The sequence below is a fragment of the Cupressus sempervirens genome, chromosome 9 (assembly GCF_028749045.1).
Source record: "Cupressus sempervirens isolate cs-2001-9-10 chromosome 9, ASM2874904v1, whole genome shotgun sequence".
Taxonomy (NCBI): domain Eukaryota; kingdom Viridiplantae; phylum Streptophyta; class Pinopsida; order Cupressales; family Cupressaceae; genus Cupressus; species Cupressus sempervirens.
In genome coordinates, this window is record NC_143126.1 from 567,481,465 (window position 1) to 567,625,643 (window position 144,179).

Below are 144,179 nucleotides of genomic sequence, written 5' to 3' on the forward strand. Positions count from 1 at the left end.
CCATGTAGAACAAGGCTAACGCACACACACTTGGTCAACTACTAAAATGGGGACATTACAGTCCGCCCCCCTTGAAATTGCTTGTCCTCAAGCAATCTCAATCCAGCCTGCTGAATAACCTGCTCACTCTCCCATGTAGAATCTTCCTCCGGCAGATCTTTCCATCTGACCAAATACTCCTTCAGTATCCTATTTCTAAGCTTCCTCTCTCTGGTATCCAGAATAGCCTCAGGTACTAACACAAGCTTCCCCTCCTCATCCAAAGGGGGTAAATCTGCAGAAGGCACTACACTCTGACCAATGGCTTTCTTAAGCCTAGACACATGAAACACATTGTGCACTCGATTGCCCTCTGGAAGCTCAAGCTCATAGGCGACTTTTCCCACTTTGCGAATCACCTTGTAGGGACCATAAAATCTAGGTTTCAACTTTTCAGCTCCGCTCTTCTTGAGCGATGACTGTCTATATGGTTGTAGCCTCAAGTAAACCATATCCCCTACCTCGAAACTGCGCTCTATTCGGTGCTGATCAGCATACAATTTCTGTTGATTCTGGGCCTGTTGTATATTCTCTTTGAGCACTTTCAGGATGTCCTGACTATCCTGCAATACGTTTTTGGCTTTGGGCACTCTAATGTCCCCCAAAACTAAATCCATGAAGCTAGGTGCTTCATAACCATAGAGTGCCATGAAAGGAGTCATCTTGATGGACATATGATAAGTGGTGTTATAACAATACTCTCCCATATGCAACCATATGATCCAAGCCTTTTGTTGTGTAGTTACATAGTTTCTCAAATATCCTTCCGCCCATTTATTCACAATCTCTGTTTACCCATCTGTTTGTGGATGATAACTAGTGCTAGGTGTAAGATCTGTACCACACAACCTAAACAACTCTTGCCAAAAAACACTCATAAACTTACTATCTCGGTCGCTGACAATGAATCTGGGCAACCCATGTAACCTGAATATCTCTTTAAAGAAAAGATCTGCCACCTGTGCTGCTGTGTAATTAGACAGAATAGCAATGAAGTGAGCAAACTTTGTTAAGCGGTCCACCACCACATAGATGCAATCCCTTCCCTGCACTCATGGTAAACCAGTGATGAAGTCCATCGAAATACTTTCCCATTTCCTATCAGGAATGGGCAAGGGCTGTAATAAACTTGCAGGAAATGTGTGTTCTCCCTTATTCTGTTGACAAACCACACACTCCCTGACATACCTCTGAACATCATCCTTGAGCCCTTTCCATGAAAACCACTCTCGGATCTGCCTGTAGCTCTTGAAGACCCCCGGATGTCCAGCTGTGGGTGCATCATGAAATGCCTTCAGTATAGCCTCTCTCAAATGTGATGACGGAATCAAATAAACCCTGTCCTGAACTTTGATCAATCCATCTATCACCTCATAGCGATCATCCTGTATGGTACCTGAAATCAATCCAGAAGCCCAAGTATCTCCGACATACTCTGCTATAATCCGATCTCTCCAATCTCCTGAAATTTCTGCCAGAGCACATAAGTGAGGTCTCCGAGATAAGGCATCAACCACCACATTTTTCTTACCTTTGACAAACTCTATGTCAAAGTCATAAGCCTGCAATTTAGTCACCCATTTTTGTTGCCGGTCATTAAGATCATGCTGGCTCATGAAGTATTTAATACTGTTGTGATCAGTCTTGATCACAAAACGTCCACCTACCAAATATGATTGAAATTTGGCCAATGCATGCATTATGGCCAACATCTCCCAGTCATAGACAGAATAACTTTTCTCAACTCCTCGGAGCTTCCTACTCTCGAATGCAATGGGATGCTTCTCCTACATCAATATTGCTCCAATCCCATCACCCGATGCATCACAATGAAGCTCAAAAGGCTTCATGAAATCCGGTAGAGCTAGAACTGGACATGAAGACATTACCTGCTTGAAATGCTCAAAACACCTCTGTGCTACCTCTGTCCACATGAAGGCTCCTTTCCTGGTAAGATCTATCAAGGGTGTAGCAATCTGTGAGAATCCCTTAACAAACCTCCTATAAAAACCACATAAACCAAAGAATCCCTTAAGCTGTGTAAGGTTTGTGGGAGTAGGCCATTCTATAATAGCTCTAATCTTTTCGGGATCAACCCGAACGCCATCTGCACTAATGATATGCCCCAGGTAAAGGAGCTCAGTCATGCCAAACTCACATTTAGATTCCTTGGCATACAATGACTCTCTCTCGAGAATAGATAACACCTCCTCTAGATGATGTAAGTGCTCCTCCCAAGTCTTACTGAAGACCAAGATGTCATCAAAGAAGATCAAGACAAATCTCCTCAGTTGCTTCCTAAATACCTGGTTCATACAACTTTGAAATGTAGCAGGTGCATTGGTTAGACCAAATGGCATAACCATGAACTCAAAGTGGCCATAGTGACATCGGAAGGCTTTTTTCTCAATGTCCTTTGCTCTCATCCTGATCTGATGGTATTTGGATCGCAAATCAATTTTGGTGAAGAAGCATGCCCCATGCAACTCATCAATCAACTCATCAATCCTAGGAATGGGATACCTGTTTTTAATTGTTTTCTTATTCAGTGCCCTGTAATCGATGCACATGCGCATCGTCCCATCCTTCTTCTTTACCAATACTACTGCTGAAGAAAAAGGGCTCTTACTGGGCCTGATATGCCCCATCTCCAACAAATCCTTAATCGCCTTCTCTATCTCATCTTTGTGTTTCTTAGGATGACGATAGGGAGTAATCATAACTGGTTTGGCTCCCTCCTCAAGCTCAATAACATGTTCCATCCCTCTATCAGGAGGAACCCCATGAGGAATATCGCTAAATACTTTAGCGTGTCTATCAAGTATCTTTTGGACATCTAGTGGATGACTCTTTTCTTGTGGCTCTGGTGAAGTTGGCATAATGTGGCACTCTGCTGCCCACTCTATGTCATCATGACGAAAAATTCTCTGCATTCTCCTCAAGGACACTACTCTGCAACCTCCATCTGAAAGCCCTCTAAGTACCACAGTTCTGCCCTCATGCTGGAATCTCATCTCCAATTTTGCTAGATTGAGTGTGAACTCAACTAGTGAAGCCATCCATGTCATGCCGAGGATGACATCATAATCTCCCATGTCCACAACATAGAACTCATCCTCCAACTTGTAGCCATCTCCAAACCTGATGCAAAGATTAGATATCTTTCGACTGCATAATAACTTATCACCATTAGCCACCATGAATCTAAACCCATCATGCTCCTCTTTCTGTAACCCTCTCCTGGCTACCAACTGTGCATCTATGAAGTTATGTGTAGCCCCAGTGTCAATAAGAGATATCACTTTCTGCCCCCGGATAGTACCCCTGACCTTAAATGTGATTGCCTTTTGGGCCCCTGTCAAGCATGCCAATGATCTATCATCCTTAGGAATTTTGCTCTCCTCTATAGTGTTACCCTCATCTGAATCGGAGTGCTGATCCTCCCCTTCTGACTCTGACTCTTCTGCTGAAAAATAATCCATTTGATTTTCCTTAGCCTTGAGAGAACATTTATGAGATAAGTCCCAAGGCTCTCTACAATGGAAGCACAGCTTCTTCTTTCAAAGTTCATTCAAGGTTTCATTGTCTAGTCCTTTTAATCCTTCTTTGGGTTTGCTATACTCTTTCTAAAATGATTTTTTGTCTTTGTCCTTGTGGTAGGAAGAATCTGTTGAATGGTTTTTTCCTTTGTATACCGAAGGGGCTAAATCTCGTGCCTTTTTAGTTGCTTCAGCTAACGTGAGTGGATCATGTCCCTTCACCCAACCTCGTAATGGATCAGCAAGACCATCACAAAATAACACCACCAATCTCCTAGGAGAGATATCAGTAACAAGTACAGACAAGCGCTGAAACTCGACAATGTAAGCATCCACAGAACTTGACTATTTTAACTATGCTAGCTCCTTGAAATGTAACTCGGGATCCTTAGTGTCAAATCTCCCAATCAATGTTTCGGTGAATTCCTCATAGGATGTAATCTGATTATGCCCCAAAGTCACCATGCCATGATGCCACCATTCATGTACAATGCCATCCAAGTGCATAGCCGCATACTTGATAGCCTCCTCCTCAGGCATAGGATTTAGCTGCAAGTATGTATCTACCTTCTGCACCCAAGCTCGTGCAGTCATCTTGCCTGAAGCATCATAATAAGGTAAAGAAAGTTTTCCAACTTTCTTCCTTAGCTCAAAGTTTTGATTCCTCCCTCCTGCTTTAGGCATGTGTCTAGTCCTTAAGTCCATATAATCTCTAAGAGAAATATCTGCCTGAAACTCTGGTCCACTAGCCTCCTAGTCCCTCCTGAACTGATCCTGTAACTCGATAATCTGCGGTTCGTTTACTGGTTGAACCGGATCTCTGGGTGGAAAAGTGGGTAGAAGAGGTCTCGAGCTCGCAGTCCGTGCTGGGAGTGCAACATGTCTAAAGTTATTAGCCTCATTCCCATTGTTGCCGTGTCCATTATTACCATTAATGTTATTCTCAGGACCATTTTTGTTGCCTTGGCCTTCATGGTTATTGTTTCCCCCGTTGTTATTGTTTCTCTCATTGTTATTGTTTCTGTTGTTGGCATCACCTGGATTAATATTGACACCCATCTGTCTAGCCATGAGTTGCAACATCATGTCCATTCGCCTATACTGCTCCTGCTCCATACGCTGCCCCTGCTCTAATGTATCCAGTAACTGTCGGAATAGTACCTCCCCCTAATCTGGACTAGCATTTCTGCCTCCGCCTAATCCTGTATTCCTGTCATCTCGATCACCCATATTATTGTCCTGATCACAGAATATCTCCTCTGTGTCTGGATGGTTGAATTCAATGTCCCCCTGCACGGATGTACTAGACTGTTTGCTTTGCAAGTCTGAAATCTTATTTTGTCTTGCTTTGGTATCGCGAAAATTATAAGACCCCTGTTGCATGCTCAAACATAAATGCTTAGCTTGTGTTTTTTACTTACTTTTTCCCTCTATCCGGCTATTCCAAATTCCCTATAAGACCTCCACAGGATGGCAGGACTTATAGCTCTAATACCACTGTAATGGACACCCTTGGATGTCCCAAAAAACTAAACCAAATTGCTGAAAGGAATTATGTCAAACAGTTTGCATTCAACTTCTTAAAACCCCTTATAACTCTGGAAATCAAACGTTTATTTGTTTGTTGTGTTTCGTGCATGGAATTGGTATCATACAACATAAACAAGAAATAAACTACAATAATATGCAAAGTGGAAATGAACTGCTGCTAATAAAATGTTATTTTTAGAATTCATAAAATCAAATACATGTCAGATTTATCAACTCAGTAATTACTTCAGCAATATTGTCATAATACTCCAGCCCATGCTTACGAACTTGCTGCTACAATACTTTGTCCTCCAATCAGTCCACTACCTTCATAATACCATTCCCTCCAAGCGGCATAAGCGTCGGACAAGTAGTGAAGAAGATATGAGCAAAATATCAAATCTGCCTGTAGCCGGAAATGCAACTAAACTGCCTGATAATGAAGCCAATAAGAAAGAATTCCAAAGACCAAACCCCAAGGGAATGACGTCTAGAATGTTACAAGAGAGGATAGACGTCCTCAAATGCCAAGAACAAAGCTGCAACTCACACACCAATTTCTTCTCATATTCAACCTGTCTAATGAAGCTACAAATGCTTCCTTTTATTCTATTCCCACGGGTCCGCTCAACTCATATGGGCAATGTGGGATAAAGATGTGTAATATAAAACATATATTAAAATACCCCTTATGTCTCCCTTGGGTACACATCACCATAAAATAAATATTAAAGTAACACTTTAATATTTTACAATTAAATTAGATGTTACTTTAATAAAACTTCAGGCATTAAAATGTATTAGCAATCAGACTCCGAATAATGCGAGTGATAGCTCATCGGAAAGCTCTCACCGAGGAGTATCGAATCCAATCACCAAAATTGACCTGCACTGTGTCCTACCGACTTACTAAATATAGTAAGTATGCTTAAAATTGAGTAAATCAACTTTGTTTTGGCCCAAACTGGAAATGACTAGGCCAAAACACTCCAAGATCCCATTAAACCCTTCGTTAGCCCTCGGGACCATGTAGAACAAGGCTAACGCACACACACTTAGTCAACTGCTAAAATGGGGACATTACACTCACAGAGACAATCCTGTGCTCGTGCACTTCTTGAAAAAGTAGGGAACAAACTGGAAACAAAACTAAGCTAACTATGTACATGGAATCTCAAACCCTCAAAAACATGGCTTGAGATGGATTCCATTGACTGGGATAGGCAGAATCTCACCATCAGGCTTGCTTAATTGGAAAGCATTGACCTGTTTACAACTTTCAATCAGATAGGGACCACTCCATAGTGTGTCAAATTTTGAGTGCCTCCCTAGTTTTGCCTTATCTGCATCCCATTTCAAAACTAAATCACCTTCTCTGAAAGTTTTGACCCTAGCCTTCCTATCAAAACTCTTTTTTACCTGTTGTTGGTGTGTCTCTAGGGCCTGCATGGCTTTATTTCTCTTTTCTTCCAGCTCCATCAGCTCTGCCATTCTTACTGTCATGGAATCATCTTCAATCAAATCTAGCTGATGAGCTAGCTCTAGGGATGGGAACTCCAATGAAATTGGAAGTCTTTCTTCTCTGCCATAGACTAACACAAATGGTGAATTCCCTATTGACCTTTTAGGCGTTATTCTGTCAGCCTACAGTGCAATCTTCAATTTTTTATGCCAACGCCTCTAGTTATCTTCTATTGCCCTTTTCATGATCCTGATTAGGTTCTTGTTGGAGGACTCAGCCAAACCATTACCCTGAGGATAGTAATTTGAGGATGTGCTCAAATAGATATTATGATCCACTGTCCATGCACAAATCTGAGCTCCAACAAAAGACTTTGCATTATCTGAAATAATGGTTGAAGGGGCACCAAAACTAGTCACAATTCCATCAAGGAACTCAAAAACTAAAGATTTTGCAGCATCCTTCAATGCAACTGCCTTTGTCCATCTGGTGAAGTAATCTGTAGCAGCTAAAATCCATTTGTGACCTGAATTAGAAGGAGGATTGATAGGGCCTATGAAATCCAATCCCCATCGGAAAAAAGACTGGTCCACTTGAATAGGATGAAGGTGAAGAGCTGCAAGTCTTTGTTTGCCAGAGAAGAAGGCACATTTCTCACACTTCCTCACATACCTATGACAATCATGAAACAGGGACAACCAATAATATCCAGCCCTCATGATCTTCTTTGCAGTTGTCCTTGCTGAGAAATGACCACCATCAGGACCATCATGAAGTTCTTTGATCATTCTTTCAGCCTGGTCTGTATCAAGGCATCTTAATATGGATCCATTAAAATCTTTTCTAAAGAGGACACCGTCAACTATGACATAAGGAATTGACTGTAATCTATATTGTCTCCTTTTAGTTCTATCTAATCCTTGAGGGTATCCATTGCCTAATAAGAAATTCATCATATCATCCATCCAACTCCTTGGGTCATTATTTCTTACCCCTTGTCGCTCTGTCAGTATCATAGCAGCTTCCTCATTAGGTTCTTGAGATGATAACATCTGTTTACACAACCCCCTCACTCTTACCAGCTTGGTAATCTAAATGTCAATATCATATTCCATCACTTTAGCAATCCAGCCAGCTCTTTTCTCACCAATATCTTTCTTCAAAAGAAAATCCTTCACATTGGCATGGGGTACTAACAAATGAATCTTATTATGAGATAGGAGGTGTCTAAATTTCTTTAAAGCTCTAATGACTGCAAGGGCTTGCTTCTCTACATAGCTGTATTTATCTTCATACTCTTTAAGCCCTTTACTAAAGAAAGCTATGGGCTACTCGTCACCTTTATCATTTCTTTGAGTCAAGACAACAGAAATGCTTGACTCACCACCTAGGGTATAAAGGATGAAATCTTTCTCAAAATTTGGATTCATGAGAGTAGGGGCTGAGGCTATGCTGTCTTGATCTCTTCAAAACTTTCCTTCCCTTCCTTGATCCATGCAAAGACCATACCTGTCTTTAGCATAGCTGTTAGAGGTTTCACCATGGTAGCAAGATTAGGGATAAATCTTCTCACAAAATTTATCCTACCTAAGAAAATTTGCAGCCCTTTCTTGTGTTTAGGAAGAGGAAGGTCAAGTATTGCTTTTGTTCTCTCTAGATCAATGGTTAAGCCATCCTCAGATACATTATGTCCTCATAATTTTCCTTGGTTAGTAGCAAAGACACACTTGCTTGGGTTAACAGAAACTCTAAACTCTCTGCATCTTAAGAATACCTACCTGAGATGACGAAAATGATCATTTACATTCTTTGAATATACTGTGATATCATCAAGGTAAACTAGGACAAACCTTTCAATCATATTCTTGAAGGCCATCTCCATTGCTTTCTAAAATGTAGCACCTGCATTGGTTAGCCCAAATGGCATCTTACAATAAGCACAGGTACCACATTTAGTGGTAAATGCAATCTTGTATCTATCAAACTCTTTAACCAGCACTTGATTGTAGCTAGAAAATCTATCAAGAAATGAAAATCTCTTTGAACCACTGACCTTGGACAAAATTTGCTCCATAGAAGGGAGAGGATGGTGATCTTTAAGGGAAGCTTGGTTAAGGTCCCTAAAGTCCACACACAATCTAATTTCTCTGTTCTTCTTCCTAACAGGGACAAGGTTTGCTACCCATGATGAGTGTTTGATAGGGAAAATTATGTGGGCCTCAATCAATTTGGATAGCTCCTTTCTCATTAAGGGTTCAATTTTGGGATTCACTGGTCTTTGTTTATGTCTTACTAGTTTTACATCAGTAATTAAATCTATGGTATGCTGAAACAACCTTGGGTCAAATCCCTTTAAGTCATCATATGTCCAAGCATAAACATCATTAAACTCTTGACATAGATGAATAAAATTTTCTTGTTCAATTTTAGAACATACCTTCCCCATGTTTAAGGACTTTCCATTGGCAATCATGACTAGAATGTAGTCACCTTCATCAGTAGCTAGGTTCATGGCCTTGCCTCTTGCTTGGTCATCAGGATTAAAAACACTCTCTAAGGTAATGAGACCCTTAGGCAATTTCTTAGAACTGAGATGAATGATCTGATTACCATACTGATCCTGCAGTCTCAACTGGTTCCTGCCTGAAAACTCTGCTTCATTCTGCAAGAAGCTCACAAATTTCTCATCAGACTCAAACACTTGCCAATGGATGTTGTTATCAGGGATGACAGGCCTTACTACCACTCTGATTTGTTGCTTCTTCTCCTCCTCAAGATTCCCTCGCACATCATAAGATGCACCTATTGCTGCAAGTCTATTAGCATATCTATTTTCCTTTCTAGGGATGCTTTGAATATTAAATGCATTGAAACCTTCAAGCAAATCTCATACCCTATTTTTATAAGACTTGAGAAAACCATTCTTGGTGGTATTTGATTTCTCACTTGATTAACCACCAACTCACTGTCTCCATACACCCTTAAGGATTGGATTCCTCTTTTTTGAGCAAGTAGGAGACCTTGAATCAAGGATTCATACTCGGCTACATTATTAGTGCAACTAAATTGAAGCCTAAAGGAGAAGTAGTACCTTACTTGTGCAGGAGAAATAAACATCACACCAGCCCCTGACCCAACCTTATTCCTTGATCCATCAAAGTACATACTCCATATCCCACTCATATCTTCTTTAGTACCCATAAGATTGGGAACTAGAGCATCTTTCTCCAATATATAATATGTACTGAAACCTATCTCAAGGGTTTCTATCATAAGATCAAATTGATATGCATTAGCCCACTCATCCAAGAAAAAATTAGGTATCTCTGCTAGGGAAGTGGTGGGCTCATTCACTATGTCATTCTCATCAATCTCTAGAATAGGGCAATTCATGTTGACAGGGTTGGGGGTGTAAGATTCAGTATGATGGAGGGCTTGAAGCTCTACTCTAATTGAAAGATTGGCTCCATATCTTGTTTTAAAAGACATATATGACCAATCAGAAGATATGAAACCACCTATTTGGGCCATGAAGTCCCTTGACAAACATATGGCAAAATATGGCTTGACCTCAGCAACAGAGATATCTTGGGTTACAATACAACTAGGGCATGCATGTAAGGCCATCTCCACATTCCTAAGGATCCCTATAGTCTTGATAGTACTACCATCCAACTGTAATACATCCCTAACAATGGGCTCATATTTCATTCCTAAAGCATCAGCAACACACCTAGGCATCACTGAACTGCTAGCCCCTGAATCAATCATGCAATTATGGACTAGTTTGCCTCCTATAATTAGAGAAACATAGAATGGAGGAGTTCTAACCTTTTTACTTGTTTCTTCCTCCCTTGATGGTTGTACTAGGCTTGTGGCACTTTCCATGTTGAGTATCTGATCCTTTGGTCCAATTCTTTCCAATTCTTGCTGTAGTAGCCTCTTTTGCATGGGTATAGTAGCAACAACATACCACATGGAGATATTCACATTTTTCTTCTTCATTTTCTCTACCACATTGAATGGCATAGCAGGTGTTTTGGTAGAACCTTTGGGAGCTGCGATTGTATGAGGTTGAGATGGAATAACCTGAGGATCACTTGCATCCTTTTTGCCATGATTTTGCCTTTGCTATTGAAAGGTACTTGATTGATTATTTGTTGCTTGCTCATGAGATATCACATTTGAAGTTGAGGCCTAATTAGGAGGAGGGGGGACAACATCTTCCATAGTGTAATAACCCCAATAGGTTATAACTTCTTCAAACACCAAAAATCTTTATATTTCAGTTGTTTGACATTTCGTCAAACACTTTGCAAGCAAGCTCTGATACCACTGTAATAGTCCTGCTCAATTTCGACCTTAAAATGCTGATTGAAGGCTCGAAGAATTTTGTCAAACACTTTGCATACAAGGGGTCATATGACTGATATAACTTTTTAGATTGCTGCAATGACTCTTGTTTCGATTTGCATCAAAGAGAATGCTAACAAAAAAGACTCCAGATTGTCTAAACACTGATCTAACATGAATGTGCAACAAACTTTGACAATATTCAATACAAATATGTGACTTAACTACTTGCAATATGCAGCTACAACAACTAGTAAGTATGAGAAATACTTTGGATGCAACCTAAGATGGCATTAATGCGCTTACAACCAAGTGTCATTAATATAAACACTTAGTATGCAAAATTATAACATTATTTATGCCAAAAAGAGAACTTACAGCCAATTTATATTTTGTCAAACAGTTGGAATGCAAACTAATAAGCTGATCAACCACTCTAGGGTTACAATATAGATAGTCTAAAAATTATAATGCTCTTTCAATGGAAAAATCCTAGCCTTCCTTTGATATCAATAATGCCAAAGGGCAAACAAAGACAAGTACAATGTGAAATAGTGAAGTGTTGAAGCTATAATTTGTACTCAGCTGAAAACTTACATTTCTCAGAAATATGCCAAATGAGAAGTGAAGAACCTGATTGTAGATGGCTGTTATAATTTTCTTCAATGCTGCCCCTTCTGCTTTGCTTTTTTCGATCTGCTTTTTCCACTTGCTTTTTTCGGATTTGCTTTTTTTGTTTTTCTTTTTTGAACTGCTTTTTTCAGATCTGCTTTTTTTTTTTCTGGACTACTTTTTCGTATCCGCTTTTTTGAACTGCTTTTTTGGATTGCTTTTTTCGGCCTGCTTTTTTTTTCGCTTCTACTTTTTCAGCCTGCTTTTTTTGGATTGCTTTAAAATGGCTTCCTATAATTTCGAACTTGCTAAAAATGACCTCCAATAAGTTCAACCCTGCTAAAAATGCCTCCTGAAATGCTGAAATGCTGAAAAATGGCCTTAGGCCCAATGATGCCCTAGTTGAAGTGACTGAAGTATCACCTCCAAATGTGTAACCCTTCAGAAGATATTTCACTTCCTCAGTTATGCAAATCCAAGGGAGTTTTTGTTCCCAAAGATCAACTGACTATCTGAAACCACTTGGCTCCACAATAGACTATGTGACTGAATCAAAATTTGATGTCAAGAGAGAAATAAACAACTGGATGATCAGAATGAAGACTGGGGTGCCTATTTATTCTTTTTTCTCCACTTTCTCCAGAAACTTTTAGAACATTATTTTATTTTATCTATTAAGTGACTTTATAAAATATTTTATAATTCAAGTCACTTTATTAAATTAATTAAATATAAAATTACCTTTTAATATTTATTTATTTGATAACTTTATAAATAATTAACTAAATACCACTTATTTATTTAATTAAAATAATTAATTAGTCATCCTCATAAAATATTCATTATTTTGGACAACCTAATTAATTAAATTAATTAAATCAAATTGCCTCCAAAATGGGGACATGACACATAGCTCTTCTTTTGCTTCTAGTGTTATGAGAAATGGAATCTTGGTTTACATTACAATGCTCCTCCATCTGATGATTCATAAAAGAGCAATCGCCCTGTCTTTGCATATCTGAGGCATCTTTAAATTGGTCCTCCTTGTATGATGGTTTTGCTGCGGGTTCTTGGACTATCAAAGCCAAATAAGATTCAGCCTTTTGACACATGCAATGGGCATAGGAGTAATTGCAAGAGGGACAAAAATCTTGATCTTGAGCCATATTGTTTTGAGGGACTATGGCCCTACTTTAGTTTACATTTGAGGTTGAAGCATGGCCACCCTGCCTACTCTAATCAAAAGAATTGTTCCAATGATTAGGATTTGGAGGCCTACCATTGCTTGGAGTTTGATATTGCAATTGATGAGGCTTACTACCTTGATCTTGTTGTCTTTCTAAAGTCACCACCTTGTTGCTTACTTTCTGCATCATAGACGAGTTATCCTCTAGCTTCTTGCCATAATCTTGCAATCTTTTCTCTAGGTTCTTTTCTCTTTTATCCATGTTCTGCATCATCTCTTTGATTTCATCTATCCCATTTGAAGATGTGGAAGCTTGAGGGAATGTGACAAGGGATTGTGATGTAGAAGTTGTGGGAAGAGGAGCCATTGTTGGTTGATGATTTGGAACATCAAGGAAGAAAGGCATAGGAGGCCTTGGAGCTAGCTTACCTCCTTGTATTAGGATGTTCTCTGATTTTATTGCTATGTCATAAGCATTAGGCAAGGTATCTCCTCCCATAGTTTGGATTGTAGTGGCAATATCATTGTTAAAAGCTCCCAAGCAATGCAAGAAGGCATTACCAGGGGTAGGCTTCATGGAAGTAGGTATTCTATCCCATGTCTTTTGAAATCTATAATTAAAATAAGTCATACATTCATGGGGGGCTCTTTTTATAGTAGTCAACTACTCTGAAAGTGACAAATAGTCACTTTTATCCTCAAAATGTTTGCACAATCCTGCTCCTAATCCATCCCAATCTGTTATAAAACCATGAGCTAAACCTTTATACCATTGTAGTGCTTTTCCCTTTAGGGATGAGGCTAGAAGCCTAACTGCAACATCATTTTCTGTAATACCATGGATATTGCAGATGTTTGCGACCTCTTGAATGTGCTCTTAGGGAGAGATAGAAGTTTCACCAGTAAACTCTGGAATACATTTTGAGGGAAGCTACTGGTATGTCATGTCTTTGAGGTAATAAAAGAGGACTTCCACCATTAAAGGTGGCGAAAGCATGAGCTCTAGGCAATGCCATATAGACAAGTGATCTGTTGATACGTACTGATGGCAATCTAGTTTGAGATCTAACAGTAGGAGGAGTAGAGATAGATCTTGTAGGTGTATTTGTTACTATTGCACTCCTAACCGGTGATAAAGATATTCTAGTCTTCCTTCTTCTAGGGTTTGAAAATGAAAGCTCTTGATACTGAAACTTACCTCTAGAAGATGCCCTTGTTTCAACTCTGGGCATGAATCACTGCAACTTTGGTCTGGAACCAGATATGTATTGGAAGCTCAGAGTCGCCAAGTACTTTGAAGAATGAGCCTCTTGAAGGCTTAAACACCGAAGCTAGTACTATCTCCTCGATATTGATCTTGAAATCTTCCCTTTTGACACTAGTAGGCTTGAATTTTTTTGAAAAAGCGGTCCCACCAAGCGTGCCAAAAATTGTTGTCACTTAGGTCTGTACCCTTGTCCAAAGCCTATGCATGAGGACAACCTAGTGAAACATGGAAACAACCTTCAAGCTATGGGACTTGAATTATGAGGTTGAGTCTTCGAAGAAGGCCGGCTTCCTCTTACTATCAGGATGCACCTAACTACTCTTGGAGAGGAAAAGGGAGAAGGAGAGCATGAAAGAAAATCTACCTAATCCAATCTAAAGAGGTGATGCACCAAAATAGAGTGTTCGGACCAAACTCTACCCATTTATGCATTATTGAACCAAAATGAAACTAAGGATATACACATTCAGACTTGCTTTAATCTAATAATCACATGCAGATCAGAAGAGCAAGATGAATGACACAAGGAAAGCGAGATTCACTTATATTATCATTCATAGGCCAAGGAGATATAGTCATGCAGATCATAGATCTCTACAAAACACTAGTAAGAGGCAAAGAGTTCTTGCACTTTCATACCAATGGCTGAAAGAGATAAGACATAAAATCATGTAGTTCAGAGGCACAGGGGAATTTACACTGAGAATCTGCAGAGCAGTAATAGAGAAAATAGAGAAAGGTCAACCCTTACAAAATTCACAAAAATTGCCTTTATAGTTCAGGCATAATTAAGATTTTTCCTCCAAAACTATCCTACAACCACCACCATCAAGGCTCTGCCAAGAACAATCATGGGGATCTGAAGAAATCTGATCTAAGTATAGCTTTAGGTACTACGAAATCTGACTGTTAACTAAAATAGGGCCTTAAGAAGACAGAGGCAACATTATAACTATGCTCTGACCAAGTAGATAGATTAGATCAGGGTGGTAGAGTGTCTTTGCATGCTTCATATTCACTTCGGGTGGTTGGAATTGATCATGAAGATCAAATTCGTGTAAAACCTCAATTTCTTATCATTTTTGGTGCATGAATCAGCAGAGTCAGCAAGTCAACATAACCCTGGCACTGGAATGAGCCACATGGACCAACGATCTCTTTTCACTTTGCCACCCCACAAGGTCTTCCCAAGGTTGACCAATCTTTCTTTACTAACTGTGCCAATTCCTCAAAATCCAATTGCGACGGTCACACTAACTATCAGCGCATCTAATCGTTATTGCCTCTAATGGACCCATTGGGACACGTGTCATGAAGGCGCCATATCGCTATGCGTATCCTCCGAGCAATTTCCCATAGCGAGATAGCACCCACCATGGATTTTGATTGATCTAACGATCATGAAGACTCACCATATTACTACGCTATCTCCTTAAAAGAAACTTGAAAACCTGGGCCCACGAACCAACTCAGCACACCTGGCATCCGACTCGGCCCAAATTGGTACCATCCCTGCGGTTTCATAACACTCGGCCCCACCCTGCCACGTGTCGCCTAGGCGCTATGTCGCTAAGGGGAATATCCTCGCAGTTTTCCATAGCGAGATAGTGCCCACCATTGATCTAGACTGATCCGAGGGTGAGGAAATCTTCATGTGTTCAAAAGGGGCGTGGGTTTAGGTAATTGCTGACATCAACGAATTGCCCAGTTGGCGATGAATCAAAGCCTCGTTCCAAGCACAGTCATCCTTCCATGTTGCCTGAGGTCCCATTGTGTGTGCCAAATTTCATCACTGATATCCGATAAGGCATGCTTGGGACCCACCTTCCTTCTAATGTTGCCACAGTATCATTTTCCATCCGGGCGCTATGTCACTAACAGCGAGGAACATAGATTTTCTGATAGTGCCATAGCACCCTCCGGGGATCTATCAAAACTCGGTGCTGGAGAAAAAAAAAAGAAAGGGAGGACCCACTTGACACGTGGCCAAAAGGCGCTATGTCACTATGGAAAAACAACGTGCAACTTTCCATAGCAAGATAGCGCCAATCGTTGATCTATCTCGATCTGACGATGGGGACCTATGGGCTCGTAGAAGCATTAAAATGCGTAGGGAAAGAAATATAATAAGGTTAGCATAAGGTATTTTGTGCCCTTTTGAATATTTGAATATTTAAAACTTGTGAACATTAATACGTCAAATTCAAATGCGGTGATTCTGGCGGGAAGGCAAAAATGACCAACAAAAACTAATTCATATATGGATCTGTTTGTTATGTTTTTTTTTTTTTTGTTAAATAACTTTTGACCTAATTTTATTTCCACTAAAAACTTGATGTTAGTGGATTTTTGAAAATCCACTTCAATGTTAATCAAATTTCCTATAGATTTACCTATTTTTATGAGGGTTTGTATATGTTTTAGTTCAAGCGGATTTTTTCTATACATTCAATCTAATTAGGAGCAAAATATTTCCTAATATATTTTTCACTCCAATTTGGTTTGAGAGCTAAGAATTTAACTAACCTTTATACAAGCAACATGCATTTGAGATCAATTTATTCCTAATATCTTTGCTTACACAATGTAAATACAATAAATAGTTAGAATAAGTTATGATACTTGCTATTGACAGATCCTTTCTAATCTTCTTACTAGATTTGATATTAGTTTTTCTGGTCCACTCCAATATGCATATATACCTAGATCTGAACACTCCAGCCACTTGTCTTCTATATGTTGCTAATGATCTAGATATCTAGGTAGTGCTCATGTTTTTCTATGCTTCTTACCGTTAGAGGTTGTCTAAATATCTCTAATTCCTTTTATTTATCCTTGTTTTCTAGAGGTCTTTTATGGGGAGGGATATAAGCTTACGGGTTTTTGTTGAGGGTTTTGGGAAACTTAAGTAATGGTACAAATGAACTATAATGCCTTTTAATACCTAAGGGGATACAAATAGCTACTTAAAAAAATTTCGGCCGAGGCTTACTTCCAAGGTTGGGCTCTTCATTCTTTTGCTTAGGCACTATCAGATCCTTCTTCAATATTAGATTCCTTGCATATTTAGTTTTGTTGAAGAAAACCCTCTGCCCTTTAAGATGCTCATCTTCCTCCATATTTTGCAAATCGGAGCCCAACTTCTTTTGAACCACTATCCTCCTATTCTTTCTTTTTATCATTTGTTGCCAATCGTCCCCCACTTTTTCGAAATTAGGAGGAAGTTCAATCATATTGTTCTGTGATTTATGCATTTCCTTAGCCCTAGCATCATGTAGTTTTACTAAGGATTTAAATGATGTATTCCTTTGTCCATGACTATCTTTATGAATTGAAGACATAATTGCAAATCTATTGCTGATATTTAAAAGGTGAGATTCCAAGCGTCCGTAGTTCCAAATTATGGAAATATTTGCAGAATTCATTGCATTTGCCTTATTAGGGCAAATGATAGCGTTTTTCGCATTTGATTGATAATTTCTTGTCTTTTTCGCTAAGCCTACCATTTTCGCTTAATAATATTCCTTCTTAAAATAGAAAATGGTTGGGTTTGTCTTATTATGTTGGCCAATTTTGGATGTTTACCAGAGGCCTGGGAGTTATTGATCTCAACTCTATATTTACTTTCTAAAATTCTTCATTATTTTATTATAATGAAAGGATAAAATATACTTTTTTTGTTTCTTCTTTTTTAAGAGTCACAACCTTTATAATTATAAATTCTATATAACATACTATATACAATAATCTGTTGTCTAAAAAAGTATATAGTATGTTATATAGAATTTATAGTTGGTGTCTTCATAAATATGGTTACCAGCTTATTGTAATAATGGTTACCTGCTTATTGATGGTTACCAGCTTATTATGGAAAATTATGGTATACAAATCCTTTGAAAAGTCAAAACACTTCATACTTATAATCCTTTCAAAAAGTCACAACACTTCATAACTAAAATATTTTGAAAAAGCCCCAATACTTTATAATCACAATATTTTTGAAGAATCACAACTATTCATAATTATGACCCTTTCGAAGGTTCATATCCTTTCAATATCATTGATACCTTTTCAGAAAGTCACTTCTTTAATTTCTTCATTTTACTTTTATCTTCCATTTTTCATTTATGAACTCCTTGCTTCTCCTCTACTTTTCCTCCTTCTCTAAAACAAACTCTTCTCCTTTTTATATCTTAATTTTAAGGAGTCATGTTTATTTGTTAAACATCTCTTGATTTTTCATTATATTATTTATTTACTTACTTATTTGTATTTATTATTATTCGTTATTAAGTTCCATTTAAAAAGTTAATATACTTTCTACAATATTGTGTCTTGTATTTATTTTTGATTTTTTATTTACTTATTGAAATTTGATTATTATTTAAAATATCATACTAAATATTATTTTATTGGTAATATAGATTAAATAATAATTATAATCCTATTTTTATATTTTAGTATTAGTTGTAATAAACTTTATTATCATTATTAAATTATTTGTACAAGGTTTCAGGTCTTTTCAGAACTTGTTTTTACTTAATCAAAACTTTATTATCATTATTTATTTAATAATATTGTATTATCTAATTATTATTAAATTTCTATCTTAAAATGGGGATGTGACATTTGTACTTGTAGACATCAGTGAAGCAAAACAAATCAAAGGGGGAGATATTAAGCAATTTCGAGCTATGAACCCTCAATGATATATTCTCTAAGGAAACTACCTACAACGTTATTTCTAGGTGTAGACAACAATTTCAATGAGTATGAGACCATTGGCCAATATTTGTTAGACCTTTGTATTTAATTGGTTATGAAGTGTGGCAAACCTTTCTATATCAATGGGTCATTTGATCAAACATATTGAACCTTTCTAAACTTTGAAGATTCGACCCAAAGAACACTATAGTTATGTTATTGAATAATTAGAAACTTGTAGATTTTGTTGGAACATGGGCACTATTTGCTTGAGTTGCAAAGCATATATACTTGGTGTATACATCTAGAATTCCCTATTTATATATATGATATGTGCAAACAAATTTAGTTATTTTGAGCAGATAATTTTTGACTCTGTAAACAAATTAGTCATTTTGAGCATGACATTCATAGAATATTCTTTGTTGAATTTGTCCATATTATTTTGTTTTTGTGCTTGACCCATATAGTAAAAAGTGGTCACTAAACCCTATTTTTTGCAACACATTATCTTCTCAATATCCACTTAAAAAGGAGGGAATATGTATTATGGTTAGGAGAACCTTACTAAAGATAGATAGACCAAGGTCCAATGTTCCATGAAAAGGTCAATTTTGTTGACAAACAAGGGTATGCTCAATGTCTCCAATGTCCTCAAGGGCTTCCCATTCTAGATCCATATTTCAAGATTTCAATATCCTAGTTAGACTTTTAGAAGACAATGGATTGAAGCTCTTACTGTTAACCATAGTTGAAAAACTCAAACTTTGCAAAAACTTGGCAAACCCAAAAGATGTGATGTCAAAAATTCTGAATCTTTAAATATTGCTTAAATTTTAACAGTTTTTTTTTTTAACAAATTAAATGACATGTATCCATTGAGTCTATAAATGAGTGCAAAAGTGTTTTCTATTAAATTTGATTGATTTGGATACAAGTCGAGTACAAATCAAATCCTTGTGTAGAATCCTAATATAATTGTTAACTTACAACTATAATGAATTTATCATTATTGCCTTTGAACATTCTAATGATTCAACATAATCCATAGATTGCATTTTACATATCCCTCTTCCCTATTTTGGTTAAAATTTTGGAAGAAGTTCTAATTTTCTAATAATCACATTTAAATCTTTGGATAATGATAGTATTATATTTCATCATTGATCAATGTGATATTATGATAGTGATAAAATTACAAGTCTAAGTTCTCTATGCTGTTTCTGGATTGATTGTATGTGTGTTTTTGCATCAATGTTTCAAGCCACTCTTAGTGATCCAACATTAGGATGACAGATCAATGATATTATGATAGTGATAAATTAGTTGTCTAAGTTCACTATCATCTTGATGACAGATCTTGGAGTGTAATCTAAAATGTTAATACAAAAGTACTCACACAATCAAATCGAGAAACACAGATATTTTGTGGATTGTGGAAATCTACCGCTCTTATTGTTTAAGTTCTCAAATTTGGCCTTCACTCCGAAAATCCCTTATTGTAATCAAATTCCTTATATGACGAGATCCCACTAACTAGTGGGGATTTGGAAGTAGAGACCCTGGCGGATTTAAAGGACATCAAAGATAAGTTGCAAAAGGTGCTAGATGTGAGAAAACCCAATGATACAAGAGGTGTGGGGAAATGGTTTGCTTCCCTGTGGTTTGAAAGTGGGGATTTGTGGTCTATGCCACTCACTCCACCTGCACCCCCCACCCCCAGAGGAGGAATAGGCAGTTTACGTCCTGTTTACCTTTGCCTTACCCTGTAGGGGAATGGGTAGGGCAAAGCATTTGACCATTCCATTATATACATAAATTAGTGCTCATTGAGTTCTATATCCAGTTGACCGAGCAGTTCGCCTTGTAAAACAATTATTTGTGCTGTTGCTGTGTTTGTTGAGGTGTAAGACACAGACTGACAGCCTGAATGACATAGCCCTCCAACCTTATTTGTCTGATATAATTAAATCATATTGTGGGAGCCACTTTGGGAGGTTATGATCTCTATTTTCTTGGGCTGTTTCACTTTCCGTCCTATCTCATGCATCCCGGTGCCATGTCTGACATTTTCTACCAATATTTTTTCATATTCTTATTTAATGGTTAAGATCCTAACACGGTCATCCAGGAACCTAACAAACTTCCACTTGCATAAAAAAAATGTTGCAATTGGTACTAAATATTCTGTCCACGGCATAAGAGAATAAATTCATGTCCATTATTTTCTTCCAACTCCCCTTTCCCTTCAAATTATATGGCAATTGAGTCCATACTCGTCACATTAAAGGAAAATTTAACTAATAAATAAAGCTTCTTACAAGGTTATTTGTCAATAAATAATACATATGGCCAACAGTATAATACATGCCTATGCTGTACACCTTTTTTTATTGAAACAGAAATCACCAACTGTAAAAACATCAAAACTTGTGTTTCTAATCACTTGAATAACTTGAGGACATTTTCATAAACTAAAAATGTAATCGAGTAAGCTGGAACATTTTTCAATAGATTTGGAAAAATGCCTTTGTACAGTCCACGTACCCCTTCAAATCTGCAACACCAAAATTGAAACATAAACTAAGCATCACTAAACATAATCACAATTTGGTGTTCTTATATACATGCATAAACTGATAGAAACTGGCATGAATATGCAAGATTAAAAATGTTAATAATATTCCCATAATCAGAAAATAGAGAGATTCTTTTATCCTAGTTCAAATACCCACCTCAATGTTTCCATCAATGCACGATAACTGTCTCTATATTTTGGCACACCCTCAGAATTCGGTCGTTGCTGAATTAATTCGTGGTTAAGATAAAAGTTAGTCCCTCAATTCACTACCTTTATCTTACAAATTATTATCTTACGAACACTTTAAAATGAGGAAATTCCAAAATGTATCACAACTGAAGAAATTTTTAAGGGTGGATGTGTAAAACCCTGAAGAAGATCGCCGAGATGGTTTTTCTGTGTAATAAAATTACTTTGAGTTATGCAAATGTTTTTACTGCCGAACTTATTACTTTTTGGATGATTTATACTAAGTGTTATGGTTTATCTGGGAAAAGAGGAATGAAGAGGTTTTCCAAGGAAAAAGAAGATGCCTTACTAAGGTTCATAGTGAACTGACCTTTATCAATATTGTTTTGCAGGTCTCTGCTATTATAAAGATTCATAAAGAAAAGTTTAAGATCTTGCTCAAGGAAGGCCCGACTATTGTTTACAAGACAGATTAAAAGTGCTCACTTCTTCCCTCGGGGAAGAAACAACCTTAACAACTAGGAGCTAGAGATCCTTAAAGAATTTATAATTTTATAGAAAAACAGAAAATTCTGAAGCCTATTGGTCAGGATAATACTATACCTGCTGCCATGAAATATAATTACCAACCTGTTCTGAAAGATGTTGATCCTAAGAATAAGATGGTTCCACCTATTGGAACATATAGCTGTGATCAATGTGATGCCAGCAGCAATACTAGGGTCTACTGAAAGTAGTTGGTTTTGTATAGCTCTAATGATCTTTGATATATAATGCTCATTAAATAGTCTTTTCTGTCCTGTCAAGAGTTACTGGTGATGTAATGCCTGGCTATATGGAGCTCCTGCCCCTTATATTGCAGGACTCGCTTTTGTAAATGTTTTCTAATATTTAAAAAAAACACCTGAAGTAATGAATTCACAAAGAAAGCCTGCCACAATCTCCCTACTGTAATAGAAGTTAAGGATTGTACCTAATAGATTAATAATTCTTTGAAAATATTAATACGACCTTCCTCAACCATTAACCAGAGTATAAAGTATCATAGATAAGGATAGGCCAAGAGTTTCCTTCTATATACTCTTGTAAATCAACCTACTATCATGAAATGGCTGGTGAAATCAAGATAGAGGCACACCTGTACATGTGCTCGAATCACCTGAAACCAATAAAAGCAGTGTTACAGTATTAATTGAAAGGTTGCCCTGGAAGAAAAAGATTGAACCCAATACAAACAACTGGTTCTAACATTTCCACCTAGTTCATTGATGTAAAGCAATAGATATACTTTCAAAAAAAGGCAAAAAAAGACATAAAAATGATGCGGCAAGAATGATTCAGTTCAGAATGGAATTCAATTGACTATTACCTACCATTCTATGATTAGAATTAAAAGAAATGCCGAGAAACATGAAATATGGACAAGAATTAAAAACCTCCGGTTTTAAACAAAGTTCACAGACTTTCCGGGACATGCCTAAATCCGGGAAGTCATGAGCCAGGTGACCCTAGGCAAGTCCCAGGGACCCTAACAAGTCTGTGCTGTGACTCACCGAGTCATGACGAGTTATAAGTCAGAGCCTTACTTGCCGAGTCCTGCTGATGGGACTTGGCCAGCAGACAAAGTTGTGTAAAAAACATAAAAAATGAATGTTTTAAGTTACTTTTGTTGAAGATTATAGCTGTGATAGAGATCTTTATCTCTGATAATAATTGTGATAAAACTAAATATAAAGACTGTCACGCGTCCTGTGTAGAGGCACACATTTTGAATATGAAGAGTCATGTTCTGGGAAATTGAAGAGACCTTCAGTTGTAATGTGGAAAGTCTCTCTATTTGTTATACATGTCGCATCAAGCGAAAATCATTGTACACTTGAACATTTTTATGATCAATATAAGTGATAGTTTTTGGTTGTGTGGCTTGGTTTTCCCTTCATCTTAAAGGGTTTTCCCAGGATAACTTTGTGTCTGTTGTATCTATCTTGCATCTATTTTGTTCTTCCTGATTGTTGTTTATCTTTATTTCTGGGCTTGGCTTAACATGCTATCAGAGTCAGGTTATGCTCGATAATAAATTTATTCTATTGAGATAAGAATTCTCGGGATCATGCGTGGCAGTTTTGTGTGTTCTTCATCAGAAATTCTTTTATATTCTTGTTATCTTTATGAGGCAGATGCTTAGGTAGCTTTTGCTAGATTGGGTCCTCGAACCATTAGCATACTAAGATGCTTTGGCATAGGATACACAGCTGCCGGCAACTTGCTGCAGTATGTGTTTGGATCTCGTGTTGTATGATTTTTTATTCTGTCTTCTTGATCGTTTGGATACTCCCAGGGGTATCTTGCTAGTTGACAGAGATGTAGGTACTTAGAATCTATTTTCATATTGATCAATGTTGGTGCTAGGTTCCGCATTTCTGCGTTAATCAATTGTGCAAGTCCCAGTTTCCTTGAGTTCGCATCTGTGGCTATGTCATGTTCTCAGCTGGGAATTTGGATGCTTGGAGGCTCGATTGAAGGTTTGATTTTTCTCCGCGTGTTTACTACGTTCCTACTTTTCAAGACTGTCGTCTTTTATTTAAAATTTTAAGTCAATCACATTTCTTATTTTTTGGTAGAAGCTTTGCAGTAATCGTTTTCTAAAGGGTGAGCTCGATTCTGTGGCTCAACCAGTTGTATGCCAGCAACCAACCATGGTGGCATCAATAGATTTATTTACCATACTATCGAGATGTGTGGTCATGATATTGAGTTATGTAAAGCACCTCCAAAGGTTGTGTGTGCATGTTATGTGGCTCTAGAAACATTTAACAAATTAAAAGAAACAAAGAAAAGGCAAAAGGAGGAGCTAACTAGTATTGGTTCCTGTTTAGCCCCATCTGTAGGTTGCATTGGAGAGGGTTCTTCCATGCATCCATTTCACCCTAGTTCTTCTGCTAGTGCTAGTGTTTCTTTTTCCTCCTTCTAGGGGCATTGTTAACTTTGGTCCTAGAGTTCAGAAATCTAGGTTGGACAATTTTTTTGTGCCATGCGCTTCTTGTTTAGAATCCTTGCTTGAGAGCATTATGCCAGTTTTGATACTCTTGCAACATTCCATTTGTTGTAGCTAGGTAATTTTAAAACTTGATTGTTTTCAAATTTAAAATTTATAGTTTGAACTTGCTTTGTAATGAATTATTATAATTTAACTACAAATACTTATTTAATCTACTCGTGATACATCTCCTTATTGGAAAGGCATTATAGATGCTAAACCATTTGTGAGGCAAGGTTAAGTTGCCTCATTTTGTTAGAAATGGTTGAAGATATAAAAGTTGATTTGGAGGACCAGTGAGTGCTTTGGAGCAAAAGGGTTGCACCATCATGATAGATGGTGACCAATAGGAGGAATAATACACTCCTAATGTTTTCTATTTCCTATGGAGGTGATTGAACAATTTTCTTCCTTGAATGCATTAAATAATTTGAATTTGATTTAATGATCAATATTTGACTTTTATAAGGCAAGAGCCTACAACACAACGGTAAATTGTGAGCCTCCTATGTGAGAGGTCTTGGGTTTGACTCTACTTGAGCTTAACAAATAATAATAATAATAATTAATTACAATACACAATAATAATTATCCTTGGCTTCAAGGTCTTACCCATCAACAAAAAAATGTTGGACTTTTATAATATATGATTTATTGATTGGTCATTATTTTGCTCTATTTTCACAATCCGCCATGTTAATGAAGTCCACTGATGTTTTCTCATGTGTCAAAAATGCCACAAGACTATTAAAGAAGTCATACGTGAGGTTGGGGAATAATGTGACTCAAGTGGTGATAGACATTGTCGCAAGTTATGTTGTCACATGTAGACTTTTGATGGAGACACTTAATATTTTTTGGTCTCCATGCATAGCCCATTGCCTTGACCTCATATTGGAGAATATTGGAAAGCTTGAACGAGTAAAATCATGCATTGATAAGGCTAAAAATATTTGCAAGTTTATCTATAATCATGCATTGGTACTTAAGCATAATGAGGCAATATACAATGTAGAAGGAAATGGCTCGTCCCAGTATCAAAAGATTCGCCTCAAATTTTATAACATAAAAATCCACAATGCAGTCAAAGGCACCTTTGAGGTGCATGTTTGTTGGTGACAGATAAACTTCCTCATCCTATTCTATGACCACTGCAGGGATGAATGTAGGAGATTGCACTTTTGATGAGATAGGTTTTTGGGCCCCTTGTGCATAAGATTGTGCTTTTAATTTTTTTATATAAATTATAGATTATGATTTAGTATTTACTTTTATTTTAAATGCATAATTTTATTTATTTTCATTCACACTTAATTCCTACAATTTCAGAATATTTGCAGATCATTGAGCCCTTGGTAATTTTTATTCAAGCTATTAATGGGGAAGACCACTATGGGCTACATATATGACAGCATAGATAGGACCAAGGTGGTCATTAAATTTGTATATAGAGGAGATGAGAGTAAGTATTGTCCCATTTGAGCGATAATTGATAGGAGCTAGCTTTACAAGCCCATCCATGCAGTCGCTTATTACTTCAATCTAGCATACCATTTCGACCCTAATTTCAAGGCGGTTGTGGAGGTTTTTACTGGGCTCTGTTTAGTGTTGAAATTTTAGTAACTGCAATAGAAATTATTCATACCTCTATTGATCTCCTATTCTTCTGTTTTGGCAATTTGACACTGTGCATGGTCCATCTAGAATTGACACAATTCCTTGTTCTCATTGTATATATTTATCGTGGGTATATGTAAGTGACAACTTTCAGGGTGTGTGTGCGTCTATCTATTCTTAGTGGCATCTATGTATTAAAACAATATTTTTGTGAAGATAAAATGACAATCTTGTAACTTCTGTCAACTACTGGGCTTCATAAACGATGTCACTGTGTAGTGGAATTCGCATGATACATGTCATTGACGTTGGTGTCGCTTCACATAAAATGACTATCGGTTTGGTAATTCCCTCTTCTCATAAGGTCTCTTTAGTTCTTTGTCTTGGCTATTCTATGTCCTTCCTGGACGATGACTTGGCAACTATTCTTATTATCTAGTCATATGATGTATTTGTTACTGTCGTGGTGACCAACAAATGATCGTAATGTTTTTCTTTATGAGCTGCAACCGTTTGTATGATATGTGGTTCTTTAAGTGTTTGCTAATGCAAATGAGATTATTATGGTTTGATTCACTATTTCGTGTTCTTTCAAAAAGGTAGGTGGGGCAATAACATATAATGCAAGTGTGTATCAACAAGAGCTTGGTTTTCTAGTTCTAGTTTAATGTATGTTCAATTGTATGCTCATGTGTGTGTGGCAAGCAACCCAATTTATTAATTCTCACTATATTGAACTTGTGGTGCTTGTACTTGGGTTCCTATGATTGAGTTGTGTACCTGGATATATACTCAATTAGGAGCAGCCTAATTGTGTGCTAGTTATGTTCAAATCCTTATCACTGTATTTTGATTTTCGTTATTGTGATCTAGTTCATTATTGGGACTGAGAGTCATCCAAAAGATAAAAACATTGTTTATTGATTGAATGAGTTTTACTCAATCATAAGAACGTGATTCTGTATCCAGACTTTGAGCTTTCAATAAAGAAGGAAGTATTTGCGGCATGGCTAGGTTTTTCCCTTGAGTAGGAGAGTTTTCCCAACATAATAATTTTGTCATCTGCTATTGTATTTCTGATTATTGCATTCTTATATTCTGTTTCAAAAACATTAATGTAGAATCAAAGTGGGTTTAAGGAAATGATCCGAACTAGAATTCAATATTTGGACGAAGAATCATGACATCTTATGGGTGCTGAATACATTGCTCGATGATTTGTTGCAGGTGTTTCAATCTTAGGTATTGAGGCTTCTCATGCAACCTTTTGTGTTGTGGTTCGAAATTGCATTCTTTGCCTACACTATAATTGTGTGATGCTGAAAGATTTATTGATGTATTCTGAGGAAGATTAAATTATGAATCCTGACATGCTACAATTACCAACTTTATTTCCTTGTCAAGGTGTCTCAATAGCTTGGGTTGACTTAAGGCATCCTTAATCGAATAAATATCTTTGTATAAATATTGAAGGTAATTGGTCCACCTTACACAAACATACTTCCAATATATCTAATTGAAGATCAACACCCTTGTTAAGTTCTTTTCCAATCCTTTGTAGTGCCTTCAACTACCATTGTCCATCGCTGCTAGGCACCATAGTGTGATCTAAATCAAAAAATCTTTCAATCATCCCAACAGGTTGGCAAGATCACCAACCCTGATACCGCTATAATGTTCCTGACCTGATATATTGGTGATTTATGCCTTCAATGGTGAACTCAAGTCAATGAGTAGCATCGAGAGGCATATGGTAGGGTGTCTTGGCTACACAACTAAGAGGAGTTGGAGTCTGTATGGAAGACTGGGTGTATGTATGAAGCGCAACACTAGAGGGAGGCTTGTTGGGCATATGGTTTGAGAGGACGTATGACAAGGGGAGAGATATGTACTGTATTGTGGATGTTACAGGTGTACTGTTGAAGGTTATGTGCAATATGGAGAAACAAGGGGAGATGTTGTATAGTGAGTTGGTCATACAAAAGGGGGAAAGTGTTGTGTTCATATAGAGGAGGAGCTAGCAATCAATGTTGGTGGAATAAGCCCAATTGTACATGCAGTAGGCAGCCGTATGGGTACAATCATGTAAACCATATAGTGATTGGAAGTGAAGTACAGTGTTGGATAAGAGAAGATGGTCGTACTACAATGTGTAGGTTCATACTTCGAAGGATGAATTTGCCAATGGCAAGAAAAAGGTCTAGAGTGAGACTCAATGATGCCAAAATGGATATGAATCCACTGGACGCTAGAGATGCACAAAATATTCATCACACAAATATGTATGAAAACATAGAGATGTATGCACTTTGTTCTTAAAAAATGGAATTATATTTGCAAACAAACAAGGCACTTAGATTCACCATATCCAAGTAAAGTAGAAGAAGCGTAATAGTGTACGCCAAAATCCTACAAAAACTGCATTAGCCAAATAGGGAAGGTCTCTCACTTTTGAAATGGTGCAACAAGCAAAAGTTTATTGAAATTCACAAACCAATAAAATAATTCAAGTCACATAAAATAATATGACTGAAATTATAAACATTAAAAAGCAACGGGAAATAGGGGCTGTCGTACGGCCTTAAGGGTCATAATATGAAAGCAAAATCCAAAATTATTATTGAAGAAGTCCAAAATTATTATTGGGAGAAGAAGTTAAAGACCATATGGCCATTGCTGAAATAAGGAGTTAAAGACCGTACGGCCAATGGTGGAATGAGAATCCAAAGACTGTACGGCCATTTAGAATTGCCGAAGATGAATTAAAGACCATACGGCTAAGTAAAGACACATTCTAAAGGAAGTCACCATACGCTAGAAAGATAGAAGGAAGAGTTATAAAAGACCGTATGGCTAGAGGAGAGCCAAAAGGAATTTGAAGCTGTACGGCCAAAGGAAGAGCACAGGAGAAGGAATTTGAAGCCATACGGCTAGAGGAAGAGCACAGGAGGACTTTGTAGTCGTATGGCCAGAGGAAGCATCTAGGAAGAGAGAACTCGAAGCTGTATAGCCAAACAACTCATAAGAGTAGCTAGAAGGGGACCATATGGTGACATTGTATGGTTGGTGAAAACAGTGTAGCTGTACGAGCAAAGAGGTATGAAAAGACCGTCCTACAGTATTAAAAAGAGAGCAAGACACAAGAATTAGAACTGAAAAAAAGGACCATACGGCTATCCAAATCGATCATAAGGTGAGTAATAACTGTACGACCTCAAGAAAGCCTTGTAGGCATATGGAAGCCACTGTACGAAAGAAAGCAAAGGAGAATATTTGAAACCTAGACATTGTGCAACATTCAAAATCAGGAAGGTCGTGTGAAGACCGTATGAGCATATAGAGGAAGGAGGGCCGTACAACATACGGTGGGAAGAATCGATGATCACTGGAAATTCCATAGGGTAATACTAAGAAAAAAAGTATAAAGTTAGGACAAAATAGCAAATTTCGTACAGTGACCGGCAGTGGAGAGGGAAAACGAGTCGTACGGCCAATCTGAGAGGAATTGTGTAGCCATACTTCACCAAGCTTGATGGAAAATAACTACCCTAATGGTTTGTGATTTATTCACAAAATGACAAAGAAGTGACAGTTATGCAGTCAGCTGGAAAGAGGGCTTGGAAGAGGAAACTAGACGAAGATGCTTCCATGAACAGGAATGTGAAAACACTACCATCTAGAATTCGTGTAGTAGGAGGGACCAGTGCAGGTGCAAGTAAGAAGAAAGTAAAGCAACCGAAGCAGTCGGGAGATATTCCTATAATACAGAGTATTACATTCGAAGGGTGAAATGGTGCAGAATGTCGGAAGTGGTGGCACAACCACCAGGTGAAGGCTAGTATCCAGAAAGCACAGGTAGAATGGGTAGTACAAATGCTAGTATTTTGCATCAAAGACTACGTAGGGTTTTAACGTATGATGATTGAAACGTATGACAGGTTCTCTAGAACCAGTACGTTTGAATATCTTGGTTGCAATTTAGTGGTATCATTCAAACTGACTGATTTTACATGGGTATTTGGCATACCTGGTCATGCTCAAGGCAGAAGAAAAATAGAAAGCAAGCCAAAAAAGATGAGCCGTAAAGTGAAGTTGAAGTTGATACAGCTTGTGTGTGAAGACCTGTCGCAAGTGGAACGGGAGGCTCTTTCAGACATGTCCAAAGGTAGAGGGTTAAAGAAATCTAATATTCAGGAGGGTCAATGGCATTGTTTGATGGACATAATGAAAAGCCGCCTCATAGGTTCGAGCCGTGCTTCGGATATCTCTTTTCTCCATGTAGCAATGATGAACGAAATTTTGCACGACAAAGTATATGACTGGGCAGCATTATTGGCCGAATGAATGTCAGAATTTATGACATTGCAGCACAAAACATTTTATATGCCACATTATGCTATCGGCCTGTTCCTGGAAGCAACTACACGGATGATTCTAAATAATGCACTGGAAGCCAAATCGGGACCACTCGCGCCTAGCGAACCACCTATTATGCAGTGGAGACATTTGGATACACTTGGCAATAAAACCATCAGACAGAAATGATCGAGGCTAGACAGTGGAAACACAGATAGTGGTTGAGAGGAGACATCTTCAGAGGAGAGTGGGACCGAGGGGGAAGAGGAAGAGGACGAGGAGGTAGAGGTGATCACGGCTACACCATTGAGATTTTTGCGGCCTGTACTTTCGGCTACGACACACTTGGTTCCTGTAGGCATACATGGCATCCTAGGGTTTGGTCAGTTCAAGAAGCCAGTGGTGATGACACTAGTTTCAGCTGCAACAAAGCCCACCATAGAGACATGAGTTGTTCAGGAGGCAGCAACAAAGGCACATCCATTACCAACGGAGATAGCAGCTCCAAAGGTATCGATGGAGTCGGCTCATGAGACTACCAAATTATAGGAGATGAAACTTTGGTACCTGATACGGAGATGGACACAGAGACAGGGGTAATGGAGGTACCGACAGGCGAGGAGTTGGGGGCATCGGGTGTCTGATTGGATGTAGTGGGTTATGAAGCAGTGGTTATGGTAGATACGACATTGCTAGCATCGTCGGAGCGAGACAGAGAGAGCCGAACCCAGAAGCTGAGTGCTTACCTGAGTACACGGTTCCACCGAACCCCAACACCTCAAATGACATACCTGCCAACACCCGCGGGAAGCAGTTCCAGAGAACCCATTACAGGAGGTTGGGTAGACACAAGCTAAGGCAGTACCGCATAGTGTTGTTGAGTGTATGGCAGAAGCAGTAGAGACGGCTATGGGTGTGCAACAGGAACATCTAGTAGCGTAGGAGACAGGGATGAGAGAGGCATTTCTTGCTGATGTAGCAGCTCTAGTGTTTCTAGCATCTTGGGCTTGCCAGGTGTTAGCTTCAACGGAGACTTAGGCATTGGACTTAGTCGTTAAGGAGTTGGAGAGGGTTATATCTTTTATGAGATTGGGATGCCTAGCTACCTTTACTGACTGCTTTGAGGAGCGGAGATGGCCAAATGTGGAGACTGCAGAGATGCGGCAGGATTGGGCCACGACGAGAGATCCCGGTATGGAGAGCCGAGTAGAGGCTTTGATTCATGAGGTGGTGAAGATATACAGAGAGGTGTATTAGACTCTTTGGAGGAGTCAGGTGGATTAGGTAGCAGCTGAGAGAACTCAAGAGGAGTCAGCTGCCAAGTTAGCTTTAGAGAGGGCAGCCTGGAAATCTGAGAGGGCGGCTTGGGAATCTGAGAGGGCAGCCCTGTTGGATAGAAAAAGTCAGCTACAGAGGTGGGTAGCAGAAAAGGAACAGTTAGCAGCAGAAAAGGAACAGTTAGTAGCAGAAAAGGAACAAGTGGCAGCAGGAAAAGAGAAAGAGTTGGGAGAAATCGTAGAGATGATGCAGTCAGCCCTAGAGCTTTAGATGAAAGCAGAAGTAGAACTGAAGATTAGGAAAGACTAAGTCTACAAGCTATGGGCAGAGCTGAAAGAGTTGAGGGTGCGAATGGCCACTATGCCAGGGACGCATCCCTCTGTTTAGTATTTTTGCATTGATGTATTTTGTTTACTTTGAGTTTTGTTGTATTGTCATTCGGAGACGACTTTTCTTTTGGGGGGGATGATGTTGTTGGTAAAATGTATAGTGTAGCCGATGGATAGAATAGTATTTGAACGGGCACGTGATGCTTGAGTCATCCCTTCGGAAAGATATATGTACACCGTCCGAGATGGACTTTGGAATCATCATTGTAGTCATTGTATTTGGATTGTAATCATTGAGTGCAAATATGAATAAAGTATCTGTTCTGCGTAGAATCGTGATATACTACGTGTTAAGTTTCTTTACCCTGTACAGGAAATAAAAGCTAACACTTTGAAAAAAAATCTGAATGACTGGGATGAGATTGTCAAATTTGATTTGGATGCCATGGTCACATGTGATGTTCCATCTTGTGAAATGTTCTACAGATGTCATGGACTCATGGGTTATAAAGAAAAGACACTAAAAAAGCATGTAACAAAGTTGCATACAAACTTTGAAGATTGTTAGGCAATAGAAACTAGAATCATGTGCGACTTGGAACAAATGGGATGTCAAATTCTTGATGAACATGATAACTGGATTGCAGTTGAAGGAATGACTTCAGAATTACAATCAGGGTCAATGCTGATTTAGATTCCGAAGATTTTGGTTCTCATACAATGAACATTTTCTTTGTACAAATCCTTAGCAAAGCACTTACATGATTCTTTATTGGCAAATTCCAAGATTGTGAAATCAGCATATGCCGATGCAGTGAGAGTAGAAGTCATATCAAAGACAATGGAGATTTCAAATCTTCCTGCAGTGTGTGATGTCATCATCAAATTCAAGGAACTAGAGAACAATCTTTAAGATTGTTATTTTGTTTTCATGTTTGTAGATTGAAGAGGATGTATTGCATGAAATTGTGTAATTACATGTAATACGAAATGCATGAGTAGTGACATGTAATCCAATAATTTCTCCTGTTAGTTAGACCTGGTCAAAGTTGGTTGAGTTGCTTCCACATTTTCCTCCTTTTTCTGTACTCCTCTTCCTATATAAAGAAGTGCTCTCTCATTGTAAAAATCATCTTTTATTTGTATGCAAGAGAGCTATGGAGAAATTGTGCAAGCATAACTTTGATTGTGTAGCGTCATTTTGAAAGAAAAGTGAATACGAAGAATCAATTGAAACTGAACTTTGATTGAGTGCAATTGTTACTTGTGCAAGTTGGAAGTTTGATTGTGATTTGCATTTGTTATCTTTGATTCATGTGCTTTTTGCATTCTTGATAATTGAGCATAGTGATTTAAGAAGCAATCTCAATTGAAGCTTTGACTAGGAGCAGTTGTGGCAATACATAAACTAGGAACTTTGACTGTAGCTTGTGCTACCATCTCAAATTGACAAAAAAAATTAGAATTCCCTACTTCTAGAAGTCTTTGTGCCCCAATGGTAGAGGTTATTTTTATAGAATAGGTTAAAATAGGACTTGGAGCCAAACTGGTATGCTTTTAGCTAGCCTTTGAGTTAGTGTTAGTTTATCGGTATCACCGTTTACAACTTTAGATAGAAGTGTAGTTTGAGGTTTCATCTTGCCCATTACTCACTCAGCGAGTAAGTGGATTCTTTCTTGAAGCTAAGAGAAAAGAATATTGGTAACACCTTTTACAAAATCTCTCAACTTCTTGCTTACCTTGAGTTGATCCAAGGAACGGTGAGAAGGGAGAGCTTCCCCTTTAAGATAGGAGAGACTATGTCTCACACATTGTGGCTAGTCATCTTATTTTGAGACTAGATTTTACCTAAAATTGTTGGTTGCAAAATATCCACCCAACACACAGCATAAGAAAGCAACCTTAGTCTTGCTTCTATCGAAAACATAATACGAACCATAGTATAGAGTACTTAAAGTAACAGCATATAAGTCAAACTCAAAGTAAACATAAATGCTTCGCTACGCAAGGCAGGTAATAAAAGTCTTGTTTAAAAGTTTTCCAAGCCATATAGGCTTGTTCGGACTAGAAAGCAAAAATTTACAGAAAACATAACTAATTTTTAGTATTTCCCAGCCGCTTGGATAGTAGCGTAGCGATCCACTCCTCCTTGAAGAACTCAAACAGGTCCTTGTAGTCCTTGTCGCTCTCGGCCTTAGTGCTAGTGATTTTCTCCTACATCATGCATTGAGTGACATGATTGCAAACTTGTTGGAGTCCTCTAAGCACCTGGTGAACGCATCCACCTCCATCTTCAGCTCTTTGACAGCATCTTCCAATGTCACCAGCTAGTTTTTTATGTTTCCCAACATCCCTTCAACCTTCGGGGTGGTAGTGTCCATCTTTGTAGCCTCTTGGAAAGAAATTTGTCGGGGAGTGGGGTTGGGGGTGGGGTTATGAATAGGACCAGCCTGGGGGATCGGGGAAGGGAGATTTTTCACAATGGGGGGAAGAGTTACGGGCCTTGCTAAAAGAGTGGGTGGAGGACTCATAAGTAGCTTTAATAACAGAATTATCTGACTCTATGTATTCAGTTTTTTTCAGTGCTTGCTTGCACTTTTCCTTAGCAATTCTATTTGACCTACAGGCACTAGGGGTCTCAATCTGATCGCCAGACTTGACTGTGTAGACCTCTTTTTTACTTTTCTTAGGGGACCTAGTGTGATTGGTGCTTGTTTTTTCACTAAAAATAGGGGGGAGGAACACTCTGCTTTAGTCCTTTTCCTATTGGTTTCGGCCTGGGAGGGACCAACATCACGGGTAGAGCCAAGAGGGGTAGCTTGATTCACAATAATGACAGGGACACTCCTTATGTTTGTTATAAATGAAATCTTAAACAAATATTTCATCAGGGCTAATAAAGAGCCAATGTCTGATAAACTCATAGCGCCAATCAAATGATTAATTAATTTTCAGACTATAATATTGCAGACAAATAATATTGGCAAAGTAAATTGAAATACTTCCCTGTGAATGCAATTTAGTGCATATAATTATTTATTTCTTGTGGAAAACATTTGAATAGCAGTTTGCAGCAGTCGCCAAGTCTTTCTGTGCTTGTGCTTGTTCATCTCCATGCTCTGGATGCTCGACAATACATCTTTGATTATTATGAAGATTTATTTGGTGCCATGAACAATACAGATTAAGGATGAAAATTAATTGTTCTGGGCTATGAGTCATATTTCAATAGAAACTTTTCTATGTAAAGAGAAAACAAGGAGTTTCATTTGTGGGTGGTTGGCGGATAAGTCAGAGCCTTTACAGTTGGCAAGCAGGGGCAGCATAGAAGGCTTACGATATTTTTTCAGGAACTGTTCAGAGATACCGTGAATAAGGCAGCAGGTGTTATCAGCTACTTCTGATAAAGACGGGAATAGTGAATCCTCAGGTGCACAAAATGTTATATTCATCATTTTATCTTTGCACAATTGTATGGCAATGAAGCATCTTTTATATGTATGATGGAGTTGTCTTAAGATACCGGTGAATTATTGGACAGTTGTATTATGTTGCAACCTTTGGTATATAAGGCTATAGCAGCACGGTAATAATTCGGTAGGAGTAAATCAGTAAAACATAAAGAGTTCATTGATTTTGCTTTCACCACTATTTTGGTAACTGTTTGACTTAATGCTTGTTGACTGAGTTTTGGGAAATTTCCAGCACTTTTACTTGAGGATGTCAGTGACTCCTTTAGCAATCAAGTCTAGCGTTTGATAGCTACAGGAAGCAGGACATCTGAAATCTTATCTTAAATTTGGCAGTAATTGTTTAATTACAGCAGGTTATGTCATATTATGAGGGCTGATGGAGTTCTGAGAGCTGCTAATCCATTGTTTTAAGCTTGAAAGAAGGGTGCAACTGAAGTCATTGTTGACATACTCTGCTAATCTGCATCTTAATTCTCTCAAGACAGATAAAACAATCTCATGTTAAATGAAAATCTGAAGGTATTCTCTAAGTATGTTGTAGAAAAACTGTTTGACAATTTGTCTCGCTAATTGCAAGATTTAAATTTAAATTCCTAAACGTTGGAAGTTTGGAGATCGGTGCAACATGGACAATCTGAAAAGAAGCCCTTTCTCAAAAGAATTTAATGACACGTTTAATGATAAACAACTACAAAACTTGCAGAAAGAAAAGGAAGTGGGCAATACGATTGGATTACATTTGGAGCCCATGAAATCCCTAGATGGTCTTTTCTCCAAGTCAGAATAGTTAGATTCATATTTTTCCAGAGTAGACCAGGTAGATTGGAGGCTTCTTAAATCGGCTTTGCAGCCCTCAACGCTCATTTTGGTTCAGCAAAAGTTTATGAAATACTGACATCAAGATGTTCAATTGCAGTTGCTACATATCTCAGTGAGATTATATGGAGAACAGCTCTTGTGCCAATGTATAATGATGATGTACTGAGGAAGGTTCTATAATCGATTGTGAAGAGTTCTTAGGGGTTACGTGATGACAAAGGCCCTAATTTTGTTAAGAGGGTTAAGGTTTTAAAAATTATGACAAGAGTCAAATCATTTGCCATTATGATTGACCTTGAATGTAATAATCTGATTCTTCAAATACCTAATGTTTTTTGACTGAAATCAAGAAGCATCATCTAGACAATGTGATAGCATGTATTCAAACCACCATATCCTTAATCTTAGATAAGGATGATGAAATATGCAAGCAAATACAATCAAACTTGTTAGCCATTTACAGAAAGGAACATGTTGTATCACCCATTGCTTACAAGCTCTCAAAAATATAGACTAAGCATAAAATTGAAAAGTTCAAGGAGCACATGACTGAAAATGAATTAATCTCAATGGGCTTTTAAGTTGTAAAAACTCCCAAAAAAAGTAAAAAGCAAATGAAGAAGGAGCAGATTTGTTTTACACGTCAGGACATTTGGACACCTAACCATGTTTGTGGGGCTTGTAATGAGGATAAGACAGCCAAAGAACTTCAGACCAGCAATGAAGAAGATAAGAATCTCATAGCTTTGTCCCAACAAAATAACTCAAATATTGGTAGTGAGATGAATTTAGCTATTGTTAACGATATGGGATATACAAATCTCTACGTTGGTGAGTTGGAGGTTGAAATTGACACACATCCTATTGAGGATAGTATTTCTTAATGTGAGAGCATGTTGGGATCTCAAGATGTTTCTAAAGAAGTTTATGAAACTTCACATCATGAGAAATTTCTTGAGAATGATGGCATAGTAGTAACTTTATCTTTGTGTGCAAACCAGTTAAACAAGGAGCTTGAGGCCTATGATGACATTGATGATATCCTTGTGAGGAGTCAGGATTCATATGTTCTTTATAGCAGCAACTCACTTATGCATGATAGTGATTTAGAGGACCAATCAAAGATGGCATTCATCATGGTGTTTAGGATGACCAATCAGAAAATGCATTTCACAATGACAATGATGAGAAGCATGCTTTGAAGAAAATCAGCTAAAAGTTATTGAAGATATGATTGTTGCGGTCTTAGTGTCTTATGATGACACTCACGGGACCATTGAGGATCTCTACAGGAAGGCACAAATGAAAATGAGGTAAAGGGGAATGGAACGTGATTCTTTTCTGTTGATTTGCAAGTGGTCAAAGCGGCCTTAGCATCTATGAAATCAGATTATATGTGTTTTGCTTTTATACAAGGATTGTAATTCAAAGGTTGTTGAAGTAAGTGCTGATAAATTGGAAGAAAAGGAAGGTGAGGTTAATAAGCTCGTCAAGGATCTTAATGATACATGAGAAATATTAGAGCATACACAAATTCCTCTTCAGGAAGTGAAAGAATCAGATTGTTTCGAATAATCAATATAGGGAACAAGAGGAAAAAGGAAGGTCAAAGTTTTTCAGGCAGTGATTAAGGAACTTGACAGAATACAGCAAACTTATGACTTGGATAGCTGTCCCAAAAGATCAAGTAAGGAATTTTTTGACCAAAAAGAACTTCATTATGAGTTGGATAACTTTCAGTTGGTTGACAATTGCTTGTTTGAGGTGGATGCTGATTGAACCTTTGATAATCCACTCTTCGAACTAGATAGGGAAATTTTTTCCGATTCCAGTGGTGAGAATGAAAGTGACTGCATGAATTGGGACCCAGGTACAATTCCTAGAATTGAGGGATGGTCACAAGATCAGAGTAGTGGATTAATTTCTAATGTTAATACTGCTTCCCACTTACTGAACAGCCTAAACATGAGTTCAGATTTGGATCTATAGGTGAGCAAGATAGAATCTTTGGTTCAAGAGATGAGTGGTTCTAGGTTTAGGATGGTTAGTTGATATATTTTGAGCATAGAAAATAAATTTTCTCAGTTGGTTCCTTCCCATGATTTCTATGTATTCAAAGGCATTTCAGACTATTTATTGTTATTCTAGTTCCGTCCTAGTGTGGGTGTTGACTTCAAAGCACTTGTATACTACAGTGCAACTAGTTGTGGGGCATTTCTTGGGCATCACTCAATTATTCTTCATGTCTATTTGTAATAATTTGAGTCATTAAGGTCAATAACATCACGCATTTGGAAGCAAACTGTTGATGACATGTTTACAATAGTTGACTACAGGAGTGGTCCTTGGATCATAATTGATATGATGTCTTATGGTTCTCTTCTACGTTAGTATGGAAAGATACATATCATGACTATGATCTCAGCACTATTAAGAGTGTTTAGACCTATGAGAGTTGTCATGCATTATATTAGCAACTCAAGTTGGGTTGATATGTTTTATTTAATGCCTATAGTAGGTTTTATGCACTCCCATGGAAGATCACTCGTATCTGGACAGTTATTTAGCAATGATAGCTTTTTGGGGTACTCCTATCTCTTCACATCTAACAGCCATGATCATGATAGTATAGGATCCTAGTATTGACTTGTTTGGTATGTTACTTCAATGAAGGTTTGATGACCATCCTCAAAATTTGAAGCATTTTCTTTTTATCAAAGTAGAGCAACAGTTGGGTAGAGCATCATTCTTGAGGTTAATATGGGATCCAAGTATTGGCTTTAGTATCCAGTTGCAGATTACTTGAGGGCAAGAAATCTTTGGGGAGGGAGGACTATAATGTCCCCCTTTTCTAGCCCATTTATCATAAGATCTCGTTACCCTTATTTGCCTTGGTCTCGTAGGCTAACCAGGACTTTCTAGGGATCAAAGAGAGTTTTCGCCTAAGCAATTTCAGTTTTAGGCCAAACTAGGTTGATTCTATTATGATAATAGAAAATCTTCTATTATTAGTTAATGGTTATCTATCTGTAATCTATTGTAAATTTTAGAATGTTTCTAATATTCAATTAGTTGTAGATAACTGTTAGTTTTCTTTTAGCTAAAATAGAAAGTTTCTATTTTTTACGATCGTTTTCTAAGGAAACATTGTTCCATTCTTTTGTATAAATAGACCTCTCGGTCTCTATTAATAACAAGCAAGTATTTTACCAATTACTTTGTAATATGGTATCAAAGCCAATACTTTCAAAAAAATCAAAAAATTTATAATTTCTTTTGAGATTATTTGCTAAAAAAAAATTGGAATCATTTTTCTACAATTTTCTCTACAACTCATTTAGGGTTTCCATTTTGAGAAATCCATCCTATGAAGAAAATTGTGTTTTTTGCAAAAATCCAGAGGTTGTCTTCAAAAACACGACCTGCAACCAACTTTTTTTTTTTTTTTTTTTGTAGCAATCACCACAATCTTCTACCACTCACGCTTGGTCTTCACACGTGTTTGGTTTTTAGCATCCACAAACTAGTACAAACGTTTTTGTTTTGCAAGAACAGTGCCACTTTTCGTAGATGCATTTTCTGCACTTTTGTCATTTACACATCTAATATATCTTTTTTGGTGACGAATCTCCAAGCAACAATGACGTTTGAGAAGGAACGACCTTCTCTATGGAAAAATCAGCTACTTGCTACCTAAAATCGCCATTTTTCTGCCATTTTTTTCATCTGTGGCCACTAACTAGGGTTTTGTTCGAAAACCCTAATTTTTTAGCGCGAATTTTTTTATTATAGATTCTTGGTGGGTTTTTCAAGAGCTCGACTGGGTTATCATATTTTTTTGGGTGCCTCAATTTTTGGGCCTCAATTTTCGAGCAAGCGAATATGAAAACTGACAACATATTCTTTCTAGGTTTTTTGAGCTCTCTTCTAGGTACCCTTTCAAATATTTTGGGTCTTCCATTTTTTACCTCGAAGAACGTGCCTTCACAAATTTTCACGCTTTTTCATTGAAAAACATCCTATGACATCATTGACTAATATTTTGCTTGAGACCAATTCAAAATTCAATGGACAGAATTATGGCACTTGGAAGTAGTGAATAATAGCAATTTTTGAATATCAGAATATCGATGAGATTGTTCTAGGTGTTACACAACATCCGACTACCCCTGGTATTGATCAGGATACATGGGATCTAAATAATCGAGAGGTGATGCTTCTCAAATTATTTGTAGCTGATGATCAACTTTCTCACATTCCATCTGGCAAGATAACTGTCGAGATATGGGCACATTTGAAAAATCTTCATGAAACTTCTAACAAAAGCAAAGCTTTCTTCTTGAAGAACACTTTGTTTTCTATTATCATGGATGAGTGAACCTCACTCTAGGCTCACCTGAATAGGATTTAGGAAATCCGTGATCAATGGCCTGCCATTAGTCGCAAGATGGAGGAAGAGGACATTGTGGTTATCACTCTCCAAAGTTTACCAAAGTCCTACAAGCATTTTTTCGAGACTATCAACATCACGTCTTCTAGTGTTGTTGATATGAAGTTCACCAATCTTTGCACACTTATGCTCTAGCAAGATCGGTTGAAACAACAATTCGGTAGTAGTTCCAGCTCCACCTCCATAGAGCAAGCCTTTGTTGCTAAATCCTTTCAAAAGGATAAAGGCAAGTCTCAGTAGTCTTCTCAGCAAAAGTCCTCAAATCCAGCTTCAGAAGGCTCTCAGAAGAACATTCAATACGACTATTGCCACAAGTTTGATCACATGAAGGTCGAATGTCGGAAATGCTTAGCTACCCTATCTAAGCAAGCAATCAAGTACACAACCCAAAGCAAATAGATGCAAAGCACACTGAGTAGATGGAATCTTCCTTTTATGCCTTCATGGCTAAAAGACCTGTAGATCATGTGAAGTCGTCTGCTTGGTACATTATTTCAGGTGCATCTCATCATTTCACCCATTGCAGAGACTGGTTCACTAACTACCAACCTTACTCAGATTCTGTTATTTTTGGTGGCGGAGAAGAGTACACCGTTGTCGGTAAAGGCAACATTCCAATTCACTATGTTGGGAGGAATCTCATTTCCCTCGATGTGTACTATGTTCCAAGGATGGAACTAAATCTACTCTCAGTTAATCAGTTACTGTGACATTCTCCACAGTTGGATGTCACCTTCAGTTCGCATCAATGTACCATCACTGATAGAGCGACTCAGTCAATTGTTGCAATGGATCTTGAGGATAATGGTCTTTTTTGCCTTACCAATTCTGGTGATTCTCAGGACTTAGCTATGGTTGCTTGGCGGTCTTCTGTTAGCACACTTTGGCATCAAAAATATGGGCACTTAAATGTGCATTATCTCTCTCAGCTTGCTCTAAAGAGCTTGTCCTCGATTTGTCAGAGATTCAGACTCAGTGACTTGCAGTTTGTGATGCATGCCAAGCTACGAAGCAACATCGCACACCTTTCACCAGTGGCAATTCATGACACGCTTCTTAGGTACTCCAACTTGTTCATGTCGATATCTACAGCCTTATGGCCACTCCTTTTGTTCTTAGGTCCAAGTAGTTTCTATTGTTTGTTGATGATTTCAGTGGAAAAATGTGGGTGTATTTTCTTAAAAAGAAATCAGATGCATTTCTTGTATTTCAAAAGTTTAAACTTTGAACCTTTAGTTGAAAAAGAGTCTGGGAAATCTACTCTTACTCTTAGGTCAAACAATTGGGGGGGAATATTGTTCTAATGAATTCTCTAGCTTCTTGGATACTCATGGCATCAAATGCCAGTTAATCACACCCCACACAGCACAACAAAACAATGTAATTGAACATTAGAACAAAACAACCACCAAGATGGCTCGATACATCCTTGAACATAGACATGTTCCAAAGAAGTTCTGGGCAGAAGCAGTTAACACTACAGTTTATCTTTTGAATCGGTCACCCACAATGGCAGTTAAAGGTAAAACTCTGGAAGAGGCTTGGTCAGGTTGCAAGCCTAGAATTAGTCACCTAAAGGTTTTTGGCTCCCTTGATTTGTTTGGATCCCTGAAGCGTCATGCAACAAGTTCAATGCCAAGAGTCAAAAACTCATGCTTGTTGGATAGAGTAGTCTTTGCAAAGCCTACCGCTTGATTGACATTAAGACATTTCATCTCTTGTATAGCCATGATGTTGTCTCTTGTACAGTTATGATGTAGTCTTTGATGAGCAACGAGGACCATTAATGCTTGTTTCACCTATTCCTAATCTAGTAGACCAGCCTATGAAGGCTCATGATTTGGGAGTTAGGCTTCCCTTAGGTCAACCTGATGGGAGGGCTCCAATAGCTCCTGCAGCTCCAGTTATACAAGTGATACCTGTACAGAAACCTCCAACTTCTCTTGTGGAATTACCTCGATTTATAGATGCTTCACTTGAGTTTGATCTGGATTCTTCTGATGATGAACCTAATCACCAAGCATCTCTTAATACTATTGTTGGTCGTTCTCCTCTCTGGCCTAAGTGGTGGGCTAAGACACTTGCTAATCTTCGTGATGATGAGCTCATTGATGGGAGAACTACTCAGAAAAAGAGCAAACCTACAGTCTGTTAACTTTGCTCTCATGGCCAACATTCATAGTGTGTTTGAATCTCAAACACATTCCGAGGCTAAAGGAATTCCAGAGTGGAAACATGCCCTGACATTTGAACATCAAAGCCTACTGAAGAATAACACCTGGGTCCTTCCTAATCTTCCACCAAGGAAGAAACCCATTGGCTACCAATGGGTCTACAAAATCAAATACAAATCTTATGGTACTTTGGATAAGTATAAAGCTCGTTTAGTTGCAAAGGATTTTTCTCAGCATCAAGGGATTGTTTATGAGGATACCTTTGCTCCTACTGCAAAGATGAGCACCATCAAGTTATTCCTAGCCATGGCAGCACAACTTCGCTGGAAGGTCCATCAGATGGACGTCAAGAGTGCTTTCCTAAATGGTGATTTCCATGAAGAGGTCTACATTTTGCAACCTCCTGGTTTCAAGGTTGTTTGGTAAAGACCATCGGGTTCTCAAATTGGTGAAAGTTATCTATGGTTTGAAGTAGGCCCCTCGCGTATGGTACATGAAAATTGATAAGAACCTCAGTGATCAAGGCTTCAAGAGGAGTTCTTTAGACTCAAATTTGTACATCAAGACTATTGACAACGGCATCAACCTTCTGGTTATTTATGTGGATGATTTGATCATCACTGGTAGTTCGGCATCTTTGATTCAAGGAATCAAACAGAATTTATGTCAGTCTTTTGATAGGACTAATCTTGGGCTCATGCATTATTGTCTAGGTGTTGAGGTTTCGCAACAGTCTTTTGGTATATTCATCTCTCAGTCCAAAAATGCTAGGCCTCTGTTAGACAAATTTTGTATGCAGGACTACAAGCCTGCATCTACACTCATGGAGAAAGGTCTCAAGTTATCATAAAAGTCTAATTCTCCTCCCATTGATGATACTACATACAGGCAACTAGCAGACAGTCTCATCTACCTCTCTGCTACTAGGCCTGATATCAGCTTTGCAGTCAGCTATGTCTCACGCTTTATGACAACTCCTAAGGCTGATCGTTAGATGGCAGCAGAGTGTGTGCTTCGTTATGTGAAGGGCACTTCAGATTATGGACTTTTTACTCTCGAAGTTTTAATCCAAGACTTAGTGGGTTCACAATTTCAGATTGGGTAGGCTCTATTGATGATAAAAAGTCAACTTTTGGATGTGTTCAATTTGGGATCCGGTGCCGTCACCTAGACCATTAAGAAGAAGCACGCAAGTTCTCTCTCCTTCACCGAGGTTGAATACAGAGGAACAGTTAAGGTAGGTTGTGAAGTTGTTTGGCTTCGTCGAATGCTTGGGCATATGCAGATGTCATCAGCAGGACCAACCACTATGTTTCTTAATAACGAAGACGTTATCAAGTTAGCACAAAATCCAGTCTTCCATGAACGAACCAAGCATGCGGATGTTCATTATCACTACATATGACAGCTAGTCGAAGACGAGACAATAGACTTGCAGTATGTTCCTACCATGGATTAGACTGCAAACATTCTCACCAAGCCTCTTGGTCCTGATAAGTTCGTCAAATTCAGAGGACAGCTTGGTGTTGTAGATAGATTAACCATTAAGGGAGGGTGTTACGATAATAGAAAAGCCTCTATTATTAGTTAATGGTTATTTGTGTGTAATCTATTGTAAATATTAGAATGTGTCTAATATTTAGTTAGTTGTAGATAATTGTTAGTTTTATTTTAACTAGAGTAGAAAGCTTTTATTCTTTACAATAGTTTCCTAAGGAAACATCGTTCCATTCTTTTGTATATATAGACCTCTCGGCCTCTATTTGTAACAAACAAGTATTTTACCAATTACTTCGTAATAGATTCTATAGGGTTTCAAGATACTTACTATTTATAGTAAGTCAGTAGAGTTCAAAAAAATTGGCATTATAGTATTGGACTTGGAGCATCTTGCCAAAATCTTTCAAACAAGCTATGACACATGGTTTTTTGAGTCTTATTAGTTATTCATTTTAACGTTGGAAGATTAAATAGATATTAATGAAATGGCCATTAAATTAAAGTACATATAATATGTCATTTTATAATTATTAAAAAGCCATTGTATTCTCTTATGGGGGATATCTTAGAAAGGGAATTGAAGACGAAGAGACAGGCAGGGAAAAACGAAGTCGCAAGACTATTCTTTAAAAGAACAAAGTGAAGGTTATTTGTTTATGCTTGGATATATGATTTGATTTCTATTCTCTTGGAGAATTTAGAAGCTTCAGCTTTCAGCCAGTTTGAGGACAAAAACCTTCGGTATTGGAGGCAAGGAACATAAACCCATTGTCTACTATAGATATCATATGGGTATCTCACTTATGCTTACAATCTTATTTCTTATTATCCAATCTGACTGTAGTTTCTGTGTTTACCATTGGATCTTGTTACTGTTATGGAATATTATTTTCAGAATTTATATTTCATCTCGGCATTTGTAATTTGTGAATGAATTGGACATCAATTGCATACAAAATCTGTTGCTTAAATTTTTGTGTTACATTTTAAGAAATTTGAGGAAAAATATTTGTCTAGGATATTACAATTAGCAAATCTAAGACAAGATTAAATACATTCTATGTGATTAGATATGGACATGATAACTTGTTTGTAGTAGTAAATAGATTCAGTATAATGTCTAAACTAACTCCTTGCAAAAAAGACATTACAGGTAATGAAGCCGCTGAAATGTTCCTCTCTGATGTAAGTTTGCGATTTGGAACTTCCTAAGTCCATTTCTTATGATAAAAGATGCAAGATTTGTTGGTAAATCTTGGTCCAATTTGTGGAGCATGAAGGATATAAGGCTCAAAAAGACTACTGCTTTTCACCCACAGATTGATGGATGCACAAAGGTGGCAACAAAGTTGTGAAATCAATTTAATGGTTAAGGACAAAGCCTAAAAGCATTGGTGTGACCAATTTAACCTTTTATTATTTCTGGTTACTGTCAAAGTTTAAGATCGTCCGGAGAATTGGAGTATGCTCTTTTCCTGCGCCTAGAACACTTTGCAAAATCAGAAAACTCTCCATACTCAGACTATTGTAATCAGGATTGAATACGAAATTTCTGTGTAACTATCAAAATGGTGTGATAAATATCAAGGTTAAATCACACAGAGATTTTGTATTTAGTCTTTAAAGCAGCATTGTGTGTGTATGTTGCCAGCCCCTGTCATCCCCAAAAAGTTGCCACCTGGACTGCATTCCCCAAAAAGCATCCCACCATCCCCTGCCATCACCGTCATAGAAACACTATGAAACATAAATTCCACCTCTTTCCAAAGTTATTCACACAGTGTATTAATAAATTTTATTTCTGTCATCCCCTACTCAAGCCTGTGCTCACTATTCGTTAAAAATTGCATCCCCATCCCAAATCCCATCTCCCTTACATATCGTTGTCTCCTCTTTTTTTCCTTATTTGATTCCATGATGCAGGTAAACCTCATTTTAACTGTCAGATTTAAGTATGTGAATGAGGTAGCAAATGGTACTTCCACCCGACCTACTTAAACTTGGACTGTATGTGAAGATTATTCTGTGCAAACACCACAAAGATAATCTTTTATTTTAATGTTGCCTATCTGCTTCTGTTATTCATTTAATCGATGAAATAATGGAAGACAAAACCTCTATATTACACATAAATGAAATCCAAACCATATATAATTTTGGAATAGAAATCTTAAAGTTTATTTTCCTGGGAATACGTCCATTTTATTCCATGAGCCTATTACCTGAAATAGAAGGCCCAAAAATTGGAGTTCAAGAATGTCCACCTTCTCAGGTTCTAACCTCTGCTGCTGAAGTTTCTGTGCTCCATGAAGAGGATCAAATAGAGAATACAATTGCTGCATTACACAGATAGAAACACATCATAACAATAAAACATGAAGGAGTCCCTGGTTTGACTGAGTTGATCTCAAAGGAAAAAGAACTGCACTATTATTTTAAAGCCATTTATAAAAGTTTAAAATGAAGTCATTTCTCAAATGACCAAGAATATTATATATAACCCTACAGATTAATTTCATCAAAGGAACTGTGTTACTTGTGCAGCAGAGCACATTTAAACCCCATACCATTAGATCTTCTAACTGCAAGATATACCAAGCACGAATTGTATATTCAATTCGCTTGCACAATTTCAAGAACTCCGCCCTATCAGACTCCATCTCTGCAAAAGGAAGGCATAAAGTTCAAATCGATGCACTGTTTGCCCCAACATTAATCCTAGTCAAGCACTTGTAATATTCAAGATAGATGAACTAATCCTGCACAAAATGAATTCTTCAATCTTAAAAAAAAACACTCAGGGCAGTTGAAACTGAGATGTGACAAATATGCTTCTATACTTATAGTCATCAGATTCTATTATAAAGTCAAATTACTAATTCTTCAAGGCATTAAAGTTGCTATCTGCCCCATTTGGGCTTTAAAAGTTGACTGGAATAATACAAATCTTCAGACCCTGGAGAGGATATATTGACTATAGTCTATTATGTTCCAACAGCCCTACCTGCAGCAACATTCAGGACATCCACACGTGTTGTAAAATCCAGACAAACTTGGCCACAGAATATCACCCATAGGCCATAAATACTAGACCTCGAAGGTGTAGATACATATCCAGCTCCACTGGCAGAATGAAGAATTTTGGAGGTAAGATATTAATGCATTATGAGCATCAAAAAAATGAACAATATAATCAGTTATATGCGTTGGATGAATAGAATCAAGTTCACCTAATTAAACAGAGTAGTGCTTAGTTTACTCTGTGTTTGTACATAGGTTGCATACCTGCTGTGACAGCTACAAAGTTACAAACACTACCGATTGGAAAATTCTGATTTTTGACACTTTATTCACAATAGAAACAAGGGACGCTATGCGTCACAGTTCCTGCCATATGGTACAAAAGAGGTTGGAGTCATAGAACAGTAGTAAAACATATCAGAACAACAACAATATAAAGAGGTTGAAAAATATAAAAGCTATACAAAGCCTAAGCCACGGAAACCCATAGCTCCTCAAGAGTCTGCAACAGAAGGGCTTTTTCCACCATCTCTGCCAGCTCATTATAATCATAATGCGAATCCAGCAACGCAACAAGAACAGAGTTAGAGCTTATGATGGAGTCATTTGAAGAAGAATTCTGGTGTACACCGACATGAGTTGTAGGCTTAGTTGCCATTGCAACTACATTGCACAACGCCAGCACATTCTTACACCATGAGTCATCTCAACGAAAGCAATCTGATCCCTTGCAGTTCTATCTCTAGGTGTTCTCAAAACTGAATCAAATCGCACTCTCTTGGGCTGTTAAAAAACATATGTAAAAAAAGAATATATAGACAGTGTATTTAGGCGTCGAATGAAATTCAGGTGAAATTCAATTCAAATCAATTCGATTCAATTCATTCACTTCAATTCAGTTTCCCGGCATCTGGCAGGCCAAAAGACTTACCTTGCACTGAAAAGGAATCCAGGTGTAGGTGTGTATGTCGACACTTCAGATTTCACACAATGTTATTAGAGACCAAATAGGCATTCAACCAATAAACATGTATATCTGATATTTGTCTTTACGTGGAAATGACCTAGATTATCCTGTGCAAGTCAGATCATCACTTTCTGCATGTTATATACAAATATCAAGTATGGCAGCATCTTTAAACTTGTGTCATTATTGTGTATGTCTGCGTGATAAACAATTACCTCTTTCCATTTCATATAATGAAGCTTATGAATCTGAAACAATCATGCCTTTTGAAACTAATTGATAATGTAGTGAACGGCAAGTTTCTTTTGTGAATGGAGCATCTTATAGTGGTGGTTTTTGCAAAGAGATTCAATTGCTGTTAAATATCACAGAATATCAAATTTATATTGCTAACAGACATTCTTTTGTGAATCTGTTAATTTACAAGGAAATTGGAATAAGTATGAGAAATGCCAAATTTTTTGGAAGCCTAGCAACCAGTTGGCATAAAAACATCAGATGGGGCAAAACATGGGTTAGGTTTTGAGGATGATAGGCTAAGAAAAGGAAGGCTTCAGGAAATGTGCATGGAAGCTGGACAGAGCAAGACAGACCCACTTAAAGACAGAGAAAGCTAGCAATGAAATCTGTGAATGCATAATCAAATAAAAAATTCTTAAAACATATTTGCAATTAATTAGAAAAGCTGGGTATGGTGGATAATATGCAAATCAAATCATGGATGAAACTCTATTACAGTATATCTTGATACAGACACAGGACTGTACATATATTGTTCTAATATACCAAAAGCAGAACATAATATTGCTGTTATATTAACTAACTGTAGAGTTAATAATAAAAGTGCATATAATTTATGTGCAATAGAATTTGAGAGCAGATAAATACATTAGCATTGTGCCAATTCTATGACTATCCATGATATCCACTTTCATAATGCAAAATCTGTATTTTTTAAAAAGAACAAGCTTCTGTTAGAGAGATGAATTGTTAAGTATGTTAATTTATATAACGTTTGTCAAATCCCATCAGATTTCTCTTCATGCAATAAAATGAAGTATGAAGCGGACACAATTCAAACCAACTACTTTTTCACAATTCACAAACTTTACCTATTTCTGTAGCTGCTCGCATAGAAGCCAGCCTGCATCTTGGGGTTTGTAAGAATTTGCATGGTACTTAAAAGCATAGTGGTTCAAACTTTGTGCTGTACACAAAGATCCATTGTGTGAAGGCTAGTGCAATCTTATAAAACATTTAGCTGGTGTCGTTGCCATAGCTTTAGCTCATGGAAACTTATAGTCTTCAAAACTTGAAGTGACCTTGCCTTCTAGTTTTTGGTCAGATGAACTGACTTTGATAAACTACTATAAAAAAATGCAAACTCCTCTGCAGATTCTTTATTGAATTAATACATTCATGATCTTGATTTTGTAGTTTTGTACTGACTGGATGACTACAATGGTACAGAAAAGCAAGAAATGTGCAGAAGAGCTATATTTTGCATTGACATCCACCACTGTTCATATGTTTTGTAAGACTGTAACAAATGTGTTGTATCAGTGACTTGAGAAAAAGACATCTTGCAAGAGCAGAAATATGACTTTCATAAAAATATCATAAGAAACAATGTCAGAGTTCTTATGCAAAACCAAGGCAAAATTGATCATAATCAAATCTGTGAATGCATAATTAAATAAAGAATTCTTAAAACATATATACAGTCAATTACCAAATCATGGATAAGAGTCTATTAAATTATAACTTCATATAGAGAGAGCACTGTACACATATTGTTGTAATATACGAAAAGCAAAATATACTATTATTGTTATATCGAAGGCTGTAAAATTTTGGAGTCAAAGGAAGTATATATATAGTAGGCTGTCAAATTTATGTGCAATAGAATTTGACAACAGATAAATATATCAAAACGAGGTTCTTATTTCTGTCTACTTTTATAATGCAAAATTTGTCTTGTTTTTGATTTCATGATCTGTATTGCCTCCTCATTTTCTGGAAGAAGGGTCCAAGATAGAATTCTGTGTTTGATCCTTGCAATAATTTCATCCTGACAAACATAGATAGGCTTGGTAAATAAACAGTTTATTATAAGAGTAGATATTTGTAGAAACTAGTTTGAACAGGTGCATGTATTCTTATGAAATATTTACAGCTATGTATTGATCTTGAAGATAAAATGTGATGTTAAAATACAAATTTGAATCCTAGTTGTTTATATAATGTATATTTCACAAACCTGAGATGCAAAGGCAATTGAGTTATGTGCAGGAGATAATATATATGCATTTTTACATTGTAGAAGATATAGACAGTGTATTTACATTGAATGCCAAAATCTAGGACCTGCAAAATTGGTAGTATGATTAATGCATTGCAAATGACATGTAATAGAGAAAATGTACATGCTTTTTATAATATAAATAGATAAGGATGAAGAGGCAGTACCTGCGTTGTTTGATGTGTAGTTTATTGGTTCATAAGAACTGCATGTCTAATGGTGTTGTATTGGTTGAGAGTATATGTGCCAGTTGCTGAAAAGTTTCGGAGCATAAATATTACTTCTGATTTGTCATCAATGTATTGTTGATAATTAATGTTTTTAAGAGTAGGAAGTAATTGTTGCACAATACTGTTTTCAATAGAGCAATGAATTGGTTGCTGGCTATGATTTGTGATAATTGCTTTTAAGTACAATGTATATTTGTATGAGACAGTTTCATCACATCGGTTGCAGCGACCTTTTTCTCCTTCTAGTGCTCCATAGCTTTCAAATTTGTAATTGCATTTTGGACAAAAAGCATGGAATGGACTTGAATATGGATTCTCCACAGCTAAATTTCCCTTGACCTATTCACAGTGTGCTTGTATTAGTATGCTTTAAAACATGGAAGATAAAATATTCAATTAAATTGACAAAGGATTGGAAACAACTTGCCTGAATTGGAGTTTGTAACAGTTCGTGGAGTGCATTCACTGCTCTTTTGTTATGTAGTTTGCAGATAAATGTTGCTGGAGTTGTTCGTAGAGCTAGTTTTTGATCATTTTTTTTAGCTATACTCCTAAAGACCAGTGATGGTATTTCATTTCTTTCAAGCTGCTCGTGTATCTGAATGTATTGGGATGTGAAACTTGAATGCATATATAGCTAAATACAAATAGCAAAGTTAGTTGAATGCATATATAGCTAAATACAAATAGAAAAGTTAGTTTTTTAATTTTTGAATTTGTTATAGTGAAATTGTAAAATGTGATAAAAAGCCAAAAATGGATAATTATTTTAATAGATTTATCAATAAAGTTATTTGTATGAGCTTACCGGTGCCTTGCTCATGTCACTGTTTCCATCCTTGATTTCGAGCAGATATTGGGTACCTTTTTTGTATGCTGCTAGAACAATAGCACCAATTGTTCCAACGGAGTAGTCGGCTGTGCTTGTGAGTAACTGCTTTATAGTCATACCAGGAATGAATTTGTATTGATGCAATATAGTTGGTATTGTTTCAACCATGCTGGAATCTTTTAGAATTAGTATGTAGTCACTGTCTCCTCGATCAAAATCTGATTTTGGTTCTATGTCAAAGTCTGTTATTTTTAATGCCATGCCTGGAATTATTTTACTTTCATATTTACTGAGAAGGTTGTTGCCACTGACATTTAATGTTATAGTAAGCTCTCCTTTGGAATCTGTAAGATTAGCACGTAGAACTTCACGTGTTTTGGTTGCTTTGTCCAGGAAAGTTTTGTAAACTACTAGGACATCACCTTTGAAACTTTGGCCTGCTTTTCTTGCATTCGGATCTTCTATTAATATACATGGTTCATTGTCTTCTTTTGACCTGTAATAAGTAAAGGTCAATATTTTTTATTTAGAAATATTTGCAAAGCTGAAAAGATTGAAAAGTTTAGATTCAAAATACCTTTTAGTGAGTTCTTGGTGATCTTGTGGTAGTTCACTTGGTGCTTGCTTTGGTGGAGTCATTGCTGTTATAAACATAACATAAACTAGAGTCAAGTTGCATATATTTGAATGAATGTTGCAAGATGATCTGTCCAGTATGCTTCAGCCTTGTAAATGGAGCATGTACTTGTTGGTGAATTTGTCCATACATGATCAATGAGTGGTTTGTTTATGCTATGTTTCATGAGTGTTGTTGTGATTATGTTTTCTATGGACATGTCTATGTTAAATTCTCCAACAATGTAAAGCTTGTTTTTTGATATGTAGTTTGTAGCTATTTCGGTAATAAGCATTTTGATTTCGGCAATTGTTGTATGTGGTCGTATATAAACATTACAAACATTGACTTGAGAATCTGATTCATTAATTGTAATTGTTATAGCTTCGATGTTTTCTGATCTATGTTCTATTGAATTGGTTATGAAAAGATTTCTTGAAGTAAGTATTGTTACACCATGTATATGATACATTGAATGGTGGTTATATTTTTTAAACAAAATATCAAATATTGCGTGGGAGGGAAAATAGTTCTTGCAGGCATATGATATCAGTGGACATTGTATCGTAATCATTTAAAATGTCATTTGCATGAGCATGTAGGCTCCGTGTGTTCAATGTACATAGCAATATGTGTGTATTGTGAGCTGTACAAGAAAATTGACTTTCAAGTTTCCATGTTGCATTTGAGTGTAGTTGAGACATTTCATAATGGATTTTTTTGTGAATTTTGAAGTTTGCTGGAATCAAAGGTTTCAAAAGATATAATGAATTAATTGTTCTTGTTCTTGAAAGTGCTGTGTATGTTAAACCATGTTGTGTTATGCCACTAGGATCAAATGCAAGACCATCCATTGTGAGGCCTTGGGCTCTATGTACTATTCTAGCACATGCTACTTGTATTGGAAATTGTTTTCTAGTTCGAACTTTCCCGATAGTTGATATTTTTGGAATCGGCCTTGCAATTCGAAGGATGGGAACCCATTCTTTTTGAATGCCTGGAATGTAGTATTGGCATAGTTTGTTTCTTTGTTGTTGGCCAATTTTTGTATCATTGAATTGTATCCAAACTATGTCCATTTCTTGTTGTTTGGTATACGCTTTAAATATTCCGTCTAATCCATTTACAAGACCATCTTGTGTGTTGTAGTTTCCTGCAAAAATTTCAACGAGAATGTTTGGCTTTACAACTATTTGAGTTGGTAGAATCATTGTTTGTGGATATAGTCGCATTGCATTGAAATTTTGATCTTCAAAGTCTATTGCATTTAATATAATATAGTTTCCAGGGACCTTGGAAAGCATATTGTTATTGTGTACATTGACATCCTTTCTTTTGTAAAATAGATATGGGAATGTTGGATCAGCAGGTGGGGGTTGAAGACAAGTTTGATTGAGATAGTGTATATTGTCATATGTATGTTGTCCTAGATGTATGTTATTTAGAATTGAAACAAATTTCTCATCTTTTTGATGCATTGTAGTGCTTAGTGAATAGCATTTTACATTATCAGTCCAAAATGTATAAGGCATTAATTCTAATGTGGATGGTTTGTTGTCAAAAATGGGTGAATCAAGTACTGGAAGTGCTTGATAGAAGTCGCCACAGAAAATTGTGTCTAGATTGCCAAAGTATGATGTTGGCAATTGCATTATATCATGTAGTCGTTCGTCAATGTAATGTAAGAAAGCGGAACCTACTAATGAAATTTCGTCGATGAGGAGTACATGTAATTGATTATAGTGCTTTGATAGTGTATCTAATGTTTCTGTACTTAGTGGAATGAAATCTGATTTATTGAAAGGTATGTGAAAAGCTGAATGCAATGTACTTCCACCTATATTGTATGCTGCCTTTCCTGTATATGCTGTTATTAGGCCTTTAGGTTTATCTGGATCACTGTCAATGGAATTGTTGTAAATGCGAATAAGTGCTTGAAAAATGGTTGTTGCTGTAAATGTTTTTCCAATTCCAGCTCCTCTAGTTAGAAAAAGATGCAATGGAGTTTTTATGTCTTTGAGTTTTTTCATTACAATATCCTTGATGATTGCTTGTTGTTCTCTATTTAACTTTCTCCTTTAGTTATAGTACTCATTGTTATTCATTATTCGAGGGAGTTGTGTGATTTCGAAAGATTTTTGACTTGTACTTTTAAACTGGTTGGGAAGTTTGGTTTTTATATCTTCATGCATGTCATAGTGCTCATTAGGTTCTTTAATTATTGGTTGTTGGGAAGTATTGGCTCTATTTTTTTCGTTATCATTTATCGCATCAATAGCGTTGTCAATATCACCCCACATTGAATTTGTGTTGTATGAAAACTTTGCTCGATTGTTATGAATTATATTTTTGTTATGCATGTAAGCCTTTTCCCATGAGCTGTAATTTTGTTTAAATGTGTCTTCAGTTACAATGAAGGGAACATATAGCAATAATTGTTCCCTGCAATAGTTTTCTAGCTGTAAATGTTTGTTAAAATTAATGAAACGAATGATATTTGGTTTAGCTTTTGGTTCAAGCTTGCTCCCATTTTTGTTATAACTTGATACAAATTCTGCTAAACATAGATTAGCAATACCCTGTGGACGGCATAGGTAATATTCAATTAATGATCTGCACATTACATTTTCAGAATTATCTTGTTTTTTTTTAATTGTTCAATTGATTTTAATATAAATGTATAGTCATTATGTGATCGAGTATCAATAAACGTGCATTTTCTAGAGCTCGAGTGCAGGGGTAGGGCTAAAACCAAATGAGCTGCTTGTTGAGCGGACATTTTTTGTAGGTTTAGCAAAGCATTTCCAAGTTTTCCTATCATCTTGAGTGCATCTATATTGTCTCGTTGATGATCATCATATATTTTTTTGAAAGCATTTGTCATAGATTTGTCAACTTTTGCTATGTATGAACTACAATACATTGCGGCTACATATGCATTGAGAATAAACTGTGCATCTGTATTGGCTTTCCATAAAGGAGATATCATTTTTGCAAAGCTATTATTCCAAATCTGTGACGGTTTTCTTTGCAAAAAGATTGTTGGTTTATGGATTGTTGACCTTAAAGCAAGAATGTAGTTTTCTTCAGCTATGTCTATTTCATTGAGAAAGTTGTCAAATGTAAAAGATGCATCATACATTGCAAGTTCAAGTTTGCATTGAATTTTGTTAGCTATTAAGCTTATGCTTTTTTTTTTTTCAAGTAACGGGTCAAGTATTGTCGTTGCTCTCATTGGTGGAAAGGGAAAGTTATGTCTACAATGTTTATTTTTTGATCTTTTGCATTGCTTTGTATGATGATGTTTGTGCAGAATAGCAATACCTGGATCAAAATTTTTTGTTTGACATGTAAGATATGTGTCAACAAAATTTGTAATACTTTCATTGCTTTGCTTTCCATAGACAGGTGCATCTTTCACCCATATGAGAAAGTGATCATGTTCATTTCCTCGATTTTGGAATTCTGATACTGAAAAGAAATCAACTACATTTCCAAAAAAAGAGTGGTCTGAAAGTATCATTTTTTTTAGAGCATTTATGTGATGTCTATAGTACCACACACAAGTTATTGGATCTTTTTAAATTAGTTCATTTGTATCAAGTTCTTCTGTCATATCTGATATGTTTTTTTTTGTTAATTGATGATTGTTATATAGTTGTTTGAGTGTGTTCATTAGAGCCTCCCAGTTTTGTTTAGCACTAGTAAATGTGAGGAAAAATGTTGGAGGTCCTAGTTGTCATATCATAGCAAAGACGTCTTTTTTTAGTTGATGTGCATAGTCTGGAGATATACGAATTCTTTTGAAATCGACATAGCCTATATCTAATTTTAGTATTTTTTCTAAATTTGGTTTGTGTTTAACATCTTTTGCTAATAGCTTTCTTCCTTTAAGTTGTCCTTTGCGAATTCTAATCCATATTGTGGACATAACTTGATGTATGAGTATTTTTATTGTTTTGAAGAAAAGATTTGTTATGTGGTATGTAACATGTCTTTGTGAGTGCAACAATTCCCACTTTGCAATTTTTTGGTATGATAGTTTTTAGTCAATGTCATGGTCACGTGGGTCACCAAAAAATAGTGTTGGAAAATTCATTTCTTTTGCATACTTGTCTTTAAATATTCCAATGGGACATTGGTTTTGTGCAGGTGCAATTTCTAGTAATTTGTCTTCCATTTTATGCATGTTAATAGATTCTGTGAATCCATGTACCAAAGTTTCGCAAGCTTCATTTTCATTGTCACTTTCACATTCAGTTTCAATGTCATTTAGCTCGTTCTTTTGACTAGTCTCATTATCTGTTTCTAGAACTTGTTTCCAATCTTTATTAAGTTTAACATGTTCTATTTGGTAAAGTGTTCTTCCTAATAGTTGTTGAAGGGCTTGCATAATAATGTTTGGTCGTACCATTCCCTTTTGAAATGCATTTTTGTATTCTAGTTTTCTTTTCAAAGACACAACAATTGTTGTTGTATTACTAGTTGCTAGGGGCAAAGCTGTTTGTGTAACGTTAGTATCTATGGGTACATTGATTATTGAACCAGTTAAACCAACTTGAGATCTTTTGTGCCCCAGTTCCCAAATTTGTGCAAATGCAATTCACAATGAAACAAGACACTCCTCTAATTGTGTTAGCATTTGCACATATTGCATTGGCTTGTTCATTCGAATGTTATGCGGTGTAGCATATTGAGGAATCTTGTATTTCTTTAATGCATCACTACATTTGCGGCAAATAGAATTTGATAATGTGTTGGAATTTGAGTTGACTAAATTGCAATAAGTCTCCTTTTGTTGAAAGTGGAATTTTTTAATGTGTTTTTTGAACTGTAATGTTTGACAAACGCTGCACATGTGTATTGGTGTGTCGTTAATTGTGTTCTTGAATACATCAATTGGGGATAACGTTCTCTTCCTTTTTTTAGAGACTTGTTCTACAATATTGTTTTGAATAGACTTTTTTAATTTTTGGAGGGAAGTCTTTTGTTTTGCAATGTCCTTTTGGTCATTGTTATTTTGGTTGTTGTTATTTAATGTTTGAAGACAAGTCTTTTGTTTTATACGTTGCTTTTGTTTGTTGTTTATTTGTTGATAGCTTTCATCTATTGTCATCATAGGTCTCATATTTACATTTCTTGTTAGTTGCTTTTGTGTAGTATTTCTAATTGATTTCTTAAATTGAGAGAAATGGAGTTGTTGTTGATTTTGTGAATTTGGTGGTAGTGATTGTATTAGTGGTTCGAAATGGCCACAAAGTGGATTGACATCATGGAAGAGAATTGAGTATGGTTCAGTTGTTAAAAATTCATTGAAATGCAAGTATTTTTTCCCCGTTGTAGATGACCAAACACATATTCCTATATTCAACCATTTTGACAACCATCGTATACAAAATATATCTCCCCAAAGACCTAGTTCATCACTAATTATTTTAGGATTTGCAGTTCTTTGCATTCTTCGCAAATATGTTTGACGATCTTCAACTCTATGCAACTCGTAAAGTATTTCTGGATGCAATTCATGGTTGTAAGAATTAACTGCTTTTGGTTCTTGTTTTTCTAGACTGGTCAAAAAGTATTGAATAGCTCCTTTGCGGAGGTCAGTTGATGTATACTTATTGTCAAGCAAAAGTTCTAGTGAATCAAATAAACAGTCCCCAATATTATATGTATATGTTGCAACTCTACATAGTCCTTGTTGCCTAAGTGCATTGTCAATGTTGAAGGACATGTCACCGTTTTCTAAAATGAAAATTTCACGTACTGGCGTCAGTCTTTTAAGTAGAATTAGAGGTGATGAAAGTTTTTTGAAATGGAAGAGAAAAATTATAAAAAGGAAAACCTCTAAGAAAAAGCAATGTAAGACTAAAAATATAAGTTATAATAGTGTTAACGTATAAACAAAACTAAAGGAAGTAAATAAGAATAGTTTTTTCTTACAATAATCTTACCTAAATGTAAAAGCTTTTGCTAGTACAATACCTGGGACAATTCACCTACTTCAGCTAATTGCACCAAAACGTTTAGAGAAAATGAAGTAGCATGTGATAAGTTGTTCAAAGGGAAAAAAGTAGAAGTAAATGTCAGAAAAAAATATTACAACATCAAATAATTAGTAAAGTAAAAATGATAAGGAAAAAATTACAACAAATATATGTTTACATGATGAATTTGAGAAATAAAATTACTCTTAAGAACTTAAAAAGTATCAGTTGAACTATATAATTATAATAGATTATATCTAATATATATCATTTTGAATTGATATATTATTTCCCTCAGCTATAAAGGAAATAGGCAATAATTTGTAAGGGTATTTTCATTCTTAACTTTTCGTTTATTTGATTTAATGACATGTAATTTAATTTCAAAAGACAAGCAATAAATTCAATTTTTTAAATTTTAGATGAACTAGAACTTAGATGATAAAATTCAAAAGAATAAATAAAAGTGTTGTAAATAACTAGAATGCAACCTAGGATTTTAAAATTAGTAATATTAAAATTTACGTAAGAGAAAAGGGCAATTGAGAAGTAGTCCATCTATTATTTTATGGTGATTAATGATATTGGAACAACATGTAGTGAATGGATGATGGATATTGTGTTTAGATAGGAGTTCATCTTAGATGGTAGGTATTATATGATCAAATAGGTTAGGAGTGAACTCATATGAACCCAAATTTCAAAGTTTAGGTCCAAATTCGTATAGTAAAAGAAATACTTGAAAGACAAGCTAAAAATAAAATACTATAATAAACTTTAAAGTTAATAATTAATATTAATAATCTATAACTATTAGTTTTATAACAACTTATCTAATAATTACAAGTATAATATTAATAATACTATTATTAATATAAATGTTAATATAACTATTATTTTTAAGATCTATAGAACAAATTCTAAATATTATATTATCCATAAATAATTTTAAAGATTAATCTTTAGAATTTATATTTATCATAAATTAATATATTTATAGATTTGTATTAAAAATAATAGTTAACATATTATATTATATTATCCATACAATTGTATTAATACTTAATATACTTATAATGTAATTATAAATATTAATTATTAATTATTAATTAGATATTACTATTAATTAATATTATAAGTTAATAGTGATTAAATTTATTATAAATTTAGAATTTAGAATTCATAAATAATAATAAAAAAAAATCAACTTTAAATTATAACAACTTATATAATTATAATTATTTCTTGAATAAATTGAATTTTCCTAAATATTACTAGTCTATAAATTTATTTTCCTAAATATAGATCTCACCTGATATATTAATTTAATAAAGTTTATTTATAAATGAACTTTAAATAAGTCGACTAATTATTTGTAAAGCATAGATTAACAAATATTAAATAATAATAATAATAAGTAAACTAAATATAGTATAGTTAACTTATTAATAATATTATTAACTTATAATTTAGCTTAACTATTATTAACTTTGTTATAATTGATTAATATAATTGATTATATTAAGTTAATATATAATTATTCAATTTATTTTAATTTTATAATTTAGAATTCATAAATAATAAATAAATAATATTTAAACATAAATCAAGATTGGATAATATTAAATATTATAATATATATTAAAAATAATTATTAATAAGTTAACAATATTAAAACTATATTATGTATTACTTATTAAGTTATTAATATATTATATAGATTATAATTATTATAATGATAACTATAAGATTATAGGGTTAATACTTGATATAGTTAATTAATAATATTATTAATTAACTAAAACTATTTCAGTTCTTACAATTTGATTGGTCCTTTCGAACAATGTCAACATGATCTACTTAATAGTAAAAATAAGAGAATGATTAATTGAACCACACCTTTATTATTTTGAAGAAGAAAAGGACAAAAGTTAAGAGGTTTCTTATTTAACTAGGGTTACATTCAGGTCATGATAGGCTTATCCTCAGCTAATCTACCTACAAAACTACTTATACATGACAGGAGAAAAATCACGAGATTCTGGATCCCAACTTTACCTTACAAAAGTTAAATAGAATAATGTATTATATGTACTCTCATCTAGTTGTTCAAATCTGTTGATAACATCATTAGCACATCAAAAGGAAGCGTCGCAGTAATTATTATAGCTATCATGGTCGACCTTAAGGTCTTAGATGTTTGATATTTTTCTTTTTGAAGAAATTCAATGACAAAACTGAAATTCAGGAAACTTTAGTTTTCTACATGTTAAATTTATCATGGCATGCTATAACAAATAGAGCTGAATAATATGAAAAATAATCTATTATATCTTACAGCAAATAAGTTGTAAAGATGGTTTATTTCTGTTTCAGGGGCATTTGTTTTGTACAGTTTTACAACAACATGGGAAATATCAAAGGGTCATTCGATCCACCTGCAAAAAGATAATGCGAACTGATGGAAATTCGATCCATCTGCAAAAAGATTTTGCAACAGTTTATAGCATACGAATGTCAACACGTATATTTTCCTGATCTCCATCGTTGTCACACTTGCATCTGGAGGGGAGATCCATCTTAACACCTCATCTAGTTTAGAGATGTCTTGGCTAAATAAATGGCGACAAGGATCCCACGTGGCGTGAGAGCGACACATTAAACCCACTACAAAAAGTGTACCGTTGTGAGTTAACGCACATGGCTTATATTAGTTTTGCATCAAGGTGTTTTAAATGTGTAGAGACAATGAATGGGTGCTATTTTAGTGGAGCGCCGCTAAAGTTAGAGGGGGTTTTTAGTGGGAAAATTGGGAAAAGACACGCTATCTGTGAACATGTGTGTTTCGTGGGGCATTTGCAACTACTTCGCTGGAACACATTTCAGTCGTTTAAATTGTTATTACAAATATGTGATTCTTGCACTCTGCCTCGTATTTTTCTATGCTTTGTGTTTGTTGTTTCTCTGGTAGCAGTTTTTATAGTTTGTTGCGTTGTTGCTGGCTTCGTATGAATTGTTGCTAGCTTCGTATGAATTGAATGATCCTTGATCTTCCTGGCAGCTACTTTAATCCTCCGGAGCTTGAATTGATGTTCGCCAAGGCGAATAGAAGGGCCTAGAGGACCAGCAAAATCATCAAATTCCTTGAGACTGTGTCTGGTTCTGGCATTTTATGGTTGAGCAAAGCATTTGCAAAGAGACCATGAAAGCTTATGATGCCAATGTTTCCTTATTCACCAAAATTTTTAAAACCTCCGTGATTGTGACTCATTAGAACATGTGTGGGCCTTCTGACGAGGGGAAAGATCTTGAAAAGTTCTAATTATACAACTGAAAATTGTTCGCTTGCATGTAGGAGTGCAGGGTAGATCAGGATTCCCAGTTTTAGGGTTATGACAAAAAATCTTCTCTTTAGCACCACGATATGATTTGTGTAGGTTTTTTGGGTTTTTTTTTTTTTAAAGTTGCAAACGGATTTGGATAGTAGCAGGTTGCTTTGGCAAATCGCTTCAGATTAATTGATTTGGAAGAGTGTGCGCTTGTGAAGGCAAACAAACTGGAAGCTTCTTGGCAACGACTATTTGTAATGAGGGGTTGTCAATTTGGAAGAATAAAAAACTATTTTCTCGTGTCTGTATTAGTATTTTGAAAGCTGCTCTCTGAATTCGTGCTCAATATCTGGTTAAAATGTTATGCGGTGAGGAATCCAAAATAATATTGGTTTTTTTACGGTAAGTATTTGGAAAACTCTTCATAACGGGATCTTAAGAAAGAAAGCTCTTTTGCAACTTTTTTGAGTTCATATGCTTCTCTAATTTCTCGGTATAATTCCTTATTTCAATAGTTTTTTAGATATTTGTCTAGTTTCTTTCCCGCTTTTGTTCTTGTTATGGTTAGCTATGCAGAGTGATTCATTTATTGATCAGCTGCTAAAATTTTTGTTACAGTCTAAAAGTCCAAAGGCCTTCTTGTTTTCTATTAGGACTCCCAACCTCTTGCTACTGATGAGATCCTGCATTTTTCAATGAAGGCGGGCGGCTATGATGGCAGTAGAAGTACGTAACTGAAGAAGGAATGAGGGATCGGTCGGACCAAGCTCTCATGTCTAAATGAAGGCTGGAGGGGAGATCCATCTTAACACCTCATCTAGTTTAGAGATGTCTTGGCTAAATAAATGGCGACAAGGATCCCACGTGGCAGGAGAGCGATGCATTAAACCCACTACACAAAGTGTACCGTTGTGAGTTAATGCACATGGCTTCTGTCGGTTTTGCATCAAGGTGTTTTAAATGTGTAGAGACGATGAATGGGTGCTATTTTAGTGGAGCGCCGCTAAAGTTAGAGGGGGTTTTTAGTGGGAAAACTAGGAAAAGACACGCTATCTGTGAACGTGTGCGTTCTGTGAGGCATTTGTAACTACTTTTCTAGAACACGTTTCAGTCGTTTAAATTGTTATTACAAATATGTGATTCCTGTACTCTACCTCGTATTTTTTTGTGCTTTGTGTTTGTTGTTTCTTTGGTAGCGGTTTTTACAGTTTGTTGCGTTGTTGCTGGCTTCGTATGAATTGAATGATCCTTGATCCTCCTGGCGGCTACTTTAATCCTCTGGAGCTTGAATTGATGTTCACAAAGGCGAATAGAAGGGCCTAGAGGACCACCAAAATCATCAAATTCCTTGAGACTGTGTCTGGTTCTGGCATTTTATGGTTGAGCAAAGTATTTGCAAAGAGACCATGAAAGCTTATGATGCCAATGTTTCCTTATTCACCAAAATTTTTAAAACCTCCGTGATTGTGACTCATTAGAACATGTGTGGGCCTTCTGACAAGGAGAAAGATCTTGAAAAGTTCTAATTATACAACTGAACATTGTTCGCTTGCATGTAGGAGTGCGGGGTAGATCAGGATTTCCAGTTTCAGGGTTATGACAAAAAATCTTCTCTTTAGCACCACGATATGATTTGTGTAGGTTTTTTGGGTTTATTTTTTTTAAAAAGTTGCAAACGGATTTGGATAGTAGTAGGTTGCTTTGGCAAATCGCTTTAGATTAATTGATTTGGAAGAGTGTGTGCTTGTGAAGGCGAACAAACTGGAAGCTTCTTGGCAACGACTATTTGTAATGAGGGGTTGTCAATTTGGAAGAATAAAAAACTATTTTCTCGTGTCTGTATTAGTATTTTGAAAGCTGCTCTCTAAATTCGTGCTCAATATCTGGTTAAAATGTTATGCGGTGAGGAATCCAAAATAATATAGGTTTTTTTACGATAAGTATTTGGAAAACTCTTCATAACGGGATCTTAAGAAAGCAAGCTCTTTTGCAACTTTTTTGAGTTCATATGCTTCTCTAATTTCTCGGTATAATTCCTTATTTCAATAGTTTTTTAGATATTTGTCTAGTTTCTTTCTCGCTTTTGTTCTTGTTATGGTTAGCTATGCAGAGTGATTCATTTGTTGATCAGCTGCTAAAATTTTTGTTACAGTCTAAAAGTCCAAAGGCCTTCTTGTTTTCTATTAGGACTCCCAGCCTCTTGCTATTGATGAGATCCTGCATTTTTCAATGAAGGCGGGCCGCTATGGTGGCAATAGAAGTACGTAACTGAAGAAGGAATGAGGGATCGGTCAGACCAAGCTCTCATGTCTGAATGAAGGCTGGAGGGGAGATCCATCTTAACACCTCATCTAGTTTAGAGATGTCTTGGCTAAATAAATGGCGACAAGGATCCCATGTGGTGGGAGAGCGACGCATTAAACCCACTACAAAAAGTGTACCATTGTGAGTTAACGCACATGGCTTCTATCGATTTTGCATCAAGGTGTTTTAAATGTGTAGAGACGATGAATGGGTGCTATTTTAGTGGATTGCCGCTAAAGTTAGAGGGGGTTTTTAGTGGGAAAACTGGGAAAAGACACGCTATCTGTGAACGTGTGTGTTCCATGAGGCATTTGCAACTACTTCGCTGGAACATGTTTCAGTCATTTAAATTGTTATTACAAATATGTGATTCCTGCACTCTACCTCGTATTTTTCTGTGCTTTGTGTTTGTTGTTTCTCTGGTAGCAGTTTTTACAGTTTGTTGCATTGTTGCTAGCTTCGTATGAATTGTTGCTGGCTTCGTATGAATTGAATGATCCTTGATCCTCCTGGCGGCTACTTTAATCCTTCGGAGCTTGAATTGATGTTCACCAAGGCAAATAGAAGGGCCTAGAGGACCACCAAAATCATCAAATTCCTTGAGACTGTGTCTGGTTCTGGCATTTTATGGTTGAGCAAAGCATTTGCAAAGAGACCATGAAAGCCTATGACGCCAATGTTTCCTTATTCACCAAATTTTTTAAAACCTCTGTGATTGTGACTCATTAGAACATGTGTGGGCCTTCTGACGAGGAGAAAGATCTTGAAAAGTTCTAATTATACAACTGAAAATTGTTCGCTTGCATGTAAGGGTGCAGGGTAGATCAGGATTCCCAGTTTCAGGGTTATGACAAAAAATCTTCTCTTTAGCACCACGATATGATTTGTGTAGGTTTTTTGGGTTTATTTTTTTTTAAAAGTTGCAAACGGATTTGGATAGTAGCAGGTTGCTTTGGCAAATCGCTTCAGATTAATTGATTTGGAAGAGTGTGCGCTTGTGAAGGCGAACAAACTGGAAGCTTCTTAGGCAACGACTATTTGTAATGAGGGGTTGTCAATTTGGAAGAATAAAAAACTATTTTCTCGTGTCTGTATTAGTATTTTGAAAGTTGCTCTATGAATTCGTGCTCAATATCTGGTTAAAATGTTATGTGGTGAGGAATCCAAAATAATATTGGTTTTTTTACGGTAAGTATTTGGAAAAATCTTCATAATGGGATCTTAAGAAAGCAAGCTCTTTTGTAACTTTTTTGAGTTCATATGCTTCTCTAATTTCTCGGTATAATTCCTTATTTCAATAGTTTTTTAGATATTTGTCTAGTTTCTTTCCCGCTTTTGTTCTTGTTATGGTTAGCTATGCAGAGTGATTCATTTATTGATCAGTTGCTAAATTTTTTGTTACAGTCTAAAAGTCCAAAGACCTTCTTGTTTTCTATTAGGACTCCCAACCTCTTGCTACTGATGAGATCCTGCATTTTTCAATGATGGCGGGCGGCTATGGTGGCAGTAGAAGTACGTAACTGAAGAAGGAATGAGGGATCGGTCGGACCAAGCTCTCATGTCTGAATGAAGGTGACATGGGATTCATCGCGATAAGGCTCCTCTGTCGATGTCAGGGCCCTACACAATTTCATGTGAGGACGATAAAATCTGCAGAGGTGAAAAGCTCATAGGCAAAGATAAGAGACTAATTTCACGGCACATCAGTTTGATAAAAGCTCACCTAATAAACATAATAGACATTTAGTCTTGTTGGTATACATTCCACAACTACCCCTATTTATAAATCTTAAAAATTGACATGGGAAAATCGTTAACTGGTCTCTGGGTTCAAACAAATGGGCTCAAACCAATATCTCAAACCCCAAAATAAACATAGACGATATTGAATTCAACCAAACACAAAATATTTTCAGATAAACATTCACTGCACAAAGAAAAAATGGAAAAATAACTATTGAGTAAGAAAATATTTAATAAGAGATGACCTCTCATGGCAGGAAATCTCACCACTGCCCACAGAAATAGAAAATCTAACACAAATTTCCTTGCTTTCTCTGAGTGCACAGAAATAAACGATCAGAAATGCACAAAATCAGCTAGCCACAAAAACGAGATTTTCGAAACTGTGAAAGATCGAGATAAACCTCAAACTGTCGGTGGAAGATAAAGATAAGGGTGAGCATTTATGAGCATTTAATTCAAAGTGGGACAGATATGCAGTGGATATGTTGGGCGCAATTTATTGTCACAATTTTCACCCGATTTTGGTTTGTAAAAAAACAATTTTCTCCTTGCCTAAATCAAGTACAACCAATCAAACGTCAGATAAATAGTATTAATAAAATGTCTGGAAAATGTGTACTGAAAATAAACACTACAATAGCTTTAAGAAATGGAAAAATAAATTTATGCCATTGGTCAAATTAAGAAGACTAATAGCACCTCCATGAATGCGTTAGTAATCTTGCCCATGCCCATAGGGCAGGAACTAATAACTCCATGAAGGCTAGACCAATTGCACCATAAAAGCTCACTTAGAGGATAGAAGGTTGCTTTGATTCTAGGCTTAACATTTCTCAGATGATTTCATGTTTGCATTAGCACACCAAAATTTTGCCCTATGCTCCTAAATGAAATACCTTCAAGACTCAATTTGCTACATGTATGCTAAAAAACTTGACGTCCAGGAAATTCATCTGAAAGCAATGGAAAACAGACATTCTGTGGCAATACCCAGAATAGCATATCAAGGCAGTATTACACAATTATATAATATGGCAAAGGGAAAAATCTCCAACTTTTAAAACGCATCTAATGCAACCTAAGAAGCATATGGATTCACATTAGAAAGAATATTAAAGTAAGGTAAGGTAAGTGTTTCAGGGCATCTTGTAAATAGTTTGAATGTAAAAGTTAACGAGTACCAATTGGAATACCTAAAGGAAAAGTTTTGAAGACTAATATCTAATCAGAAAAGTAAATGTCATGTTGGGAATATCTGAAACTGAATGGAACTGTATCCTTATTCCATGGAAATAGGGCTGATCGCAGGACATCATAACGATTTTATAATCTAGTTTTGAACGCTTTCAATCTGAGGCAAACCTTCTACCATACCATGAATCGATCTGAGAATGTCGCGGCTTGCTCTGTCCTATTCTTTGATCCTCCATTCATTCCCTTGAGGAAAACAATTTTGCTCGATACACGGAAATTGGACCGTTTGACCTTCGCTGTCTTCACTACTGGGGTGACTCCTCCTGCGATGCTGCAGTGTTTGATCCCCATGTCATACAGATTGCTTAAGCAACAGATGCTTCTGCCCACTAGATATTGCAAAGACAGCGGCAGCCTGTGGGTGTTTCTAGTGGCCAGGTTCATAGCCTCAACGAGAGCAAGAATTTTGTTGTGTGAACTTGGGGTCTGAGCCTCACCAGCTCATAATTAATACAAGCATTGTTGTCAATTACACGTTTGATTTCTGTAGTATGATGCACATATTGATATTTTCTGATCTGGAAGAATGCAAGAAAAGTTTGATATAAATTTGGGCTCTGGGCCTCATCGCAGCTCAAAATCAAATCTGAACATGGTTGCCCAATAGATGTTCAATTTCTATATGTATGATGAACAAGTTTATATTTATTAAACTAGACAGCGGTAGGAAAAATGTGGTGTGAATCTGAACATGGTTGTTGATTACATGTTTGATTTATGTATGTCTAGTGCAAGTGCTCTATTTACGTTGACCTAAATGACTGTTGAAAAAACTGGGAATGGATTTGGGCCCTGACGCTCAGTAGCCCATGATCTAATTTGAACATGGTGGTCAATTACATGTTTGATTTATCTGCCTATGATACAAGTGTTCATAAGTTTATGCTCAATGCAGAAAATATGGAATGGACGACAACTTTTAGCACAATTCGTCCTCTGAGAATACGATGACAATTACGCCACAACCATGAGCACCAACTCCTATATGATAATTGAATCATAATACACCCCTTTCTTTGCTCTTGTATTACGAAGGAAACCGAGCATCTTCTAAAAGAAAGACCAGCATTTGCACTATTTTCTTCAATTTCAAACAAAACTGAAAGGCCGAGACCCGCTGAACACATGAAATCAATTCCATGTACGAACTTATAAACCATAGTTATGAGAACAGAGATGATTAATAATATGAAAAAATATACCTATAGGATAAGCCAATCTCATTATGAGTTTCGGCTTCATAGTATTGATAACAGCCTCTCGTTCCAGACGAATAACTTCCTTCTTCTTGAGAGCCATAATGAGTCTGGGAAGAAAAAATTTCCTCGTTACCCACGCCCTGAATCAAATCCCGACTTGATTTGCCCTTCTAAATTCGCGTAGGTCCAAAAAGTATAATCGGGAATGAGCGAGTGAAGCTACGTAAAGGTAGATCTTTGCTTTTTCAGATGGACTCGGCTGGTACGTATCAATATACTGTTGAGTGCCGTTGTTATGACCCAACAATGGACCGGTCGGCTTCATCATCCTTCACTTTTTTCCCCATTTGACCCTCTTTCGTACGGGAGTAAAATAGCTACTCCGTCTCCTGGGCCATCTTTAGTTTCATACATGTTGAAGAGGCCAAAGGAGGCTTGGGAAGAGAGAATTTGCAGATTTTGCAATTCTGGGAAAGTGGACACTGAACAGCACTTTATTCTAGAATGTGAGGCCTACAAGGATAGCAGGGATAAGTTTGTGGATACTATATGTGACAGTTCTTGGCATAACCTGTTCAACGAAGAGTATATTGAGCAATTGGGGGGGCTCATCATTAGTCTACACAAGAGGCGAACAGCGCTACTTAAGTCTGCTTGAGTTGTCTTGCTGTCCCATAGGCTATTTTTGGCCTCGTGGACGTTAAAATTTTATCTATCTATCTATCTATTCCTTATTTTTAAACATTTACTTGCCCCTCCTGAATTTGACGTGTACAAACCAATCATTTTCTTATACAGGTAGATTATACTAGAGCTTGTATCATAAAGAGGTGCAAGAGGTATGTCCATAGGTTTTTGTTTTTTTAAGAAAAATTAAAGAGATTTAAAACAAAAGAAGGATTTCAATTTGGTAATGTACAATTTACTTTTTTAGAGGTTGAACAATATTAATATTTTATTTAATGTACACATTCCAATTGAAGAATTGGTTTGAAATGTACAATTGTTGAAACAGTTTGTTTTGTATTTAAATACACCCGTAATTTGAGTCATATTCATGACCAACTAACAAAAACGGGTATGAAAAAGGAAAATGGTTTTGATTGAAAAGAGGAAGTACATATGATTAAATGGTGTAAAATGTATTAATTAGTAAAACATTCAATTAATATTATTATTATTAATAATGAAACAATCTTCTCTTGTATTCTGCATTTTAATATTTCTTGAGCTAATATTATAAGTGGGACGTAGTTATTAGTATATTATTATTAATAGTATATTCATAGAATATAATAAACTATTCATATTCTATAAGATATTAATAGTTATTATAGTATAGGATATTCTATTAAATATTTTTTGGGATATCTAGTTAAGGATATTTATTAATACGATATCTTATACTATAATATTATATATGAATAGTACATTAATTTGTATCCCTCTACTTATTATTTTAAATAAGTTCTGTCATTATTTTGTTGGCTAGTTGTATTTTTTTTCTATGTGAAAGTTGCTAAATGATTTCTCATCTTCAAATTTATACATACAAGGACATTAAAAAGGAAAGATTGTGACAACCTCAAAAGTGGGAACAAAAGGGCTCCAAGATGACACAAGTAGGTTTTGTATCCTTAAGAGAAAAAGTAGAAAAATCATAATATAAATTTACAACAAAAATATTGTCAACCAAATTTTCGAGTTTATAAATCTTAGATATAAAAAGGACCAAAACTTGTTGAACTTCCAATGTTCATCCATTATGGTTATGTTATTATTGGATAGAAACTCTTAGGCCAATCTATGCTCAAGGTGCTCATATCTTTAAGTGTTCGTTATGAAGTTTTTTTGCTCATCATAATAGTCAAACAAGACAAAAGTGTTGTTATGAGATTTTCTCAACCAAGAGATTATTATTTTGTTGTTATTAGATGGATAGTTTGTAAATGATTATTGTCATTGATAATGTCTATATTACATTTCATCAAGAATTTTTATCACACTTTATGATTTATTATTAGTAATGATAAAGAGTAGAGATAAATGTCAAATGATAAGCTGTAGATCAAGTATAGAAAAAATTTAAATGATAAGGAAAGGACTCATGTTCAATATGCCTTTGTATGCTGATTAGTCTATCCATTGCATTTCACCAATCAAAATGACACTATACTATTATCAAGTGTGTCAATATTGGCCTATTCATCTGTCTAGTAGATGAGAAAAATAATAATAATTAGAAGAATTGTACAGCTTTATTGGTTCAATAGTACACAAAAATTAGAACATTTGTACAAATAATTTAGTTATAACAACTAAATTTACACCTATTAAATTATTTATACAAAAATATTAGCTATAAAACAATAACTAAGAGTGCCATAACATTAATTGCCAATTAGAACTAAAAAAGACACTAGGATAGACAATTTAAATTGCTTTATTCTAGGACTAGTCATTATAAATATCATTGATTTCGGAGAATAGATCACATAGTTTGAAAATCAAAAAATTTTAATAAAAAGTAATATAATTAAAAACAACAAAATAATTAGATTAAATAACACATTTTCTTGCTTGAAGAAAGATGATATATAAAAGGTGAACAACAATCTGCTATTTAAAAGTCATAGAAGTATACATTATTGCCCATCTCCAATGGCATCTTTCCCATGGTGCATTTCATTTAGAATATATATATATCCTTCCCATTTTCACTACTGTTTGGCAACTATGGTAGAAAAAGAGAAAAGTTAAAATGGAAAAAAAAAATTGTGCTTACTGCACGGAAATGCGTTAAGAAGATACGATTGAAATATTCGCTATGCTATTTTCTATGAATGTTGCAGACGGATTTGCACTTAAATTTGATATGTCAAGATTTTTTTAGCAAAACACATTCAAATTGGATACACAAATTTCTATTGGAAAGGTATGAGTGAATACAAGGAACGATCATGGTTTAGTACCTTGCTTGATAGGGTCTAGATGCTTTTCCGCTGGAGAGTGCTTTGATATTTTCTTCTTGTCACTGCATGTCTGAAATCATCAAGATGAGGGCAAAATATCTAAGTGTGCAAATGTCACGAAGGCTATTACATGTGTTGAAGAAATGGTAAAATGAATAAAGATTTGGCGATGAAGTAAAGACTGGGATTGGTGAAGATGAGTAGGAGCATAGTTAAAGAAAATGAAGGAGAAATTGATTCAAGCAATTGGGGAGCTCTCTCGTGTACAAGTCATTCTGGGTTGCAGTCTCCAATGTTTTTCCACAATGTAAAGAAGTCCATTTTTCAGGCTTATTTGCAAGACTTCATTATCTGAACCATGGCCATATGAAAGAAGTAAGAGAGTGTTTGAGCTATCAGATTGCATCGACATCTTCACCGGACAGTGGAGAAATTTGGGAACAAGGTGACATGTTGGTTGTCTACTTAAGGGAAATTCCTTCTCTGTATTTCAAGGAATATTTTGCTCTTGAGGAAAGGTGTGCATTCCAGGCAGCTTGTCCAATATTCTCGTCCATTCCTCAAAATGTTATGCTGCAGGAGAAACTATCACATTATTTGGACACTATGGAAGTGAATTTGGTTCAAATCACTGCTAGTCCAAAAGTGAACAAAAGGGATTTGTAAACCTTGCAATGCGGTGGACTGCTACATGCCCAAAATTTATAAAGAAACAACATTTTTTTTTAGTTCAGTTAAATGGGTCTGCAGATCTTTGTAATGGGTATGAACAAACACGTCAACATATTTTCTCTGGTTCCTTTCAGAAACCTATGAAATAAAAACATCAACAGAACAGGCTGGCCAATCTTGGTAGTGGATATAAATCCTAGACATGCATAAAATAATACTACTAATTTCTCCAAATCGGACAACCAAAATACCTTTGAGGATTTTTACTCTGCACACCCACAACTTAATAAAGGGTCAGGGGATTCCTCTTATAATCAAATGAAACTCAAAATATTCTACCCGTAAAGAGATTCATCAGCCCAAACATTGAATCCTACCAGAAATATAAGGAATCAATAATAAACAAGTTCTTAGTAAACATTGTATATTAGCATCCAACATCCCGCAGCTAGGTTGAGAGGTAAGTTGAGGATCTCACTGAAAGCTGGGTAGACATTAGTTATGTATAAGTGAATGTAAGCGACCAAAGCAGATCGAAATATTACTAAGGGAAGCTCTTGTTCTATTGTGCTAAAGTGGATAGATTTCCTCCCAAGCCTGCTCTCCAAACTGTAATTTTTGATCTCAATCTATTTATTATAAAGCAATTTGAATCCTTTTAAAAAAAATAATTAATCAGGCATTCTATTGTTTAGTCTTCCATCCCCCATCCAATGAATAACAAATATTTCCTCGATCCATTCCAGACAAAAGCATTATACATGAAAGAAAAGGTAACATCATCCCCAATCAAGTGTTTCTTCAATAATTACATACCCTAGGCTAGCTCAATTGCACCAAATAAAACATAAATATGCAATGATACAAATGATTGCATGACATATACATCATATTTAAAAGCCATACATATCTAAGAAACCAAAATTGTGACTGCATAAATTACCAAATGAATATAATTTCTCTCAAGAATCTAATAAAAAAACATTTGTCCATAAAAATTGGAGAGGTAAAAATTATAATTGTGAAAGAACATATGATTTATTGAGATTGACGGATGGATTTTAAAGAGAGCACAATGAATTATGCCCAAAAAATTTGTTGCATCTTTCAACCCCTCGATCAGTGCACAAGTCAAACAAACAAAATAATGACATCAATTGTGTGTACAGTTGGTCTGATTACTATATTAGTGTTGATTGTTGTCCAACCAAGACACAAATGTAAAGAGACGTAAATAACTGTGTGTTAGCTTCCATAGTGATTTATCGTCCAGTCTATACCTACAAGTTGCAAACCACAGTAATACATCGTCCTCTTAACTCTGCAATATCCATGTCAATACCTAGAGGATGCAAACCACTTCACAGCAGAGAGCAGTCACATTTCACAATTGCACAAACTAATTAAACAACTGCACTAAATAATTAAATGACTGCCTGCAAGGAAAGATTATTATTGACCAACAACTATACTAAATCCACTGAATCTCTTGAGATTACATCTATAATGACAAATTGTTAATGGCAACAATCTCATCGGGATCCAAACATGATTTCTCTAAGATTTTTCCATTATGAGACTAGATCGGAGAAGTCAAAAAATAGTGGTCAGTATTGCTTCATTTAATGTGTTGTGATTCCTGAGAAATGCCTTTTTTATAGCAGGAAAAACATGATCACAAAATCCATTTTTTAAAGCCTAAAACCAATTTTCTGCCATCTATTTACCGGCATGAGTCAATTTCTGACTGGAGGCAACTCCAAAAGGAAAGCTTATCGACTAACTAGCACTTGCACCAAATAGTGCAAGGTTTTAGCCGAAGTGAGCTTCACTCATTTTATTGACTTAATCATATGCTCTCTCTCTAGTTCTCTCTATATCTCTCTCTCCTTCTATTGATTCAATCATATGAACCTAATTGTATTTTCAAGTAAGAATGACAGAAGAAGATCCAGACCAACATGCAACTAAGAGATCTACCAAAAGCACACAAGAGATAGTCCAATTTTATATATTATGCAAACCAACTTCAATTATTTATTTTCTTCTTATCCTCCTCCTTTTCTTCTTCTTGGTCTTTTTCATCTATGTCTTCTTTTTTTCTTCTTCTCCCTTTCCTTCTTGTCCTTTTAGTTCCACTTCTTCTCCTTCTCCACTTTCACTTTCTTCCCCTACTTCTCTTATTCCTCTTCTTTTTCTTTTTCTAGTCATTCTCTTTCATTTTTCTTCTTAAGCTCCCACCTTCTTCACCTCCATTTCCTCCTCACCTTTTTCATCTTCCTCTTACTTCATTTTCTTCCTCCTCCTCCTATCCTCTTCTTCATATTTATCTTCTTCTTTTCCTCCTCCACCTCCTCATCCTTTGTCTTAGGTTCACTTTGTTGACTATTCAAATTTTAAAAATATCAAAAAACATGAAATTATAGTATCCAAGTTTGGTAATCATTAAATTTCAAATATATGATATAATACTATATATATAAACATATTTCAAAATGAATATATATTTTAGTTTTAAAATAGAAAATTGATGTATGTACATTTTTAAATGCATATATATTTAAGAATTAATCATATGAACTATTTCTCTCCCCCCTCTCTCACGCTCACTTTCATCCCCCTCCGCTATGCCCACATTCTCTCTTCCTTTAGGTACCTAATGACAACATGCAACAAGAGACTCCAATATATTATGCAACATTTCACTTTGTTTGCCTGTTTAAATTCTAAAAGTAGCAAAATAAAAATTTATATTATCTAAGTTTGATAATAATTAAATTCTACATACATAATATAATATTGTATATATAAATTTGTATTTTAAAATGAATATATAGTATAGTTGTAAAATTGAAAATAGAATTATGTAAATTTTAAAATGCATATATATTTAAATTTGTGATTTAATAGATAATTAGTCTTTTGTTAATCCATGTATTTTCTAAATTTTTAAATTAGACATCTAATTACTTTCAACATGATGTACTTTTATATGCTACATTTTCACTTGAAGTTGATATGCAACTTACACCAAAGACAATAAACTTTTTAGTTATTTTTAGATAAAATGAAATATTTGGTGCAAGACACCAACGGAAAACTACATTATCATAATCTCTCTAACACCGGAAAATGGCCCTAACGTTATGTAGTCATTTTCACAAGAAAAAACACTACTAAGCACGTTGCTCTGAAAAGACCTCTCGATACATTTTCCAAATGCGCTTTAGCAATAAACTACTTTTCTTCATTTATATCAATTCCTCTGTGGCTGCCCACATATGTTTCTAACCACACAATGAACCTCTGTTCAGAAGTGAATCTCTTAAGACAGATCTCATTTTAAACGACCTTACATAACTTCATGGCTGAGTTAAGACAGCGGCAGTGTAGGGATGATGTGCGGAATGAGTTTCCAGAAATTGTGGTGCCATTGGCAGAGATACCACCTGCTATGCTTGTTCCAGTTGCAAAATGGGTTTTACATCCCTATACTCAGCAAATCAAGAATGATAGGAAATGCAACTGATATGCCAATTCCCTGTTACACATTGATTTGATTAGTTGATGATACTTCACCCGGACATCGTCATGGAGCAAAGTTGAAGGCTGAAAACAAGCCCCTAATAGAATTTTGTTTCAATGATACAAACCACAGTTGAATAGGAACTCTTATTTCAGCATGGTGTACTGGACTGATTGTTCAATCATAGTGGTGCCACTTAAAATATCACATCAATGCATATCTCTAAAAAGCTACTTCTAAATTTCAAAAAACAATCACTCATATGGTGTCACATGAGCACACCATTAAACATGATTTAGTCATATCTATGGGTCTTATCACCTTTTGGGACCATCTTGGACACTTCCATCAAAAGCATGTTGATGTGGCATTATATTTGACCATGTAAACTTGAAATTTTAGTTTTAGATAGGGAACTTGACAAATAAGCTATCTGAAACAAATGAGAGTAACTTCAAATTTTCACATAGAATTTTGCAAAGTGTGAAGTCAAGGTAAACATGTAGTGGCTTCTCTCCCTTATTACATACTTATATAAAGGCATTATATCATCATTGTATTGAGCATTTAGCAGGTTTGATATGAACAAGTTGAAGCTATAGAAATGGATTCAAAGGTAAAGAGTGGGCATATCAAGGGTATCAATGAAGCGGGTTGGGATGAAATTTCCCAAAATGTTGTCGGAGCTAGCACTATCAATGAAGAACTGGATAATGTAAAAAGGAATGATAAATGGGATTGATTCCAATGGGTCTTCAAAAGAATATTGGTTTAGATGGAGGTATTGAGAGTATAAAGAAAGAATGATTATAAATGGCTACTCTCAAATTGAGGGTATTGATTATGTTGAGAAATTTTATTGTATTGCAAAAATGACACCTATTAGGTTTTTTGAGGTTTAGCATGTGGATGTAAAATTTATTTTCTTTGATGATGGTTTGGAGGATATTTATGAGACACTATAATGGGCACCCTAGAATGCCCAAAAATTGAACCAACTGCCGAAATAGATTTCTTTGCAAATTAAAAATTGAACTAATGCTGAAATTATATTAATTCTCAAAATGATGAAATCAAATACAAAGCAATGTATTCCAAAGGCCAAACCCTAAGAGAATGACATCTAGAATGTTACAAGAGAGGATGAACGTCCTGTACTGCCAAGAAAGATATGTGATTCACACATCCAAACTCTTATCAAATGCCTTTCACAAAAATCTCATGCTCAACAATGAGACTTTAACCCCTATTTATCCTTTTCCTTCACCCTTCTAGAAGGTACTAAAACATTAATTAACTGCAAGTGCTAGAAGCTTCCCCCTTCCAATAACTAATGCACTCTCTAGAAACTCCTCCCTTGCAATACAATAATTAAATGTGCTTCTAGAAAATTAAATTACTAAAGGCTTCCACCTTTCCAATAATTAATACACACTCTAGAAGCTTCTCCCTTGTAATACAATAATTAATTAAATTAATTAAATATAAAGTCACTTTTTAATTTAATTTATTTAATGACTTTAGAGGAAATTAATTTAATTACCTCTTATGCTCCACTTAGACTTTGGAGAACGTGAAGGCTAAAAGATGGGGTCATTACAAACACACCCACAACAGTACAATGCAAAAGGTAAAAGTGATATAGTTTCAAAAATGAAGAAATATGTGTATGGCCTCAAGTATAGTTCTAAGACGTGGTACCATAAGTTTGATACATATATGTTGAGATTGAGATTTGAGCATTCTAAAGCATATCATTGTGTTTATTATAAATTGATGGTAATTATTTCTTGTACATTGTATTATATGTTGATGGTATGTTATTCATTGGTAAAGGAATGGGTATGATTTCTAATCTTCATTGGTAATACTCTTGTAATAAGATACGTTGTATATATATTATAATTCTTCATTTATTTCTAGACAATATATTGGGCAACTCATGTAGTGTGGGGTTTTTACTTTGAAAGGGTTTTCCCTGCATAAATAATTGTAATGTAGTTTTCATATTAATTGCATTTATTTTTGTTAATTTTTGTAATTTTTGTGAAGATATAAGAAAGTTTTTGCACAACCCTCCTCTCAACATTAGTGTAGGAGGTTGGTCTTCTCTATTAAATTCCTTATACCCACTTTAGTCATAACTTGATTTTGATTGAGAAACCAAAAATGTGTTCATGGACCTCATGACAAGCCTTTTTTAGGAGAATGAATTATTTTCACAAATAAGATTGTATGTAATTGGCTTTCCTAAAAATATTAGTATTGACATAGAAAGTAGAGCTTTCAAATCTTCCTAGTGGGAGTTAGTTTGCTTGGTCTTAGAATATGACTTACTTTTGGTATTGATTATTACACATAATCAATTGGATATAATATGTGGATGGAAATAGAATTTGAGAAGTTGTGACATGCACCTAAAGGTAGTAAAGATCACATGTTTTCTCTTTAGAGGTGGTGACTAGAATGTTATTCATCATGTTCTCATTAATAGCAAGTAAGATTCATATGTGTACCAAATGTCATTAACATTACAAGGGTGAAGAATTTAAGAAATATTGGCATCACAAGTTGTCTAGTTCTTTAGAAGAATTGACTTGCAAAGGATTTCATTTGAGAAGAATTAATTTTTTTGAAGAAAATAAATTTGAATCCAGGATAAGTAATTTTAGGTATGACGGACTTGTAATATTTCCTTTCTAATTTATTAGATTGTTGTGAGTGTTTATACCAATTTTTTATGTGGGTGGGATCTAAACTTTAACACACCAGCATGTCTCCCATTCATTTTAAGTATCCAAATTCCTCAATCTATCACCTTCTATAGATTCACAAATTTTCCCTTACCTTGACATCCTCCCCTTTAGTTAACCTATTGACGATACACCTAATGTTGTTTAGCCATTGGAATTTTGTACTTTTACTTCCATACTTGAAATCAAGTCAAAGTAAATAGTATTATTGATCTTTGATCCTCAAAGAATTTAATTTTTCTAAGTTTTGAAGTCTATTTTATCATAGGCTTTTTTGCATTTCCACTTGGCATCTTGGAACCTGAACATTGATCCTTGCTTTAATGTTATGTTTGGATAGAGGTTTATGTTCTCCTTTGCCTCATTTTGGCAATGTCAAGTGTTAAGTGTTATCAATTTCTAATCCCCACCTATATTGGTATTTTAATTCCCTTGGTTTGTGTTCCTTCTTACTCTAGGGATCTTCAAAGTCTAATTCCCACTCTTTGTTAAGCATATTAGTTCCCCTGCTCTTATCATTGCATCCTTCTAGTATGTGAGTCATTGTTAGTTTTTGGTGACTAATTAGGGAAGTCCTATACATACTCCATAATTCCTTGGCGGGGTTCGGGGTTATTTTATGGCCGATGCGTTGTAACTAATTTTAACCCTAAAGAAAAAAAAATACTTGTATAAAACAAGCTTAGAGTTAGGGATTTTCATAAGGTGTGATGTGATAGTTGCTTCTTGTCGTGGTATTGAGTTGTAAGGGATTTTGGATTGTAATCAGGTTGTAATCATTGGATAGTAATAATATTTGACTCGTTGTTTGGTGGGCGTAGCCTAGGGATTGAGTGAACCATGTTAAATCTTGATGTCTTGTGTTCTCTTCTGTGCAATTTATTATTTTATGATATTCATTATTTTTGCATGTAATTGTTATTTTTATCTATGCTTAATCCTAACAGTCATTAGACCCTTGCCATATCACACCCTTTATGTAGGTATATTATTTGTTTGTTCTACTAATTAACATTTCCCATACCCTCACCTTTTCATGCGTAATTGCATGGAACCCCATAATCCAAACACAATAACCAAATTATCATCGAAGTGTACTAGTGACATTAATGTGGAAATTTCTAATATAAAATCTCAATAAAACTTTATGTGACCCTCAACATGCATGGCTCCACTCTTGGCCTTCAACTTCTATATAAAGCAAACAATATCATCAATTTTAAATCATTTTGAAAAAAAAATCATCAAGCAATAATTAATCATAGTTCAATCACTTCTATCTAGTGTTTTATTTGAAAACATAGACATATTTAGTTTTTAGAGGTCAATGGATGAAACCCCATTGTTTTCTTAGAGTTTAGACAATGAAACCCCTTTTAATTCTTGACACTAGCTTCATATAGAAGTTGAATTTATACTTCAAGTTGGAGACTTTCATTAGTTAAAAAGATTTCAACATTTGACATTTTCATAATGTATTTTTAATCATTGTAGAAGCAAATCTTTGTAATCATTTGTACCAAAAAATACACACAAATCAAAGATTTGAGTAATACATTTAGTTATTTCTAATAGTTACATTTACGAATATATTATGTGATGTAAATATTATAGTTTTGAACATTTATATAAATAATTTGTGGTGATTATTTTAGTTTAGAGTATTTTATGAGAATAATTTAGTTGTGGGTCATTATAGTCAAACCCGACTATCCTCCCTACAAATTGCACCATTGACTAAATTTCAAAAAAAATGAAAACACTTGATGAATTTTTTTGAAATTTTCCACATTTGATCTTCATGATGTGTATATTTTGTGATCGAAAACAACAATTTGTTTGAGAAAATTTCGCTGTGTTTTTCGTGAATCTAAAAAAGAATCATGTTTGACCCTTTTTTTTGTCTTTGGTGCATTTGTCTAGAGATTAGGCAACGTTGTTAGAGTAACCTAAAACTATTATATTCACTCGTCAAGATGTACAAATATTTTGTAGCCTACAAAAGAAAAATGTTGTGTATAAAAACAAAGTAAGTTTGAGAAATCCATTAAAGTGAAACTGTTGAGATCAAACTTTAGCAAGGAACAAACACCAAGGTTTGAATATCTTAAAGGCGTGATATGGCTAGGTTTAACTCCTAGATAACTTTGTCAAACAATTCTTTCCTCATTCAATTTATCAAAAGATATTTTTCAATTTAAATATATACTTCCTTACAATGCTATTTTTGACCTAATAAAAAATATAATACTATATCTAGGGAAAAGAGCCCAAATTACGGTCATGTTCTAATGATTGTTCACTCCTTGTTCACCTAATACTCTAGCTACTAATTCTAACGAAATAAAAAAATGATAATCAAATACTTGTTAATATATTTCACATTTACCAATAGTCACCTATTTGTACTCCACGTAGTAGAAAATTTTAGATTTTAATTAGAAGACTTGTGCAACTTTATTGATACCTATAGCCTAGGGGCATTTATGCACATTTATTGGAGAAAACAAGTCTTAAAGGAAAACATATTGGTTCTTAGATGAATATGTATTGGATTAAATGAACAAATTTTTGAGGTTGTTGAAGCATACATATGTTGGGGCATTTTAAGTAGGTATAAGATGACACTTCTAAATGACCACTTTTTGATCCTTATGTACATAATGAATCTCATGACAACTTCTATCTTGACTATCGAAAAGCCAAAAAAATAGCTATAAGCACATAGCTTGCATATGAAGACATTTATGGAAAAATGTTGATATCTAATAATGTCATTTAATAACAAGTAGTGCACAAAAATCAACTATAATGATTACCAGTACCCTTTCTCTATTTAATTATTTAAAATGCTTTAAGAAAGAGAAAAAATTACATAAGTGAGAACTCAGAGTATCATTTATATAAAAGTAAATATATTCTTAGATTATTTGACATAGTCAAATTATCTCAATTGATAATCCATTGTTGCTTTAATTGTTGATATAATCCAACGATGTAGAAGGCTAAATATTTTGACTAGACAACATCTGTAGAATCACCACAATGCACTTACTTTATATATTTTACAAATGAGATTTCAAAATACACTATGTATGATGAGATGTGTTTTTAATTTCCCCAAACACCCAATCCTCTCATACCTTTTTGACAATATAATAGATTTTTGCAATCAACACTTTGGCATCTTGCTTTGAGATAATGTATATTTACTTGACTTTCTTTCTCTATGAGTTTGTTGATTGAATTTCATTGTGGAGCATAGTTTGAGACTACTCCCATTCGATGATACTAAATCAATGATTTTCTAAATGTTAAGATCTGTAAAATATATTCCCAAGTGAAAATTTTGACTGCTTTTCACTTGGGTGTTTGATATTTTCTGTAATTTAATGTCCCACATCAAATTTCCTCATGTTTGGACCCCTATTTGATATTTTCCTCGTGTCAAAAGTTTGACAATTTTAATCCCCTAACTTCTATTTGATTTTGGCCATCTTGGCTCTCTTTTTACTAAGGCTTATCAAATTTGGCCAAGTCTGAAAGAAGCTTTCAAATTGTGATGCATTTTTTCTGGTTTTATCCTTTTGACAATTTAGTATAGGCTTCTAAATATATGTTCTTCATTCCTCTTTTCTATGGAGGCTATTTGAAGTGTACTTTTCTTTTGTTTCTACAATTTCTTTCCAAGAATTTTAATTACTTGACATTGGTATTAAATTTACCTCTATTTGTACAATGTTTTTCCAAGAACTATTTTTTTAAAAGTGTAGTTACTTGATGGTGGTATTACTTCCTCCAAAAGTTCATTTATGGTTCTACAACACATCTATTACATTTTATTTGTGTGAATTCACCCCCATTTTTAATCTTATGTTGTTCTATTTTAGTACAGAGGGCTTATGATTTTAACACCTTTTTTCAGGTTTATAGAACTTCATGAATAAAAGTTCATCTGTCTACTAGCGTCACATATATAGAATGAGGATTTATAAAACAATTTAAGTTCTTAAATAGCTTTGTTTAAGTTTATTTATAGAATTTGAAATTTAATAATAATAGATATTAGAAATATGAGAAAAGAGGGCTAAAAATTTATTAAGACAGAAAGGAATACAACAAGGAGAGCTCAACAAGGAGCTCGATCCTGAGCAACAAGATCATCAAATTCTTGCACCATCTCAAAGGACAGTTGCCTCCTATCCCTAATATTCCAACCTAGATCATGACTAGAAGCCCATTTGGCTAAACAATCAGCAGCTCTGTTCCATTCACGAGGAATATACATGAACCTAATGAACTGGAAAGAGGTAGAGAAGAGAATAATCTACTTAACAACAATTTCCAGCTGCCAACTAACATCATCAAGCTCCTGCGAAGAAAGCATGTTCACCACCACTTGGGAATCAGACTCACAGATAATCTTACTCCATCCCCGCAAGCAACACTGTTCCACAACATATAAAATAGCCTAAGCTTCCATGAGATTGTTAGTGTAATCACCCTTATGAACTGAGAAGAAAAATTTAACATCCCCAGAACTACAACGAGCCACTCCCCCAATACTAGCAGGACCAGGATTCCCACGGGAAGAACCATCAGTGTTAATTTTCAAAACTCCACAGGGAGGAGGAGTCCAATGCCCATCCCAGTTAACTTGACCCTTCCTCTGATGGCGAAGCTTCCTAGACACAGAAGGAAACCTTTGAGCTACAACCCCATGCTGAAGATGAAAATTGAGGCGATTACAGATAGCAAGATCAATCGGATCCATACCCCCATCAAGCTCACACTTCACATGAATAGTTTCCTGAAGAGAATGTGATATCTTCCACCAAAGATGCAAAACACCAAGCCGAACATCTTGGAATATGCGACGATTCCTCTCCAACCAGATATCCAAAGCATGAAAGATGGGCTAGCAATCCAAGCAGCATGGAGAGAAGAAGACTTGGAGGGAGCACTGCCCAAGCGGGCCCAGAACTCAGGCAAAGAGGAAGCATGCCTACAAGAGCAACCCCAAGCGCTCCACCAAAGGTGCCATATCTGAGTAGAATAGGAGCAATGAAAGAATAGATGGGAGATAGACTCCTCTCCATTACCACACAAAACACAATAAGAGGGGCCACGAAATCCACGTTTACAAAGATTATCCCAAGTAAGACAATGGTTGTGAGCCACTAGCCATATGAACAAATTGCACTTGGACCAAGAAACTTTATTTCAAACTTGCTTCCACCAAGGGACCTCAACATCCCCAAATAATTGTCTAGTTATCTCTTGATACCCAACAGAGGCATGATATTTACCAGACAAGGTACCGCCCCAAGCCAAAACATCTGGACCAAGCAAAGAGGAACACTCTCTAGAGGCCATAATTTGAGAAAGCTCCTAATGATCCATGTCTGTACCTCCAGGAGGCCAATCAGAAGAATGCTTCCATCTGTAACCAACAACAATTCCCAATTGATAAGGAGTCTTGTAATGAGCCACTTTATCCCATCCAACGGCAAGAAAAGAGTCACAAAGAGACTAAAGATGAGGGTACATGGATAAAATGGAAGGGAATCCATCCCAAGCATCAGACCAAAACAAAGCCTGAGAACCTCCTTTACATATCCAGAACAGACCCCTCTTCACCAACATCGCACCTGTCTTCAAAGTATGCCAAACCATTGAGCCACGACCTTCAAGAGGAAGTGAAAAAATAGAGCAAGGATCAGCACCATGAAAATATTTATGAGTGATAATACGAGCCCAAAGTTGATGTTGTCCAGAGCACCATTGCCAATAAAGTTTAGCAGCCAAAGCTTGACTACTCAAGAGAGCAGATCGAAGACCAAGACCACCCTCCTTTTTAGGCCTACAAAAAGTTGCCCAATTAACCAAGCTCCATTTAGTACTACGCAAATTACCACTCCAAAGGAATTGTCAGGAAAGAGCATCAAACTCCTTGAGAAAGTAAATAGGAGCAGCCTGAACCATGCTTCTATAAATAGGAAGAGCTTGGATAACAGCTTGAAGAAGAGTAACTCAGGTAGTAGTAGAAAGCCATCTATGAGTCCAATGATTTACCTTATCCTGAAGCTTGGTAATCAAATTTTTCTAGAAGAGATGTGGCTACCTAGAAACAGCAATAGGAATGCCAAGATAAGTCAAAGGAAGTGACCCAATCTGAAACCGTAGGATACCAACAATCTCGTGCTAAATAGAATCAAGAGTGTTAAAAAAGTAAATGGAAGATTTGTGCTCATTAACTTTTTGGCCTGAAGCTGCCAAATAAACGTCCAAAGCATGTCGAAAGGCTTCAGCTTCCTTGATCCTAGCAAGACCCACAAGAACAGAATCATCAACAAATTGAAGATGGGAAAGAGAAGGTAAGCCATTACCCCACCGCCAGCCTTGAATAGAATTCTAGGACACCTGATACTTAATGAATCTACCCAAGCCTTCATCCATGATGATGAATAGATATGGGGAAAGAGGGTCATCCTGGCAGAGGCCTCTAGAAGCACCCAATAGCTGAGAAGGTTGACCATTAACAAGAATAGAAAAAGAGGCAGAAGTAACACAACTCATAGTCCAACTCACCCAGTCAGAGCTAAATCCAAAAGAAAGAAGAATACTCCTTAGGAAGCTCCATTTAACTCTATCGTAGGCCTTAGCTATATCCAACTTAACAAACATTACTCTCTCCCTTGAAGTAGCCATAGAGTGAATAGCCTTAGTAGCAATAACCACCCCATCCAAAATTTGTCTGCCAGCAACAAAACCACCTTGTTCTTCTGAGATAATAATGGGAAGCCACCTTTTCATTCTCTCAGCAATCAACTTAGTAATAACTTTGTAAACCGCATTACATAAGGCAATTGGTCTAAAAAACTCCAATTGATTAGCACCCTCTCTCTTAGGAATAAGAGTCAAGAATGTAGAGTTCAAAGCTTGAAGCATCTTCTTGCTAGCATAGGATTCCTTAACCACCTCCAACAAATCATGATTAATGATGTCCCAAAATTCCTGAAAGAATTCAACTGGAAAGCCATCAGGACCAGGAGCCTTCCCCTTAAGCATGCCAAAGACCACCTCCTCCAGCTCTTCCAAAGAGATTGGACACATGAGATAATCATTCATTTCTTGAGTGATAAGGGAAGGAATACAGGACAAAATAATATTTTCTTCATTATCAGCAGGAGGAGAGTCCTCAGAGAAGAGGGTAGAGAAGTACCAAGTAGCCTCTTGGAACAAATCTGGCAAGGAATTCAGTTGGATACCTTGAGAATTAACCAAAGAAGAGATAGTGCTCTGATTCCGGTGAGATTGCACTGTTTTATGGAAAAAGGCAGTGTTTCGATCACCTTCCTGGAGCCAATCAACTCTAGCCTTTTGCTTCCAAAAAATTTCCTCTCGAAGTTCCCATTCTTCTAGAGCTCTAGAAGCAAGGGATTCAGCCTTGCCAAGATCCTATGAGAAACCTTGATCTCTAATCTCCCTTGTGATGACATCGAGATCTTCTTGAGCAAGCCTCTTCATAAAGTGAAGGTTCCCAAAGCATTTCCTATTCCATATTCTGAGCTTCCTTTTAACATATTGAAGCCTTTTAGAAAATGAGAACATTGCAGTACCATATGCAGGAGCACCATCTTTCCACCAATAGAAAAAAAAATCACAAAGAGAGGAGTCACGAAGCCACATCAACTGGAACTTAAAAGGAGGATGCTTTGGAACACAAGCCCCTATAGCAAAAAAATTGATTGGCCAATGATCTGAACCCCTCCAATCAAGGATTTTCGAAGAGATAGTAAGGGTGCCACTAACCCAGAAGCAAGAAACAAGAAATCTATCTAGACGTTCTGAGATAGCAGCAACACCAGTCCTGTGATTATTCCAAGTATAGAGACCATTAGAAGGCTTAACATCAGAGAGATGCAAAAGAGATATGTGTTGCCAAAGAAGAGCAGAAGAAGGCCCCAATCTAGCCAAACCACCATGCTTCTCCTCTAGACTTAAAACTGAATTGAAGTCCCCTCTGAACACCCAAGGATGATAAGGATGACAATTTCTAACATATTGAATATGTTCCAAAAGTTTTGCCTTTCCTGCAAGATCAATAGGTGCATACACATTAGTAACCATGATTACCTCTCTTGAGTCTAGAGTAGAAGCTACCATAGAGAGAGTTGAGCGAGAAGACACCCAGCCAAGGGGAGAATTTTTTTGAGGATCCCAAAATATAGCTAAACTACCAGCACTGCCTATTGCCTCAACACACTGGTATTGGCCATGAGACCAAATACCAGAGGCATTTGGAGCATAGACTCCACAAAGAGCTTAGTCTCTTGGATACAAAAAACATTAGGGCTATGATCAACCACCAAGTTATGAATAGCCTTTTGTCTAGGGATGCTTTTCAACCCCCTAACATTCCATGAGAGAATAATCATCATTGGGTAGAATTGAGAAAATGAGAATCTAAAGGTTTCACTAAACCAGGCTCAATCAATATATCTCCTGTGAGTTTAATCTTCTCTTGGTCTGTTTTGTGCCCACTCCTTAGAGGGGGAGTAAAAGAAACCTACTTAAAGGGTCAAGGCATCAACCCCAAGGGGAGAGGAGATCCCTTGCCCTTACCTGATGGTAGCACATCCTTAACCAAGTCAGCCAGAACAACATCATTATCCTCCAACACGGCAGGAGTCACCAAAGCCTCTCTCACAGGAGCTACTGGGACCTCATAGTTCTGATATACTACAACTTGGGATGCCCCACAAGCATCATTAGGAATAGATCCCTCATCTGGGAAAACTAGATCAGAAGAGATAGGAGGAGGAATACCTTCCTCTAGAACCATACTATCCAACACCTCAAAGCGGTTAAAACCTGAATCAGATAATCTTTCTTTCAAAGGCCTCTTTTGACCAGTCCCTTAGCTCGAGGGCGAACAGGGGTAAATCCATCCTTATCCTGCATTTGAGCCTTACCCTTACCTGTAGCATCTTGCGGATTCATCCCCTTGGTAGTATTAGCCATCTGAGATTGTTCAATCCCTGTAGTATCTGCCAAACCACCAGCATTGCCAGTTGTAGAACCATCCACTCCTTTGATAGTTGAGTTACGAGGGCACTAATGCTGTAAATGACCATACTCATGACAAATCCGACAGCGAAAAGGGAGGGATTCATAATCTAACTGTTGCACCCAAGAAGAAGCCCCAAGACAAATTTCCAAAGAATCTGGTAATGGGTTATTCAAATTAATTTCAACACAAATTCTAGCATAAGAAATAACTTTTTTATCGAGGGATTGATTGTGATCGCAACCGGCTTCCCCAACAAAGTAGCAATTTGTTGAAGGATGTCTTCACGCCAAAATTCCAAGGGAAGGCGAGGCAAGTGAACCCAAACTGGCACTGTTTAAGGAAGATCCTCAGCAGAATTAAATCTTGAATGCTAGGGTTTGACAAATAACCCCACATGGTTGTAGAAATAAGGGCCTCCTTCAAAAACATGATCACGATCAGACATGCAAGAGAATACAACAAAAAAAAAAAACTATTCCTTGCCAACATAATCTCCATATCGTCTTCCACCTGCCATGAGCAATGGATCCATGCCTCAAGTGCAGATAGGGAAATCCGAATTCCAAGAAATTTTCATATCAAAGCATGCTTGGTCTAATATTCAATGTCCTCCATTACAGCCATTGGAGGAATAACCAGAACAGGGCGATCATGGCTACGCAAAAAACAACCATTAACTTTTTTCAACTTAGAGCTCTCCCCTGAATAAAACGATTCAGATCGCATTACATGCATAGTTGGAGAAGAACCATCTGTTCTCACCAACGCAGAAGAAATCCCAGGCCCTGCTATGCAGAAGAAATATGACTTTGGTTTAAGAAACTGAAATAAAAACTTATGTAGATTTAAAAATAGATAATATATTTGGAAACAAAACAAGTTGAAATTTGAATATAGTCTAAAGAAATGATTTATTTTGATTTAAAAAATATTATAGTAATCATGCATGTTTAACAATGATCGTATATTAAAGAATATTCAAAAATATAAAATATTAATATATATATATATATATTTTAAAGCTAAACTTAAAATTAAAATTTGTAATTTAAATAAATTCATCAATATTTTTTAATCTATAAAAGGCAGTTGCCAGTATTTTATTAATTATTTTTAAAAAATTGCATCTATCTTTTTGGTCCCCGTTCAAGTGCATGCACTGGGGGAAAAAGAATGGAGAAAAAAATCCTCAATCTAGTCTGGAACAATGATAACGTCATGTCTTCTTAGTACAATTGTCTCTAGATGTCAAGGGGTTTTGAAAAGAAATGTCATGTCTTCTTAGTACAATTGTCTCTAGATGTCAAGGGGTTTTGAAAAGAAATTCCTTCTCTTACAATATATATATATATATATATATACAAATTTCTTTCTTGATCAACATATACAACTTCAACATTTTAGTCTTGGATATTATTCATTTAGTGAGTTTTATGGCTTCACTTATTTTTGATTCCTTGTTGTTTGATTGACAATTCCGAGCTTGAAGATAATGTACCTACAAATCTTGCTTTTGGCTAAGATCCAATGTTAATTTAAAGACATTGGAATAAAACATGTTTTAATAACTAAAAAGAGGCATATACATCAATATAGTTTGGTGAAAATATTAGTTTTCTTAAAGACTCTCTTTCTAGAGTAGTTGAAAAACATTATATTATTTCTTAACATAGAATTTATTTGCAAGAGATTTTGAAAATCTAATATTCTTATTTTGATATTACAAAACATTACCGTACTAAATCTGAGTAAAACTATATCTGCATTGTTTAGAATATCAAGTGAAGTTTGATGTTTTCCTAAATAAAGTAGCTATTTTTAATTATTGAATCTTATATGTACTATTTTTTAATGCTTTAAGTGTCGACTAAATTTGAAGTATCAATAACTAAGAACAAACATAACGAACCATTTTCTAGAATCAGCCCAACAATTTACTAACTTTAATGCTATATACTCATGTTATTTCCAACATTAGGCTTTCCTATTTTCTTGTATTTTAATGTTTCTAGGCTTATGATAATTAATTAAGTTTGGATGATAGTTGAGAGCTAATTAGGGATGACTTGAGAACTAATATAAAATTTATTAATAACTAATTTGTAAATTTTTAGGATAGTGCTAATCATCTTCTGATTCCAAAGCTTCCATTTCCAAGATATTTTCTATTAAAAATCATTTTTCCTTTATCACTGCTTCACTATATTCATCTTCTGTTTTGGAGTCAAAATCATGACACAACTCTTCTTCATCTGGCAAATCATTATCAAAAGTGGTTTTTGAGATTAGGTCAAAGTTGCAATCAAAGTTTAGTCCGTAATTTTTAACTAACTCATTTGCCTTAACACGATAATTTGAGATTTTAGTGCTATTATTATCTATAGTCTTGGATTCATCTTGAATTAATTATGAAGATTTAACTTGATCCTTTAATGGATTAGACATAATTGAGTTATCATTAATCATTTTAGGAATTGGTCTAAGAGGTGTGTCAGGTCATGGATCTATTATCTTTTCAACGTTCTTATCTACAATTTTATAATTGTTTATGTTTCCTTTATGTTCCTTGATACACATAGATCTATTGTGTTGAGATTTTGGAGATGATTGTCCATATGGCTCCTCCTCTATTCTACATTTAGCACCTTCCTCTATTGATTTGATTTCTTCTTTAAGAATCTAGGAGATCTTATTTCCTTCTTCTTTTGTAATCTCCCCTTCCTCAATATCATTGTTCCTGGTTTCATAGTTATTGGAAGATGTTGATGTATAGTTCCAGGATGGGGGAGGGATTGGAGTGATAAAATCTAGATCAATCTAGGGTTTCTCGAAAGAGACATCTTTTTCTATTTTGAGAGAAACATGCAACTTTGCTATCTTGTTAAAAATAAAACCTCCATTTTCCAAAAAATTAACATCTAATTCAACATTTGAGAGATTTTTAGTCTATTTTGTATCTGCATAAAATAAATTTGATATGTTAGGGTTTTGAAAGATAATCCTAGATTTGATTTCTTCCTTATAAAATTTAGGTCTTAAATTATTAATTGAATAATTAGGTATTATTTTTAATGGTTTAAGCTTGCACGACAAGGGAGTTTTGACTAAGATTTGACATTATTAGAAGGGTAAAAGCACAAACCTGTGTCACCATTTGGGATATCTTGGAGGGTTACGGCCAAAATGGTTATAACTGAAAGTGTTAGGGCCAAACCCATGTGGTGCCAAGTGGTGTCGATGTGGCGTGAAGGTGGCAAAATGGTTACGGCTGAAACAATTTTGGCTATAACACTTTCGGTTGAAATAGTTATATGAAAATTAATGAAGAAAAGTGTTTATCTTATATGAGGTCACGTAAGTGGGTATAAAAATTAACCATGGATTTCGGTTGAAACCCTTTCAGCCAAAACTATTTGTGTCATCCTATGTTGCAACCACACAAGCAAAAAGTAGAGTTTTTTAAAACTTCTCACTTCTAAGGCTAATTTATCCATTAAAAATGAAGTTTATTCAAAAACTAAAAATACCCTTTTGTAGATCGCAGAGTCAAGATTATGGTCATATAAATTTTATATTCTTTTGAGCAATTGTAATATGTTATACCTAAAATATTACAAGTAGGTATTTTAAGATTCAAGAAGGTGTCACTTCAAAAAAAGGAAAAAAAAAATAGTAAATAATGTTCAAAAAATTAAAACTTTATATGTGAGGCCTAACGAAGAGAGTCCTCTTCAAGAATATGTAACTTGTTTTAAAAAATATGTAGATTTGATAGGAAAGTTTGGCTAGAAAAAAAAAAACTATCAATTTCTGATAAGTTCTACTTTGAACACTTGTAACTTAAAAATATACATCGAAAATCAAAATTTCATTTTTTGTCCACTAGATATACATGTCAACTATAACATATTACAAAATTAGAAAAAAATATGATCATTTGCATATATTTATTTCGCGGGAACAAAACTCTATATTTTCAATATTTAAAAAAAATTTAAAAATGGACTTCAAAAATTAAACAAATTAAAAAAAATCTCTCTCAATTTTTTTAAAAAAAATTATAGACTAAAACTTCATCCAATTTTATACATTTCATTAGTTTACATCATCTTTAAATTCTAAACACAAATGCCACTTTTATGTCATTAAAGTTGAATTGTTTAAGTTTTGATACTTTTTTCCTTTATAAAAGGTGACATAGGTTTGTGCTTTTACCCAATATTGGAAAAATCTTCTGTAAGACCTTTGAAACCCCTTCATCAGTTTATAAATTGTGTAATAATATTTTTGTGACATAGTTCTATTGGAAAATTAGGACATGTTATCCATCGATAAACTAATAAAGGGTTGAATTTCAAAATATCAAAATTAGGGCACTAGTACATTCTTTTATGAAAACTCCTTTATAGTACATAGCAAGGCTAGACAATAATTTTCTTTTTAAACTATAATCTTTACAATCAATATAAACAAAATTACCTAGAACGTTAATGGTACTTACCTAACCATCAAAACCCTTTAAGATGTAATCTTCAAAATTGAAGTTTGAGACATAGCTTCCACTCCAAAAGGCGGGCATTTAATTGTCTCTATAATGTTCCCATAAGTCATTGGAATGGATATTGTTGGTGAAAAAGACATCAATGCTTGGGACTATTAGATTTGAGCCTATTTGAGGGTGAGATTTTCCTAGCAACAAAATAGTGGTGCCACTGGTGTGTGTAGAAAAAAACTATGTACCACACCCTTACATTGTGATTTTGGGCCCTTTTACTTATTTTGGTGGCCAAGGTCCATTCTTTCTCTTTATTTCCAATGCTTTAACATTCATTGCCTAGAGAACATTTATCTTACATTAGATATTTATTTTTGTCAACAATGAGAGGTCGATTAGTGTGGCCCTTGATTTTGGTATATTTGAGGGAGGACGTGGTTTCCAACCTTCTTTAATGTGCTACAATGAACCACTCAAAGCCAAGATTTACTGGTTTAAAACCATCATGCTTTGTTTGCACTGGAAGCAAAGACTTTGTTTAGGGCATTACCAATTTTGTTTGTACCATCTTAGTGTGAATTAAATCACCTATTGATGAAAGGTTTCTGGCAAGAATGCCATATATTTTGTCCTTGCCATCCTAGTTACTAAGAAGATGGAATTTGGAGAGTGTTTCCCATTTTTTTGCTTTGTTGGGGTTTTTGGTGAAATTCACTTTTGCAAAGTAGACAACTTTTGTTATTGTTACGGAGTCTGATCAATCTCCAAGTGGGATATTTTTGTGATGTGGAGTCTAATTAAACTCAGAGATTAATTTATCCCAACTTATTCAGTGCAGTTTCCCAACATATTTTACTACGAAGGTTTGGGGGTAACACCCCCAAGACAGGGTCACGGGGATACACCCCTTGTGGGGTCTTGTGGTAGAGCCTCAGGTGTGCTCCCTATTGCAGTACATGGTGGGGTCAAGCGGCAATACCCCTATAGGGGTTTTCAAGGGCAGTGCCCCTAAAAGCTCAACTGACTTTATTATTATAAAAGGCTTTTACTGCTATTTTTTTATTGGATGACTTATTCTTTCCTTAATTTTGTAAGCAATAAAAATCTTGTAGAAAATGGCTTAGGGTTAGGGATTTCATAATGTATGATGAGATTGTAGCCACTTGTGGTAGTATTGAGTTGTAAGGATTGCATATTGTAATCAGGTTGTAATCACTAGATAATAAAAATATTGGACTCATTGTTTGGTGGACACAGCTCAAGGATTGGGTGAACCATGTTAAATCTTTGTATCTTGTGTTCTCTTCTATGCTATTTATTATTATTATTTATTGGTTATATTTGCATGTAATTGTTATTTCTGTCTCGTTAATCCTAACAACTCTTTTCTTTGATTGTGAGCCATATTACTATAACTAAGATAGAAATCTTACCTCATTTGTGCAAAGTAATTTAAATAACATTAAATTCATCAATATTTAATATATGCTCCTTGAATTTAATTATCTTATGATTTAAATTCTCAAATATTTGAATTATTTTTCAAACAATTATAATAGCTAGACTTAGTCATACAATTACCATGGTGGACATTTCTAAAAAATCTGTCATTCTCACCTCATTTTTTAAAGATGGATGAGAAATACTTTTATAAATTAGTAAAGCTAAGAATTTTTGCATCTAACTTTAATAAAAACTAAAATATAATATTGTAAAAAATATTAATGAAAAGTTCAATCACTAATTAAATTATGCTCGATGCTTATAGTTCTATAGTCTATGGTAGGAACTAACAATATGATTTGGTGGACATGTGACTTTAGACAATTGATGGTGTTGGTTATAAGATGTCTATTTTTTGAGAGTAGTTTTATCAATTATATATTCATGAAACTTATTTTCTTAAGCAAGAAGAACTTTTAACAAAAAAAAAAATTGTGGTAAAGGGTTTAAGATTATGTTTATATCATTGATAACAATTTATTATATTAATAAGTTCTTATAAATGTTATCAGATAAGTTTTTTTTCTTTTTCTAATGTTCATCTTTATCTTTTATCTTATAATTTTGAAGGAGAGGATATATTATTATGTAGAGTTTTGATATCACCTTAAAAATGATTTGATTTGTCATTTGAATTATCCTTGCCACTCTCTAGTTATATTATAAGATTAATTCTTATTCACTAACAACTTATTCAATTGAAAGAACTAGGTAAATATTTTCAAATCAACATTTCAGATCAGACTTTCCAATCCATCATTAAAGTAATTAAAAATGTAAAATATATAATCCTTGAATAGAAGAGGGAAAAAAGATTAAGGAAGAGGAGAAAAATGAGAAAAGTTGAAGGAAAAAGAAAGGAAGAAAGGTGGTGATAACTAGATATAATTAAAAAGAAGGAAAATTGATAATTCACAAAAAATTATTAAAACAAACATATAAACAAAGTGATCACAAGATCAAATAAAATAAATAAACAAGAGCATATAATAAAGTTAAAAAAAGAGAGTAGTTTAAAGAGTAAATAAAAATATTTAAATAGACTAATGATAAATATATGAAATAAAAAAGAAGTTTTGAAATTATTTATTAACTATTAATAACGTCTTACATTTAAGTGTTCTTATTATTATCCACAATATTATAAATATCTAAATGTATAAATAAAAATAAAATTGAAACAACTTATCATGTTAATAATGGTCTTATTATGTTAAGAGATGCAGTAATGATTAAAGGGAGGGTGGATTTTTATAACACATCAATCAAGATTTAATCTAAATTTACCAATCAATACATGTTTGTAAATTGATATTTGATAACTATTGTCACAAAAGTTTGCACCCTTGCTTGAAGTTTTATCTAAAGGCAACCTTGTGAAACATGGAAACAATCTCCAAGTTTTGGGACTTAAACAATGAGATTGAGTCTCTAGAGAAGGTTGGCTTCCTCACTATCAAGATGCACATAACTACTTCTTGAAGGAAAAGGGAGAAGAAAATGCATGAAATCAAACTACCTAGTCTAATCTAGAGGGATGATACACCAAGTAGTACGTTCAGTCTTATGTCTGCCTAATATAGCACAGTTCATCAATATAATCCCAAAGTACACATATTTAATCTTTTCTTTAACTCAACAACCACATGTAGATCAGAAACCAATAAAATGTTATAAGGAGCTTTACTTTATCATTCAAAGGCAAAATAGATACAATATACAAGTTGAAGAACGAAAGCAACACATTAACAAAAGGCACGAAGATATTGCACAATATATTAATGAAAGAAAGGAATACAACAAAGAAGTATATTCACTCAAAGACAAAGGAAATTGCAGTAGTAGAGTACGCAATATAGCTGATACAGAATCAGAGAAGAGACCGACCCTTGAAAGAGTTATAAAATTTGCCTTTATAGCTTACGCATAACTAAAGAGATTTCAAATGAAACCCTAAAACTCAACCACTGTCTTCAAGTTACAAAGAATAATAACTACTAATCTTAGGAAGATTTGATTAGATGCACGTCCATATGCATAAAACCTGATTTTATGTGTAAACTTGGGTCCTGAAGAGATAGGAACAACGACCATAATTGCTTTGACCATTAGATGGATAACCATGGTGGCGATAGAATGAAATTTGCATTTATCAAGCATTGAGAACACCAAATATATGGTTTTAGATGATCAAAGGATTTGTTCACCATCAATGAGCACTTTGGCAGTGTTTACAATAGCGCTAGGTCAACTGTGTCATCGAGTCGAATGAATTCAACAATTAACCTTGCCATGTGACCTTATATCTTTGAAGCATTCTGCTAGATTATCCTATTTTTCTAACTACCATGTCAAGCCTACAATGATGCACCTACTCTTGTTCACTAATTTGCAACCCTATTTCTTCATTGACTGCATGGCTTTACGAAACTGGGGCCTCTTCATTCTATGCTTTATCACTACTTTGCAACTATCCATCACTTCAGTCCACTAACCACTATGACCCAACCATGACCATGAAACTTACTACCTTGCATCTTCGCGATGGGTTAGGACTTAGTATTTCTTTTACTTGTGATGTTGCAATGCCTTAGATATTAACCGTATCGCCTCTTCGCGACTGCCATATACAAATATTTTCTGAATCATGCGATGTTGTGATCACTATTTTTGATTGACTGCCATCTCACTTCATAGCTTCATAACTAAAGACCTTAAGTGCAAATGAAACCTTGTGATATTATGCTATCCTAAGTTTTCATTGCTTCACAACTTAACATATCTTAAGCTTGATACTACTTGCGACCATGTGATCTCTTGCCTTTACCTTTTTGGTGGATAGGGAACGTGTCATCTTATCACTTTCTTGCTTTGGCTATCCTTCACATAACTTCAAAAAGAGAGAATATGACAAGCATTGATCTATATCTGATCAATGACTCAGAAAATGTATCATTTTATAGTGCTCAGAGAGGGGCCCATAGGAATATGTGTCAACTTGTCACTTCCTCACTTTATTTAATTTTCATGTATATTCCAAAAGTGAGAAAGTGATAATTTTCGATCATCTAAGATTTGACAATCATGAAAAGACTCCCTTGGGTTAAGAAACTAAAATGAAACAAAGGGCAGGCTAACCAAAGGTGAACCTAGGTTGGAGATGGGTTAGGCACTAGGGCAAACAAATGTTCACAAATTTATTAAAAAAAATGTTGTGCAAAACTTTATAATAAAAGTTTTTTTAAAGGTTTTAGGGCTTTATTTAAAAACCTTCCTGCTCATATTTGAAAATGTGAAATGTGATAAACTAGGCTAATAGGAACAAAAAGAAGTTGGGGGGGCGGGGAGGTGGGCTCACTGAAATGACTAACAATAACAAATATATCATAATGTTGTCATATTAGATAAAAACTCATTGATAATGGAAATAAAAATTAAAGAAGAACCAAAGGAGAGGCACATGTGCTATCAAAATACCAAAGAAACCAAGTTAATAACATTTCCTAACACCAATATTCTTACCCATCTTTTTCATGAGAATTTTCTTTATCTTGCTTCTAGCTTTGATTTTTTATCTTTTAGTTACTAGAAACTATACTATTCACTACCTTCTACATAATGCCCTTAGCAATTGTGATATTTCTCCCAAAGATACATTCTGTTATCTTCATTTTATCATAGCAAATATTAACAACCATCTTAAGTGAGTCAATATCAATCATAATACTTTTCCTTTTTATCCCCTTTAGTAATTGCATCTTTGATTTTTGTTAAAGAAACAATTAGTATTCCTCTTCACTTAGGCCTCTATATGAATCACCCTCTTCCTCTTCTTCCCCTTCTTTTTCCTTAATTTCTTCATCTTTATCTTTCTTCTTATCATCATCATCTTCTTCACCATTCTCCTCTTCAGAGAATTCACAATCCTTCTCTTGCACCTCTTCAAAAGCTTCCTCCAAATTCTTCTCGCAATCATCTATGGAATATGTCTCCGTATGCATTAGCTTCTCATTTTGAGGGAGAAATTCATCATAGTTATAATCAACTTCACTATCATTAGACATAATGTTCTTGTCTTTTATATATTTTGTTGACACAATAGAGACATGATTCAAACTAGCAAACCTTCTCCCTCCTAAATAATTGAAAGGCTCTAGCCTACCTTTTTAACATTTTATCTCCCCTTCAACATGAGATATACCAATAGTCACCTCCACTGCTCTAGCCATAGTATATTAGCCCATGTTAATTGAAGGAATTCTTACAATTATGCAAATTTCAAGATAGATAAACTCGTAGTAGTTTTAAATGATCAATTATTATATAATGTCATTTTATTTAAACTATCATGAATATCTTTAATGCATCTAACTGAAAAATTTCTAGATATATAAGTGTTAGAATATTTAGATTAACTGAGAGGGGGGTTGAATACGTTATCCAAGGTCTAGATGTACCAATTGAACAAACAAACACTCAAACAATTTTAGATCTTATCATTCCATTGCTCGACCTCTACTGTAAACTATTTGCAACATTAATTGGATGTCCACTATTCTTAAAATTAACACACTTGTAGAATGTAAACTTAAATCAATAAAGTATCATAATAACATCCACACAAGTTTGACACTAGGATTTAACACGTAAACCCAATTTGGGAAAAAACACTAGCAACATGTCACCAATTTTCACTCTTCTAAAGTGAGACCTGTTAAGAGCCAACCATGTTGAAGGTTACAATACACACTTTTAAATGTGAGCTTGTTAAAGGATTTAATCACCCTGTTAGGAGTGGCCTTGTTAGAGGAATTTAGAACATTCCATTAGAATGTCACCTTATTAAAGGATTACATAGACTATTAAGTCCTTATGACTATTAGGTCAACCTTGATTAAAGGATTTCAAATCTTTTTCATAATGGTTAAAAAGTAACAACAGGTTTGATTTGTTAAGTGCAACTCATTTTACATGTTCAGATCTTTATTTAGCTCCTCATGCTAATTCTTTATCTAGCTTCCATTGTCATCTCAATCTCAGATTCACTTGGCAACCCTTCAAGCAATCACCCTTCACTTCTTCTTAACTTAATTAAGCTTATGCTTAGATTTGCTAATCAACAACATTAGTAACAACTCCAACTCTCTAGAACTCCGTCACACACGCAAAATTGCTCTGCACTCTACACTCTTCCACAAAAACATACTAAAAGTTCACCTTTGTACCTCCTTAAATAGGTAGCTCGAATATTTTTCCTCTTAATCAACACAGTAAGTTTTAGAGTTCATGATTCAATCCATCAGATACAATGTATCTAATCATCATTATGTTTATCTCTCCTTTTCTAAAAACTTCTCCTTGAATTTATCTCTTAAATTGTTTATCTAATCCTCTCATGGAACTAAATGATCCAACTCATCAACCCTTATCTTCAACACTTATAAGCTTCACTCTTTGTGGAATATCCTAGGAATATACCTTCATCTCTTTTACGATCAAGTTTTCCATTCCTACTATCTTTGAGTATGTAATATTTTCTTCAAAAAACTTTGAAAATTTTCACATTAGGTGGATATCCATACCATAATTCAAAAGGTGTAGCATTTGTACCTTTCTTGACTTGTACTCTATTCAGATTATAAATAATTATACTTACAACTTCTCTCCAGTATTTATGTGACACATTCTTCTCCATCATCATTGTTCTAGCACAATCCATAATTGATCTATTCCTTCTTTCATCTATTCCATTATGAGGAGTGGTCTTAGGTGCATACATCTATCTTTTGATTCCTCTGTCATTAGAGAATATGTTGAACTCATTGGAAATGAAATCACCACCTCTTTCAGATGTCAAACACTTTAGACTCTTCCTTATCTCCTTTTCAACTCTGGCCAAATACCACTCAAAAAATTGAAAAGCATAATATTTTTCTTTAACAAACACCACAGTCATCATTGAAGAATAGTCGTCAAAAAATAGAATGAAATATTTGTCTCCACAATAGCTTTGAACTCCAATAGGTCCACATAAGTTATTATGAACCAACTCCAAAATGTCATCAGATGAATATGTTTTGCTCTTGAAACTAGACTTTGTCATTTTTCCTAATTGACATTGTTTACACATAGCATTGTCATGTTTCTTCAATTTTGGCAAACCTCTTACTCTTTTCATTTTACTAATGCTAACTAAAATTTCAAAGTTTACATGACATAATCTCTTGTGCCATAACCAAATATCTTTATATTATGCAAAAAAAATTTTCTCATCAAATAAATCTAGATAGAACAAGTTGCCTCTTGTTTGGTCACCACTTCCAATGAATTTTCTATCAACATCAAATATTTTTGCCTTTCTGAGATGGAATTCAACTTTGTAACCTGATTTTCTTAACTATGAAACACTCAACAGATTATAGTTAAGTCCTTCAACCTAGTAAACATTGTCACATTTAATTTTATTAGTTAGTTGAATTGTCCATTTTAATTTCACAAGACATGGAACATCATTACCAAATTTTACAAAACCACCCTTGTATTGTCCAATATCCTCAAATTTACTTTTATCACCAGTCATGTGATTAGAGAAACCACTATCAATTATCCATCTCTCACTTTTGTTCACATAAGAAATTAAAGTCATTTTCTCATCTTCATCGAAATCTTCTTCCACAACAACATAGACTACCTCTTCATCATTACTTTTAGATTCATTATCAGTTTCTTCTTCTGTAATATAACATGATTTCTTACCTTTTTCCTTGTTCTTCTTGAAGTCTCGGTCAACTCTTCTTCCTTTATACTTTCTTTCTTTTCTTTGATCCTTGTCCTCTCTATTAAAACACCTTGTAGCAATATGACCAACCTTTTTGCATGAAAAACATATTATAGAAAGTTTACCTTTGTATTTTCCTTTGCCTCTTCCAAATATCCCAACTATCATTGCCTCAAGTTCATCAATTTCATCACCAGAAGTATCATTGTCATTTTTCACATGTTTTCGCTTTCCTTTCTTATTAAGAACCAATTTTGATTTAAAAATAGATTCAATAGTAGTAGGAGTGTAATTATCAAAATTAGTCATCTCAAAAGAAGTAAGCCTACCAATTACACCTTCTAGAGTTAGGTTATTACCTGGTGTACATCTTAGTTCTTGTATTGCAGAAACCATAGTAGCATAACTAGGAAGTAGAGTTCTCAATACCTTGGTGTTTATTGTTTTATCTTCAATCTTTCCATTGGCTCCTTTAATAACATTGACAACTTCTCTGATTCTTGTACAATATAATACTATGTTCTCACCTTTTGTCATTCCCATTTCATCAAACTTACCTCTTAGACTTTTTGATTTGGTTCTCAAGACATTGTCATCTCCTCCATAGATGGTCTTTACTTTATCCCATGTTTCGTCTAAATTCTTGCATTCCTTGAGGTCATCAAACTCATCATAGCTTAGGGCTAAAGCAATCTCCAACATTGACTGATTATGTTCTTGCTTTTCTTTCAATTGTTGAGCAGTTAGAGGGACTGTTGTTATGTCCACATATGCATTGTCCAAAAAATACAATGAAACATGAACAATACTAGCTATATGTAACTTCATCAACTTTTTCCATGCAAGAAAGTTTTCTTTGTTCAACTTTGGTATCTCTTGTATGCCATGATCTTTAACTTTGAGTATCTTCAAACTTCTCTTTATGAGCACCAATGCTCTAATACCAATTGTTAGAATATTTAGAATAATTGTGAGGGGGGTGAATCAGTTATCCAAGGTCCAAATGTACCAATTGAACAAAAAAACACTCAAACAATTTCATATCTTATTATTCCATTGCTCAGCCTCTACTGTAAACTATTCGTAACATTAACTAGTTGTCTACTGTTCTGAAAATTAATAGACTTGTAGAATGTAAAATTAAATCAATAAAGAATCATAATAACACCCACACAAGTTTCACACTAGGATTTAACATGGAAACCCAATTTGGGAAAAACCACCAGTAACATGTCACCAATTTTCAGTCTTCTAAAGTGAGCCCTATTAAGAGCCAACCTTGTTAAAGGTTACAATACACACTGTTAAATGTGAGCTTGTTAAAGGATTTAATCATTCTATTAGGAGTGGCCTTGTTAGAGGACTTTAGAAAATGCTATTAGAATGTCAGCTTATTAAAAGATTTAAATAGACTGTTAAGTCCTTATGATTGTTAGGTCAACCTTGATTAAAGGATTTCAAATACTATTCACAATGGTTAGAAAGTAACAATAGGTTTGATTTGTTAAGTACAACTCACTTTGCATGTTCAAATCTTTGTTCAACTCCTCATACTGATTCACTGTCTGGCCTCTATTGTCATCTCAATATCATATTCTCTTGGAAACCCTTCAAGAAATCATCCTTCACTTCTTCTTAACTCAATTAAGCCTTCTACTCAGATTTGTTGGTCAACAACATCAGTAACAACTCCGACTCTCTAAAGTTCCTTCTCATACGCACAACTACTCTACACTCTACACTCTTTCACACACACATATTAAAAGTCCACCTCTGTACCTCCTTAAATATGTAGCTTTAATCATTTTCTGCTTAATCAACACTCTAGATCTTAGGGTTCATGATTAAATCCATTAGATACAATGTATCTAATTGTCATTCTGTTTATCTCTTATTTTTTAGAAACTTCTCATTGAATTCATCTCTTAGATTGTTTATCTAATTCTCTCTTGGAATTAAATGATCCAACTCATCGATCTTTATCTTCAACATGTTTTCCATATCCCAAGAAATCAACTTAGTCAGCTAGAAATTATAATTCCTCACAAAAAATTAAAATGTTGTTCCTTGGCCAACACTAAGTTCTGACACTTTGTCATCACTAAATTACTCAGTTGCTATAAACTTCACGCTCAACATCAACAATGTCACTCGATTGATATTGATGCTCAGTCAACACTAAATTTTCTTGGAACTTATTGTGGCTCGGTTAACACTAGCATCACTCGGCATGTTTATAAAAATTCCTTAGTCTTTTACTCTGTTACTTAGTTAATCCTACATAAGTCATCCATCTTTGCTCACACTTTCATGATTTCAACATTACTATCTTGTCCTCCATCAACATGATTTAAACAATAAGTTTGTCTTGTCAAAGTCTAACTAATCAAATGTCCATTTGTAGTTTCCTCTTCATAACTCAACCTTTCCTCTAGATGCTTTTGTTATGAAAAACTTCTCAAATCCTCTTCATCGATCAAATAGATATGACATTGAGATTAGATAGAAAACTATCTCACCAGTACATTTGACATCAATGACAACACAATAATTGTTTCAATTGTAGTTTCCAACAATAAGTACAAACACCTCAAAATTGATATCTCTTAGTATCGTTTAAATAGTATTAAAGTTATTTTTGCTACTTAATAATAAACTTAGTAACTCAATTAACTATTACTAATAAAAAAAATCATAAAATATTATAAATAAATTATATATTATAAAAGAAATAATAATAACACTCTTTATGTGGTCATAATACTAGCATACAAACTTGCTTGATGATGAGCACTTTCCCACATTACAAACTTGCTCAACCTTTAGCAAATGCAGGAAAGCACCTATATGACACGTAGCCCTTGGTGACACTAGTTCCTTAATGCATTACAAAAATTGGGTGTGTTAGAAAAAGGTTCAGAATTGTCAGATGGTTGTCAACACACGTTGGGAAATTCAAGCCATTTCATTGGTTGCTTTTGCTAACTAGATTGTGAAAAAGGTGAATTGTACAGGACCGTCAATCATTTGAAGATTGACGGAGAGCACCTCACCACTTTATGAAAGTGTCTGATGGTTAACGAATGTGGGGAAGCGCCTGATTTCCATGTGGACAAGTGGGACCAATCGCTCAATGGGTTACCTAGTCATGCTAAGTTGGAATGCATGCTGAAATAGTTCATACTGATTTGTTGAGTGGTCTATGTGGTCATTGAGCTAGAGGGTGATTGTATCAGTGGGACCAACATATTAAAAGTGGACTTATAAAGTTCTAAGGGTTTTAATGATCATTGATCTTGTAAAGATTGATGATCAATGCTTTCCTACAGTATGAAAGTGCTCAAATTTTAACAAATATGGGGAAGCGCCTTGTTGACACATGGCCATTTCCAAAAAGGTTAATGCATCCTTTTGGGTTTCAAGCTAAATCATATGATTTTGGAAGATCGAGGGTGGAGTTTCAAATTTCATAGTGCAACATAGAATATGATTGTTCAAGCATTAATTATTATCAATGCTATTTCATGTGAGCTTAATGTTGTAGTAAAATTCCAAATTTCCATTATTAAGTAGTAAGGTTGTAGAATTCTCACATAGAAAAGATTTTCATAGTTAAAGGTGAAGTTTTCCAAGGATTTTGATATATTGCTAAGCGATTTATAGAGGAAAAAAAACAAGAAAATTGGGAAACTCTTTTGCGCTTCTAGAAAATTGAAAAATTATATTTGTAGTAGGATAATTTTCAAACATGCCTCCATGAAGGGATTTTTCAAGGAAAGTAGATTATTTGAAGAGAATCATGCATGATGATTTCCTAGAGAAAATGCCACAGTCCATGAATGAGTTACCTAGGGGAAAATAGCTTATTCTGAAAAGCCCTAAGTTATTGGTCAGTGAGGGTTTTTATGATAAAGAAACTGGTTGAGGGATGCTGAAGTGTTTATTAGGGGATTAGGGCTTTTCCTGGAAATGGTTTGTAGAGAGAAGGTTAGATACTCCCTTGAGCAATGTATGGAAATGTGATATAGGTAAATTAATCATTGTAGGAGTTTTCTTTGATGATAATTTGCTAGCATTAATGTCAAAAACATATGATCCAATTACCAGAATTGTGAAGAATCATGTTGGTGACAATCTCTTTAGGGTTTCACCAAAATTGATTCGAGAAGTTTTTAAGTTAAACCCTAACCATGCAGTCCATGAAAAGATAGACATGGAAGATCTCCAGGCAAGGTATGACGCACAAAGAATATATCTAAGGGGTGGATTGTTGTAGGAGCATTTTGTCAAAATTGGATCATTTCCCCTGGTTACACAAAACACTCCAGAGCCTTTGCTGAAAAAATATTTCAATCCTAGAGTACAGGCTGCAAGCATTATATTTCTCTCTTTTGAAAAATCTTTGGCATGAATGAACAAGACCATATTCTAGGCTCCATTTTCTTCATTATTGCTCAAAAATTTTAGTATGGTATGAGTTCAATTTTTGACTTTTCTACTCACTTAGTAGAATAAATTCATACTGGATTAATAGGAATCGTAAAGGCTAAAGTTGATAAACCTTTCTACTGGTACTCCATGCTGATGTATATATGCTTATAAAAGGGAGTTACCTTTTTCTCTAAGGAAATGAAGTTGGAATTAGAGAGAGATGGAGAAAAACTCCCTGTCCAACTATGAAGTGCAGATATGACATGGGAGGTGACTGATGCCATTTTTGTCAAGTTTGACAGATATTTTCCTTCTAGGCTCAAAATGTTGTTAATAGGGGATAGCCCTAGAATGCGATAACCTCTATTAGAGTTGATTAGACCAAAAGATCATGCTAAATGGTTGATGGTGAGTCATAATTGGGGAGACATCATCCCATATGTAGTGTCTACTATTGTTAGATTTTGTGGTTTTCTGGAAAAACCACATGTGCTACCTTATCAAATGCCTTTGAAAGTAGGAATTGCTAAACTTTTATGGCAGATTGGATCAATTGAAGAGAGAGAATTGTTGGGTAAATATAAAGGTTCTTTCTTTCCCCAACTTGCTATTGTTTAGAACTTTATTTTTGTCAAGAAGGGATGGAGGAACTTGGAGAAATACCAAATGGCTCAATCCCATGCCCATTTTACAGATTCAGAGGGATTTTATAACCTTTTTAGAGAAAGAAAAAAGGCTAAAGCTCATAAGAAAATGATATACTTTCCAGAGGATATAGTTAGAAATAAATTTTCATTACAAGAGTAGGAGCTTAAGAAGGAAAAATGGAAAGTATACAACAAGGTCCTAGATTTCATAAATGATTTTGAGCCAAATTATGATCCCCTAGCTAATAGAAAATATTGGGGTATGAAAGTAGATATGCTGATGGATAATTTTGCTAGGATTATGCAAACTTGAATGAAAAGAAATAATTCCTAACACAAGCATACCTAGACAAGGTTATTGAGGTGGAGATGATGTTGGCAAGCAAGATGATTTTGAACACAAGGTAGTATACATTGTAGAAAAGCGTTAGGTACATAGTGCCTAGGAGTGTACAACTTGTTCCTCAATATAAAAGACTAAGGTCTAAAAGCCCACCTAATACACATGCTCCTAAGAAACAAAAATTGGAGCAGGGATTGTCTTTCAATATTGAAGAGTACTCACCTACCTAGACCCCACTCAGAATAGATGATGAAGTATCCTTGAGAGAACAACTAAGACAAATTGGAGGGGAGAGGGATATTGTAATTACAATTGCAGATATTGAAGGAGTACCTGAAGAACCTCCTATGGCTACACTAGCTCTCACTTTAGGAGATTAGAGAGGTAAGGAAATAGATCCTGTAATATCACAAGCTTCTAAAAAAATTATTGATGATGAGATTTTAGTGTTAATAGCATATTGGTTTTGACAAGTGAGTGTATATACACTTAAGTCATTTACTTAGCTCATGCCAAAAAAGTAACGTATGCCAAGTAAAATATGTAAATTAGAGCATGTTGAGTAAATAGTGAGTGCCGAGTCACTCATATGTTGAGTCATTCAAGTGCCAAGTAGGCAATATGTGCTAAGTGATTCAGGAGCTGAGCAAGCAATGCATGTCAAGTCATTCAGATGTTGAGTGACAATATTAAAGTCACAATTGATGCTGAGCGTCAGGGACTTTAGATACTGAGTAACATAGTTTTTTCATAATTGTTTGTATTGGCACAAACTACTATGTAAACTATTTTTGGGTCAACTTAAGGATTGAATTATGATATTTTGTTAATAAGGATGAATCTTAAGTAGGAATTCCTATGTATTACATGCACCCAATCAAGTAAAGGGAAGGTTTAATGGCAATATGGAAGAATCACAATCGTTGGTTCATACCTACCCCTAAGTCACCTAGGTCTTCTTAAGGAGGAAAAACCCTAAACTTCTTATGAGTAAAAAGGGAATGAATGAATGATCAAGGAGAGTTTTTCATGTGCAAACCAAAACATTCATGGTGATTAAGGTATTATGATTTGAATTCCATTATAGAATCAGTTGAAGGAGAATAGAGGAAGGAAACAATGAACAACAGAGAGACATGTGATGAAGAAGGATCAAGTATACATTAGTATAGAGGCAATTAGTCATTGAGCAACAGAGTGCTAATCAAAGAATCATTGCTAAGACATTTTAACATGTGAATTAGTTAAATCTCTTAACAGAGTAGTCCTAACAGGTTGTATTAAAATCCTCTAACAAGGTGTTTACTTGATTGTGAGTTAAAGTCCTTTAATCAGGCACACTTCTAATAGGCTATTGAAATCCTTTAATAGGGTAAGGCCTAACAGTCTTTGTAATCTTTTAACAGGGTAGACCCTTCACATGGTAGATCATGTTTCATGATCAAACATTGTAGCCTTTAGCTGGTACACTTTATTACTACAGCAATGAAGATTTGTGGGTGTCATCCCCATCCCAGTTTTACCTTCTCATTGGAGGGTTACTGGGTAATCATATCTTGTGTCATATACGTGTGAATTCTTACTTTTTTTTAACATACTTTAGATGTATATTCTTTACATGGTATTTTAGTTTACTTATTGAATATATGAGATGGATGTGTGGTTAATATTTTTATGGGATAAAGTTTAAAGCACTAATTCACACACCCCCCCCCCCCCCCCTCTCAGAGCTTACCTTTTCTATTGTAATTCCAACAATTGGTATTAGAGCCTTGCTCTTTGAAAGTGAAGCCTAACAGCTTTGAGGAAGGATCTTGGAAATGGAAGTCTACAAGTTGAGAAAAGTTATTGAGAACTAGGAGATTGAAATACAACTCATTCTACATCATTTGAATGAATTAAGAGAATATCTAAAGAAATCATTGAGAAGAAGGAAAGAAATTTCTATTGAGGAGAATGACACACAATACCAAGAGATGGACACTACTAAGTTATTTGCAAATGGAAACTCCAATGAATTTGATGTAGAACTTGCAGCTCTAATGGAAAAGAATAGAATCCTACTTGAAGAGATAAAAAATCTTAAGACAAAACAAGAATCACAAGCCATATTACTATGTGAGGTGACTGGACAAAAAAAATAAAGTCATAGAAGATAAAGTCATGATTGAAGATGACAAAAGAGTTTTGACCAATAAACTGGAAGAGAAATCATCAAAGATAACTAGGATTGCTAACATGCAATTGGAAACTTTGGGTCAAATGATGATTGCAAATCATGAACTAAATGCCAAGGATATTGAGATCAAAACACTAAAGTTGTAGAATGAATAGTTGAGCAGCGAATTGAAAAAGGAAAAGGAGTTTTCTAAAAGTTTCAATAAACCAAGTGAAGCTATCAAGTACTTTCAACAATTGATGAGATCCCCTAGATCTAACAATGATACATCTAGACCAGGATACACAAGTACTGAAGAAGGAGAATCATCCAAAAGTGCTGAAGAAAGAAGCAACAAAGGTAAGAACTCAAAACCAACCTATCATAATTGTGGTAAGAAATGACATAATGCTAATGTGTGCAGGAACAAGACTGTAAATTAATAAATTAAGTAGAAGAGCATGAGTCACTACCATAAGTGCAACAAACAAGGTCATCAGGCATATGAATGTAGGACCAAGACCATGCACACTCAAATATGTGAAGGATATTGTTATAACTTTTAGAAGTATGGACATAGAGCTTTTGAGTGCAGATCCAAACCCAAGTGGCCATCAAACAAGCTAAAAAAGGCAAAGAACAATGGCAACTCTTATAATTGGGATTATATTACAAGGTATAGTTGTCACTACTATCAAGAGTATGGACATGTTCTTGAAAAATGTATTAGAACACACTTCAAAGGTGATTACAAAAGGTAGTTAAGTCAAACCACATGTTTTAGCTATTTGAAGACTGTTCACATTAGTCGATATTGTCCAACAAGGTCAAAGACACCAAGTTGTGAGTTCAAAAAAGGCAAAGGCAAGGTAGATATTGAAAATGTTAGAAATGAGACAAACAAGACATGGAAGAGAAAGGAGGATTGCAACACATTAAGTGGAGATGGGATCACTTCATCCAATGGGTCAGTTGATCACACCCCATCAAACTAAGCAATCAAGAGGCATGTGGGAATGATATATAAAAGATATATCGTACATTAGTTCCAAGTATTTAGTTCTGAATAGATTACATATGCATGAACAAATATGCAAAGTGTTATTAGAAATCAAGGAAAAATATTTAAGTTTTGTTAGCTTTTTCATGTTACTACCGAGCATGAAAAGTTTCCTATGATTGCCAAGTAAAATGTTAGTGGAAGCCAAGCTAATGAAATTGGTTATTTAAGGCCGAGCTCTAATGGTTTTTGAGCGGATGGATGTTGAGTGAGCCAAAAATAAATTATTGTCAAGCTTATAGCTATGTAAGCACTTAACATTAATTGTAGTGTTTTAAAGGCTATTTGATCGATTTCTACTCATTTAACATCATTTGAATTCAAGAAAGAATACGAAGAGCTAAAGGAAATCTAAAGAATTTCATTTGAAATTTTTGCAGGAGATTTGAATGGTTGTTCAACACCATTTCATCAAGTTTTATAAGGTATTTAGTGTGTGTTGAGCTACGTAGTTTCAAATTTTGCAAACCCTAGATATATGTAATGGCATCTAGTTCTTATAAAGTGAAAGATGTAGAGGGAAAATAGGTTTTAAATGTTTAGTTAATTAGCAATGATATCAAATAACCTATTTTCAAGGCTATTTCAGATATAGCATACAAACAAGATCCTCTGGTGTGTGGTCTATGATACCACTATGAGTGTTAATGATTCAAGACATCAAGAATTGTTACAATTGCAAGATTGGAAGCATAGGTGGCATGGAAATTAGAGAAGAATATGGAAGACTATGTGAAAATGAAGTATTGAAGGATGAATACAAGATTGTAGAGAAGAAAGGGTTAACTCGTGCCCTATATTTCTCCAATGTTTTCAAAATTGAGTGGATTAAGATTGTTTTAAGAAGAATTCATGATAGCTTAGTATGGTTAGAGAATGGGCCAATTAAAATCACAAAGAAAATTATTCATAGGGTAACAAGGTATCCAACCCTAGATCAGCTAAAGGCTATGAGAAGTGAGTCAAAGGAAGTCATTGAAAAGAACACAAGGGTTGTATGGAACAAAAGGGGAATGGCCATTGACACTATCATAGATCCCCTAATAGCTTTTGTAGTAAGGGTACTATCACACAAGTTTTATCAGTCAAGAAGATTAAATAGTGTACATTGCATTTTAGTGGATATAGGTTACAAAATTGTGAAGAAAGATCATACTTATGATCTTTCCAAGTTGCAATTGTAACAATTGATTGAAAATCTAGGAGCAATAAGGAAAATAAAGAGTGCTCAGTGTAATTTTGGATCTATTTTGGTATGTATTTTCTTCTATGTACATAACACATTTCCTACATTTGGTAATGTTGCATGGAAGACAAATAGATCAATTGCAGTACATATAGGAGAATTCATTGAACAATTAGGTGGTAACTTTGAGTCAGTAATGAGTAGTTATTTTGAATATTTTAAACAATCTATGAAGAAAAGGTTAAGGATACCAGTCTCACTAGTGGAGAAACATTATGATGATGTTTGCTTTCTAGTTGATATTGATCACACATATGTTCAAGCAACAATTCCTAGGGTGAGATGGATAAGGCCATTAGGTTATGAGATAAATGTAGATGAAGCCTTTGCAACAATCACGACACTACTTGCAAAAGAAGTGGACAAAGAAGCCCAAGCTTTTGGAAACTATGAATTGGTAGAATCAAGGATCACTATGGATTTGAAGACTACTTCTGTGATCAAGAAGAAGAACAAATTGATGAAGAAATTGAAAGAAAAATTTGGTGAAGGAGCCGAAGAAGAAGAAGAAGACACACATGCCCAAGCACTACTGGCACTAATACAAGGTCAAGGAGAGGATTAGCAAGAAGAGGAAATAGAAACTACAGAAGGTTTCAAGGGAGAAGAAGTCGGGGATTCCTACTGACAAGAAGAAAAGAAAAGCCAAAACACAAGTAGTGACAAGACCAAAGAAGGTTGCAAAACCAAGCTAGCCTAAAATAATAGAACCTACCACAAGGGCTAGTACAAGAGTCACTACACAAAAGGCTAAAGAGGTAGCCAAGCCTAAAGAGCAGGAAGGTGTAGCATAGAAAAGACCAAGAAGAAAGTATGTTGCTCAGGCTAAATCTAATTAGGAGAAGATAGAATTTGATGACAACAACTAATTTCAAGTGGTGAGTCATAGTCCCTCCTCAAATCTAGATAACTTATGTGAGAATGTTAGAAACAATGTTGACTTATTAAGTTTCTCTCACATTTAATTTGATAATCTTGGAAAAATTGAGAAAAATCAAGTAGAGGAGGAAATATATGCTATGATAGCTACTATGTCTAGTCAAACTCTTTAGAGGTCGAGCATAGATGCAACACCTTTACAATTCTTAGTGCTGGGTCCTAGCTCATCTAAGGTAGAAGAGGTAATAACTTATGGAGATGTTAGCCTAGATGAAGAAATTGTATTGCCCAAGTTTGATTATGCAATAACAATTGAGAAGATGGGTATAATTCAAGAAGCTATAGCAAGAAAGAAACATCAAGAATTGCTCAGAAGGGAGCATAAGAAGAAGCAAGCTTTGATTGTGATCAAAGAATTTTTCTTAGATGCATTTAGTTTTCCTACACTAGATGAAACAAAGCCAATCATTGAACAATTGACCAACATAGTGTAAAGAGTAAGTAATACAGACCTGGAAACTAATGTCAAATTATTAGAATGGTTTGAGAAGAAGTTTCAAAATAAAGTGAATGAGAAAATATCTAGTGATATTGCACTAACACAGGTTGCATTGGGAACTAAGATAGATAGTGTGAAGAAGGTACTAGAGAACATTTTCTCTTTGTACACCAAATTGTGTAACCCTACACTCTTCACACAGGAGATAAGGAATCACATCCTGAGCTTGGAGAGTCAAATGTAGTCATCTACTGTAAAATTGCCCATGACTCCAGCTCAAAGTGAGAAACACTTTAGGACCCTTTTGCAATCCCAAAGTTAGCAAAATTACAAGCGGATGAAGCCAACATAAAGGCTAAACTGATTAGCATTCAGTCTACAATGACTCCTCACATGGAGATTTTACATAAGGAGCTAGACTATGTAGAAACACTTATGAAGAAAGACCCAAATCTTTCTAAATTAGATGGCTTAGTACAACATAAGTCTTTGGAGGTAGCCTGTGATAAATTGGGATGCAAATCTTAAAATTATACTTGATGGCCATAAATCCTTTTTGGACAAATACACTATTACTGTATAACCCATTGACATTAGTGTAAAAAAGGGGGAGTAAGTGCAAAGGGGGAGTAAAGAGTAGAGTAAGAATAGGGGAGCAAGAGCAAGCAAGCAGAAAATAGAGAAAAGAGAAAGAGTATCAGAAAGAGTATCAGTTGAGGAAAATCTACTCAGTAGGAGAAAGATTTTGATACAAAGTACAATATGAACTGATCAAACAACTTAGGGGGAGTTATAAGATTTTGAGGTATAAATCATGTTGTAAAATTTTGATATTTTGAAATTTTGTATAGAAGTCGAATAGTCATTTATGTTATGCTCGTAAGAATAAGAGTATTAATGTATGACCAAGTGTTTTTGACACTCATGTCAAAGGGGGAGTTTTTTAATCTCAGATTGGTTTTGACAAATGAGTGTCTATACACTTAATTTATTTACTTAGTTCATTCCAAACAAGTAATATGTCAAGCACAACATGTAAATTAGAACATGTTGTGTAAATAGTGAGTGTCGAGTCACTCATATGTCGACTCACTCAAGTGCTAAGTAGAGAGCATATGCCGAGTGATTCAGGAGCTGAGCAAGCAATGTATGCCAAGTCATTTAGATATTGAGTGACAATATTGAAGTCACAATTAATGTCAAGCACCAGGGACTTTAGATGCTCAGTAACACAGTTTTGTCATAGTTATTTGTATTGGCACAAACTACTATGTAAACTATTTTTGGGCAAACTTAAGGATTGAATTACGATTTTTTTTTGATAAGGATGAATCTTAAGTGGAAATTCCTATGTATTACATGCACCCAATTAGGTAAAGGGAAGGTTTAAGTGGCAATATGGAAGAATCACAGCTGTTGATTCATACCTAACCCTAAGTCACCTAGGTCTTCTTGAGTAGGAAAAACCCTAAACTTCTTATGAGTAAAAAGGGAATGAATAAATGATCAAGGAGAGTTTTGCGTGCACAAACCAGGACATTCATGATGATTAAGGTATTATGATTTGAATTGCATTACAAAATTAGTTGAAGGAGAATAGAGGAAGGAAATAGTGAACAATAGAGAGACATTTGATTAAGAAGGATCATGTATACATCAGTATAGAGGTGATTTGTTATCAAGTAATAGAGTGCTAATCATAGGATCATTGCTAAGACATTCTAACAGGTGAATCACTTAAATCTCTTAATAGAGTAGTCCTAAAAAGTTGTATTGAATTCCTCTAACAAGGTACTTACTTGATTTTGAGTTAAAGTCCTTTAATTATGCACACTTCTAACAAGGTGTTGAAATCCTTTAAAAGGGTAACACCTAACAATCTTTGTAATCTTTTAACAAAGTAGATCATATTTCATGATCAAACATTGTATCCTTCATTGGATACACTATTACTACGGTAGTGAAGATTTTTGGGTGTCGTCCCCACCCTAGTTTTACCTTCTCATTGGAGGGTTTTTGGGTAATCATATCTTGTGTCATATATATGTGAATGCTTACTTGTTTACATACTTTAGATGTATATTCTTACATGGTATTTCAATTTACTTATTGAATATATGAGATGGATGTGTGGTGAATTTTTTTATGGGATAAAGTTTAAAGTATTGATTCAATCCCCCCCCAGAGTTTACCTTTCCTATTGTCATTCCAACATTTTGTAAAGTCTAGAGCATTTTCTCAATTCTTATGGAGGAGAAATATTGATAATTTTGAGGTTAAGTGTAAACTAATCAAAGCAAAGAAACCTACAAAATAACTCTGAAATTGAAGAGGAAGTCAAGGCTAATTTTACGAAAGAGTTTGCACAAATAACCCCTAAAGGGGGAAGATAACTATTGAAGGATTCAAGAATTTTTATTTTACCTAAATAGGACATTGTCGATGCTACGATCTTTGATGATGTGAGGAAAGAAAAGGATACTCAGTTTAAAACTAAGGAGGAGGCCTTGCACACACACAAAGGATTGGAATATAGTTATGATAATTAATCATTGGTGATATGGTCCTTTTAAAAAAGGGATAAGACCAGGATACAAGAAGTTTTAGATTTTGTCCATACATGTAGCCTCATGGCCTACAAAGAAGAGGAGGTGGACATTGAAAAAGTATCTAGAATGACCAATGAAATGGTGGACTTTGGAGTTGTTGTAGCAAAGGACAAAAAAAAATTCTTGGAGCTCAATGCTAAACTTGAAGAGATGTTGAAAGCATATGAGGAGAGAGGAAATAGGATACATTAGTTAGAGTCTCAAGTGGCCCTAATGGATAAGAAACTTGGAAAAAGAAAAGTCAGAGAATCTAGCCAGCCTAGGATTTCTTATCCTCATCCTCTAGTTGAGCCCTTTAAATCAACTCCCCTTGTAGAGCTACCACAGAGACCAACATTTTATACAGCTGAGGAGTTTGAAGAAGAGAAGAGAAAACTGTGGGCATTACATGTGGAGTTAAATGACCTATATGAGGACACGATCAAAAAAAAAAAATTATATCTGGTAGATAAGATTGACTGGCCAACATTTTATGAACAATTGGTAAAAATAATGGACATGTGGAATGAAATAAAAGGTGGTGCGGATGCTTTGAAGCCCATTATGAGTAAATGGGTAGCAGGCATAAGGATGTCACAATTTTGTGTGTTTTAGTCATTAGTTTGTCAAGTGAATAGATAGAAAAAGCTTTTGACATGATTAATGATCTCTTTGATTTTGATGATAAGAGAGTTGTAGTGCAAAAGAGAATAATAATTTGTTTCTCAAAATATATATCTGAAAAGTTTGAACTTTTCCCCCATGTACTCAGAAAAATAGAAAAATTAAAAGATAAGGAGGAATGGGACAAGGAATTAGATGATTTATTATGCCTTAGAATTAATGGGGTCATAAATGAGAAGGGGCATGCATTATGGGCAACAACAACAGAAGAAATTGTTAAAGTTCAACTATTCTATAACTCTATTAGGGAAGAATTTGTTGAAATAAATAAGTTAGGAGATTTTGTCTTGAAGAAGCAACATGAGGTATTGAGTTTTGATTGGCCAGATGACACAATTTTTAACAAATGGATGGAAGATTTTGTGCACTCAAAATAGTTAGTGATTGGTGAAACCAATGAAGATGAGGTGTACTAAGATGAGTTGCAAACAACTGATACATCAGTTAAAGTAGAAGAAGACAAAGATGAACAACCAATTGTAGTAACACGCATAAAGGTCCAAACTGATGACATGGTAGCAAGAGAATTGACTGTGATTGTTAGTTTGTTAGTACATGATGACTCGAATGGAGAACCACAAGTTAAGCTTAGTTTTCAAGTATCAGAAATAGGTCCATCACAAGCATTGTGATCACTCCTAATCAAAAAGTTCTTTAGTAACAGAGAAGTTACAATATAAGTGGTCATACAAAAGAATATTCATGATGTAAATCATTTTGTTGCACTAATTTTTGTCTTTAGTAATAGTAACTTTTGTAAATATATTTCTATCTTAAGGACATCTGTCAGTACTCTCTAAGCTTGAAGCTTGTTACATCTCATATTATATAAATGAGATTCCAAGGCTAAAGAGGGGGTCCAAACTATTGTGCAATTTTAGTTTTCATTGGTATTATTTGGTCTAGTTTTCCTTGATGTCAAAATTTTATGATGTAGTTTCTCTACAAATTTGAAGATACATTAGTTTTGAAGGATTAGATTGTCTGTTCTTGAGTTGTACTGAGTATTATTCCAATGTTACATAATTTTCAAAGAGAATTAATAAAAAGATGAATCACCATCATATCTATTTTCCCTTAGTCTTGTCTCCACTGTTATTAATTGGTTATCTTGAGGTTGTATGAGAAAAGCTTGTTTAATTTAATGCAACTAGGATAGGTTGTATATCAATCCATTGTTGTTTTTAATTCAATGAATTAAGTAAATGCTTCAATGATACAATAGGATTTCTAGACAGTAAGAGGGATTTGTATAAGAATGAGTTTTAGGGAAAATTGTTGATAATATTGATTGTAATGCAATCAATTAGGTCACAGTAGTTGAGTAGACTCTAAATCCCAATAGATTAGGCACTGATCAATTATTTCAATTTGTACATGAAGAAATCATGGATAAGCATTAAGAAAAATCTTAAAATCAAAATCAGTTTTAGCTTAAATGTATGAAGATTATCATAGCTGGTCAATACTTGTTTGCATTCAATCTCTATGTTTTAGTTAGTTGTTGTTACCTAGAATTGCCTATAAATCTGAGAAGAATTATGACCAAACATCTGCTATAAGGGATGAGTATTGTAATAGGATGTCATTAAAGGAATGAAGTGTGAAGATAGTATCAATTTTTGAAACTTTTATCCCTCAGGTGCACCTGTCTTGGTTTTGCAGAGCCTAAAAAGTAGAAAATATTTATGATTTTGTTGAAGTTGGGTCCAGATCTGAAGACCTCTTAGTTGAGTATAGGAAATAGCTAATCCTTATACTAAATTTCTCTTCACTATATTGGTATCAGGTATTTTGTTGCTTAGTAGTTCAAAACACCAACATATTACATTACTCAAAATTAAAAATAAAATTCAAATGAATACAAATAGAGAAAGATGGGAATTTGATGCTTGTCATGCATAGTATGAAAACCACCTGCTAACCTTATGCAAAGTGTAGTGGCAGAAAAATAAATCCAAGTGTGCTACAAATCTTAGAGAAAATCTACTAGAAACCTATTGTAGGCATGCTATAGACAAATCTAAGATAGGGTTGGATGTCCAACCTAAGCAATCTGATTTGGAGATGAGGACTGAAAAGATCCAACATAAATGAGAAAATGTGAAATCAAGGGAATCCATAAGAGGCAGGTAAAGAGGGCAAAGAGTAAAAAAGACGAAAAATAAGAGAAATAACACTATAAGGAAAAACCATTAGGTATAGTAAAAATAGGCAAATAAGGAGGCAAAGGACACAAATGAATGAGACACAATAATAAGGAAAGGAGCAAAGATAAACAACAACCTAACAATAAAAAGGAGAAGGAAAACATAAAACCAAATAAAACCCAAACATAACAAAATCTATCAGATATATGAATCGAAAAATAACTATGAATATGTATTGAATCAAGTTATATATGGACAATGGAATTTAAGGTTGTATATACAAGTACATGTGTGTTTACTTATCCCCTTCTTTATATATGATTAGGTATACATAAACATACATATACTTATATGTATCCACTTGTTGTCTTGGCCATATTTGTATATAATTTTTTGTATATGCATATAAGGCTTTTATGGTCCCTACATAAACAAAGGATATAGATAAAATCAAAAGATGTTTATAAGTCACTAGTTGTCTATATGGTTCTATTAGTGCCTAAGAAAATCAAGGACCAAATATGGCTATTGTCTTGTATATGATTATGGGTGTGGGTAATAGGAAAATTTTGCATATGAGTACTCATAAAATAATTTAGATAAATAACTCTATGCTAATGATTGTTCAAATTGCTAATATATTAGTGAGGGCTAAATCATGTATGACAATTGGAGTTTGTTTGTTTGGAATAAGGTTTCAACTATTTGGCAATAAATTTTGACTAACTTGATTAGTTATTTTTAATTATGATATTTCATAACTTATAGACATCATTTCTTTAATGTAGATACCATTTACCCTTCTATTAACCAATTCATCAACATCTTTATTATCTTCCCTGTAAATGTGTTTGATATCTATCTTAGTAAAGAAATTTAACATACCTAGTGCCCTTTCTATTATATAATTGATTTTCCAATTAGATGTACCTTAAGTTCATATGGCATTAATAATAATATAGGAATCACCTTAAATTTTTAAGCTTTTAATCCCTAATTCTTTTCATATCATTAATACTTCAATGAGAGCTTCAGTTTCAATTGTATTATTAGTGGTTTTTAGTATAGGTTCAGAGAATTTAGCATAAGTTTTACATTCCCATGAGTGAACAATACCAACTATTCTTGCATCCCCTTGGTTACCACGAGATGCACCATTAAAGTTTTATTTAAACTATCCAAACTTAGGGGGTTTCCAATTGCAAGGTACTGTATCTATCTTACTTTGTTTTCCTCCTACTCTATATGTGTAGGGAGGGCGGGGGGAGGGGGGGTCAAATAGGCCAAACCAAATTTTCTTCACAATCCCATCCCATGATGAGAAGTTACCTTGCATATGATGCTGGTTTCTATGTCTATTATTCATTATTTCCATGATACTGGCTTCAATCTTGTTTTTCTTGATGACTATATTTCCATTTTCTTATTTTGATCTCTCTCTCTCTCTCTCTCTCTCTCTCTCTCTCTCTCTCTCTCTCTCTCCATAATTTCTATACTAGGATTGAAGGTGTTATTACCCACAAGGTTTTATAAAGGTTACATTTTATCCTCATAGGTGAAGCTTTAAGGTGGTCCAATTGGGTATCAGAGACTATAATTGTCCAACCTAGTTTATTGCAAAACTAGTTCCAACATTCTTTGGCATAAGGACAATTTAGGAGAATGTGATCTACTAATTCCTCTAGATGTTCACATAGGGGACATTGGGATGGGATTTTGAACCCTATCTTCTTAAACCATTCGACTATTAGAATTCATTTTTAAAAGACTCCCCCAAAAAATATGCCAACCTTTAGAGAGACAACTTTGATCCAACATAAATTTAGCAAGATGTCGATGTCTTAAAACTATCAAATTTTAATAATAACATTGTAGCCATCTTTTACTTTACAGTTTATGTTGTTGGAGTCACCCCATATTAGTTTGTCAGATCTAGATTTGAGTGTAAGGTGTCAATAATTAAGTAAGTTAGCAAGTTTCACTTTCTCAATTGGTGGGAGAGGAACATTTTCTAGTGATTTCTAATGTCATCCTGGACAAGGGTTACCTGAAGGAATTTCAACATATTCTTTAAGTTTATTGCCCCACTATTGTGTTAAGATTTCCTTGATTCTAATGGATAGAACTATTTTGGTTATTGATGTATGACCAACCCATGAGTCTTACCAAAAAAGGGCCTCCTCACCATTCCCTATATCCCATGTTATTATAGAGGAGATAAGGTCCCTGTAGTCCATCATAAAGTTGTAAATACATGACCCTTTTGGGGAATTACAAGTTCTAAGAGGTTGATAGGTTCAACACCACTAATGTAATTATTTAAGACAATATTAGCCCATTTCTTTCGAGGTTCCAAAATAATCGTAAACAAGTTTCCCCTCTAAAGTTTTATCTACCATTGCAAATTATTAACTCCTGGACCTCCCACAAGAAGTGGTTTACATAAATTTTCCCATTTAATTATTGTTATTTTTTATGTTTTCAAATGTGCCTTGCCAAAAGAAGTTCCTAAGTTTATTGTCTATTTTTTTCTTAATATTATCTAATAGAGGGAATGCCAACATTTGATAGATAATTATGCCAGAAAGGACCGATTTAGTCATTGTTGTTCTGCCCACATTTGATAACCATCCAACATCCCATTATTTTATTTTATTATTAATTTTAGAAGAGTCTCATAGGTTATTGACCCTAGTTCCTTTATCAAGATGGATTCCTAGATATTTGCATGGAAATTATTCTATTCTAAATCCTAGTATACTACATATTTTGTGTTCCTCCCTAGGTCTAGTATTTACGAAAAGAAAGTCAAATTTATCCACATTGCCTTTTTGGTCTGAAGCATCCACATATAGTCCAAGGATATCTTTGAAGTTCTTGACCTCTTCCTTGGTTCTTTCTCCAAGTAAGATCATATCATTTGCAAACTATTGGTTAGTTACATTGGGTGTGCTTTTATCGATTTTAATTCATGATAACTTCTCCTATTTGAGCATTGTTAATATGCCTTCCCAAGGCCTCTATCATAATGATAAATAAAAAAGGTGAGATAGGGTCCACTTGTCTGATCCCTCTTGAGATTCCAAAGAAACCTTAGGGCTTCCATTCATAAGTAAAGATATTTTAGGGGTTAAAATTCAACCAAATACCGTAGTTATCCATCTTTAGAGAAGCCAAATACCTCTAAGCATTTACACATGAATATTCAATCCAATTTATCATTTACTTTTTGTATATCTAATTTAATGGTCATACAAGGGTCTTTATTATTTTAGGTAGTGTGAATAATCTTTTGGGAATTACAATTCCTTCAAAGTTTATAATCTCTCATGTTATTTATGATATTGCTATTAGGATTTAACTTTGTAGTTTTCGAGTCGAACTCATTGACTCATGTTTCATGAGTAGTTATTCAAATGAATCCATCTCTCATGAAAATAAATGGAACACTTAGCACTCATTGGATCTAAGTGATGCTCACAAAATTGAAGCACCAGGACTTCCTGGGAGGTTACCCATCCCAGTATTACTCTAGCTCGAGTGCAGTTAACTATGAAGTTTCCTCTATGGTTAAACCCACTCTTCTTGCAACCCCATTGCAAACAAGGGACTCTCACACCCCTTATGACATTTCTTACATTTTCTAAAAGTGTTTATTGACAGTTTTCCTCTTACACCTCTTGCACACACTTACACATGTGTACTAGAGCTACATGTTCACCCATCACATCCCAAGTTTCTCACACATGTGTGAGGAAATCTTCTACTTTGCATGCATTATGTGTCTCCCTTATTGAACCTATGCATATGCCACATATATGTCACCTCCTCAAGGCCCTCCAAAATATTATAAATAGAGGCCTTGTCTCAAGCATTGTCATCTCTCATTTTGTATTAGAGTTATTATGCTAGTATTTTGTTAGAGCATTGAGAATTTATTGTGCTAACCCTTGCTTGAAAATATACCATCTTAAATTGGATGCACTCCAAATTAATGAAGGTTTAGCATCTATTTAATGTGAAATCATCAATCTCCTTGTGTCTTTCATCTCTTCTTCCCTTTTTTTTCCTTTCTCCTAGGTGGAATTGGGGAAAAACCTAATAGATCCTCTTTCAAACTCCTATTTTCATGGTGTCAAGCTCAATACAAGATCTATTTCTGCTAGGTCCTTCATTTATCTATCAACTTGGAATCTTCTACTTGCATTGAAATGACATTTCCTCAAAAATTGGACCTGATGTTTGGATCTTGAGACCTATTTTGGAGCCCCAAGATAATCCTGTGAGTTTGTGCACTTGATCATTTGGGACACAGTCTACCCCTAATGGACTAATCAAGGATGTAGTGCATCCCTAATGAGACCCTAGGTCTCCTATTCAAGTCTCATGTTCTATAACATTTGGTATGTTAACTTCTAGGTTGGTCGACTTGTGAGAGTTAGTTAATTTCAAGCTCTATATAAACCCTTCAATTTCCTAATTTTTAAATTTTCACATCATCCCCTCACAAGTTAAATCACTCACAGTTAGGTCTTCAAGCTCTCAAGAATTCTTCAAGCATTAAAGGTTGTTCAAATGATTTTTCTATTTAAGATCAAGGATTTATGCATTCAATCCATTAAAGTAGTTTATGTTAGATCTTCTATTGCATTTTGAATATTCAAGATATCCCTTCATACACTTCAATATCCTTTGTTTCGTCTTCTACCTCAATTCTTTCAAGATCCACAAAGGTAGATTTCAAGCATATACATTCATGAAGATTTTGATTTCACTTTGATTTTCCTTCCTAGGGTTTTTGAAGTTGATTCAAAGATATTACATCTACATACTTGATTACATTCCAAATTCAAGAGCATATTCATAGATTTACATTGTTTCATTTAAGATCTGTCACTACTATTTTCTATCATTCTATTTCAATTATTTCAATACAAGGTTAATTCTAAAATTGGAGTTTGACTAAGGAAACCCCCTAGCAACAAACAAACAATCTCTTGTATTGTAGGTTATAGATCACAAATTAACAAACATCTGGATACCCTTTTTGACCCTCACAGAAGTGTGAAATTAGAATCAACATTGCACACTATCATTAGGGGTGCACTATACCCCTAAATATTTCATTTCACCCCCAAAGATCCAATTTTCCCCTCACAGATCTCCAAAATATTTCTAGGTTTCATCTGCCCTGTAGATTTCATGAACTTAGATCTAGGGTTACAACATCTTTTTACATCATTTAATAGTAGATTTCTAGGTTTGTATTCTACAAGGTATCATCTCCTTCTTCATATTTCTATACCTTCCATTTTAGCATTGCTTTATTTATCCTTTTACTTAAATCCTCTTAAGGTGGGGGTGAGAGGGAAGTAAATCCAAGTCATTCATTATTTTTTCTATTAGGGTTTTCATTGATAATTCCTTATGTGTCAATCAAATCTAATCAAAAGGGGTGGAACTTGGTCTTCCCCTTTCGCATATATGTAGGGATTGCTTGCTTCCATTTTCCTAGCCTACATTTATTGGTGAACTTGAAATACTAATCTTTGATTTTGAGTTACATTATTTTATTTTATCCTTGTTGGATAGTATACAACTTGCATCATGAAGATCTTTTGGTGTATGGTTATCTTTTTCAATAATCTCCTTGCATCTCTTTATAATAGTTACAATGTTTATGACAGCTTTATGCATTTCATTGTCTTTATGGCTCTTTATGCTCTTCTTACTTATACTCTTATGCAATTAATAAATACATCTTTTCCCTCTTTTAAGTTTGTGGTTGGGTCTTTATGTAGTTATTTATTACCTTTTTGGGTTATATGAGAACCTTAGTTGAGGGTGCTCCTCATCCTCCTCCTAACCCTCCTAATCCTTTGCCCAATCCTCTTTCTTCTCCTTCCTCTTCTCCTAGCAATTCTTCTACATATGTTCAAGCTCAAACTTTAGTTCACGATGAGAATATTTTTACATTCCTTGAGGAGCCTATATCTCCTCCTATGAAGATTTGATGAATAACTATCCTAAAGGTTATTACATGGTTGTTAAACAAGGCTACACTAGCTTAGGACTTGGTATTAATGAATAAGGTTTTAAGAATCATATTGATGTGTCTCCTAAGATGAATAAACATGGTATTGGGTATTCTCCTTCTAACATAGTGCACAAATATTATTGATGACCTCCTCTTTATCTTCTATTACCTATTGCTAATCTTGATTATTTTGATATTGGTTGTGATTTATCTTTGTGGGTGTATATTAAAATTGTTGTAGCTGAATCGAAGAAATCTCCTATACCTCTTGAAGATTGTCTTTTTGTGTATGCATGTACCTTTCATTATAATGATGATCACAACATCACTGATTGTTTTCATTTCCATTTATGTGAAAAAGAAAATCATTCAATGGGAAGTATCCCTTATATGCATGAGGTGTTACAATCTCTACATGATTTCACTGTCTTTGTTTCTCACCTATTGGAGCAGATTCCCTATTATCTTCTATAATGTGTCCTTGGGATCTTCTAATAGGTTTATTTCCCTTGTTCTTCACTAGGGTGCAAGGTTTCTTTCTTTCTTTCCTTGAGATCCTTTCTTGTTCTATAGTGACATTTCTTGAAAATCTTATGTTGTATAAGGACTTTGCTAGCTCTTATAGATTCAAGCTTGCATGATGTGTTTTCTCTATCTACTACATTTCTTTACATGAATGAAGATTTCTTCCTCATGTTTATAAGATGTTCTCTAGATATTATAATGACATCTTCTATTTATCCTCCTATAGATTGATATTGTTTATGGAACATTTTCATCTATAGGTATGTCTTCCTTTGTTACATGCATAACTATGTATTTTTTCTTATTAAAGTATATTTCATATCTTTTATGTTAATGCTTCTCATATAATGATCTTCTATAGCTTCTTTTCATCTATGGTTTTCTTTTCTAGCATATTATATTGTTTAGAATTGATTAACTCCTCTATAATATGGTATTATATTTCTCTTGTTAGATATTGGATGTTTGCATTTTGTGCATGGCTATTAGTTTTTTTTTATGAGTCATCCTTGTGCCTTTCACAACTTGGTTATATAATCTGCTATAGGTTCCTTTTCTTGTCCCATGTTTAGGGGGAAAGAGACTTTATACATTATTTATCTATTTACTATGGATTTATCCTCTTCAAGCTTATGTGGAACTTGTTTACTATGTGACATTATTCTTTTCTTTATGAAAAATTGTGTCTTGGCTATGGATTATCTCTTTCACAAAGAGGTGTATGTCCTAAGTCACTACCTCTTCTTTTCTCAAGTAAAGCTATGTCCATTGTTTAGAGTACTTTAGCCCTAGTTTCTAGGTATGCTTTCTAAGTCATTCTCAAATCTATTCATTGTTACTCTTTCTCAGTCTCACACACACACACACACTCACTCTCTCTCTCTCTCTCTCACACACACACACACACACACACACACACACACACACCAACACATATGCTAAAAATCATAATAGGTAACACAAATTTTTTTGCTAAATCTAATTCATGGGTAACACATCCAGATACATAGATGTTGAATCTTATATTTGGGTAACACATAACAACTTACTAAGTCCCAATATAGGTAACACAATCAAGTATAGTATGCTAAGTCTCATACATGGGTAACACATATTTTACACATAAGCATGCCATGGTGATACAATGGTGATGCAAGAGCATCCTAGGTTGTATTGCTATCCTACATGTGTTTCGAGTTCCTTAGTTACTACCAAGTTGCAATGGCTTGTATTGCCAAGTTCTCTTTGGTTTCTGAGTTATCTTTGGTTACCAAGTTTGCAGTTGATGTTAAGTTCTCTTTGGTTGTCAAGTCCATAGTTGATGTTGAGTTCTCTATGGTTGTTGAGTTTGTAGTTGATGTTGAGTTATCTTTGGTTGCCGAGTTCTTTGTGAATTTTTGAGTACATGTATATGCTGAGCTTGCTAAGTGCCAATATTGTTTTAGGTCCTCTTTGACCGAGTCGTTTGTGTCTAGCTCTAATTTGGGCTAACCTTGCTTATTTAATTTTGTGATGTGTATTTGCTAAGAGATGACTTGTGGATTGGTTTGCATTTGATGCAAGGATTTATTTAGTTGGTATTTTTAATAGGCTGACTTGTGGCCATACAAGTATTTAAAGGGGTATTGGGTAGAGTCTTAGGGTAGAATAAGAGAGTAGCAAGAGAAGAAATAAAGTTGGAATGTAAAGTTGATCATTGAAGATTGAAGTTTGAATTGTAATGTTGGTCATAACCAAAAAGGCCTTATAGTTGGGCATGTATATTGATGATATGATGAATCTATAAAGCATTCTTCTATCTCCTTTGGTTATTGTATTTGTGTTGTTTTTCGCTGTGTTTACTTTCGTAGGTGGCTTGGATAGCTGGGTGTTCCTTTGGCCTTAGTTATCTCATGTCCCTCCCTTCATCAGGTGGTATCAAAGCTTGAGGTTCATCCTTATGGAGATTGGATCATGTAGAACCCTAAGTGAATTTGGTTTTAGGGTTGTAGATCTACGGATTTGACCTATAGTTTGTAAAGGGTTATGATCTTGTAGGAACTTGATTGTAAAGATGGTTTGAGGTACAAGAAATGCTGACAATGTCATATTGGATACATTGAGACAAATTGCAACCAAATTAGATGTTGTGGAGACAACCCAAAGGAGAGGAGCACACCTTGATAATGTGAGTGATGATGAAGCAACATCACCAAACCCTAATATAGAACTTGAAGGACAAGATTGTTGAGAGTATTATCTAGGGAAAATTCAAAGCCTGTTGTAGAAGTTATTCGTTATGATGGAAAATTGGATAACAATGTTGTGTTGGATTGGATCTCTAAAATGGAGAAGTTCTTTGAGTATGAAAACACTCTTAATATTAGGAAGGTGAAAATTGTAGTTACAAGGTTGAAAGGACATGCCTTACTGTGGTGGGAGCATTTGCAAACTGAAAGACAACAAAGAGGAAAGGAGAAGATTGGGAGTTGGCCAAAAATGGTGAACAAGGTAATGACCATGTTCCTTCCTGCTGATTATCAAGTTATCTTGTTAATAAAGATGCAAAATTTGAGACAAAGAGACATAACTGTGAAAGATTTTACTGAGGAATTCTATAGATTGGACATCATATCTAGACATGTGGATGATGATGTTGAGAAAATTGCAAGGTACATAAATGGATTGAGATCCAGGATTCAAGATGAGATAAGTTTTTTGAAATTGGAAAGTGTGGAGGAAGCATACCAATATGCATTGAAAGCTGAGGAGATCTTGATGAAGAAGCATGAACAAAGACAAAGAGGTAGATGTGGTAGATTCTAGAGAGGTAGAGGTAGATCTTATGGAGAAGGTGTCAAATCTAACAATTCTATGCAAGATAAGGGAAAATCTAAATGGAAGAATGATGATAAAGGCAAGAACGAGTGGAAAGATGGTGATTCTTACTGAGGAGGTATTGGTTCTTACCGAGGAAGAGGTAATTCTTATTCTAGAGGTGGTTTCATGGTAATTATTTCAGATGTGGTAAAGAAGGGCACAGATCCTTTAAGTGTAGATCCTCTGAAAGTGGGCAAGGTAATATAAATGATGTGGTTCAAGGAGATACTAAGGGTTCACCAAGTGGACTTGAGACTGGAGAAAATTTGATGGTTAGAAGAACCTTATGTAATAAGGGAACTGATGAAGAACCTGTCCTAAGAAGAAGTCTTTTCAAGACCAGAGGTAAGATGGTTGGAAAATGTTGCAAGGTGACCATTGGCAGTTGAAGTTCTACAAATTTGGCATCAGAAGAATTGGTTACAAAGTTCTAGTTGTAGAGGTTGAAGCATCTTAAACCCTATTATGTTTCATAGATCAAAGATGAGGATAAGATATTGATAAGTGAACAATGCATTGTGAAGTTCAAATTGGACATTATTTTGATGAAGTTCTGTGTGTTGTCATATTTTGTTGGGTAGACCTTGACAATATGATAGATATGCTATACATGATGGAAGATTGAATGAATATACTCTTTGGGTGAATGAGAGAAAGCAAATATTGTTGCCATTGATTGAAATTCCAAATGAGGTTAATTGTACTATGGTAAAAATTTGCATGGCTAATGGAAAGCAATTTGAAAAGGAAATGGAGAAGAAAAAATCTATTTTTCCATAATTCCTAGGAGACTGAGTTATGCTAGTAGCAACTAAGTATCAGAAAATAGTGTTAACCGTGTGCTACTTAGTAGTGACCAAGTAACAAAAGTTAGTGGTAACTGAGTGACAACATAAACCAGTGGCATTGATCAAGTGCCAGTGGAAATTACAAATTTTCTAAATGAGTATAAAGATATTGTTGTAGAGGATATACCTGGTGGTTTACCTCTAATGAGAACTATAAGTCATTGAATGAATTTGATCCCTAGAGCTAGTTTTTTGAATAAAGTAACATAAAGATTGACAACTACTGAAAATGAAGAACTCAATAGGCAAGTGCATGAGTTTTTGCAGAAAGGTTTGATTAGAGAAAGTTTGAGTCCATATGTTGTCCCTATTGTATTAGCACCTAGGAACATGGAGAATGGAGAATGTGTATTGATTCTAGAGCTATTAACAAGATCATAGTAAAATGTAGGTTTCCTATGTCGGGGATGGATGACATAATGGATTGTTTGAGTGGAGCAATTTTTTTTGCCAAGATTGATTTGAAGAGTGGCTATCATCATATCAGTATCAGAGCAAGTGATGAATGGAAGACTGCTTTCAAGACAAAATATGGTTAGTATGAATGGTTGGTAATGCCTTTTGGTTTGACTAATGAACCTAGTACTTTTATGAGGTTGATGAATGAAGTTCTCAAAAGATTCTTGGGTAAATTTGTGATTGTTTATTTGGATGATATTCTAGTCTTTAATAAGACTAAGGAAGAAAATCTTGAGCATGTTGAATAAGTATTGCAGAGATTGAAGGAGGATAAGTTGATAATTAATCTGAAGAAATGTTCCTTTGTGCAAGAGGAGGTTGTGGATTTAGGATTTGTGATTTTAGCTGATGGTTTGAGAATGGACCTTGAGAAGGTTAAAGTAATTTTGGAATGGCCTACACCTAAGAATGTGGGTGAGGTAAGATCATTTCATGGTTTGGCTAGTTTCTGTAGAAAGTTTATAAGGAATTTCAATTTTGTGTGTAATGCTATGATTGAGACAATGGGAGGAGATAAAAGGGAATTCAAGTGGACACATGGAGCTAATACCAGTTTTGAGACTTTGAAACAAAAGGTTCCTAAGTCACCTATATTGGCTTTTCCTAATTTCAATAAGGTATTTCAAGTTGAATGTGATGCAAGTGGTAGTGCAATAGGAGTTGTATTAAGTCAATAAGGTAAACCTATTGCTTTCTTTAGTGAGAAGTTGAATGATGCTAAAAGGAAGTATTCTGTGTATGATCAAGAGTTTTATGCAGGGATTACTTTAGCGGTGAATCTTCGCCTTTTAGCGATCCCTTCTGACGGGTCAATCATCATTTGGAAAATATTTATGATATTTGGGTCCAACCGCGTCACCGGATATTTATCATATTTGGGTCCAATGCTCGGGGTGGTCGCCCATTAGTTATCACATGATTGGTCAAAAATATCGGTGCAATCACCAATGCGATATATAGTTTGGATACATTTATTTTAAACATATTGCTAGCCTTTGCATGTTGTTTCTTATTGGCCGATGTTATTTTGCCATTACTACAACCATATTAATTTTCCCTTGGGTTGGGTGTCACCAACCATTTTACTGACATGTGTCAATCACCCACCCCATTTAGCCAACTGTTTCCTACTATAAGCTTGCATCAGAAGGTGCATTTCGCTTGCATTTGACATTCTTGCTTATTAATCTCACCTAATTCGCTAACCTAGATTGGACTATAAGAAATTATTATTCTACACAATTCGCTATTTTTTGGTCTGGAGACTGGCATTTCTTATTGCTGCCGAACTTTCAGAGTGCTGAGTGCATTGGCTATTGACTCGTGGACCTAGTTTTTGTAAAAGGCAAGTGATTTTTAAATTATTTTGGAAGTGGTATTGGTTATTTTTTTAGTTTCACTATCCAGTGTCCGCTAGTGACTGGACATCTCACATGCTAAGATAGCCTATAGGTATTAGGTTTGTGAATTATATTGGGTATGACCGTATACTATAGTACTGTAGTAGTAGTACCCTTTTTTTGAGAATGAATCATGTTATTTTTATTATATGTAGTCTAAGTAGTTAAGTCTTTTGTTCAACAACTAAGTTGATTTTTTTTGCAGCCTTTATCGGTTTGCCATGTCAAACAAGAGGGGTCCGATCCCTGAAATCCAATAGAGGCCACCATTACCAAAACGTAGAACCATAGCAACATATTTTGGTGGTGAAAATGTTGGCAACCTACAAGATTCACAAGTTAGATCTCTAGTGGTTACTGAAAAAGGAGATTCATCACAAGTTGGACCCTCAGACAGTATTGAAGTTCAAGTTGGTGAACCTGATATCTCAATCGAGGACAAACTTGAACAAGATCTGGAGGAACTTCCCATGAGTAGGGAGTCACAAACTAAGATTATAGAGTTGGAGTCAGTCCCAGACCAGTCATGATTCCATAAATCAGGTTCATGGACAAAAGGGGTAAAGAAAACTGGAATCGAAGAAAGATCGATCTCGCTGGGATATGTCCAAAAGGAATTTTTAGTTAGAATGGGTGGAAAAGTACTGGTTCATTGAACTAGTGCCCAATCTAAATGATGGTGAGCCTCTTGTAGAATGAAGACGTAAGATTTGCACAGAGATAACAAAGAAGGAGAAGAGGCTGCAGCTTAAAATTGATACCATAGAAAAGCATGTCGGTAAAGTTTACAAGAAGGAAATTATAGATGGAGTCAAAAAATCCATGCTAACTTAGAAAACAAAGGAGAACTGTCTGCATATTAGGAATGCTGAAATATATGAGTTACGCCAGCAAATACAGGAGAAGCATTCTACAGTAAAAGGTTCCATTGAAGATTTCATTGGGAAAGCAATGGAAGTGCAAAATATGGGAAAAGTAGTTCAATTAGGTGTGGTCTTTTATATATTGAGTAGAGGACGCCCTATGATAGACTACCCTACAATGACTGCATTATTGCATTTTTTGAAAACTTGAAACTATCCTAATAGTCACTGGTCAGTAAACATCGGGTGGGAATGGGCTAAATGTCTTGCATAGGTTGAAATAGAAGATATGAAGGAATCTATAAAAAACTCAGATTTCATTGCATTGTCTCTAGATGAAGTTGCAACAATTGATAGTACTTCCTAGGTGTGCATGCATGTTTATACTATAAACAATCTTTGTCGTCAACCATTTCTACTATCTGTTGCTAAATTGAATCGTAGTGTGACAACTAAAAACTTATATGAATTGTTAAAGACTACTCTAATTGAATCTGGAGGTTTGGATAGCATGGAGATTGCCAAAAAGTTGGTGTGTGTTGGAGCGGATGGTGCTTCGGTTATGCAAGGTCATAAAGGTGATTTTTGCAAAAAGATCAAGAATGATTTGGCACCCTACGCTATTCCCATTCATTGCATGACCCATCAAATGAATTTGGCTTTTGGAATTGTCAGCAATTTTGGTTGTGTAAGTAAAGTGGAATCTCTGATCAAAGAGATTTACCAATACTTCTGTCGAAGTTGAAAATGAGTCCAGGAATTTCAACACTTTGCTACAGGAGTTACTGATGGGAGGAAGCTTCTTAAAGACAATGATACCAGATTGATCTCTTTGGATGGACCAACGCATCGAGTAATGTCTTAATACCTGTCATTGCTTGGACTAATCCACTCTGTGTGAGACAGATTCCCTTGGCTATATTCAAGCCTAACTAATGTTAAGGTACTCTTTAACTTTAGCAGCTATTCTCCCTGTGCTATAGGACATGAGAAATATTATAAAAAAGGTTCAACAAAGAGCTATGTACATTGCAGAATATAATAAGTTGTGTAAAATGACATGTAGTAGCCTAGATACTCTGTACCGATTCTTACAATTAGAAGAAACAAAGTTTGCAAAGTGGTTAGAAATCTCAGATTTGAACAATCCTGGGAACTTTTTACATATTGGTGCAAATGATGAGGTATATGCCAGGGTAGGTGGAGTTGACATACCAATGCAGTACTATGCCCGCATCAACCCCAACGAAGCAGGAAGCAAAGTTGAATTAGAACTAGAGAAGGTACTTTCATGTGTTACAAGTGAAGCCTTCAAGAAGATCAAAGACTCTATGCTTGACTCTTTCAAGCGAGTTTGCTACAATTTGTCATCAAAAATTAGATTCAGATTCCCTCCAGAGGAACTGCTGGAAGCAATGTCAATTGTTTTTCCACAATATTGGTCTCTAAACAATCCAACTGATTTTCGAAGAAGGATGACGACTCTGATTCAGCATTTTTGCACACCTAAAGTAATCAATGGAGTCACCATAAATGAAATTTTAGATAAAACTCGATTGAGAGATTAATCATACTCTTTTGCAGACATAATGAGGGAACAATATGCTGTTATGGAGAACCCAAATGAAGAGGGAGTAGTAACAAAGCTTTGGAAAAACCTTGGTGAGAGCAATCAGTTGAGAGAGGCAATACAAGAATATTTCAAGCTTACCAATTTATGTTTGACAATGATATTGGGTTCAGTGGAGGATGAGAGAGTTTTCAATACTTTGGGCTTCCTTAAGTCAAAGGTTAGAAACAAATTAGACAAAAATTTGGATAGTTTTCTGAGGCTCTATAATTCTAGGTATGAGGTAAAAAGTTTCCCTTATGACAGGGTTGTCAGCATTTGGAGAAAGCGATGTTAAAGAAGAGGAATTGCCAAAATTTCAAACACAAGTGGGAGTGGTAGTGGCGGTGGCAGTGGTTCATATTGTGATATTGAAAGTCAAAGCAATGAAGATGATGTTGAATTTGGCATGCATAGTGAGTCTGATGCTGATAGTGAATTTGAAGAAAACACAACAAACAATGAAATGTTATATGCAATAAATCAGGAGGATTCTGATGATAGTGATGCTGAGCCGGTCCAGGCAGAATGGCAACTGTAGCAGCTTCTCAACCTTCTGTGTGGGTCAAGTAGTAGGCTAGTAGCTCTGATCTAAGACTCTACCTACTAATTAATTATGTAACATGTTTTTAGAAGTTAATTTATAGACTTCATTCACTGTCCCTTTATAGATGCTTAATTTTATTTATTTATTTTTGAACATGTTGATGTTACAAACTTAGTACTTACATGTGGAGATTTTCATTGATTGTATTTTTAAAAAATGTTGGGATTTTCATTGATTCTAGTTTTTTCTTTAAGAATTTGTAACATAATGCATTTAATAGAATAAGCTCCATTTAAAAATAATTGTATTATAATTTATAATTACAAATAAGCCTGTAACATAATACATTTAACGATTGTCAATTACAAACAATTACAACCCTTTTCAAATGACTCAATGTCAAATTGCAATGACTGTGAAATCCCTTTTGTAGATACAAGGGAGCAACAATAGCTGTAGGTTGGTTTGTAATTGTATATATGATCAGATATGTTGGCTCTTGATTCCTGATATGCCATAGTATGCTACTATGCTAGTGCCTGGCTACCCAACTATCCTGATATGCTGGCTCTTGATTCCTGTAATAATTAACATTAAACAAAGTTGAAATTAAATCCAAAATTTGAAATTAAAGAGTAACAAGTAACAAAAAAATTATAGTTCTATCACTTACTAAGTTGTTACATTGTTACTACTTAGTGCTATCAGCTATGACTGCCACTGATAACAACAATAACAGTTTGAGGAGATGACCCAGCTTCACTGAATTTCTTTAGGGCGCTCCATTCTACATCATTTGGAAGCCCCATTTTTTTGAGGTTGTAGCTAATTAGTTTTAGTCTTGTCAACAAAAAATACTTTTGAGAGATAGAATCATATGATAGGAGGAATCTATCTATAGCATCACTCATTGTTGATAGTGGTTTGATGCAACTTGCAATTCCCTTCGGAGTGAATTTCTCAGGCAATTCCCCTAAATGAGAATTCATCCTGCCCTACAACTTTTTCATGTAATTTTCATTTCCAATGAATGTGCTTTCTGAGTTAGTAGGATTTGGTAATCCAACATTCAACAAGTTCACTATGGTGTTATTCATCTTCATCAACTCTTTGGAAGTAGAATTGAGTGATTCACCAATTCGCATTACTTCTTCACAATGTTGAGAGAAATTAATGGCCATTACACATGCATCCAAGCGGTTGTTTATTCCATGGTTTGCCAAATCCCTATCACTGGATCTCTTTAGTTTATTGAGAACTTGGTCAGAAAGATCTTTTAAGGAACTGGTGAAGATTTGTCTTTTACCCTGAAAATCAATTTTTACATTTTCAAAAACAACTTTGAGATTGCTATTTAAATCAACCCATTCAACCAAACCATCACTGATCATCATTATTTTGTCCCAAATTTCTTGTTTCATAAGCTTAACTGTGTTTATTATAGTATCTTTCACATGATGGTCTTCATAAGAGGTCGTTCTATTTTTTGCCATTACATTCTCCACCTTTTTCTTCATTTTAGACATCTCTTTTTCACTCTTTTTTTGCATTTCCTCTGGTTACCTTTGCCAATCAGTTGCTCTCTTCCTCTCATCCTCCAATTTCTTCTTCAAATCTTGAATTTTATTTGCAGTAGTTACCTCTTTTTTCTTGTTTTCCTCGAGTTCCCTTTTCAAATCATGGATTGTCTTTGAAGTGGACTCCTCCTTTTTCTTCACACTATCCAATTCCTTCTTCAAATCTTGGAGACTTTGAGTAGACTCCTCTTTCTTCGTGTTCTCTAATTCCTTTCTCAAATCGAGACTTTTCTTTGCAGCTAACTCCTCTTTTTTCTTTGCATTCTCCAATTCCCTCTTCAATTTTTGGATTGTGTTAGTGCTTGCAGTAACACTAGACTCCATTTTCTTTGCATTCTCCAATTCCTCCTTCAAATCACTGATAGTTTTTGCAGTTGACAACTCTTTTTGTTTCATATTCTCCAATTGGTTATTCAAATTATGGATTGTGTCTGTAGTAGACTCCTCTTTTTTCTTCTCATTCCCCAATTACTTTTGCAAATTAAAAATCATACTTGCCCTAGACTCCACTTTTTTCTTTTCCTTCTCCCATTCATCCTTCAAAATTTTATTTTCCTTGACAGTAGATTCCAGCTCAGTTTTCAATTGATTCATGACTTGTGCACTACTCTCTATAGACTTGAACAACTGTGCAGTAGATGCTTGTTCATTCTTATGTCTTTTTTGGCACTCATCCAATTCTTTAGTCAAATGTTGCACTTGTTCATTCATCTTTTCTTGCTGGACAATTGCCTCTATAGGAGAAGATTTTTTTATCCTATTTTGCAATTCTTTGAACCTATTGTCTCCTACTTTCTCCTTCGCCTTCACATTATCAAGGTTTGCCTATAACTTTTCTATTTGCTTTGTAAGCCTTTTGTTTTCCCTCTCCGCTTTCAGAAGTGTAGAGTAGACCATTTTGTTGCTCTCTTTTGATATATTGATTTTGTCAATATTTTTCACTTTTGACAAATCCATTTGAAGACTGGTAACTTGTATATCATTACGATTTATTACATTTTGTGGTGGATTATTATCTCTACCTAGGGGCATAATAGCCATGAAGTTCATCATTTCATTGTTTGGATCATATGTTAGAAATATTCTATTAGTAGATCCTTGACATTCGGCAACTGCATCACTTTTCAAAGTCTTCATAATTTGCCTATTTATTTCACTTGTCTATTCAAACTTTGATGCAAACTCATTCAAACTAAAATTTGGGTTTTTTGACACAATTGAGTGTTTGAAAGGTGAATTATCAACTGTATTGTTGAATGCTGATGCTCCTCCATCTCCAGCTAAACTTACTCCACCTACAACTGTATTTTGAGGATTGCCAACATACTGAAGATGGCTCCTTCCAAATCTTGGCATTTTAGGACTATTTTTAGGGTTTTGTATAGAAGCCACTGGTGCATATATTGCTGAAGTAAGCGCTAACATTTCTTGTGGTGTAATTTTCATAAGTTTTTTCTTTTTTGCATAAGGTTCATCCATGCTAGTGCCAGTGGGATCAACTACAATTGGATTTGAAGATTTAACAAATAATGTGTTGGGATGACCTTCAAAAGCAAAAGTATAATGTTTTTTGGCCTTTTTAGATGAATCATCTTCAATCTCGGAGCTTCTAATGATTGGTTTACTTCCTCTTTTAGGTGGTTTTGGTACTGAAACTAGATTCCAAATCCCATCACCACTTGCACCAATGGGCCCTATACCTGCATAACCCATTTTTTGTATCATAGTTGCTCCTTTACCATACGTTTGTTTAGTAGAATCACTCATTTGAAGTTTAATAATATCTCTGCCCCTGGTTGACCTGAAATCCTCAATACCTTGAATGTCAGCATCAGACTAGAGGTCCTCCTATCTTTGAATATCACTGTCACTGCAACTCTCAAGTTGATATAGTACAGTTGGATGCTCTTTATCTCAATAAGTGCTGAAAAGGTCATCCTCATCAATTTCCTTAAAAAATTTTGATGTCTTTGGTTCACCCAAATTTTGCCTCATTTTCCAAAACTCAGTTATCTTGGTTTGACAACACATTTCAGATATGCATGCCTCTTTAATTGCTTTCGGCATAGACTTCTTAGAAGGTTCAGGTGCTTTCTCATAGAAATTTAAGTATGTCAGAGGCCCTGATTTGTGTGACTCTGATATGTGCAATGTTGTAATTTGGGATGACAGTTGTTGCATTAAAGTATTATTCTCTATTGCATGTTTCTCCATCTCTTTCTTAACCTCATCCCATGAATCTTTGTTTTTAAACTTTTCTATCAATGGCATCTCCTGGTGTTGATATTTTCTCACAGAGTTCCCATTGGCAATAAGTCTTGTTTTTATTATGTTCAGTGGATCATAATTCTAGTGACTAACAAAATGAAAGCCAAAAAAAGTTACCAATTCATTTGCCACTTTGAAAGCCTTTCTCTCAAATGTGAGGCCTCCAATTGAAAAAGGCAAGGAAGGAAATATCATTTTCTTTTCTTGTCCACTGTAAAGTTCATCTACGCTCTCCATCTGCCTTACATATTCCAATGCAAAAAGCCTTTCTATAACATGCATTGGAATTTTGTAGGGTTCAACTGCTGAACCGTAAAACCTTAAGACAGTGTACTCTTCCATGAAGAACCAGTCAGCCAATTGAATCTGACTTCTCAATTGAAGGCAATCTTTACAAGACACAGGCAATCTAGGCATTGTAGTGCCTGTGATTTTTTGGTAAATAGGTGCCAAAAAGAAGTCTACAAAATGGTTGTAGTTTTTATTGTTAGTAGTCATCCTCATCTTATGTGTCCACTCATATACTAGACTTGGTGTCTCTGATTTCTTTTGGGTTTTCTCATCAAACTTATAGACCTCAATATCAAGCTTGTTGTTCTCTATCTCAAATATTGGGCGATGCTTTGCTAAAAGAAGGTAGCACAAGTAACTTGTGAACCTAAATGTCTTCGTCTTGCCTGTAGCTATACTTTGTTTAATCATTACTAATTGTTGTTGCATAGATTCAACAATGTACTGAACAAAATCATATCTTATTGCTACATTGTCAACTGACTGACCTCAACAATGAATATTATAAATCATTTCAAGAACACTGGCCCCCACTTCCTTGTTACTGTCCAATCCCAAGAAAAATGATAACAAAGAAATAGTATTCTGAACCCATGACACAAAAATATCATACTGATAAGGAGGCTTATGGTCTTTGTCGAGTGTAATAGTAACACTACTAGTGGACGCTGAGGGTATTAAATCCTTAATATATGAATCTTGAAAACTTCTTTCTAGCTTGTCATAAGCCTGAGCTAGTTTATCCAAGTCAATGCGCTCATTAGAGCTTTTCTAAACCCTAACCCTAGGTCTAATAGAGTGAAAAATTCACTCTTAGTTATTGATAAAATTTCCTCTTGAGTGTTTTGGTTTACAATTGCCTTTCTATTTTCATCATAATTCTGAGTGCATAGCATTACAATTTCAGGGTAAGGGAATACTTCAGGTACAGTGAGGTTTGCTAATCCAGTAACCAGAGTAGCTAGTTTATTTGTATATGTACCAATACTACTGTTATATTTGTAATAAATTCTCCCCTTCTGGGGATCTTTCCACTTACTAAACAATGAATGTCTAATTGCCATGATTCCAGAATCTCCATGGATAACAAGATAAAAAATATCTTGACATTCATCGGTGAAACTTGGGGTTTGTAGCACTTGTCTGAGTTGTATAATGGTGTTCTTTTCCTTTATGGGTGCACTGGTTTGGGAGGTTTTTGACTTTGTTTTGCCCGTGCCTTGCTGCTATTGGTTATTAGACTTCATACCCTATTCAAAATAATTGTAAAGTGTAAACCTAAAACAATTAAAATTAAGATTTCTATTGTTGCAAATTGCAATGAAATTTTTTTGATAAAAATTAAATACCTGGAATTGAGATTGGATAATTGATGTTGTCGTCTAATACCCAAGTTTCACACTTTCAGTCTTCAAAAACTAGAACACAAAATGGAATTCTGCCAGTCTTTAAAAATTTAAAATTTGAAAACCCTATGGCTATTCTATCGGACTCTCATCTTACAGTTCCAAAACTCTCAACTTCATACTCTAAAAAGGTAATACTTGAAGTTTAATAGTTAAAACGAAAGTAATGAGAAATTAATGGTTTTAACTTTTATGTACAATGTACATCTAATTGTAATAAATTGTTAAGACTCAAAATCAATATTAAATAATGTACTGAATCGCTGATGTACATAAGTTACATGTGTCACGATTCTGGATGCATCTTGGCAGATGGGAAAGCATTTCCCAAATCAGCCCGAAATTCATCTTGGGCTGTCAATTTATAGACTATCAAATGGTTATTAAATTTATTATTGTTACTATATTATATTACTTAATATAATATTAGATATAATATTATTTATATTATATTAAATAATATAATATAATGATAATAATAATGACCATCTCAATTTGATAGATCGAGATTCATCCCAGGCTGTCGATGACTCTGGAATTGTTATTATAATATTATTATTTATATAATATAATATAATATAATATTATTATTATATATAATATAATATAATAATTATAATAATAATGACTCAAGTCATCGACGGCCCGGGAGGAATTTCGGGCCGATTTGGGGAATATTTTCCCATCTGCCGAGATTCATCCAGAATCTGTCACGATTCTAGATGAATCTCGGCAGATGGGAAAAGATTCTTCAAATCAACCCGAAATTCCTCCCAGGCCGTCGATGACTCGATGGTTCTTATTATTATTATTATTATTAATATTTATATAATATAATAATAATATTTATTATTATTATTATTAATATTTATATAATATAATAATAATATTTATTATTATTATAATATTATACCATATAATATTTATATAATGTAATAATAATAATAATGACTCGATTCATCGACAAAATTATTATTATTATTAATATTTATATAATATTATGTGGACATAATATTATAAAAATATTAATAATATTATTATGTTATTATTAATATTATATTAATAATATTATGTCCACATAATATTGTTATTAATAATATTAATATTTATATAATATTATATCCACATAATATTATATAAATATTAATAATAATATTACATAATATTATATAAATAATAATAATAATTATTATTATTTTGTCGATGACTCAAGTCATTATTATTATTATTATTATCACATTATATAAATATTATATGGTATAATAATAATAATAAATAATAATAATAATAATAATATAATATTTTATTTCTATTAGATATAAGAGTTTCATAACAAAAAGAGCAACCAAAGTACCACCACAAAAATCAACAAGGAGGCCAAGCCTCACTAAGGAAGAACAGATTCAACTGTACAACATAACAAAAAGAGGAGAAAGACTAGCTAACTAAGAACATCATAGTAATTGACCACCTAGGCAGTCCAACCTAAGGGACCCTCCATCCAAATGACGCTTTTACGTTCTTGAATCTGCATCAGCCTAAATAAATCATCCTTTCTAGCATTCACTTTCTTACGGATTTCTCTATTTAGCCCAATGCAAGCTTGCTCAAAAGCTTGCAGATCATCCAAGGTTCTACGCCATTGGTATCCATGCTTAAAAGTAGCATGCCCATCATGAAGGAACCATCTCATCTTGTCTCGCTCGATCAGCATAGTAGCTTGCACCTGCAAAGAAATTTTAAAATAAGCGAGCTTTCGAAAAAATTCAGTAAGGTCCCTTGGCTTACCTTGGTATCTTTCCTCATTCCTGCATTTCCAGATCTGCCAGAGAATGTTAGATGAAAATATATTCCAAAATAAATTGGTATCTTTAGGAAGACCATTAATATGACCAGTGATAATATCAAGAATATTAACATCAATAGGATACACAATGCCAAACATTCTCCATATTTCTTTAGCAAAAGTACAATCTAAAAGAATATGTCTACCAGTTTCAGGAACTCTGCATAAATTACAAAAATCAGAATTAGATAAATCTCTCTTAATAGGTAGCTTGTCCAACATGACTAACCATCTGAAGCATCTAATTTTAGGCTCAACAAAATTCTTCCACAAGATATCAAAGTATTTTCTCCAAACATCAGCATCATAAGAAGAGTACCAAACAACATTGACATGATCAACAATATTAGTATTACAATCTAGGATTCTGTATATATTCTTGGCCTTAAGCAGATTCAGGACAACTCCACCAGGCCATTTACACTTTAGGTGCCTTTGAGAATCAACATGGCATATAGTGGGGAGACCATTAACAACTTGCACAATCATGTTATAAGTTCTTTTATGGGAATCAGGGATATCATATTTATTTTTAAGCTCATCCCAAGGAGTGATTTGGTTATGCTCAAAGAGATCTATGAACTGTTTAATACCTTTCTTAGCCCACAATTTGGCAGAACACCCTTGGGTAAGGGCCAAAGGTTTACCATTTAGGTGAAGATTCCACCAAATTGATCTTTCACCATGGAGTTGATCATTACAATGAAAATCCTTGTTAGTGATGAATTTCCTAACATGGTCCCAAGCCTTCCAAATAGATCTAAAAACTATGGAACCTTGGACCATGACAGGAAAGTTACCAATAATGAGGTCGCAAAAGGGGAGATTAGTCCAAGATTTGGCTTTCTTAGGCACACCCCTTTCAATGTTATTTCTAACTAACACTTTCCAAGGATAGTCACCCTCCATGGATTGAAAAATCCATTTGGCAGATAGGGCAATACCCTGAATTCTTAAGTCCTTCAGCCCAAGTCCCCCAAGGGCCTTGTCGGTGTGGCACCAAGCCCACCTAACAGAATGAATTTTATTATTACCCTTTCCTTCAGACCAAGGAAATTGTCTGATGGACTTCTAAATTTCAGCAATCTGAAAATTGTTAAAAAACCATGCAGAGGAATAGTAAATGGTGTAGGAGGACAACATCTTCTAGAAAACTTGAATTTTGCTTGCCATAGATAATGCCCTATTATGCCATTTGTTAAGTTTCTTATCAATCTTCTCTTTAACCCATGACCACATGTCCTTGAGGGCAGGATCCACTGAGAAAGGGATACCAAGATATCTAGTGATCTTATTGGGGCCTCCCCAAAGAAAATTGTATTGAGGAAACCAATCCGGGGGCTGCACATCCCACCCCAAACAAACTGATTTGGCTTGAGATATTTTAGCCCCAGATATAGAACAAAAGAAACTAAGTTTATATTGAAAAGCCTTAAAATTGCTTTCTGAAAGCTCAAAGAACAATGCAGTATCATCCGCAAACTGGCAATTGATGATCTCTTCATCATTAGGCAAATAGATACCTCTGACATCAGGAGATAAAGAATTATCTCTGAGAATATAGAAGAGAGCCTCCGAAGCAATCACAAAAAGAGATGGTGCCAGAGGCACCCTTGTCTAATGGATCTCCCTAGAGAAAAAGGAGCAGAAAGAACACCGTTAACTTCAACTTGAGCACAAGCATCACTAAGAAGCACCTGCACAGTATTACAAAAGGAGGGAGGGAAACCGAAGGCCTCTAACATCATAAGAATTAACCTCCATTCAACCCTATCATAAGCCTTTTCAAAATCCAAAAGAAGCATGGCCGAGTTTTGCTATGAGCATTTAGACCACTCCATGGCTTCCCAACTAGTTATGAGATTCTCAAGAATATATCTACCCTTGATGAAACCAGTTTGGGTAGAGTTAACAAATTTAGGAAGAATATTGACTAACCTAAGAGCCATAATTTTAGCTAAAATCTTATATGACACACTAATAAGGGTAATCGGCCTCCAATTCCTAATGAGGGTCTTATCTCCATCCTTGGGGAGGAGCTTAATGATCCCTCTATTAACATCCTATCCCAAGGAGCCAATAGACAAAGCTTCAGAGTATAAGTCATGGAGATCCTTACAGATCCAACTGATATTGGATTTATAGAACTCAACAGGAAAACCATTAGGGCCCGGGGTCTTATCATCATTGAGAGCCTTGATAGCTCCCTCAATCTCCTCAATAGAGATATCTTTAGCAAGCACAACAATATCCTATGAGTCCAACTTTTTAGGAATAAGCATTTTGCATTTATTTCTTGAAGACTCAGACTCAAAGGAGTCCTCTAAAGTAAAAAGAGTCTTGTAACAATCAGCAAAAGCCTAAATAATAATCTTAGGGTCTGAAATGTCTTGATTATCAATCGAGAGTCTATCAATGGACTCTTTAATATGTTTATGTTTAAGAAGATTGAAGAAAAATTTTGAACCCCTGTCCCCATGTTGGAGCCAGTGGGCTCTAGATCTAATCCTGGCTCCACGAATCCTAACTTGTTGATGCTTCCTAAGAGCATCTTTGGCAGCCATAACACAGGAAAGAAGATCCAAATTTTAGGAATCCCTTTGGATGTTGTTCTCAGCTATTTGCAATTCAGAAGATAATTGTTTTTCAACAAACTTGTAATCCTTAGCCTTTTTTTGACCAATGGTTTGAAGAAAAATCCTCCATGAAGAAAGGTTAGTTTTCCATCTATCAAGATGGGAAAGGTGCTGAAGGTTAATCTTATTGATACCTCTAATAATCTGCATAGCAGCAAGAACATCCTCATCCATGAGGAGACTAGTGTTTAAGATGAATTTTTACTACTTCTAGACTTGTGTTGAAGCGGACTACTATTAAAATTAACCTTAGACAAAATAGGGTGATGATCAGACAAAGTGGTGGCAATAAACCGAACAATATTTCTAGAGATATCTGGAGGAAAAGAGAAAAAATACTTATTGGCATAAAACCTGTCAAGCTTGGAATAAATCCTAGCATTTCCTTGTTGAAAGTTGCACCAAGTTGGCCATAATCTAGGGTTGGTTTTCAAGTTACCAGCAATAGGATCAAAAAGATAGTTAGAATTTAAAAATCTATTCCAATAGAATTTTTCATTATCCTTCCAATCAAAGGGAATGCCCCCCGACTTGTCATCCTGAGATTCAATCATGTTGAAATCTCCACCGAAAAGCCAAGGCATATATGGGAGGTCTATAAGCCATTTCCAGAGCTCAATTCTTTCCTTAGGGTCATTTGAAGCATAAATAGCACAGACCCCGAAGGTTTTGTCATCATATTGCAAAGTAACCCACACCGCTCTTTGACAAGAAGAACATCCATTATTAGTAGTATGTTTTTCCCATTTATTACTAGTAAGCAGGGCAATTCCCCCTCTACCTCTCTCATGGTTAGTGCAAAACTTAATAGCATCTTTCCAAATAAAATTGAGATTTGAATCCAAAGTGAATCCCACAGATTTAACTTCCTGCATCATAAAGAAGTCTATAGAATGCAGAGAGTTTAACAATTTCTTGATAACAAACTTTCTATCAGGGGCCTCTAAACCCCTCACATTCCAAGATAGGCATTCATTAAGACAATATGTTAGAAGTGGAGCACACAATACCCTCTTGATTAGCTAGGACCAAAAAATTATTTGAGGAATCCCCTAGTTTAGTCACAGATGGCTTATTTTTTGAGCCAGGTGGTCTTCCTCTTCGCCTGGCAGTAGGAGAGTAGGTACTAACATTGTCTTCAATATTTGCTAGAGAATCCACATCCATGCACTGCCCATGATTAGACTTCAGGGGAACAGGGGCAGCTGGAATAATTTCAAATTCATAATCCTCCCTAATCTCTTGTAAGATTTTTTGGGTGAATTTTCGAGAGGACTCACTAGCTTGGGACTTAGGATTGATATCAACAATCTGACTGACAGTATTTGCATTAGTCAAAGCAGGACCAGTTAATAATTTAACATGATTATTACTGTTGTTGGGGCAAAACGTTTTAGGCATGGAGGAACTATTTCCTTTTCTTCTTTTTTTCTTATCTTGAACAACAGTAAATCCATCATCTATATTAAGATTATTATTATATAAATATTAATAATAATAATATAATATTATATAAATAATAATAATAATAATAATAATAATTTCGTCGATGACTCGAGTCATTATTATTATTATTATTACATTATATAAACAATATATGGTATAATATTATATTAATAATAAATATTATTATTATATTATATAAATACTAATAATAATAATAATAAGAACCATTGAGTCATCGACGACCCGAGAGAAATTTCGAGCCGATTTGGGGAATCTTTTCCCATCTGCCCAGATTCATTCAAAATCGTGACACGTGTCACAGAATCCACGTTATCTTAATATGAGATGGTCATACTCATTGTTATTATTATTATATTATATAAATATTATATGGTTATAAATTATAATTATATTATATTATATTATATATTAATAATAATGACTCGAGTCATCGACGACCCAGGATAAATTTTGGGTCGATTTGGGGAATCTTTTCCCATCTGCCCAGATTCATTCGGAATCATGACACATGTCACATAATCCACGATTATCTTAATATGAGATGGTCATGCTCATTGTTATTATTATTATATTATATAAATATTATATGGGTATAAATTATAATTATATTAGATTATATTATAATATAATTAATTATATTATATGTATATGATATGGTTATAATTACAATTAAAAAATATAATTGCAAATTTTCTATTTTTATTCATATTTAGTATTTAGTTTCAAAATTAAAATATAATATAGTTATAATATCTATAAATTATTAAAATTTAACATATATTGAAAATTCTGATAATTG

At 34.9% G+C, this 144,179-nt stretch overlaps 1 protein-coding gene across 11 annotated transcripts; it reads right to left on the bottom strand.

Annotated features, from left to right (window-relative positions):
- Positions 1-20,968: 20,968 nt before the first annotated feature.
- Positions 20,969-68,524, bottom strand: LOC149539932 (folate transporter 1, chloroplastic-like). 11 transcript variants are annotated; one of them, XM_089801150.1, is made up of 9 exons: positions 48,448-50,848; positions 47,981-48,299; positions 47,781-47,882; positions 47,500-47,618; positions 47,063-47,157; positions 46,718-46,831; positions 22,601-22,621; positions 21,428-21,495; positions 20,969-21,249 (listed from the first exon to the last, which is right to left on the bottom strand). In XM_089801150.1, exons 5-9 carry the CDS (start codon positions 47,153-47,155, stop codon positions 21,135-21,137), a joined length of 411 nt encoding a protein of 136 aa, XP_089657276.1. In that variant the 5' UTR covers positions 47,156-47,157; positions 47,500-47,618; positions 47,781-47,882; positions 47,981-48,299; positions 48,448-50,848; the 3' UTR covers positions 20,969-21,134. The 11 variants fall into 11 exon arrangements, 8 of the variants coding, with proteins under 8 accessions (XP_089657276.1, XP_089657275.1, XP_089657277.1 ...); XM_089801149.1 differs by having other exon boundaries at positions 47,981-50,848; XM_089801151.1 differs by having other exon boundaries at positions 47,781-50,848.
- Positions 68,525-144,179: the final 75,655 nt, after the last annotated feature.

Excerpts from the sequence above, each read along its gene's own strand:
- LOC149539932 (XM_089801144.1), bottom strand. The coding sequence starts at position 52,501 with ATGTTTATAACAGCAATGACTCCACCAAAGCAAGCACCAAGTGAACTA. Across the intron at positions 52,344-52,424 it reads CACCAAGAACTCACTAAAAG|GTCAAAAGAAGACAATGAAC; the intron begins GTATTTTGAATC and ends TACTTATTACAG. Across the intron at positions 51,653-51,823 it reads GTGACATGAGCAAGGCACCG|CTATATATGCATTCAAGTTT; the intron begins GTAAGCTCATAC and ends ATTTGTATTTAG.